This window comes from Spea bombifrons, chromosome 1 (assembly GCF_027358695.1).
Source record: "Spea bombifrons isolate aSpeBom1 chromosome 1, aSpeBom1.2.pri, whole genome shotgun sequence".
Lineage (NCBI taxonomy): Eukaryota > Metazoa > Chordata > Amphibia > Anura > Pelobatidae > Spea > Spea bombifrons.
In genome coordinates this window covers 110,193,015-110,330,414 of record NC_071087.1, presented here as the reverse complement: position 1 = coordinate 110,330,414, position 137,400 = coordinate 110,193,015, and the positions used below count along the sequence as shown (strand labels likewise).

The 137,400-nt window shown below is 39.7% G+C and overlaps 10 protein-coding genes across 13 annotated transcripts; 3 read left to right on the top strand and 7 right to left on the bottom strand.

Moving 5' to 3' along the window:
* Positions 1–2,118: 2,118 nt before the first annotated feature.
* LOC128463424 (olfactory receptor 6F1-like) lies at positions 2,119–3,066 on the bottom strand. The gene has a single exon (XM_053448023.1). The coding sequence runs from the start codon at positions 3,064–3,066 to the stop codon at positions 2,119–2,121; it is 948 nt and encodes a 315-aa protein (XP_053303998.1).
* Positions 3,067–8,585: 5,519 nt separating this feature from the next.
* Positions 8,586–9,521, bottom strand: LOC128463267 (olfactory receptor 6C4-like). Its single transcript, XM_053448011.1, has one exon. It carries the CDS (start codon positions 9,519–9,521, stop codon positions 8,586–8,588), a length of 936 nt encoding a protein of 311 aa, XP_053303986.1.
* Positions 9,522–31,755: 22,234 nt separating this feature from the next.
* Positions 31,756–42,713, top strand: LOC128463108 (solute carrier family 12 member 3-like). The gene is made up of 26 exons (XM_053447999.1): positions 31,756–32,490; positions 32,749–32,904; positions 33,289–33,364; positions 34,024–34,119; positions 34,571–34,710; positions 34,912–35,022; positions 35,127–35,235; positions 35,363–35,493; positions 35,936–36,020; positions 36,143–36,300; positions 36,397–36,504; positions 36,641–36,764; positions 37,176–37,277; positions 37,490–37,645; positions 37,773–37,872; positions 38,032–38,143; positions 38,551–38,673; positions 38,847–38,953; positions 39,082–39,164; positions 39,695–39,754; positions 40,364–40,468; positions 40,866–40,977; positions 41,067–41,153; positions 41,507–41,630; positions 42,179–42,246; positions 42,572–42,713. Exons 1-26 carry the CDS (start codon positions 31,756–31,758, stop codon positions 42,711–42,713), a joined length of 3,510 nt encoding a protein of 1,169 aa, XP_053303974.1.
* Positions 42,714–45,634: 2,921 nt separating this feature from the next.
* APEX1 (apurinic/apyrimidinic endodeoxyribonuclease 1) lies at positions 45,635–50,024 on the bottom strand. Of its 2 annotated transcripts, none has more exons than XM_053468515.1 (5): positions 49,926–50,024; positions 48,435–48,572; positions 48,168–48,340; positions 47,760–47,952; positions 45,635–46,895 (listed from the first exon to the last, which is right to left on the bottom strand). In XM_053468515.1, exons 2-5 carry the CDS (start codon positions 48,499–48,501, stop codon positions 46,381–46,383), a joined length of 948 nt encoding a protein of 315 aa, XP_053324490.1. In that variant the 5' UTR covers positions 48,502–48,572; positions 49,926–50,024; the 3' UTR covers positions 45,635–46,380. The 2 variants fall into 2 exon arrangements, with proteins under 2 accessions (XP_053324490.1, XP_053324489.1); XM_053468514.1 differs by having other exon boundaries at positions 48,435–48,567; positions 49,926–50,001.
* Positions 49,930–58,550, top strand: OSGEP (O-sialoglycoprotein endopeptidase). The gene is made up of 12 exons (XM_053468513.1): positions 49,930–50,054; positions 51,079–51,236; positions 51,477–51,596; positions 51,787–51,962; positions 52,488–52,583; positions 52,910–52,959; positions 53,882–53,960; positions 56,699–56,764; positions 56,880–56,970; positions 57,067–57,142; positions 57,485–57,583; positions 58,029–58,550. The coding sequence occupies exons 2-12, from the start codon at positions 51,122–51,124 to the stop codon at positions 58,066–58,068; spliced, it is 1,008 nt and encodes a 335-aa protein (XP_053324488.1). The 5' UTR covers positions 49,930–50,054; positions 51,079–51,121; the 3' UTR covers positions 58,069–58,550.
* A 3,121-nt stretch (positions 58,551–61,671) lies between these two features.
* Positions 61,672–67,199, bottom strand: PIP4P1 (phosphatidylinositol-4,5-bisphosphate 4-phosphatase 1). Its single transcript, XM_053468512.1, has 7 exons — positions 67,043–67,199; positions 65,397–65,587; positions 65,201–65,307; positions 64,982–65,087; positions 64,220–64,272; positions 64,045–64,135; positions 61,672–63,468 (listed from the first exon to the last, which is right to left on the bottom strand). The coding sequence occupies exons 1-7, from the start codon at positions 67,197–67,199 to the stop codon at positions 63,325–63,327; spliced, it is 849 nt and encodes a 282-aa protein (XP_053324487.1). The 3' UTR covers positions 61,672–63,324.
* Positions 67,200–70,252: 3,053 nt separating this feature from the next.
* Positions 70,253–74,067, top strand: EMC4 (ER membrane protein complex subunit 4). The gene is made up of 6 exons (XM_053468511.1): positions 70,253–70,304; positions 70,673–70,769; positions 71,489–71,600; positions 71,711–71,864; positions 73,585–73,745; positions 73,833–74,067. The coding sequence occupies exons 2-6, from the start codon at positions 70,690–70,692 to the stop codon at positions 73,866–73,868; spliced, it is 543 nt and encodes a 180-aa protein (XP_053324486.1). The 5' UTR covers positions 70,253–70,304; positions 70,673–70,689; the 3' UTR covers positions 73,869–74,067.
* Positions 74,068–74,413: 346 nt separating this feature from the next.
* SLC12A6 (solute carrier family 12 member 6) lies at positions 74,414–92,581 on the bottom strand. Of its 3 annotated transcripts, none has more exons than XM_053468509.1 (26): positions 91,929–92,581; positions 91,150–91,422; positions 87,994–88,038; positions 87,825–87,913; positions 87,600–87,722; positions 87,087–87,233; positions 86,947–87,001; positions 86,323–86,453; positions 85,464–85,705; positions 82,886–83,100; positions 82,602–82,760; positions 81,747–81,845; positions 79,950–80,007; positions 79,695–79,869; positions 79,375–79,493; positions 79,108–79,206; positions 78,881–79,000; positions 78,661–78,765; positions 78,415–78,583; positions 78,114–78,309; positions 77,834–78,003; positions 77,424–77,555; positions 77,238–77,345; positions 76,742–76,926; positions 76,520–76,653; positions 74,414–76,032 (listed from the first exon to the last, which is right to left on the bottom strand). In XM_053468509.1, the coding sequence occupies exons 2-26, from the start codon at positions 91,382–91,384 to the stop codon at positions 75,941–75,943; spliced, it is 3,402 nt and encodes a 1,133-aa protein (XP_053324484.1). In that variant the 5' UTR covers positions 91,385–91,422; positions 91,929–92,581; the 3' UTR covers positions 74,414–75,940. The 3 variants fall into 3 exon arrangements, with proteins under 3 accessions (XP_053324484.1, XP_053324483.1, XP_053324485.1); XM_053468508.1 differs by having other exon boundaries at positions 92,193–92,581; XM_053468510.1 differs by lacking the exons at positions 91,150–91,422; positions 91,929–92,581 and adding an exon at positions 88,764–91,135.
* Positions 92,582–104,577: 11,996 nt separating this feature from the next.
* Positions 104,578–107,016, bottom strand: NOP10 (NOP10 ribonucleoprotein). Its single transcript, XM_053456965.1, has 2 exons — positions 106,830–107,016; positions 104,578–104,806 (listed from the first exon to the last, which is right to left on the bottom strand). The coding sequence occupies exons 1-2, from the start codon at positions 106,881–106,883 to the stop codon at positions 104,666–104,668; spliced, it is 195 nt and encodes a 64-aa protein (XP_053312940.1). The 5' UTR covers positions 106,884–107,016; the 3' UTR covers positions 104,578–104,665.
* An 11,273-nt stretch (positions 107,017–118,289) lies between these two features.
* Positions 118,290–129,636, bottom strand: LPCAT4 (lysophosphatidylcholine acyltransferase 4). The gene is made up of 14 exons (XM_053468506.1): positions 129,463–129,636; positions 123,731–123,873; positions 123,323–123,540; positions 123,096–123,208; positions 122,546–122,606; positions 122,290–122,348; positions 121,624–121,658; positions 121,052–121,106; positions 120,820–120,902; positions 120,540–120,665; positions 119,904–120,045; positions 119,215–119,313; positions 118,915–119,068; positions 118,290–118,637 (listed from the first exon to the last, which is right to left on the bottom strand). The coding sequence occupies exons 1-14, from the start codon at positions 129,574–129,576 to the stop codon at positions 118,474–118,476; spliced, it is 1,566 nt and encodes a 521-aa protein (XP_053324481.1). The 5' UTR covers positions 129,577–129,636; the 3' UTR covers positions 118,290–118,473.
* Positions 129,637–137,400: the final 7,764 nt, after the last annotated feature.

The following is a 137,400-nucleotide window of genomic DNA, read 5'->3' as shown; positions in this document are numbered from 1 at the left end:
GGACCAAATTGTGATGACTAGACGACTGGGTCAGAGCATCTCCAAAACTGCAGCTCTTGTCAAAAGTGGTCCAAGGAAGGAAAAGTGGGGAACTGGTAAAGGCTCATTGATGCCCGTTGGGGGGCGAAGGCTGGCAGGCCTATGTGGTCAAATCCAACAGATGAGCTACTGCAGCTCAAATTGCTGAAAAAGTTAATGCTGGTTCTGATAAAAAGGTGTCAGAACACACAGTACATCACAGTTTGTTGCATATGGGGCTGCGTAGCTGCAGACCAGTCAATTTGCCCATGCTGACCCCTGTCCACTGCCGAAAGTGCTTACGATGGGCATGTGAGCATAAGAACTGAATCACATAGCAATGAAAGAAGGTAGCCTAGTCTGATGAATCACATTTTCTTTTAAATCATCTGGATGGCCGGGTGCATGTGCATCGCTTATCTGGAGAACACATGGAAGCAGGATGCATCCATGGAGGCCCCCCCTTAACAACTTACAGGTCTTAAAAAAGCTGCTGTCTTTGTGCCAGATACCACAGCACACCTTCAGAGGTCTAGTGGAGTTCATGCCTCGACCGATCAGGGCTGTTGTGGCGACCAAAGGGGGACCTACTCTGTATTAGGCAGGTAGTCCTAATGTCATGGCTGAACAGTATATTTTTTTAAATCAAAATAATGTAAACATACACCGGGAAACACCTTGGTGTGTATTTCTCTCCACTTACTCCACATCTCCACATTCCGAAAAGTCTAAATATAGAAAGGCCTGTCCATCCTTCTAAATACCTCTCACAAGCACACACAGCATCATTTGCCCCTTGCCAGCTTTAGCATAGTACAGCATAGGTGCATGATGCGACGTGTGAGTGTGCATCAGGGGGGATTAGACAAGTGAAGCGCAGAAAGCATGCACACCCGAAACAGTCAGGAGCCACAAGCAGGGCCAGCCTTTGAGCTGTGTGACCTGTGTGACCATCACTAGAAGAGTACAGCTGTTGGGAAGAACATGGATCTCCCTCTAACCAGCCCAAAATAACTGTGAGTTTTGTTCATACTCACCACTGTATCACTGCTCCCTCGCGAAGCATGCTGGTTATTGATGCTGAGCGCCCAGATATAATATCACGCTCCCACCACAGGATTTTAGAAAGTTAAGCGATTTGAAGAAAAGGGAAAGATAGAAAGTGGAGCGATAGCTATATATTGAAGAGATAATGAGGAGGAGAGAGAAAGGGGAGATAAGGGTGAGAGAATGAAAAAGGGGAAAGATAAGGAGAAAAGGGAGCGATAAAGAGAAAAAGGAGAGCATTGCTGCAACACCAGATGAGGAATATTAGCGATCATTAATGGCTTTCTTGGTGCATTATGAATTAAGGGGGGGACCTTAAAATGGCTATTGGTCTTCTGTCTGTATATAACATATGCTGACAAACTGATAGATACCAAAAATGTTAAAATACATGTATTCCTGTGTGTTCTGACACCTTTTTATCAGACAAAATACTGTTTTACCTTTCCACTAATGTGTATTTTTTCTTTAAAAATATTTTTTTCTTTAAAAAAGCACCAAACTTTAAGGGTGCGGCCTATATTCGAGACGATACGGTATATAAAAAAACACATATTTCCTGTAAAATAGTTCCATGTTAAGCCTAAATTAGCACAAAAATGATGATAGTGGTCCTTACATGAAATCTGTGCTGTTATAATACTATGTTTTAACTATTTATCTTGGCAACACAGTCTGCACCTAGACACATGTGTGTATGCAACAATATACTCAAAAAGATGGATACTAGTAAAAAAGCTATTAATACAGTTATATATCTATAAGGGGTGCAATGTTTCAGTGATCAGGCAGAGCAAAGGCTCACCACGTGAGTCAAGCTCAGTGGAATACACAATAATGAAAAGGAATTAATTTATTAAATGGAACTATGCACTGTCAACTGCTACTTAGACCTAATGACAAAAAATACATACTGTAAAGCAGGTGAGCTGATAATCTAAAAAACGCATTGCTTAGAATTATACAATTGTACAATATTCCCTGGATTGCAGGCTGAGTTCAATTAACTAGTGCACAGTTTAAAGTACACTTCAAGTTCCCTTACTTTGTTAGTTATACTGTTCGTTTCACACCCCATTGTTTCTGTAGCATAGTGTTTAGAGCTGTTTTAATGTTTGCATTACGTAGACTATAAATGATTGGATTTAGCAGTGGAGCCACCACAGTATAGAAAACTGATATTCCCTTGTCCAGATGCGTTGTATTTGATTCAGACGGCCTTACATACATAAAAAATAGTGTACCATAGAAAATACCTACTACTGTGAGGTGGGACACACAGGTGGAAAAAGCCTTCTTGCGACCACTATGGGTTGGTATCTTTAAGACTGTATATATGATGTAAATATATGAAATGAATGTAACACTAGAACAGCTTAGAATTAAAATCCAGGCTTGGCCGAAGAAAATTTTTGCTGCGATTGCAGTTGTGGAGCAGGATAATTTCACCAAGGCACCAAAATCACAGAAAAAGTGGTCGATTTTTCTGTTATCACAAAAGCTTAACTTTGAGACTGCAATTGTGGGCATAATTGGCATAAGAAAACTAGTGATCCATGACCCTGCAGCCATCCGATAACATACAGTATGAGTCATTATGGATGAATAGTGCAAAGGGTGACATATAGCCAAGTAGCGGTCATAGCCCATCATGGCAAGAAGAATATTTTCCATGGCACCAGAGAATAAGATGAAATAAAACTGAATCAGGCACCCGTTGAATGAGATGCTCTCCTTGGTATTTACTAAGTCAGTCAACATTTTAGGGATGATGATGGTAGTACAGCAAATTTCCATCAGTGAGAAGTTGGAAATAAATATATACATTGGAACATAGAGATGGGGGAATTTTTTGACTACAGTAACAATGACTATGTTGGCCACCAAGATGATGCAGTATGATGCCAGAATAAAGGTAAAGATGAGTATCTTTAGCTTTTGAGATACCGGGAAACCAAGTAATACGAAGTCCACGACCTCTGATATATTCACCACCCCCATCTTGTCCTTAAAAGAATAACAGAAATAGATAGGAGAATTTGATATAATATATCACCATTTTTTTTAAAAACAAATCTCATTAACCACATCTTCTACAGAAATGAGGACAATCAGCACTATTTTTAGCAGCATTGATTAAATTCAAAAACAGCATATCTGTGGACAAGTCAAAACAACTGAGTTCTTCAGCCATTTGTTCATCGCAACTGAGCATGCTATGAAAGTTGCAATATTTCAGGGTCACAAAGCCTTACCTTAAACTGTGTAATAGCCTAAAGCAATAACCAAGCCTGAACGCTTGCTTTTCTTGTGAATAAGAAAAAAGCATTATTTCTAAATTGTGTATTAGTTAGTAGGCTATTTTGGTACACAAATCTTAAAGGAAATCTGTCACTTTTCACAACTCCTATATTTCACAGTCCTATAGACTGAATAAGCAGTGTTAAGTTATCGCTCCTTTATTGCTAATGTGTTATTTGTTGTTGGTTCAGGCAGCCTTTGTAAGGGTGGGTAAGGTGGGTGAGAGAACTTCAAGACAGGAAACTGATACTGGCTGATCTCAGCTTTTCAGATTTACCCACGATTTCCCTGACAAACCATTAATTTAACCAAGCTAAAAGCTATGATGGTGACAGTTCCCCCTTTACACCTATTTTGCTCACAGTATCTAGACTTAGACTATGTAATTGCCTGTTCTTCTGTCCCCATGTGTCTTACCCAGTACAATAAGCCACAATGCTTTCTGCTGTCGTCTGTTATCTGCCTGTCAGATTGCACAAGCTCAGGTGTCTTCTTATATTTCCCTCAGCGTCTCAATGGATTTTCCTGCCTATGAATTCTATGGGTTTTTTTTAGTGCACACCCAGTCTGCCTATAACAAACATTTGTCAAGTAATAATCGTTTTAATAATCTATACTGATAATACGTAACAATAACACTGCTGCTGTGTAAACAAGCAGATAATTTACTAGACACTAGATTGCAATAAACAAAATATCATTAATGATAAAACATTGCATAAAGAGAGCTTTAACAGCCTGTCTGTGCCACCAGCGGTAAGCTGCGGACAGTGTCCAGAAATCACCACTGTCCCATGAAAAAAAGAATGTTTGGGAGGTATAATAACCTACACAATTCACGATTATGCAATACACAAAATGTGTTCTTGTTTATAAAATGTAACAAAATAAGTAAATTACAAAAAACATCCATGAAATACAATTCAGTAGGAGCCACTGCAGTTGCTAGGGTATGCATAGGGCCAAATATGCTTCGATGCAGGCTTGTCCAACTGTCAATAAAGATGATCACTGTCCCCACACAATTTTATTAAGCAGTCCCTTGTACTTTCCTTCCAATGCTTGTTTGCAATTTTTTTAGGAGGCTACAATGTGTATTTGTGATGGTATCAATGGATTTAACCCCTTCACGTCCAGTGACATACCAGGTACGCCATGCCCAAGTGGGTTCAGAGCTATAAGGTAGGGAGTTGTGTGTTGATTGGGTCCCCACATAAGTTTGGGACCTGCCACCACATTCCCCTGCTGCCTGATTGCTCCATGAGAGTGACAGTGCAGTGTTTTTAGGGGTTAATACATATTTTGTATGGGGCTCTTCTGTTGCTGGCAACCTCTTCTAAAGATGACAAGAAAGTCTGCAAACAGTCTGCTGAAGACAAGCACATGGACATTAGACCATGTCCTGTGGTCCGATGAGACCAAGATAAGCTTATTTGGTTCCGATGGTGTCAAGCGTGTGTGACAGCAATCCGGTGAGGAGTTCAAAGACAAGTGTATCTTGCCTACAGCCAAGCATGGTGGTGGGAGTGTCATGGTCTGGGCCTGCATGAGTGCTGCCGGTACTGGAGAGCTACAGTTCACTACAATTATTTTTCTCCAAAAATAATTTTTCTTTAAAATGACATATAAAGCATATAAGGAGGCAGAGTGGCATATCTGGGGGGGCAAAGTGGCATATCAGGGGTTATAAAGCATATTAGGGGCTAAATGATAAAGAAAAGAAAAAAAACACCTAGCCGGCGCCCGGAACTGCATGTCCTGGGCGTTAGGGGGATACGAATTGTGCATCCCTGCGCTAAACCCCTTTTATAGGCCGAACCCCCAAATGTGCTCTGGTCATATAACATGGTAAAGAGAAAAAAAAACAGTCCTGAGAGGGGTTAATGTGTATACAAACTGCAGTCATAAAGGTTACATATAAAGAGTTATCATAATGCGAAGTTTGAAAAGTTGTTTTATCATCATAGAAGCCAATAAAAGTTTTCACATTGTAACTTAGTTGATTGCTGTGGTAATAAGACCACTATTTAAACTTTGCATCAGAACCACTTAACCACCAATGTGTAAATTGTAATAATGTTGCAAAGGACGTTGTGCAAATCAAACATTTATTATATTGTTATAAACCACTTGATCACATCAAAGTAGTTTAAAATCCTTGGTTATTTCACATCGTAGCAGGGTTGAGATAAATGATAATCGTTCATGGGAACTCTCTGATTTTGCCTGAAATTAGCAGGTGAAGTGCTGGTTCCGCATGTCTCCAGGTTGGCTTCCACTTTTCAAGCAGTCACTCCTCTCCTCTGAAAGAGCACTTGGAAAGCACAATGAGGATCTATATTGAGTTTTTTGTTCTGTTAACTAGAAATAAAGACAATTAAAGGTATCAAACAAATATAGATCATCAGGACCCTATAACTAGGGGCCTTGCTAGGTGTTTCCTGAGGGCGCTGAAGCCCCAGGTGTTCTGGTGGGCAGTCACTCATGGGGAGTCTGAGGCTAGGGTATACTCCAGCCCCAAATCCCTAGTGCAGGGGTGTCCAATTTTTTTCTGCAGTGGGCCACTTCATCAGAAATGTATGTGAGCGTGGGCCTCACTCATTTTTCACTGAGGAAAAATATGGTCTGTTAGCTTTATAATGCATATTAATACAGGGTTACAAACAGTTTTTTGATCAACCCTCATATGTCATTCTATCAATGACACCAAAAACACCAGGACAGGCTCTGCCACACCGACACCCAAATACACACACCAGGACAGGCTCTGCCACACTGACACCCAAACAAACACACACATACACCAGGACAGACTCTGCCTCACCGACACCAAAACACACACATACCAAGATAGGTTCTGCCACACCGACACCTAAACACAAACATACCGGGACAGGTTCTGCATCGACACCTAAACACACACATACCAGGACAGGCTCTGCCACACCGACACCCAACCACACACAACAGGACATGCTCTGCCACACTGACACCCAAACACACACACCAGGACAGTCTCTGCGACACCGGCCAGCCCCCCATTTGAATAATTTTAGAGTGGGTGCATGTTATTGTGAGTGTGTGTCAGTATAAGGTGTTAAAGTCTATGTTGTATTTGGTGTTAGCATGTGTGAGTAGGTATTTGCGTGAGTCTGTGTTAGTATTTTGTCATAGCATGTCTGTGTCATGGTCATCCCTGGGAACTTCTGGGCTCATACTACCCGGAGCCTTCCCTTGTGGTACGCGGTCAGGCCAGGGCATGTAAATACCCTGCTCCCGCAACCCGGAGGATTCGGGTCTTGACCCAGAGAACCCGAGAAGCAGTGCTTCACCTTGGTATGGTCATGGTTCCTTAGCTGAGGACTAACAAGCAGCCTTTTTCTTCTTTCTGTCAGGCTGACTCAGCAGTTGCTTAACGAGCTGTCTTACTTCTCTGTTGCCACGGTTACTCACCTGACCCTTTCCAGGCTATTTCAGAAACTAGGCCCATTTTCTTCCTTGACCTTGTGTTTGTTTACTGTTACCAAGGGCACTTAATTGTTCCTGTGTTCCCGTGTATCACTTGGCTTTGTATGACTACGCACCTAGCTCCTGGTTTCTGTACTCTGATTTCACTGACCCAGCTCGTCTGATTACCTGCTCTGGTTATTGACTCTGACTTTGTGTTTTGCATTCTACCTTTTTGTGTTTGTATGGTCCCAGGTCCCTTACAGTACGTTAGCGTATGATTAAATAATCTGAGTTAAAATAAAAATCAAAACACACAGTGTAGTGGAACCATCACTTAGAAAAAGAACAACAATCTATGACATGTAATAGGTGTACCATACAAACACCATCTATTAATCAAAATGTATCAAGAAAAAAAAAACACACCTCAAAAAATATGAGATAATGTGTATTGCAGAAATGTGAGACTGCTGATAAGTAATATCAATATCAGAATTTACTGAATAATGGAAAATACAATAGTGTAAAAAATAATAATAATAGTCATATAGGACTATTGACAAAGTGGAAGTCATGTGAAAAGTGCATCTGAAGTTCAAGAGAGAGATGGGGAGGAAAACAAATAAATAAGTAAATCACTGAAATTATTTGGATGTGCAAATAGCTATGTATGTTACTTCAATAGGAAGTAATAACAGCCTATAAATAAAGCAAAGAAAACAACATAGTGTGTACTGATAAAATCATTCTGAATCACACTTCAATCTTACAGGATCATCAATGATAGCAGGCACATCAATTAAAAGTTCAGATACAACTTGTCACCTTAGCTGCCTACCCAGTCCCCCCTTATGTCTAAGTCAACCTGTGCTATAGGGGCTCTACATGTCAGAAAACACTTGATGTGCTCTTATAGCTGCAAAGGAGTGACCAACTACGTATTACATGTCAATGTATAAAATGCAATGTCATAAAAGTCCCTGTTGGTATAATGGTCAGGTGTCCGAATACTTTTGTCCATGTAGTGTATATTGGGTATATAGAGTATGTTAAGGAATATTTCTCATGATTTTATTTTAGCAATCTTCATTTTTACATACAAAATATTAATACAATATTTTTTAAATACGGTAAAATGTAGTATTACGTGCATGTATACAAAATGGATTCACATAAAATGTGCATAGGGTATTTGGCATATGTCACAATTACTACTGGGCTTTATTTCAGGATCTTTTTAGAACCTAGGAATGCCTATTGCCAATCACAAGCTACATAATGATCACACGATTTTTTTTCCGGTTCTTCAGTTGGCACTTTGACACTTAATAGAGTTTTTTTCTATCAAATTCTCACAAAATTATAAGGGCATTTCAAAAGCCAACACATCTCATGTAACATGTTTTCCCCTTGCAAAACACATGTAAATCATACCATATTCAGTTGATTATTTTCAGTGGTTTATTAACTGTTTTTATGCAACTACGTTTATTAGATGTCAATATAAATGGTCACACTGTACATATATATAAATACAACATAGATAAGAATGAATGGTATATTGATACATAGTGTGTGATGGTTTTCGTCCAAAGCTATGTAAATATGAAACAGCATGGAGTGTACAACTAGGTAAATGGAAGATTGAACACATATACAAAAAATATATTGTAGATTTACCAACTAAAATTTGGTATTTCAAAAACCAACTTTTATTTAGCTTTATTTTTCTTTGAGATGATCTACAGGGACTTCCTTAGTTCACTCTCTTAGAAGAGCATATTCCCAGCTCTTTTCAATGCTTGCTTCATTTCTTGATTCCGGAGTCCATATATCAGAGGGTTTAAACTAGGTGTCATGATACAATAGAGCAATGATACAACCTTGTCTATTTTGGTGGGAATCCTGACATTAGACCTTACATACATAAAAATGATGGAACCATAAAACATAAATACAACTATGAAGTGGGAGCCACATGTAGACAATGTCTTTTTTCTACCTCTTGGAGAAGGGATGTTGGCAATAGTAGCAATAATTATGGCATAGGATATACATATGAAAGCAAAATTGGCAAGTATGACAGTACAAGCTAAGAAGAAGAAGACTGTTTCTATCCTGGAAGCTTCTTCAACATCACAAAAATGATACAGTAGTGGAGGAAAATCACAATAGAAGTGGTCAATTTCATTAGAGCCACAAAATAAAGAAGTTGAGAGGAAAATTACTGGAAAAAGAGGAGCCAAAAAGCCTCCTATCCATGACCCCAAAACTAAGAAGACACATGCATTCTGGCTCATAATATTCATATATCTGAGAGGTTTGCAAATGGCCACATATCTATCATAAGCCATTGTAGAAAGTATGAAATTTTCTGTGGAACCAAAAGCAAACAGAAAATAAAACTGTGTAAGGCAAAATGGTAGTGGGATAACCTTGTCCTGGGAGCCCAAGTCTCTCAAAAGCCTTGGCATGGTGACTGAGGTGTAGCAGATCTCAAGAAAGGAGAAAGCACTGATAAAAAAATACATGGGGGTGCAGAGTTTTTGGTCACAATGCACAATGCCCATTATGAGGATGTTGCATGCTAATGAAAGGAGGTAGACCATCAGAAACACTATCAACAGTAATGGTTGAAGTTGATTTGAAGTTGAAAATCCTAGAAGGACAAAGTCAGTAAGGAAACTTTGATTTGCTAATACCATGTCTGGTTTAAGGTGTGTAGAAAAACAAAATCTTGGAATTCCTTAATAGGCTTGGTGAACTCGTCTTTGATTTCATTTTGTCTTGAACATCTGGGAATTAATTAATAAATACAACCAGTTTTTCCAGTTGAATGCAATGCCTGTGGAATGAAAAAAAAACTATAGGCAAAGGCATTTATGTATACAGGGCAAAATTTGTTAAATGGCCATCTTTTCCTGCTTGATAAAAATACTTAGAAAATCTTAGAAAATAGAAATTTGCCCTATATTTCATCCTCGATTGCCATACTGATATGTATACTTCTGCCAATCAACCAGGAATAATCAGTGAGTACATATTGCTTAAACATTCACAACTAGAAACATACTTAATCATATATAATATTGTGGGCAAGACTTACATAGAAGGATGTTACTCATATATTCACCATATGGATGGCATGCTGAAAACCTGCGCCGTGTAGTAAGTGATTAATATGCACAATGAGGTCCAGAGCATGTATGTAAAATGGAAATGTACTTAAAGTGAAGTACTACCATTTTGGATTAATCAGTGCATATCATCATCAGGTAATTTCAAAACAAAATGCTCAAAAGACACAAAAGGCGATGGAAAGACAAACTGACGTACTGGCTTCATGCTGTTATGTGATTGTTTTAGCGAAGCGAGTGTACAAAAGCAGGGAAATAGTTGTGCTGCAACTATGTCCTTAATCTCGAGTGTCCTTAAAGTAAATGTCCTTAAAGCCCGACTTAAATTGTATGTAACTCACAAACATGTATTAGTATATATTGTTCTTTACATTACCATTTTTGTTGTTCATGCTCCACAATGCAGTCCAGAAATATTTCATATTTCTGATTAACTGATTAAGCCAAGCATGGGTGGTATTATGTGGTTATGGGATAAAGCAAGTGATATATTATCTATTACATTAAAGTGGAAGTTGATGGAATTTAAAGGATTTTGAATCTTAGCTATTACAATGCAGGCATGTTCTAACATTTAGGAACAAAAATTCAATAAACATTTTTATAAGGATTGTGGTCACCAAAAGTAAAGACTTTTTATCACAATCTTTGATTCATATGCCATTGCTAATCACTTACTTTGTGTGCACAAGTATTAAGAGAATAGAGATTTGGAGCTGTCATGCTGCCTTGAGTGTATGATGATGAGACAGCGTTCAATGTTTTTTTTTATCTGAATTATAATTCATCTGGGATCTCCAATTTCCCATGTCGGCATATGCAGTTAAGCGTACTTATGAAAAAAAATGTGAAAAGATAAATATTTTTTCCAAAAAATTGCATATTGCCTGAACTTTATTCAAATTAAATTGGTAGTGCAAAATTGACAAAAGGTAAAGTTTTTTTTTTGAGTGCCAGCTAAATACAATCTGTATACCCTTTTGAATTAAATGGTTTTACATATCAGGACATAATAACCATCATCTGTTCCTTAGCAGGAATAGAAATTAGTTAACTACAACCTCAGATGAACAACACATGACATATTACACTGTGTAATGATTTATTCAACAAACATAAAGCCAAAATTGAGAAGCCATGTGTGAAAAACTAATTACACTCTTACTGCTTTCATAGGAATTAAGATGCTAAGTAGCAGACATGTGCTGCTAATCAAATGCCCTTGATTAATTGATCATCAGCAAGTGTGACTTGCTTTAGTGGTTTGCTGGTCTGGAGTAGAGGACTGCATTGGGAGTCCTGGTAATCCCGTGCAGTCCCGCAAGGCTGCATTCTTGCTGCTCCCTTACAGTGTCTCCTCTCTTGTTCCGCCCAGGAACAAAACAGAGTCAGGTGATGTGACATCACTTCCCGTGACTCCGCCTTGTTCCTGGACGGAGCAAGAGAAGAGACGCTGTGAGGGAGCAACTCGAGGGCAGCCTTGCGGGACTGCACGGGAAATCTGCAGTTCAGGTAAGGAGGTGGGCTTGATTGGCCACAAATGTGGCGGGAGCGGGCGGGATTGGCCACAAATGTGGCGGGAGCGGGCGGGATTGGGCAAAAAATCAGCGGGAGTGGGCAAGAGCGGGATTAAAAAAGCAGTCCCGCGCAGGGCTCTAGTCTGGAGCATTCAGGTGTGTGTTAACAGAATGTATAGGTAGGTAAGTCTGGGACACAAATCTGGATCGTGAACGTAGCCAAGGTCATACACAAGAGATCAGAATGAAGTTCACAGAGTTTTAGCTGCAAGCCGACTAACTGGAACCTAAGCCAAGCAATGCTAAGTCCCAGACTGAAGAGCAGAGCAGGTCTATAAGGGCAGGGCTAAACTCAGGTAATGTGGCTCAGCTGTCCCAAGTAATTAGAAAGGGGTGCTCCTGAGAGGGAAGGGTGGCCACTAGTGGCTGCAGATAGACATGACCATAATTAGCACAGGGGTGTACAAATTATTCTGTAGTGGGCCACTTCATCAAAAATGTATATTTGTGCGTGGGCCACAAACCATGTAAAACAAGTTTAGCCAAATAAAACTGCACAAGGCTGGAGCACACTGTGGGTACAAGCTGGATTTAAAATGACGCACACTGGAGGCAGACCCAGATTAAGACACCCAAACACACACACTGCACACACAGGCCCTGCAACACCAACACCCAAACACACACACCAGGACAGGCTTTGCCACATCGACACCCAAACACACACACCGACATCCAAACACACACACACCAGGACAGGCTCTGCCACATAGACACCCAAACACACACACCAGGACAGGCTCTGCCACACTGTGTAACGTTTCACCCTTCACTGTCTGGAATTGTTTGAACTCTGAGCTGCTCATTTTCATTTCCAACCACTAGTGGCCGCCCTTGCCACTCTGAACCACTCAGAGTGATTATCATGTCCAGGTGCACCTTGTTACCTGATTATCACAGCCTATATAAACCTGTTTTGGTTCCTGATCTGCTCCTGTTTTGGTTCCTGATCTGCTCCTGTTTTGCTTCCTGCTTTGCTTCCTGCTTTGCTTCCTGCTTTGCTTCCTGCTTTGGTTCCTGATCTGTTCCTGCATTGCAGCCAGCACCCCACAAGTGGACTCCCAAGCTGAGTACCCTGCAAGTGGGATATCTTGCCATGTGTACCCCATCCAGAGGGCTTCTTGTCGTGTGTGCCCCATCCACAGGGCTTCTTGTCGTGTGTGCCCCATCCAGAGGGCTTCTAGTCGTGTGTGCCCCATCCAGAGGGCTTCTAGTCGTGTGTGCCCCGTCCAGAGGGCTTCTAGTCGTGTGTGCCCCGTCCAGAGGGCTTCTAGTCGCGTGTGCCCCGTCCAGAGGGCTTCTAGTCGCGTGTGCCCCGTCCAGAGGGCTTCTAGTCGCGTGTGCCCCGTCCAGAGGGCTTCGAGTCGCGTGTGCCCCGTCCAGAGGGCTTCGAGTCGCGTGTGCCCCGTCCAGAGGGCTTCGAGTCGCGTGTGCCCCATCCAGAGGGCTTCAAGTCGCGTGTGCCCCATCCAGAGGGCTTCGAGTCGCGTGTGCCCAATCCAGAGGGCTTCCTGCCGTGTGTGCCCCATCCAGAGGGCTTCCTGCCGTGTGTGTGCCCCATCCAGAGGGCTTCCTGCCGTGTGTGTCCCATCCAGAGGGCTTCCTGCCATGCGTGCCCCAAAGAATGTCAAGGCCATTACAATGAGTCCATGGGGATACCTGCAGTATTGAAACTATTGGCGGAATGTGTACTCCAGTTATGCAAGTCAGTCCCGGTCCGTCACACACCGACACCCAAACACACACACCAGGACAGGCTCTGCCACACCGACACCCAAACACATACACCAGGATAGGCTCTGCCACACTGACACCCAAACACACACACACACACACACATACACCAGGACAGGCTCTGCCACACTGACATACACACCAGGACAAGCTCTGCCACACCGACACCCAAACACATACACCAGGACAGGTTCTTCCACACTGACACCCAAACACACACACATACACCAGGACAGACTCTGCCACACTGACATACACACCAGGACAGGCTCTGCCACACCGACACCCAAACACACACACCAGGACAGGCTCTGCCACACCGACACCCAAACACACACACCAGGACAGGCTCTGCCACACTGACATACACACCAGGACAGGCTCTGCCACACCGACACCCAAACACACACACCAGGACAGGCTCTGCCACACTGACATACACACCAGGATAGGCTCTGCCACACCGACACCCAAACACATAAACCAGGACAGGCTCTGCCACACTGACATACACACCAGGACAGACTCTGCACACCGACACCCAAACACATACACCAGGACAGGCTCTGCCACACTGACACCCAAACACACACACACACACCAGGACAGGCTCTGCAACACTGACACCCAAACACACACACACACACCAAGACAGGTTCTGCCACACCGACACCCAAACACACACACACACCAGGACAGGCTCTGCCACACCGACACCCAATCACACACACACATACACCAGGACAGGCTCTGCAACACCGACACCCAAACACACACACACACCAAGACAGGTTCTGCCACACCGACACCCAAACACACACACACACCAGGACAGGCTCTGCCACACCAACACCCAATCACACACACCAAGACAGCCTCTGCCACATCGACACCCAAACACACACACCAGGGCAGTCTCTGCCACTGTAAATGACTGGGTCTATACAGATAACTGTAATGACCCAGAGTGCCCAAAGATGTGTTCAGGAGGTATTGCGCAGTAGTGGAGATGTGCAGGGCGACTGCACTCTCCCGGGTGGGCATCTAGGGTTTGTGCGGCCACATACCAGGGCTCTGACTTAGCAGCGAATGTTGACCAGAATAAAACAAAGAGATATGCTGCAGACACCCTGGAGCAGGCATGAACATAGCACAACAGACCAATGTGCAGGATGCTGCAGGCTGGGAGTAGGGAAGCGAAGCAGAGTAAGAGCAGAAACATAGCAAGCAAATGGGACAGATCAAGCAAGGGGGACAGAGCAGGGATGGGAGACCAAGCAAGAAACATAGCCAGACAAGACATACATGATATAGGACACAACAAAGGCCAGGGAACAAGGGACACAAGGGATGGAGTGAGGAGCCAAGATCCTCAGATGCTTCTTCTTTAAGCAAGGATAGGATATCTTAACTGGGATATGGGGAGATGATCCTCAGATGATTCAGGGAAAAGAGGGCAAAGGCACATTAAAGACAGACACACAGGACTAGCCTAGGACTATGTGATAACAATAGGAGATTCCGCCACATCATATGGACATAGTATGCTTAGCCCACCCCTACTCCAAACTACTCCAATATTTGGTGGGTCCTAGCACTGAACCCTGCCTACTGAATTACGAATAAGCGAAAACTAAACATTGAACCAAAACACAGAACCAAGAAGGACCTTTAGACTGCAGACTGAGACAAACATAACAAACGGGTGGGGCACACCTTATAAAGGAAACAGACCTGAAGCAAAGAGCAAAACTGGAATCAAGGAATCGGAAGCACAGAACAGAGCATATGGAAATCCAGAAATGGATTACAGCAAAGGGGAAACTCTAGCGAGATGGGGGGACACTCTAGCGAGATGGGGAAAAACTCTAGCGAGACGTGGGGGAACAAGAGAAAAGCAACCTGAATGGAGCCTGACAGCCACACCCAAACACACAAGCACCAGGACAGTCTCTGCCACATTGACATCTAAACACACACACCAGGACAGTCTCTGCCACACCGACACTCTAACACACATACACCAGGACAGGCTTTGCCACACCGACACACACACACACACACAAACCAGGACAGGCTCTGCCACTCCAACACCCGCATCAGGATGGGTTAAGCTACACAAAGCATAAAAAATGCTTTCCACACTGCTTTGTTGTTTGTGTGTTTGCCCCCTTGTGTATTGATGCCCCAGCCAGGCCTCCCTGTAATATTAATGCCCCCTCACACACTTGTGTATTGCCCCATGGGTTTGTGCCCCCAGCCAGCCCCCTTTGTGCATTTATGCCTCCACACCCTTGTGTATTGATTTTTATGTAATGCCCCAACCAGCCTCCCTCCCTTGTATATTGATGCCCCCACCCCCTTTTGTAGTGGTTAATGTAATGCCCCCCCATACACATGTGTAAACCGCCCCCTCCACTTTTTGTATTGATTTATGTGATGCCCAACTGCCCTGTTGTGTGCTTATAACCCTCAGTCGCCCCCTTTTTATATTATTTAATTGTTGGCCCAAGGCAGCCTCCCCTTTGAATATGGGTCCTCTTTCTTTCATCCTGTTTTTTTTATTTTTTTAAATACCGTATTTGCCCGATTATAAGACAAGGTTTTTTCCAGAGTCTTATAATCGGGGTCGTCTTATAATCAGACCTCAAATAGGTCTGACTATGAGACTAAGATCCAGATCCCCCGCAGCGATGCAGGGGACCTGGATCTTCCTCCTGTGTTATGCCCCCCCCCCCAATTTACCAGTGCTTCTGAGTCCCCGGTGCTTAGTCCGGGCAGCGCGTAGAGCTCTAAGCGATTCACGTAGACAACTTCCGCTCAAGCGCGTAGAGCTCTACGTGCTGCCCGGACTAAGCACCGGGGACATTAAGCAAAAATTATTATGCGGCCGGCGGAGGCATCTGGCCTACTGCGACATCTCCCAGTTTCCCAGGGGCCAGTCCTGCCCTGCTCACGTGGGCCGCACCTTGAAGTATGGCGGGCCGCATCTGGCCTGCGGGCCGCACGTTGGACGCCCCTGAATTAGCACATAGTCCAGACTGGCAGGGTGGAACCTTGACACAATCTGTGAATGGTTAGAAGACCATTTTCAATTCATTTAAGCTCCATCATTCAATTTACTGATTGCCCTTTCGTGGCTTCAGACCTGATTAGAGAACTTCTGCTTTTTGACTACTGATCCCTGTGTGTGACCTGGCCTGGCTGACATTCCTGTTTCCTGACTCCTGATCCTTGCCTGTTCCCGAATACGAGTCCTCTCAGTTCCTGAGTAGTCCTCTGCGTTTATGACTAGCTGTTCTGACTCCTGACCTCAGCTAGTTCTACGTTTATGTTTTTGGATCCTGTTTTCGCTTTTACGTCGTTTGTCATTAATTATTTTAATGAAAGTGTGTTACTTATTATTACCTCTTCCTTTCTTATTCGTGGTACCTTAACATTACGACAGGGCCATGAATCCTGATGATACTAGGGCACAACTTTTTAACACAGTATTTACCCGTTTGGACCAACAAGATCTCAGGCTTGATTGGTTTGATCACATTTTGTACCCTGGCAACAGAAGTGGGATGAAACAACAAGGCTCTAGTGGCAGCCAAGTTTTAGCTGTTGGGCAGATGGTCTCTGATGTACAGAGGAGTTTATGGTCGACTCAATGACTGCAGGGTTCCCAGGTCCCATGGCTGCAAAACCAGCCCAAATCATCACCCCTCCACCACCATGCTTGACAGTCTGTAGGAGGTGTTGATGTTTGGTTTTTGTTAAATGTGGTGCTTTACATTATGGCCAAAAATCTCCATGTTGGTCTCGTCTGTCCAAAGGACATTGTTACAGAGTCACACCACATACAAACAAAAGTTTTAGATTTAAGAAAAGCATTCAGAGGTTGGGCAGACTGGATGGCCCAAATTGTTCTTATCTGCCGTCACTTTATATGTTTCTATGTTAACATTGTAACAAAATGGGCATTTAGATTTTGGCTTATCTTTGGATGTGCTATCTTAGAGTTCATTTTAAAAAGTGGATTGGCCCCAAATATATGGAATGTAACGTTAGTCAGAATAATGTCTACATTTTACACTACATCCATTTGTGCAGACACAGTGACACCTAGTGGATAAACAACACAAATGCATGTTTTGAGAGAAGCCAATGCAAACATGATGAAACATGAAGAATTCCTTCAATAAGATTTGTGTCCTAATTTATCCTTTATCTGGTTTTAATTCCGGACAGCTTTATGTCTATACAATGCATGTTTAAAAACATGAAAATCAATGTCTCTCCTACCCCACAAAAAATGCCCTTTCACTGATCTATTTAAAAATCGTACAATGCTGTCATGTTTGACAGGTTTTTTTTCAAGCCAGGCTTATATTATGTTTATTATTTTTTTTCAAAACATATATTTCTTTTTTTGCATTTAATAATTTGTAGTTTTTCTTTTCATATACATTACACATTAAATACTGTAGTTTTTCTTAAAGAATTACAAAATGGATGAAATTTCACATTTGACTAAATGCTTAGGCTCAATGGACCAAAGGCAGCAGCCCACACACACACACACACACACAAAAGATTGCCCTTTAACACAAAAGCAACTGCCCCATGATGATTTTTTCTACCTTACTGTTAATCTCAGGTCAACTCAGATTTAAGCAAACAGACCACTTTTTCTGGCCACCAGGAGATATTTCCCAGCCCCTGATATGAGGACTTAGAATTACTACATTGTCCTCTTTTAACTATCACCAGCTGAGACATGTCCTCTTCGGTGTTGCCTAGAATTTAAAATTGCACATTTCATGATAATAATTTAATAATACTTATAATATGGGCTAAAATAGATGGCTTTCTCTTTGTTACTTGCCAGCTTTAAAGACTCAGTCCATAATCAGTCATTGGTCTCGTCTACCACTGCTGGGACCAGTGGCGGAACTACCGGGGTCACAGGGGTCGCAACTGCGACCGGGCCCCGGCGGCAGGGGGGCCCAAGCCAAGGGGCCGCCCGAAATCGGGCAGGGGCGTCCAACATGCGGCCTGCGGGCCAAATGCGGCCCGCGAGACCTCGAGGTGCGGCCCGCGTAAAATCGGCAGCCAGGGCAACCGATCTTACGCGAGCCGCACCTCAAGCCCTGCTACTTACTTGTGGGAGGGTCTTCTGGACTGCACAGAGGAAGTGAAGTTCACGTGACATCCTACTTCCTCTGTGCTTTAGCAGAGAAGGCAGAGGGAGGCCGCGCCCCCTGCTGACGTCTGTGAGCGGCATCAAGGAGCTGCACTGCAGGTAAGGGGGTGGGGAGGGTGTTTGAATGAGTGTGTGTGATTGAGGAAATGAATCTGTGAATGAATGATTATATGAATAAATGAGTGTGTGTGTGTGTGTGTGTGATAGCATGGATGTGTAAGTGCTGGAACCTAGGCATGATGGGACTGTGATTGCTGTTAGCAATCACACTCCTATCATGCCAAGTCAGCCAGTACATGCTGAAACCTGGCCAGCTGCCCCCCTTGTGTAGTGATGCTGCCAGCAGTATGGGGTCTGCACTTACAGCCACCCTGTACCAGCATGTACTGGCTGACTTGGTATGATAGGAGTGTGATTGCTAACAGCAATCACAGTCCCATAATGCCTAGGTTCCAGCATTTACTGGATGGATGTGTAAGTGCTGGAACCTAGGCATGATGGGACTGTGATTGCTGTTAGCAATCACACTCCTATCATGCCAAGTCAGCCAGTACATGCTGAAACCTAGCTAGCTGCCCCCCTTGTGTAGTGATGCTGCCAGCAGTATGGGGTCTGCACATCACTTACAGCCACCCTGTACCAGCATGTACTGGCTGACTTGGCATGATAGGAGTGTGATTGCTAACAGCGAGCACAGTCCCCTCATGCCTAGGTACCAGCATTTACTGGTTGCCTGGGTATGATAGGAGTCTGATTGCTGTTAGCAATCACACTCCTATCATGCCAAGTCATATTGCCAATTTTGTCCAATTGTGTGTTACCTACTTTTATTAAAAATGTGAGTTTTTATTATTATTTTTAAAGGTGGGGGTCATTTTCGGTTTTGGCTAAGTGAACCCTGAATGTTTTGGTCCAGAATTTTCATTTTAGTTCATCCCTAGAATAAATCTAGGGAATCCTGAATTTGTAGTCGCAAAACTTTCTAGGCCCAGGAATCAGTGAGAGGAAGAGTAAAGGTTTTGTGTTATTTTACTTTATTTTAATCTGCATATTTTATTAAAGGCCATATTTTTTGTCACAGTGAAAAATGAGTGCGGCCCGCGCACGTATACAATTCTGATGAAATGCCCCACTGCAGAAAAAACTTGGACACCCCTGGATTATGCCCTTTGTACATGCGCCCCTTTTTCTTTGATTTTTTTACAGATATGATTCAATATGTAAATTGAATTTGTTGAAAAAAAATTGTTGGGTAAAAATCATGTTTTTTTTTGGGGGGTGAGGGGGTGGGGGGGCCCTTAACAGATTCTCGCACCCGGGCCCTGAGGCGTCTAGTTACGCCCCTGGCTGGGACGTTGTTTCACTTATCTACCACTTATACACACTTATGCTACATGTGTATTAAATGAAGCACCTAGCCATGCAGTCTGCATTTAGAAAAATGTTGAAAACAATTGGTCATTCTGAAGAGCTCAGTGAATGCAAGCATGGTGCTGTGATAGGATGCCACCTTTGCAATAAGTCAGTTCTGGAAATTTCATTCCTTGCTAGATATTTCAGGGTCAATTGTAAGTGGTTTTATTGGAAAGTATAAGTGTTTTGGAACAGCAGCAATGAAGCGGAAGACCAAGTAAAGTCACAGAGCCTTTTACACCAAGTGCTGTGGCACTTATATAAAAGTCGCCAACGCTTTGCTGATTCCATAGCAGAAGAGTTCCAAATTTCCACTGGCATTAATATCACAAAAAAGGAGGAGGGATAATGGCATGGGGCTGTTTTTCAGAGGTTGGACTAGGCCCTTACTTCCAGTGAACGCTTCAGCATACCAAGATGTTTTGCACAATGCTATGCTTCCAACTTTGTGGGAACAGTTTGGGGTAGGTCATTTTCTATTCCAGCCCGACTGTGCCCCAGTGCACAAAGCAAAGTCCATAAAGACTTTCATGAGTTCATGAGTTTAGTGTGCAAGAACGTGATTGGCCCGTATAGAGCCCTGACCTCCACTCCATTGAACACTTTTGAGATGAATGGAACAGAGATTGCGAGCTAGGCCATCTCGTTCAACATCAGTGCCTGGCCTCACCAATGCTTTACTGAATGAATAGGCAAAAATTCCCACAAAAACACTCCAGAATCTTGTGCAAAGCCTTCCCAGAAGAGTGGAAGATGTTATAGCTGCCAAGGGGGACCAACTACACATATCCCTATTTGTCTAATAGTCAGCTGTCCCAATACTTTTGTCTATATAGTGTATATTCATATATGTATCTTGGTATTTACAGTTTTGTTAACATTTTAATACATATACATATCTATACTCATGTTTATTACCATAGTGATTAATTACTTTGTGTTTATTATTTTACATATATAATATAAATGTTTTGGGTCTGGGGTTTTTTTAATCACTTTTGATTTGGTCCCATGGGCGAAACATGAGAAGCTTTGCATGTGTTGTAGATGTCCAGCATTCAATAAAACTTTATTTTTCTTGAAATAGGTTGCTATGGTGTTTCTTCAATTGCTTTTTATGGATTAGAACCTTCGGTACAAGTATGTACTGCTTACAGTGATGCATGGGCATTGTTGCTGGGCAGCAACTCAAGTGCGCCCCTCACCTTGCAGTACCTGGGGCAGCTGTACCTCTTGCCTCATAGAAGTTACAGCCAAGCTAAACGTTCTTCTACTGCCTGCTTAAAGGATTTTCTGTATACATATGCTTTCTGTTTGATGCATTTGCACTGTAGTACATGTGAATTCTATGTAGCTCTATTAAGCAATGTACATGTTTTATATGTATGTGATACATTATAGATATTATAGAAAAAAAATTTCAATTAATGATGTGAGACTAATGCAAAATAAATACAAAAGGCTAGCATTTATAGCTCAATACATTATAGATATTATAGAATTTTTTTTTCAATTAATGATGTGAGACTAATGCAAAATAAATACAAAAGACTAGCATTTATAGCTCAATAGCGTGAGAAGGACAAAGATGTGTTATCACTGAAATTTTACTTTTCTTCTGTACTAAATCAAATATACATTGTAGTTGCTTTTATATTATAAGATGTTCACAAATGGGTTTAAAGGGGATAAGTAAATACATTGTTTGGAGGCAGAAAAGACTATTTTAAAAGGTTTTGGTAAGTGTTTGGTCACAAATGAACTGTTAAATTCAACTTAACGCAAACAAAGCCCATGGGATGACCACCTCCAGCTTAGCAAACAGACTAGCTCCCCTCTACTTTCAGCGTAGACATATCTTGTCAGGACATCTAATCTGAGACTTTGAAGGTTAGCAGTACAGGGACCAGGGCTGTTTGTTTAGGGATTTGCTTACAATAGGGAGAGGTAGTATAACACCCTTTGTGGATATATGAAAAGTAATTTAAGATGGGACACTTTAGGGCAGCATTGACAAGGTTGAAATACACATTCTACCAAGGAAGGCCAAATATAGAAATAATTAGAAATATATATTTATTACAATGTAAATACAATGCCGAGCTGTTCAGTAGCGTTGTACAGTGGAATACCAAAACAAATTAGATGACAACCATCGTATGTACTGTTAACGGTCCTACACATGGAAGCTTAGAGTCAAAAGTGATTATCTTTCTTTGTGTGACTCCTACTTGCAGTGATATGCTTAGAGGTATAATGCTTTATAGGGCATATCACTTAATAAATACCTTGTACGGACCATAATGGTACCAATTTTGTTTTCTGCCAGGTGCATGTTTCCTAATTGCTCCTGGCGCTTACTTATAATGCACTGCAACAACCTCCTCCCAACCTGCTGTATTTTGGAATTGACAGGTTACTAACTAGGACTGATGTCAGACACCCCATACAGCTATACATTGCAAAAAAAATGAGCTGCACGCCTAGAGGCTCGCCTGAAAAGGAGCATGACTTTTATAGGCAGAAGACCTTCTTTCTGGGCTTTCCATAGTTATCACAGATCAAGGGTCCTGCTATTATCACAGTGCTTGTCATGCCTACATGGGTGAACAATATGAACCCCAATAAGGCTTTCGCCTAAATTACTAAGCAATCTGTCTCTCATGCAACAGGGCACAGCGAACATGTAGCCAGCAACGTAATCTGGCCTAGGCCTTGGGTGGAAAGTCCAGGGTTGCGACAGTCCCCTTTTCATAAAACTGGGTGTCAGATCACCCTCTTGGGTTATCAAACTCCCATGTGCACTGCTGTCCAAAGGGCCATTTACAGGAAAGCTCTCAAATCTCTCCACCCATACAGTGTATTAAAAGACACTGCACGCCTTTAAGACACAGCACACTGGGTTGTCATATCCCAGATCTTTGTAGTGAAGATGGTCACCACAGACGGGGCGACTGTGTGCAGGCCCCTGGGTCAAGCCGAGGGCAGTGCTAAATAAAAATACCTCATTGTCTGCAGCCTTAGGTCTACAATCACCAGTTTACCGAAAACGAGTTCTGTGCATCTTCAGGGACAAAATAAAGGGTTCTCACACAGCCCTGACACAATCACTCCATCAGATCAATTCTGCTGCTTTAAACCCTGCAGAGTGCTGCAATCACGTCAAAGCTTCATTATGCAACTTCTACCATGCAATCCAGCACCCAGTAGTTTCTTGTAGTGCCTGTGTCTGTATCCTGAACTTTTGGCTGCTGGTGGTGCCTGGTCCTGTCCCACACTTTGATGCGCTTCTGGTATCATCTTGTTCATATTTTTGCACCTAGTCTCTCTGTGCTTTGCTTCGTGCTCAGCCCAGTGGTTCATCATCTATTTAATTCCAGTGTGCATACTTCTTTCTGCCCATTTACTGCCAGTTTGGGTTACCTTTTGTAGACACTTATTATTCTACTGTATTAACTTCTTGGTTTTGTCATAAGTAAGGTTTGTCTTTGGTTTCCAGCATAAAACAACAGATGACCAGAAGTGATGGTAGCCAGAGGCTCAACCTAAAGGGAGCATGGTTCTTATAGGCCTTCACAGTAGACCTTCACAATCAGGACTTCCTTCCTTGTCATCTCACACCAATGATCCTACCATTGAGACACTACTTGTTACAGTACCATTTTGATGTCATATCTATTGCTTGGTAGGCACAGGTCAGGGGTTTCGTACAGGAAAATACAAATTGCAAAAAAGATGCTAATGTATAAAATACTTAGGTGAAAGTAGGGTTTTCCTCTGGATTTGCAGGGTCCAGGTGGGAGGCCTTTGTCTAAAGGTCCTTTCTAATTTAAACGTACCCAAAAGATTCATTCACTTTACCACAAGTAATTGCTGTCTTCATTTAGGGCCCCCTTTTAGTTTCACATACTTTCCTTCTCACTCTTGGGACCCTCCTAATTGCCAAAAAATAGAGAAAGGGAAGCACACCGTAAAAAGTATTCTCATTCAGATTTTAGGGTGCTGCTGAAATGACCAACATGTACACACAACAAAGAAAGAAATCAACTCAAACCCAGCAAATACTATTTAAAAAACAAAAATATGAGGCATTAATATTGGGAATACTGTCACACTCTGTGGCCATATCTTGCTTAACCAACCGCCATGTCAAATTACCCCAATTTTGGTGTTTCCTTGTCTACCCTCCTAAGTGACATCATATTCCACAGTGATGTACAATTAAAATAGTCCATACAATATATTTCTATAAATGATGACTGGTATGCTGTAGTTTGTAGAAGTGCAAACAGTGAGAACTGTATAGGCAATGTGATAAATGACGGTGAAACTGCACCCATAATCTTGATCAAATACACACAATGCTCTCATATACTCAAAGGTCATATATACACTGTATAAAAAAATATATATATATATATATATATATATATATATATATATATATATATATATATATATATATATACCTATTTATATAGAGAGAGAGTGATTGCCCAATATAGATTAGCCCTTTATGCATAGATATACTATCTAAGTCAAAATATTTCTTATTGAAAATCTTTTCAGAGGTGCTAAACATCTTCATAAGGTTAGTTATATGTGAGCTACATCCAGGTTATTTCATTTTGCTATGCTAGCTATACATTATACAGAGCCAGCTTGCTCTTTGCTGTACCTTCACAGTGCATATTTAACAGAATGAGATGAAGTAAAATGTAATTTATAATCCTCACTTTCCTGTTATTTTGGGACATCTATAGAGCAGGTGTATAAAAAAACATGCATATACAGGGCGACATATTGGCAGGTGCAAGAGGGCCTCCTACCCTGAGCTCTTCCTCATGCATATGGCATCATGGTCCATGAATGTGCACTGAACAGTTTGCATAATATTTGGGTTTAAAAGACATTAACCCCCTTTACGCAATAAAATTAATGAATACATGCATTAAAAAACTAAATAAATAAATGACAAAACAGGGATTCTTAGGTCTCCTTATTAACTAAGGGGCAATGACTACCCCCCTTCCCCCACCACGTACACAGGGTAATAAAACAAGCCCTGGAAAATGTGATGTGTCCTCCATTAACTTTCATTATTTTTGTAATTTTAACGTTTTTTCCTAGTTTTTTTTTTAGACGGCCCCCTTTCCCTGGATCAAATGCAAGGACTTAAGGGAATTTTTTGACAATGCTGCATGGAACGAAAGTCTAAGCTGCACACAACTTACTACCGGTGTGACCAGAGGCCAGAGCGAGTCTGATTTTTTCCATAGTGTCTGGGTGTTTGGAGAGAAAATTATGCAACAATCGTTATATATTTTTATTAACTTAACAGAAAAGAAGTTTTGCCCAAGTCAGCACATTTAGTAGTATCATCACGCACATCCCTGTGTGCCCAATGTGCATCTAATAATCAATACATAATGTTCGACACCTACTGGGTGCAACAATAACTCTGCACAAAGGACAATCATCATATGAATAAGTATGCAAGTATATACAATGTAATGTGCAGAGAAAAAGGAAATGGTAGCTAACTCTGCTACAATGGAAGATGAAATCCATTGTGTACAACGTGAGGTAGATGTACTAAAGTGTGATAAGCAAAGATCAATCTCTCCAGTTCCTGTATTATTACAATCAGCCTATGTGCTAAAGTGAGTAAACTTGTGTGAATACATGGTAATTTTACAAAACACTGGTGTTCTCTGTTGTCCATCACAATGACAGATACATAAACATGGCACCTTTACAAAAATTATTATAGTTAAAATAAACACAAATTGTACATACTAAGATAAAAGTTAGGAAATAAAGGGCAAGGACAAACGCTATTTGTACTAAACTACAATGTATATCATTTAATTTGGATTTTGAACTACAGAATTTTAGTTAATTTTACATAAGCCTTGTGTACTATTTTTTTTAATTGTGCCACTAGTATAATGTGGTTATCATATGGTTATCGTGGAAGTTTACCCAATACCATTTCTGTATGGTTTCATATTTAATTACATTCATTTTCCTCACAGGTTTTGTGCTATTATTGTATAATATCCGTCAGTTTGTGTAGGCCCCATTTGTCAATGAAAAACTGAAGCGAGGGAAAGCAACAGGAGAAATGTTATTTGGAGGAATAAGAAAAATTGGTATTGCTGTATAAGACCAAAGGAAAATGGAATCTAGAGTCAAAGCTTAAAGTTAGATTCACTTTGAGAACCGCAGAACCAAGGATGTCTTTGAAAAATGTATACTACAGAGCTACATCAAAATCATTACTGCTCTAACCGATTAATATTATTATATATTAAATTAATATTTCCATATAGCCTGTGGATATTTTTTTAATTACAATATCATACTGTCTTTTTTGGAAATGTTATTTGCTGTTTTTTGTGCATATATTTGTTGTTCACGGTGGTTCTTTAATTGACAAAAGCAGGCCTATAAAATGAAAACCCTGGCCTTTGAATTTAGTCTTAGCCTTATAATGTCTCTCTATAGCTGGAGAAATGCATTGTACTCTGTACAGTTCAGGTCTGCATTCGTTTTATGAGATCCCACATATAACACAACACATATATATATATTATATATATATATATATATATAATATATATATATATATAATATATATATATATATATATATATATATATATATATTGTATATATATATATATATATAATCTTGCATCAAAATGAATAATGATTATGTGGTGGAAGGCCTCTTAATTTCAATATTTTAAAATACCTGCCATTGTTTCCAGGGGAAGTGTATATAGGGCCACTATCACTGGTATTCTGGTAGAGGAACAGAGAGATTTATGCCTCCATTAACATAAGCCTCTCTTCTTCTGCCCTTACCCACTCACCTAGAGAACTAGGTTCATTAGTGTCTTTTTTTTTTTAAAATGTTTTATGCCTTATCCATTCTTGTTCTTCTTTGGACAGATCAACTCATCGACTTGCTTTGCCCAAGGTGAATAAAGTGTCCCACACCCTTTAGTATTAGGAGCCCACCATATGGAGCTCAGAAGACAAACACTAGGTCTGCTAGTAACCCTCCTGTGTTAACACTCACGAAAAGCAAGCAGAAAAAGCACATCTATATCTAATATGTTGGAATTAAACCAAAACTGATTTATGTGGGAAAAATTAGCTTGCACATTTAGTTTGTGATTTTTTATTGTTCTCCCAACGTCTCTGCTCCTGAATGGGCCTAGCTATTAAAAACTAGAATTCTGGAACTATCCAGTTTAGTGTCGCTCACACACCCTGCCCCCAGTCAACAATAAGAGAAGGTGCTTAAAAACACAGATAAGCAGAGCAAAGAGTTTGCTCGTCCTATTGAATTGTGCTGTTTAAAAAAGCAATATACCCCAACCTAAAAACAAACACAGACTGACACACCTGGAGACATGCTTTCAACATCTACTCAAACACATATACCCATAAAGGAACACATGCATTATATAGCACTGCAGAATATAATGCCACTTTCTAACTGAAAATACATTAGAATACATAAGGCAAAAATATTTTATCACATACTAGGGTATATATTTCCATATATTGCAGTCTGTGCAAACACACTGATGCTGAAGGTGAGCGAGCCATGTGCCTTTCATTCAAACTTCTGCGAAGAGGCTAGGTGCATTATAATGGTTTCTTTGTCATATGTGTCAATCATTTCCCTAAATGTCTTAATGGATGCTATCTATGTGTACTGTTCAATGTATATTTCCACCACTCCGTATAAAGCAGGTGTGAGAAGATTTTGACAAGTTTCATGGTAGCCCAGACTTTCTGTATCTCCAAAACATCAATTCATGTTCTCAAACTGAATACCTGCTAGATTTTTACATATTATATATATTATTAAAATGCCAGTAACACGATAAGATAACGATGGGAAGTTAAACCACAACTACAATTATAATATTTATAATACTTTTTTTCTGCTTATTTAATTTAGTATTAAACTGGAATCCTGTTTCAACTTTACTTATCGGTCCTGTTTGTGTATTTATGTACTAATATGGTTGGTGTTACTGTGTCTGTATCACCTTTATGTGGATGAAAGTAAATGTCCTTAAATTACAGGCACTCATAGGGTAAAGTGAATCATTTTCTATGTTGTTTCATGGTAGACCAGGATTTCCGCATCTCCGAAACATCAATTCATGTTCTCAAACTGAATTTTTCATGTTACCAACTGTTTGTATTATAGTACGGAATTAAGATAGTTACACCTAATTTATGTCTAAAATATAACATACAGAGCTACCCCTAATAGATGTTCTCACACATCACATTAAAACATTACTTCGGGTCCGGTATTCTGTATTTTAGTGACTCGTCTGTAAAAGTATTGCAGTGGTGGCTCAAAAAATTAAACATGAGTGGCCCAAGAAGCAATTGCCCATTTTCCACCAAAATTAATCCAGTCATATCCCAAACTGACTTCAACTTGTTTCTAAATTGATTTCATAATCCTATAACAGACATGTCGTGTGTTTATCTTTTTCCATGGGATAATAATTCTGCAGGGTATTTCTCGTTGCTTTACATGCTTACAGGTCATTTGTCTTCATCCACATACTGATGGATCTCATTTTACCCGCAGTGGAAATGTTAATACTTAAAACCTTGTTTTTTTCTCTCACGGACAAAGCCAGGGCCAGCTTGACCCCTAACCCTGAAGATATTCCCATGGTCCAGTGCTCACCAACCAAAACGCTAATTCCTCTTCAAACAGAAGTTACAGGTGTTAGGAGATTGCAAGAGATTAAGGTGCTGAGGACAGTAAAGGAGTGGAGCATTATGGGAAACCTGTTAATTTCAAGCTTGTGTATTTAGGATTCCAATACTAGATGTTGTACCTGGTACTAGTTTCCAACGTGTTGCATGCCATTGTTTTGGGCTTCTACACAAATTCCTACTATGCTACTTACATTATTTGTGTGGGTGGAATACTGGTTAACGAAATTCAGTAGCAACACTTTAAACCTAAACATTTCAAGTAAAAGTACATTATATTACAATAAATAAGACAATGCTTATTACATCAGCTTTAGCTTAAAGTTTTTGAACTTCAGTTAAATTTTTTTTTATTGAGATGGCTCAACACATTGTGGATGTTCTCAAAAACATCAATTCATGTTCTCAAATGGAATACCAGCCAGATTTTTTTACATATTATATATTAATAAAACTAAACCAGTCATATAAAAAAAGCTTTTTCCAGTTTCTATGACCATGACTTGCCAGTACCTAATTCTGTGTCATATGAAAATGATGTGTTCCTGGAAGAAAATATTAATGAGACAAAGGTTTACGCTACATGAGTATTTCTCAAAAGGGTTTATGGATATAAACGTATAGTTCCAGGAGAAGATGGGCTTTAGGGATTTAGTTGAAGTTGATACTGTTTATTGATCGTGACTAAATGTGACTAAATCTTTTACTACATTGGCACAATGGAACTATAAGGGAGAGATGCTTTTAATGATGCCTTTAGTTATAAAACTGTTTTTTGGGTAGGTAGAACAGCAAATGTGTTCTTCTGATTCTATAAAACAAAAAAAAAATATCGGTATCTACTTACTACAGTTACAAAAGAACAAATTATTCGTAGAACAAAAATAACAAAATATATGAACATTTAATTTTGAAGGCACATGAAAGTAAACATCCCCTTCACTGACCAAGCAGGAAGCACTTTTACATAGTATATATTAATAAAATGCCAGTGCACATGATAGTAAATAGATAGCTCAGTATTGCTTGCAGTTTGTACTGCCGTGTCTACATTATCATAAAAATATCCATAATTAGAGATCCTTAATAACCCAAAGGGCGTACATTAAATTAAAATACACACCTTTTTATGATACTTAAAGGAGGGATGACTTTATTTTTACCCCAAAAATAATGATCTTATACAAAATAATGTATTCACATCAAAACATGGACAATAAGATAATAATGATGACAAGTTAAACTACATGTACAATTAATACCCGTTAAAGACATATATTATTATATATTTTTTTCTTCTTCTTCTTTAATTTAATATTAAACTAGAATCTTCTGTTTCAGCTTTACTTATCGGTCCTATTTGTGTGTATACTATGTATTAATATGCTTGGTGTTGTGTCTGTATCATCTTTATGTGGATGAAAGTAATTGTCCTTAAATTGATGTCCAGTTTAATTACCTATTGTTCTGTAGCTGCAAACAGAAACCTGAACTCATTTACACTCACTGAGAGTTGGCACGTTTGTACACAATAAACTACAGTGTGTATTTCTAATTTCTAATAGTTTAGGGTAAAAAAACAATACACATTTATATGTAGATTAGAACCATCAAATGAACTATAGTTGGTTAATTTCATTAATGAAAATTTAGTGGGCTGGAGGCTTGTTTATTTTAGGTGGCATCATGTCTAGCTTTAACAAATTGGAGTAAGGGGACGGCCTACATTGAGTGCATTGTCTTCTTCACAGGATATAAAGTTGAACGGATAGGTAGGGTTTTAATAAAGGACCCTAGAAGACAGGTGAAAGGAAGAAAGCATTACTACTGCCACTGTCTGGATAGGGATATAAGGAAGGAGTTTTCAATTTCTGACCTAGGTCTTCTAGGTTGGAGACTGACTGGTCGCATGGTCAAGAGAGAAAGAGGAAACATCTTTCATACAAGCTGAGCATCTCAATTTTAGAAGATCACAAAGAATTTTAAATCAGAAGCTGAGAGAAGAACAGAGTCATCTTGTAAGTGGATCCATCATTTCGTATCATACAAGGTAACTGTAGTTTTTCAGTGGGGCTTAGTTATCTCTGTGATTTACCTGTTATCATTATCACTTAAACACTAAATTATCTGTCCAATAAAGGCCCCAATAAGATGATGTATACTGAAGTCAACACTTTGATGTTGCCACAATAGATCTATGTAATGATATGGCATAGTACGGGAGATTTACTGCTAAAGAAATTGGAGGACAGAGTAGATTGAGTTTATTGATAACATAACCGGCAAATGAGGGTATGTTTATTGTAGCTGTTTTCATCAGATTATTTCTTTTTTCGCCTTCTTGAATATTTATTTAACACTCAAAAAACAGCTCCAATGCACACTAACAAAACAGAGAAAATATCTAATGTTTCATTGGGGTGACATCTCTGCCCGGATTTGGCATTATTTATGCCCTTAATATTAACCAGTTTTATCTCACATCATGTTTTTACTTCACTGTTTCTAAATACATTAATTATGTGTTATCAAACACACAGTATTGTACCCCTGAAGTATATTAATTGTCAAAGTTTTGACCATTTAAAAACAGGTTTCGGGATTTTTAACTTAACTCTGGGGGAGTTATTTTCAGTAACAATCATGTTGTTTTCAAATATTAATGTTACTTTTGAAATGTCCATTTTTTCCAATTCATCTACTTGTCCCCAGTCCCTCACACTCCTTAGACAATTACACTGGTATTGTTAATATAATTAATTGTATTTTATATTTTATGTTATTTTTTGTGATGATTCTTCCTCATTTAGTTCCTGCTCCTCATATAGCATCTTTAATTGTATTTCCTGTCTTATTTCCTCTGAATGTGTTTCTCATAAAGTGGATATAGCTAGATTTTTCATGCATCATATATTCATATGACTAGTATGTCCCAAGACCCTTGCTTGTTTAGGAATACTTAGGAAAAAGATACAGCAATCACATACCTAAGATACAACATTGTATCCTTCTACACCCTTTTATAGTAATTTTCTAGCTCCAATTCAGGCAATGCCATATAAATAACTACTATGTTTTATTTTACAGGTTCTCTTAGAGCCTGTACATAGCAGAGCATGATGGATTGTCCAGGAAATGCCGCATGCTCCATTGGCAGACTGATGTTACAGCGCATATCCAACAATTCCATGTCAGGTCACCTTGAAAGCTTAAATCCGGACGATGAGTTAGTTATGCCAGCTATGCCTCATATGAATGTTACGAACTCTCCTGAAACCCTTCTTGATGAAAAAGAACGACAAGACACCTCTTTTCATGTTCATGCAATTGTAAATGAAGCTGCACATGCAAAAGTTTCATCCTATATCCCCGAAAACTGTAAAAACCAAACTTTAGCACACTCACCAGATAACAATAAAAGTCTGGCATGCAAATCTGAAAGCACTATCTCCCTAGAAGGCTCATCATTCAATGATGAAACATCTTCTGGTTACACTTCAACCACTGATGGGCAAGTTTGTGATGTAGCAGAAGAGAATGTGCAAGATGTTCTAAATCACCTAAATCAATCAATAGAGGCTTTTAATTCTGGTCTTCAGATGATTCAGTGCTCCACGGATGCTCACAGCCCAGGACAAAGAGAGAATTCTACCAAACATAAGAATACAATTAATGATGGTATCTTTCTTAATCCTGTATCTCTTCCTTTGAGTGATAATCTGATCACTAAAAGACAGCTGGCCTATAACACCCTGGATGCAACACCCCGGCATGAATTCTACATCCATTCTGTAGCCCCTGGGAGGCTGAAACGAAGCCGTCCATCCTTAGATATTCTTCGTAATGCCATAACTGTAAGTATAGAACAGTCTTGCGCTGTGAATAATTACTATGATGGCTTGATTTAGAGGTGCATCCCTTACCTATACAAATTGATGTTGGTCTATAACTAAGCTGAAAAGTAAATTTTACTGTTTTGTATATTCCTGTTAAAAGATTTTTACATTCCTTCCGAATATTGGTGACACACTTCCCTTTTCCCCCAAAAAACTGCAATTCTGTGTGTTGCCATCCCCACCACTACAGAAATGATAGCATTGCTTTTTTTTCAGGATGACCAACAAATGGTCCCAGTGTCCCTGGATCAAGATGTGGAATCTTGTGAAAAAGAAAACCATGAAACAGTGGAAGAATCTGATGAAAAGTCTAATATGAAGAAGGCACCAAAAGGGGGGCCTGTCCGATTTGGATGGATCAAAGGAGTAATGGTATGGCTCATTTCCAAATAATCATCCTTAATTAATAACTAGGAGGCTCATTAATAATAGGTAGATGTTGACCCAAGCCTGGGGTGTCTACAGTAAATACATTTCAGCACCCAATTCAGCACCTCAATGCAACTTGAAATCCCATGATTAATTTTCTAATTCCATAAAAAAAGGAACACATGCACCAATGCCATGCGGCAAATTCACTGGAGTCCATGAAAAATATATTCTATTTGTGCACTGTATATAACATGAGGTGGAGTGTTCCTTACAGCTTGTTGTGGTAGTATGTGTAGGAAAAAACCTGGGCTGAGGTTGTTAGTCTACCTATTTCAGTTAGTACAATCTGTTCCCTGATATCATGTGCTTTTCTTTCACCTACAGATCCGTTGCATGCTGAATATTTGGGGAGTTATTTTATACCTAAGATTACCATGGATTACTGCACAGGCTGGCATAGGTAAGCAAAGTTTAATTGAATTGTAACTAATGTCTCTGTAGGGAAAACTTATTTACCAGATGACCATGGGAATCTCAAGCCTCTAGTCAAAGGTGTTACCTTTTATTGGACCAACGCAAAAAATAATGTAGACTCTCCAGGAAGACACCTCTGAGTTCCCAAAACATTATGTGATTTTACACTTTTTTCAATGTTGGCTCAATAAAAGGGATCAGCTTCAAACTAACACATTTTTAGTGCCATTAGGCTATTTTCACATATCTACCTGATGGTAATGGGAAAAATACTAATACATAAGTTATGTAAATATTTCCATATTACAATATACAGTGTAAGGTTACAAGTGCTATTTTATCACTTCCCTTTCACTCGGATTTTGTTCTCACTCTCTAACATCTAATATATTGTCTTAACATCGGGAAACCATTACATGTCATTACACTTTGTAATCTTTCAAGATCATGTTGTATAGGATTTACATTTCGATTATAAAGCATTGTTTTTGTCAGACTCTTGACTATGTAGATGAATAGTAAACATGAGATAACACAAAATATACTTCAAACATTGCGTAAAGATTTAGATCTGAAGATGGTTTCATCTGCTAAACTTCAACAACAGTATGCTCATTTATAATATCTTTAATTCTTTTCATGTAGGTCTCACATGGCTGATTATTCTGATGTCTGTCTTGGTAACGTCTATCACTGGCTTATCAATTTCTGCTATCTCCACTAATGGCAAAGTCAAGTCAGGTAACTCGATGATTTGGTGTCCAAATACATCACTGATTATACATCACTGATTATTTTATCAGTGATAAAATAACTGTTTTTGATTGTGGGATTTATTCACTGAACTGAGAGTTGCAGGTTAATTGAGGTGAGAAGAACCATTGATCTCACCACCCTCACCATACATTATAAAGGACTTTGGGAAAAGTTACAATTCTGAAATGAAATGCTTCATCACGAAACAATACATATGATCTTACAAATTAGTAAATAAACAACTTTTGCATTATGTAAGACCGGGACTACTCAAGCCAGGGAACTCTTACATATGAACTCTTACTATATCTAAGTCCAAGAATTAGTGTGCATAATTAGAATGTGACATTCTGAATGTCTGATTATTAGCGATACTAAAACATAACACTTCACAATCATAACCAAGCCCACATGAAAACTTTGCTTTCTGTTGCAGGTGGAACCTATTTCTTGATTTCTCGAAGCCTGGGGCCAGAGTTAGGAGGCTCCATCGGACTTATTTTTGCATTTGCCAATGCAGTTGCAGTTGCCATGCATACAGTGGGCTTTGCAGAGACTGTTCGAGATCTTCTCATAGTATGTTATGTTTCTTATTCCATGCTATAATTGAAAGAGTTTGTTTATTGTGCAAGACATGGGTTTAATTTTCTTATACATACATTTTGCACCCCTTTTTTAAACTATATATTATTCACCCATCCTAAACAATGTATGTGTCAAAAGTGTATATAACATTATACATTATGTTCTAACCATCTCTTCTTACTTTTCTCCCAGGAATACAATGCTGTCATTTCTGACCCAGTTAATGACATCAGAATTATTGGTGTGATAACAGTTACAGTTCTTCTTGGAATCTCTTTAGCTGGAATGGAATGGGAAGCTAAGGTTGGGATACTTTCATAGGCCTTATGGCATTGTTTCATATCTCATTCTTGACTGAAATTTGTGTTTTAACTCCTGAACTCACACTGTTTTGTTTTCTTAACCAGGCCCAGGTCGTATTCTTCTTTGTCATTATGGTGTCCTTTGTGAATTATTTAGTGGGAACATTTCTCCCTACTGAGGAAAAACAATCTAAAGGGTTTTTTGGCTACCAAGGTAAGTAGTTCATGGAGCTAGCTTGAAAATAAACTTTATATTTCCAGCACATGACTTCACAATTTAAAGAACCAGCAATATGTCTAACTAATCTTATGTAACCATTATATCTGCTTTTATGCAATAGGGTCCATTTTCTTGGAAAACATTGTCCCTGACTGGCGTGGTGAAACTGGGACCTTTTTTGGAATGTTCTCTATATTCTTTCCATCTGCTACTGGTATCCTGGCTGGTGCAAACATTTCTGGAGACCTTAAGGTATGATGCAACCATTCTATATAAATCCCAAAGTCTTACAGGTTCTCAGCTTGACATTGGGATCAATATAACATGCTTGGAGCAGAGAATGCAAACTAAGCTCCTCGGTACATATCCCTGATGAGTTCACCCATTTGATGGTAGTTAGAAGAGAAGAGGACATTCAAAAGCATTATAGTCAGTTACAAATACTGCGTCATCTTGCATTTCTCACATTTCTTTTCCTCAATATGTTCTATTATTTGGGGATTATTTTTTCAGGTAGCATGGTACCAGATTGCAGATATACAGAAATATTAGTTATTTAGTGTTTGTGTGTTATGCCACTATGGGATGGGAATAAAATGAAGCAAATAAGACATATGTGGTAGAAAAATGGTTAGTCATTTTGAGGAAAATGTGGCAGATGTAATCTTGGTTTGTGTTTACTATTTTAATTCAGGATCCAGCAGTGGCTATACCCAAAGGAACATTGATGGCTATATTTTGGACCACCATATCATACCTGGCAATTTCTGCCACCATAGGTGAGTTTTAACTGCAGCTGTTTTAGAAAAGCGAGAGCTCGTTACTTTTCCCATTCTATGTCTCCTTCACTCATTAGTATCTCATTGTAATCTTTTCCCTTCCTGTTATTGTTTTCAATAAGGTTCCTGTGTTATTCGTGATGCATCTGGTATTTTGAACGACACAATCCCTATGAACGAGACAGTGGATTGTGAAGGACTGAGCTGCCAGTTTGGCTGGAACTTCACTGAATGCCAGGAAGCAGGATCATGTTACTATGGCCTGTCTAACCACTATCAAGTAAGATGACTCAGTTGTGAAGGCCAAAGTATTTACATGGCTCTGGCAAGCCTAAAGGCCTTCTAATTTGGATTTAACTCTTCTTTATGTCTCCAGGCAATGAGCATGGTGTCCGCATTCAGCCCTCTGATCACAGCTGGTATCTTTGCTGCTACTCTCTCTTCAGCACTAGCCTGTCTCGTGTCTGCTCCAAAAGTCTTCCAGGTAAGAAGAAATCAGTTTCCTTTAAGAATCTATTGTTATAAATTGTTTTTCTCTGTCACATTCCCTGCTAATATTTTGTCTTCTTCCTGTTTTAAAAATACCGGTACATGACATTATATTTTCTACCCTTCTATAGTGTCTTTGCAAGGACAAACTTTATCCTTTCATTGGATTCTTTGGGAAAGGTTATGGGAAGAACAATGAGCCACTCCGTGCATACATTCTGACCTTCGTCATCGCTATTGCATTCATCCTCATTGGTGAGTTCAGTGTTTGACCAATTACTCAACTTCAAGTATTGTGAACACTCAGCAACAGGCACCTCATATGTTTGGTATGATGGAAACAGGTTTGCTCTGATTATATTAATAATGGGGATAAAGTACATCACTAGATAACATTACTATACTAAAATCTGCAGTGATTTCTACATAGCTAGGTTATGTAAATTATTTTTATTTCTCAATGGGTTTCGTGCCCACATTATTTGTAAAGGCTTACACGTGGACATGTGATGACATTTATATGAAATGCTGTGTGTGTAATGCTAGCACCCACAGATTCAATGTAGGAAAGGTATCCTAATTTGACAGCCTCATTGATAAAGGGAAGCTACCCTGGTTCCACTGGTTAAATATCCATATTTGCTGACACTGATTGAATTTCCACAGCTGAGCTAAACGTCATTGCTCCAATTATCTCCAACTTCTTCCTGTGCTCCTACGCGCTCATCAACTTCAGCTGTTTCCATGCGTCCATCACTAACTCTCCAGGTAAGGACATTTATTGTGGGTTTCACCATGTTTCTTATCTCAACCTTCTATAATCCTGTTCATACTCTCTCTAAAATATGCAGGTAGCGTCTAAAACTACTTTCCAAACAATGCATGGGGTTTTCATAAACAAGCAGTTTTCACATATTGTTATTTGAACCCTTTTATTGCCAGAATCATTTAATTTATACAATTTATTTTTCATCCCACAGGTTGGCGCCCATCATTCCGTTATTACAGCAAATGGACTTCCCTTTTTGGTGCAGTGGTGTCTATAGTCATCATGTTCCTCCTCACATGGTGGGCTGCTATAATTGCTGTGAGCATCATAGTTATCCTGCTTGGTTATGTCAATTACAAAAAGCCAGGTAAGGCAAAGTTCATCTTACATGATGGTCTAGTCTGTAAAGCTCTGTAAGGTAATTAGCTGACAATTGTACAAATTGTTCAATTAACAGTTACCCTTCGGTACCTTTCTCCTCTCTTTCCGTGTAGATGTGAACTGGGGATCATCTGTGCAGGCAGGAGCTTACAGCATGGCACTCACCTACAGTGTTAGCTTGACTGGCGTACAGGAACACGTCAAGAACTACAGGTAGCTTAATACTTACCTAAACATTATTTTTCCTCCTAATAATATCCTTTCCCCAGTAAATGACAAGACGCTAATAAACATGTTGTGGTGTAGACACCATATATTGCACATATATACACTCTTCAACACTCACCTTTTACTTTTTTTTCTCACCTTCAGGCCACAGTGTCTTGTACTCACCGGACCTCCAAATTTCCGTCCAGCTTTGGTTGACTTTGTGAGCTCTGTTACCAAGAACATAAGCCTTATGATCTGTGGCAATGTTGTGACTGTGAGTATAGACAGTGTATACAGGTTTCCACAAAACTGGTCATGGATACTTGTGCCATTGTTCAGACACTTTGTCTACCTTCAGCTTTTAATAACCTTTTTTTCATCTCATTAAAGTCACATTTTCATTTGTTTTTATACAATAATTATTATTTGGTTGCCTCTAACACAATATTGACCAATATTATAAATGGTGGCAGAAAAGGCCATATTACATCAATAATGTGATATGGTTTATTTTGTTAATATAATTGGGTACACTTTCTTTTTTTATGAGTGCTGTGGACACAATAAGTGCTAGATAGGTGGATAACGTGGAAATGTTATGGTTATAGTTTGTTGTATGGACGATGTGAAAGTGGGTCATTTCTTTTGTTTGTGATGAAGAATGATTTTGTATGTGTTTAGGAGAATGACAAGGTGACTGACTCAGATGGACACCTGCGGTGGCTGAACACCAGAAAAGTGAGATCCTTTTATAGTGTTATCTGTGAAAACAACCTGAGAGCAGGAGCCAGGAATCTCATGCAGGTATAATACACCTTATCAAAGTCTGTTTCTTCTTCTTCTTTCCTAATCATGCTGAAAATTACAGCCTTCCGATTCAATGAACTACTATACAAGTCATACTATTAGCTTTTTCTGAAATCTATATTTAATATTTTGAGCACACATTGAAATCCCTCTAAATTCCCCTTACGCAGGTGTCTGGACTTGGTCGTCTAAAGCCAAACACATTGGTGTTAGGGTATAAAACTAACTGGCAAAACGATTCCCTACGGAGCCTAGAAGAATATGTAGGAGTTATACAGTGAGTACACTTTGATCTTTGCGGTCATGAAGCACAAACTCTGCCTCTTTTAAAATTTGTGCTGATTTCTCTTCTGTCTTACAATATGTTATAAAGACAAATAACCTAAAGAATTTTTTTTCTCACAGTGATGCGTTAGACCGCCACTTTGGAGTGTGTGTTTTGAGGACAAAGGATGGGCTTGATGTGTCCCAAAAGGTGCAAGGCCAAGGTGAGCATTGCTGAGTGCCTAGTTCCCATAATTAATGAAGAGTTTCCTTGGATAGAATAAGAAAATTACACGTTGTCTCACAAACATGTTTAATGTACATTCTGTTCTTTCATTTTATGTATCATTATTGATAATTATTTTATTTGGGAAGGTCCAGGTACATTTTTTACCTTATAATTTGAGAAACAAGTACATTTTTAGTAGGTTTAGGTGTCTAAGGTATATCCATAGTTTAGTATGTATATGATCTATGGGTCCACTCATCTGTAAAACATGTTTTGAGACCAGAATCTTGTAAATATTACAGACCAACAAAGCCTTGTAATCTGGTATGTCATTTTCAATAGACTGGCAGTGGTATTATAATATGCAAAGTACTATTTTTAACATTAGTGACCTAAACAACATGAATACGTCAATTATAATATTAAAGTACATCAACAATCAAGGGACATTTTGCTGTTTCTCTGAAATATTTTATTATTGCCTGATCGGTAATAACAAAAAAAAATATGTTCTTTCCCTTGTAGTCAATCTGGCCTTTGCTGATTCTGATGATGAAGTGGAATGTAACAAAGAGCTAGAGAAAGGTAAGGGGTTTTCTATGTCCGTGCCAGTTTCGGTCTGTCTGTATTGTAATAGAGAAATAAATGTTGTGTGGTCACGATGGGTGTAGTAATGGTATGAGTGGACAGGATTACAATAAAGCTCATTCTGACTCCACTAGTGTCCCTATGTGTGGCATTCTAGATACACGCCACATCTGGAAATTCAGGTTTGCTAATAAACGTTATCAGTTTAGCCCAAAAGTATACAAGGCGCCCTGAATCAGTTTTATCTGGGGGCCAGATTACTCAAAAACACATATGGCCTGACCACAATCACATTCTAGAAAAAAAGTACTGCATACATCAAACAAGTGGGTAATAATGACAATAATATAAAAAGTGTATTTAAACCTGAAAATGTTAATAGACATGCCATAACTCATCGATACCTATAATCCTGTGAGCCAGCACCCACTTCAACAGATGTGCTTCCGTAGAGTTTATATAGACCTCTTGCAGACCACACAAATACACACACACACACATACTTTTTCCCACAACCACAGATTGTGAAGGGTATTCTTCTCACTGTTTTTTTCCTTCTGTTCAATTAAACCTCCATGACACTCACCACACATTTTGCTCTTCCAGTGCCACCCAGCCCAGGCCCAGAGATTCTCAGCCAAACCAGTACTGAATTCCAAACCAGACAGGGCAAAAAAAACATCCATATCTACTGGCTGTATGACGATGGAGGTGAGTAACTCTAATATTGTTTCATTAACCCCTGCTGTGTTCATCAACGAGATGATCTTGTCCTTAGAATTTTACCTGCATGCACCTGACCATGGTGGACTAATTTGTATTGTTGCATTTAGAACTATTTAGAACTTGTTATAATTGGTGCAGCAATCAGGAAAGGGTGCCATGAGATCCACAGGATCCAGGAGAATTTTTCATTGGAAATTACCCCATATTATCATATTAAAACAACATATAGTTTTACACCGAGTACTGTAACATTCCCATGAAAGACAACTCCTTTTGAAATATAGATTTCAAATATTAGCCTAAGACGTGCTTGTCCATCTAATAATTTCCATACAATTCTCATATTGTCATACCCCTTGAATATATGTATTGTATTTCACAGGCCTAACACTCCTTATCCCATACCTGCTGACCCGAAGGAAGAGATGGGGCCAATGTAAAGTCCGTGTATACATCAGAGGAACAAAGGAAAACGCAGAGCATGAGAAAAAAGAGTGAGTGACTGAGAGGTTTAGAGGTGAAAATAACATTGTAAAGCGTTAACAACCAGCCCTTTAAACATTTGGGTGTCTTCTATTTGTAGTATTCAAGATCTCCTGGAGAAGTTCAGGCTGGGCTTCCATGAGGTTGTAGTGCTCACAGACATCGACCAAAAGCCACGACCCAAAACGTAAGTTCACACCACCTGTATGACCATATTGGCCTTAAACATACACTCCAGCCCTGTTTTCAAGTGAAATGCATTCTGGAGTGATAATGGGCTCTGTGAGAGAAACATTTAAATATTTCAAGAGATTTAACAAAGCACGTAAGGGATGTTTAATGTTAGACCTAGAATGTTATGGCATGGTCTAATAGTGGACCAAATGGTTCATGAAATTCCATGTTTCTATTGTAAATGATTTCAATGGGAGTGCTAGCAAGGATGGGGCAGGAAGTCTGCTTCCCGCTTATGCCTCCTGAGTTAAATGTGATGGAAGTTTCATTTTCTATCTCCAATAATTTGTTTTGGTTTTTTAACAGGGTAAAGATGTTTGAGGACATTATTGCCCCATACAAGGTCCCTGAGGTGCGAACAGGAGAGGAAGAATCTGAAATTCCTGTCTGTGGTATCACAGAAACTGACCTGCTTAATTACATGAACAAGGTACGTGGCTATAACTACAGTAATGCTAGGGATCAAACACTTACACTGAATACATATGTGAAATAGGAATAGAAAGGATGCTTACAAGACTCATGTTGTCCCCATACATCAGCAACTTACTTCCAACTAACCTCCAGCTTCCAACCTTCCTCTCAATATTCAAGAAAAACCTCAAAACCCACTTCTTCAGAGATTGTAAGCATCTGAGTATGGCCCTTTATCAGTTGCCCTAGTCTATCAATTCTAGTTTTGTCATACTCTTTGAATGTATTTACTGTAAGAAGACTGTGTAAATTGTTGGTAACAATAATAAATAATATACAGTCTTGACCCAACACTAATCCATGCACTTACTCTATCCGAGAGCACAACGGGATGGATACCAGAGTACATGTCTATAGCTTGAGTCACTTGGGTCTATGTCTTCTAACCTGTGTGTATTATATACACCTTCAATATAATCGTGTCCTACCAAATTGGTTCCTTTCTAAACATAACTATGATGTACACATATTTCTACGAAATATAACAATTTTTTCTATTGACAGTCTGAGCGCTACATGAGGGTGAATGAGATCCTACACGAAAACTCAAAGGACGCTGCTCTTATTGTAATGTAAGTACTAAGATTCATCATTCAGTGCTTTATTTTTGTTGCAGATCTAACATAAAACACCTACAAAACAAATGACTTTGTATAAACACTTAGAACTGATCACAGTGACATCTGCGCTCTAGTACTGAACACTAAAGGAGAGTTATCCCTTATTTTCTGTGTTATTGTCATTCATTTAGCAGATTTTACAGGGTCTATTGGAAAGTCTGTTCCCTTTCAAACATTTTAGGAGGTTGTTCCCACTTATTGCCACCATTAGCTTATTTATTTACAGTTTGGGCTGTTAACGGTTTAACATTTCACGCTCTTCCAATTTATTTTGCAGTAGCCTTCCGATTGCTACCAAAGCAATCTGCCCCAGTCCTCTCTACATGGCCTGGCTGGAAAGCATTTCACATGACCTCATCCCACCAGTGATCTTTATACGTGGCAACCAACAGGATTCGCTAACAGTATACTGTCAGTAAATCGGCAAGACCTCCTTATCTACATCCTTTGGTTCTACTCACTTATGGCTTCGACTCATGTGATCAGCCATTTTGAAAAGTCTATGAGCTTGTGACAAATATTTTACTAAGACATTATTTTTTTATAGTGTGATATTGTAATGACACTTTATTTTGGTTTCCTTTATGTACAAAATGTTTTTCTTTTATTACTTGCCTGATAATCATATCCATTTCTTGCTAACTAATTCCAGTGACTGAGCTTTTATGTAACCCCCCCCCCCCCAAATTATGGAAATGCCACCAACACCAAATGGCGGTGTTTCTAAAGTCAGGGTTCACAGTTTTATAGATACACGTGTATTCATTTGTAAAGAGCTTATTTAGAAATATTATTTCTATTAATCATGAGTTATTTGATTAAAGCTAATTTAGAGGCTGATTTTTTATTATTGATCAATCACTGATTACAGCCCTGCCTTATTTATTTCCCGTGTGTCCTCTTAAAATGGCTAGTTATGGGAACCCTTAGTGACGGGCAGTACGTAGCCACCAGCTCTATTTCTCTGAAAATCATCTAATTCTTAAAAATGTAGCTATTACTTTCACGGTTTCTGGAAACTGGTATAAGCTACTGGTGTTTTGTCTGTTCCAGTGTATTTATCACAATCATGTACATCCTCCACTCAAAATATTGATCATTTCCTTGAATGAGCGAACATTTCTGTTATTGTGTAAACCTGTAATATGTATTGTATATACAAAATGCCTTTGTAATAAACTGAGTTGTAAATGAATGCAATTGATTTATTTCTATGAAACACACAAAAACGTATCCCAACACAGAAATCTACAAATTGAAAAAGGTTAGTCTGCCCACAAACAAAAATATCCAATAAACAGCAAATCCTCCTAATAGAAATTTGAACAAATGTGAAGCCATTTTAAAGAAACGTCCCTCCTAGTGAATTAGTGGCACTGACATAGTGGGGTGATGCCCAGTTGTATACCCATAGCGATGGTGAGTTTCCCAATTTCCCATGAACCAATACAATCAGATTGTTGGTTATCAATCTCTAGTGATATCAAGTTTAAATAAAACAAAACCAAATGTCTTGATGAAAAAAAAAATATAGTGAGGAATATTACATTTTTTTTTATAATTTTCTAATAACAAAAATCCATAGCTAAATGCATCTTCAAAATTATTTTATCTGCCTGACAAACCTAATATTCATCCTTTTAAGAGAGCTATATATAACATTCTTTAATGTGTACTATAAAATGTAGCTCAAGAGCAACTGACACCCCTTATGGCAGTTATGTCCATGTATCCTCCAACCTTGGTAAAACACAATCCTAAAATGTAACACCCTTAAAAAAAAAGTTAAAAACAAAAAAAAAATACGGTAGCATTTATAGTTTCAATTTAACTCTACGCCAGCACAATATGCCTCATTTCAAGTATGGGTTTTGTTTTTTTCTATTCTTCAATAGATGCCAGTGCAAGTGCCTTATATGCAAGTAGAGAACAGAAAGTGCATGCTGATCCATAAAAATCGGGTATGACTTCCCCTTTAAAGTATTTAACTTAAGTGTTTTCTTATAAATCTAAAGAGAAGAATCTTAAAGATATGTTAATTATTGCCAATCATATTGAATGTCAAAAATCAGAAACACAAATGTTTTGTAACGCCACATAATAAACAATAGATATTATAGCTCAATTAATGGGAATCCCTTCAAGATTAGAGCTCAGTTCACAAGCGAAGAATGAGAAGGACTGATGACCGTTATGATTATTCTGATGTCATAAGCGTGATATTGTAGGCTGAATGTGTCTCATGAGTGGCCTCATCTGGAATATGAATTGTTAGAATGGTATTTTTAACTGATGGCAGTAAAAGTTATTATCTGCAGCCATATCACATAAATCAGGATAATTTAAAATGTTAGACATGAGTTTTCAGCTATTTTAGACAAGAGCTCATTCTGATCTCTATAAATAGAGACATCTAACATCTTCTCTGCATCAAGAAAGCAAGCCAGATCAACTTATAGATATTCAAGAGTTAGCTTACATGGAAAAATCATTAAATTCTCATGAGATATTAATGTGGGAAACAGCTTCCCAACTGAATCTCAAGACCAATGCTTCAAAGCCAAGCATCTTCTCAGAACACTTTGTACGCTAAGGTTAATGTGGGGCTGTGGTACCACTAAATGAAGAAAAATGCTTAAAGAGGAAAACTGCCGCAGCCTTTATCATAAACCGTCAGCAACGGGGGGAGATAGAGTGATAAAGAGGGACGATCATGTAGAACTTAAGATAGCCGCTCCTGTGATATACCCATGGGGCAGCTTTCTAAAACATATCAACTGTTTACTTTAGCATGCCATTTTACCTGGGTCATGGGTATAAATCATAACTTTCAGGCTCTGGCTACTCACCTTGCACAATGCGGGTAGGCCACTATGACTTAGGTGGGCAGTCCCGCTGATGTGTACGGGGCTAGCCCAACACGCAGGTAAAGTGGGGCATGCTGCAACGCCAGTCCCACAACCTAGGATGTCCATGATGATTGGACAACCAGAAAAGCAGCACTTCACCAGGCGTCTCCCGGGCAAAACCTGGAGTTCCGAGGTATGGGGGGTAAATGCAAAGGTGTGACAAGGTGCTAAAACTTTATGTGATTAGCCTCCTTGGTTTACTCACATGCCAGGTCATTTATATGCATCCTTCACTGAGGTTATGTTATGTAGGAAAGGTTTGTGCAACAAAAGAAGAAAACTGGACAGAACATTGGCTTTCTACAAAGCAATGAGGAGAACTATGATCAGGTGCGTTTCAGAAGACATGTTGCATGAATTGTCACGTTGCATGAATTATCATATCCACAAGAATATTACTTATTGGTCCAAGAGAAGATGGGAGTCTCTAATGGAAGGTTATACCTTTTATTTGACCATCACAGAAATGTCAGATGGAAGACACCTCTGAGGTCCCAAAAGCTGGGACACTACATTTTTTCTATCTTTGCCCAAAAGTGTATCACTTTTGACACTCAATATTTACATGACAATCCCCGATATGGCAGCGTCCTATGCATAAGGTATCCCTTTCTTGTTTATCTCTCACACACAATTTTTTTGTAATAACTATGAACCAAATGTCACAGAGAGCTATTCAATGTGAAAAAAATGAAAACTTTCCATTATAATATCCATTAGTTTCAGAGCGAAACCAGGACACAAGTAACTTATTTTAAACAGGCTAAAAAGCTAATAGGGTATAGTGGAGCCTCAAACCATGGGATAGTAAGAACAAAATAACTTTTAATTTTTTTTGTTAATAAAGGACCTGAAAAATAACAATTTTCTTAACATTTTCATGGCTACACTGTGTATCAGATCACAACACTATATGCAATGTGGGAAAGATGACATTTGCAAGGGAGAATCCTAAAAACAGCAGTAAGAAGCTCCAGTAACAAGTCACTAAACAGATCATAGCATTATAAACTTTCATTCTGACTTGTATGTGACACTGGGGGACTGGAGTTGCATAGAGAATTTCTATGTGTTGGGTCATACATACAACTGTAGGGAAAGGGAGGTTTTACACTCTATATGGCCATAAGAAGAGTAATAGGGTCGCAACCACCAGAGCAGTGATTACCGCTTTTTCTTATACAGCCATATAGAGAGTTATAGGGCAGTGGTCACTCCCCATAGCTTTGCTCCTGATCTTGCTATCACACAAAGCAGGTCGCAGAGCTTTCGACAACACAAAGTAATCCAGCCTCCAACCAACATTCTTGGCCCGTGCATTCATCATATAGGTCCAAAAGGTATACGCATGAGGCGTATCAGGGTACAGCTCCCGGAAGCTGTCCAGGAAGCCCTCTGCCAGAAGCTCAGTAAAGCCTTGGCGTTCCTGAGGGGTGAAACCTGGTGTCTTCTTGTTGGTCTTGGGGTTCTTCAAATCGATTTCCTGGTGCGCAACATTCAGATCCCCACATAGTATGAGTGGTTTCTTGCTATCCAGGCCTTTAAGGTATGCTCGGAAGTCCACATCCCAACGCTGGCGGTAATCAAGACGCACGAGGCCACGGCTTGAGTTGGGCACATAAGCAGCAATTGCATAAAAGGAATCGAATTCAGCAGTAATTACTCGACCTTCCTTATCATGCTCTTCAATTCCTGAGGGTGTAATAAGGAAAATAATCTATTAATTCACTGAACAAGCATTCAAACCTTCAGCAATTAAAACAGAAGAGCCTCCAGGTGTACAAGATGCAGAGTAATAGCAGAAATACTCTTTTTTAATTAAAATTGAAGATATTTAAAAAAAATGTTAGACATTTCTGTTAATCTATGTTTCTTGATTCATCTAAACCTGCAATGCAGGTTTTGCATGTGAGATTCACTTGATCTGTTTTCCAGGTGCAAGCACAGCATCCTTTCTTTGTAACTGTCAAATTTCTCTTTTGTTCTGAATCATATCATGCTGATTACCCCCAAAAAATCCAAATAAAACTAATTCTTTGGCCCTTGAAAACGTGTAAAATACACGATGTGGTCCCCGTATAGAAAAGTTTTGAGACCCCTGGTCTAGACCCTGTTGGGATATCCATTCCCCCTGCTGGTCAATCACACGTATTGCAATCACCAATGCAAGTCTATGGATACTTTCTTGGTCATCACAGTGTGACCAGTACAGGGTGGATTGGTGCAACAAGAGCAAGAGAGGGCATTTTTTTTTTAATGCAAAAAAATTAAAAATGAAATAATAATAAAATGTAGCGATCTCTATATATATCGTACTGAGAACAATCATTTTCATCAGGGGCACCTAAGGTGTAGAAGAAATTCTAAGAAAAAAGAAATTTCTTGCAAAGAAACTGTTTTTGGTTTTTTTGGGGGGGGTTTATAGTGTTTTTTTTTCCCCCACACCAGTCCACCTTTTGGGAGGCCTGCATGTAGCGGGACAGTTCAGGAGGTCAAAGATCTGTATCAGAAACAAAACCTAGCACAAAAACATACATGTGGAGGTGCAATACTCACCAATCCCATAAGTGACATTCAAAGGTTTGTCTTTACAGAGCATGGCAACCCCACTGTACCCCTCCTTATCATCAGAGCAGGCCCAGTACTTATGAGGATACTCAGGCATATCTTTGACTTCTGCAGGCAGGACTTTCTCTGCACATTTTGTCTCCTGGAGGCACAGGATATGAGGGTCCTCTTCCCTCACCCACTGTTCAAAAAAAAACAAGATCAAGCTTAGTTCACTTATAAACACATATCTGTAGAGGAAAATGGGCAATTGTGGATACTGCTATAGATTTTCATTTTAATCTAGAAGCATTTTGTTTTTTTACAGTTTAAGTGTGTAGGGCATTACACTACGTTTGATGCAAATGTCCACAAGTACCAGGTAATGCTATTAAACAGATGTGGCACGGTACTCACAGTTAGTCCCTGCTTTTTGACCCAGGCCCTAATTCCATCCACATTCCAAGAGCTGATCTTTAAAGTGTACTTCTTGTCATCAGCTGTGGTCAGCTTGTCAGGAGCATCTTCATACAAAATTGCTGGCTCTGCTTCCTTCCCTGCTCCTTTTTTGCCTTTCTTCACTTCTGGTTCTGCAGAAATCAATGAATCGGAATGAAGACTAAATCTTGGTTTCCATATTAACCAAAAAGCATACTTTGCTTATTTGTCAGAACATAAACTTACCTTCTCTGTCCACCTCAGGTTCAGCAGCCTCACTTTTCACATCGCCCTTCTTTCCACGTTTAGGCATTTTGAAGACGGATGGGATCAAACGCAGGGTGAGTAGTGAACGGAGCGTGATGGAATATCCTGCACTCTGTGCTAAAGAGACAAAAGCTAACAGTTACATTTTATCTATTTTTATCAGAGCGATAGGAGCTATGTTGATTTTTGAGGGTTTTAATACCCTCATTTCCTCTCTACTACTACTAATTTGGACATACTTTGGGAACTAATTTATAAAGAATAAAGATACCTGTTTCAAAGGATCATAGTGGTATCTATTCACTAAACTGGGAAATGTGGCGTCAACTTCCTCACTTCACTATTCATTATGAAGGGCCAATACGAACAGGTTCCTCCAGTGCAGAGGGCTAAACAGGTCTTGTATATTGTATAATTCAATCAGCAAGAAGACTAAAGAAATCTCACTGATTAAACTATTATACATTATGAAGCTCTTCCTGCCACAGGATCTGACTGGACTTAAATGTACCTCATTTCTTAATGTATAGTGAAGCCAAGGAGCCATAACCACAACTATCCTGGCAACTCTCCCTTTGGCACTTTAAGATTTGCTTGGATCATCAGCAGAGACCACTTGTTTTGATTTCCAGGCAGAATATGAATCGGAACGCTCTGGACTAAATGCCCCAGAGAATGCATAAAAAAGAATAAATCAAACCATGCTGTATAGTTAATTTAAGCTTAACAGGTTGAATTTTATGATCAGTGGAACCTGTACAGTTACATACAATGAAGATTACTGGGATATTTACTCATATTAAACAGGGGGTAGTGAAGAATTTAAACATACTATATACATTTTGTATAACGACGGCTTTACTGGAGCTACTTGGATGAGAAGAGAACTTTCTATTTTATTGTAACTCGCTGCTTAGCAACTGAAGCCCTGGATATTAAAACCAGTTCTGATAAAATGTGATAATCACAAGCTGCCCATATGGAGGTCCCCAGATCAAATATGTAATAAGATGGGCAAGACACTCATGACAAGAGGATCCAAGCCTGATATGGGCTTCATATTTATAATTTAGGACGTAAGAGGATCCATCCCATTACCACACAGACCTGAAACTGCACTCCATGTTTATTTTTAATTCAGTGTCTTTGACAACTGGAATTTTAAACAGGGAAGTGCGATTTGCGATGAAGTTACATGTTACTCATATGGGTTTAATGTAAAAAGCTGCGCTAGTTCTGTAGAGAATAAGTCAGAGCCTGGGCTATGAACTAAATCCAAGGGGTCTGCACTGCGTTTCCATTTGGCAAACAGCGGATTACATTAATTCCCCTTCTTTATCGCAGGTGCTTTAAGAGCAGGCTCGGGAGGGGAGGGATGCGCTAAAACCCTTCTCGTTCCGTGGAAATAAAATAAACGACCCATCCCATATTTACACAAACACCGCCACCCAACAGCCCGCTCACACGTACACAATTCACAACTCGTCGGCAGCTCCGTCAGGGTCTCAGTAACACAAAGCACCAAGCGCCGGAAGCTCCACGCGCTGGTCACCGGAAACACGTCACGGGATGCGAGTGTAACAACACAGCCGCGTGTGGGTAAGACACACGGTAATCGGTGGGGGATGTATTTGCGACACATGTGACTTGAGAAGATTCTCTCTTTCTCCCCCACCTCCCCCGCTAAATTGGCGCTAGAGACTGAGAAGGCACAGGAGAGAAAGACGGGCGAGGAGGTTATAGAGATGAGGGGGGGTGGTAGTATTCACAGACAGTAAGCTGCTCGGATAATTCGTTAAAATACACACGTGTATAAGTGTCATGACATTTCACATGGTATTTTGTAAATACAACATGGTTTCCTCTATACCGCGTATATATGTGTGTATATATAATATACACACACACACACAAACTCACACGCACAACAACAGTGCACGCTATATTGTGCGAGCTTTGGAAGGTGTGACAATAAGCTGTGTCACAAGGCACTGTAACAATTTTTTAGAAGAGAGATTGGACGTATAGTGTGGTGGGTTTTGTGTCAGTCACTTTCTTGCGACCGTTAATTGGCTATTTTTTAACATTATTAAACACCCGTGGTGTCCGCGAGTTAATTGTGGATATTTACACGATTAGTCTGGTACCGCAAGCTTTAGACTTAGCCAGAAGACAATGACTATTACCGTGCAATGGCTACATGCTTTTGTTTTGGTACCACGCGTTGTCTAAGTTATTATGGATCCAAGAGAGCAATGGTGTCTCTTCGCTTAAGGACGATTGGCAGGAGATTAGAGTTTTTCATTCCCTCGCTTTATTCATTCATTCTTTCTTCAAGGCCCAACACCAGTAAATTTCACCTGTATAATGCATAATTTAATGGTTGATGAGACTTTGAGAAATCTCATCGATTTAAGTATACATATACAAAATCAGCCAAGCTCGTTGTGTAGCTGAAGCTCACTAGGGCTGGCTTTTCATGATTTATAGTGAAGCTATGGAGGTGAAACTTGACTCTGCTGTCAACACTCCCTTTAGTGAATAGACTCAGATGAGTCTTTTTAATGATTGACTTTTTTTATGATTTTTTAGTTAAAGCTACCACCTTATGTTTGTGTTGCAGGATTCATGTGGAAACCTGTTTCCAGTGCTCCAGAGGTGCTACCATGACTATTGTACTTGGGTTTGAAGGAAGTGCCAATAAAATTGGTGTTGGTATCATCCAGGATGGGAAGGTTTTAAGCAACCCACGCAGGACTTACATTACACCTCCAGGACAAGGTGAGTGATTTATTTTGCCACGGAATGGGTCTGTCAATTCATAGTGCCATTGGGGTAGCCATACCCAATAAAACGCGCCTCCCTTCTGAGATTCGAATGCAACATTTGGTACCTTTTGCGTTTGTTGCCATGTGTGATAAATATGATTTATTGCCATTGTCTTGCATTTACTGGCTCGTATTTCCCATGTGTTAAGACGTGTTTGGTGAGTGCTTTTTTTTTTTTTTTGTCTCTCTACAGGCTTTATGCCCAGCGATACTGCCCGTCACCATCGCTCTTGTATCTTGGATGTTCTGCAAGAGGCTTTAGCTGAGGCACAAATACAGCCACAGGACATAGACTGTGTGGCGTATACAAAAGGTAGAAAGCAAAGCTTCTGTTCAGTAGATTTAGTATGAGGTCTTGTTGGCCTGCCTATTTGCATACATGATTGTGATAGTCTGTAGTCTGATGTGGCATTACACCATACTATTTGAGTAGCATTATCTAATACGTGATTTGGGGTGGGGGTTGTTACACGTTAATGATGTAGTTCTTTTGACTTGCACAGGACCTGGCATGGGTGCTCCTCTACTGTCGGTTGCCATTGTTGCACGTACAGTGGCCCAGCTGTGGAAGAAGCCTTTGTTAGGAGTAAATCACTGCATAGGACACATTGAGATGGGGCGGCTGATCACAGGTGCAGAAAATCCCACTGTTCTGTACGTGAGTGGAGGAAACACACAGGTACACATGAAGAAATGCTCTGATTCTAGTAGTTAACACAAGGAACAATTCATTAAATCCAAAATGACAGAAATGCGTAGGCAGCATCACGGTAAACACATCACATTTATAATGTCATGAGTCTCTGATTCCTGTATGTTGTCCTAAAGAATACCCACACAATAAATGTATTAAGTGGTCAAAAGTAAAGATTTTAGTTTGTTGAAAAGCGCAGGTTATTTGATGCGCCATCATTCTCTTTATGATTCATAAGTTCCATGGTATGTCCTGGACACAGCGTGATTAAACTTGGGTGAAAAGGAGTCTAATTCTTTAAAATGTACCTACTGCTATCTATAGATGGATTACTTTCTAACTAGGAACATAAAAATAAAAACCTTTGTTTATGCAGCCGTATGGGGGCCTCAAACAGGTCACAATTTCTGGAAATCCCAGCCTGCACATCTTTGAAGGTCATAAAATTGTTTTCCTTCAAGGATACACGAAATATACATCTAAGCACCCAACTTATGTTTTCTAATAAAGGTCATTGCCTATTCAGAGCATCGATATCGCATATTTGGAGAAACCATAGACATTGCAGTGGGGAACTGCTTGGACCGTTTTGCCAGAGTATTAAAGGTAACAAGCAAGAAAAAGTACTTTCCATACCAGAAGTGTTTTTTATTCTGTAATAGCTTTGGCAATAAAACTAAGGAAAGCTGATATAGATTACTAAAAAATACAGATATAAAAGATCATGGTAGAGTAAGGGCTCTGAAGTATAGGGTTATGGATATGTTTATAGTATTTACTATATTTTAGTTCGCAGAACAATATAACATACACTTTATTGTATTTTCTGTACTTTTGTTACCCATTATAAATGCATGTCATATATAGATATTATATGTAGTATGAGTGCTGGGACCTGACTTCACTAACTGTTACTTCTTGGGTCCTTTCAGATACCCAATGACCCAAGCCCTGGTTATAACATTGAGCAAATGGCTAAGAAGTGAGTATTTGGGGAGCTTGATTTACACACGTGAAGATTTTTTTCTGTAGTATAAAGACATCGTCTACGCAATCTAATTTGCATATTTATTTTACTCTATTGGATTTATATTTATTTGCATAAACTCTCTGTGACCTTTTAAGTATCTCATGCATTAAACTGCCAGGGTGCATTGGTACTGGAGTCGTTACTGGTCTGGACACATTTGAACTACATTACACAAATAATATTTAAATACGCGTGGCTATAAACTTTACATCCTACAGGGAAACAGTAAAGTGCCAGCAATTGTCACCTCAGAAGATCTGGGAACACAGGGAGGACACTTAAGTAAATATATGAGGCTGGGCTGCAAGTAATGCAGCCTTGCATTTCACTGCTTGCAGGGAAAATCTGGTCATCCCGTTTAGGTGTCAGTGGTTTTAAAGTACCTACTTCGCTGACTGCATATGATGCGTAGAGAATAACGTACATACTAACGCCACAGTAATCTGAATGGGGAACACATTGTTTTTGATGCATCTGAAGCACTTGCCTCAACAGCTTATCATAAAATGTACAAAGACCTTAGTAACCAAGGGCCATATATTTTTCACCGAAAAAGGGTTTTAAAAACATCATTAAAAGGTTTACAAATTTTTCAACACTTTAAGGAACTTCTGAAACTAATATAGCTTGTGTGTTTTCAGCTTTTTTTTTTTTTTTTTTATTGTGTGTAGTTGTACTTTAGTGGGCACGTAGTTGTTAAGCCTTTTAGGTTTAAACTTTCTTATAATCAGATGAATAGTGGGATCCCTTCTATATGAATGGTTGTATTAGCATATAACTGATCAAACACATACCTTTTGTATGTACCCAGTGTATTCATTATATCCACCTTTTTGCCAAATCTCATAACATTTGTTTTTTTTTACTCTTTCAGGGGGAAGAAATTTGTGGAGTTGCCATACACGGTCAAGGGGATGGATGTGTCTTTTTCTGGCATTTTGTCTTACACTGAGGTGAGGTCTGCTGGTACCCTGTAATGAGGGTAAGTCAGGATAGAGTGGAGTTGGTTTAACCCATTTGTGCAAAACTGTGTTCTATGCCATCATGTAAAAGTGTGATGTCATGGAACACTGTGTGATTCTCACCACTATACGACTCGTATCCTAGTGTGGAGGGATACTTCACAAGTAATGCAGTCCTGAGGGGCCCAGTTGATGGGTGGCAGAGTTATGTGATCACTTTGATGACCAATCACAACAATCCCAGCTAGTCTGACATGAGCCCATATACTCAAGTGTTGTTTGCGTCTGGAGCACTCCTCCCTGCCTTACAATGATCCAGAAGCAGGAACGGAGACTGAAAAGCGGTGTAACGAATAAGGCAACTAACAATGTTGTTTTGTAGTAACCAATAAAGATTGTACAGCAATTTTCTTAATTTATATTCTAATCCAGGTTTTTGTGTGTGTGTGTGTATATATATAATATATGTATGTGGTATGTATATTATACTGATACACTCACTGGCCACTTTATTAGGTACACCTGTTCAATTCCTAGTTAACACAACTAGCTAATCAGCCAATCACGTGACAGCAACTCAATGCGTTTTAAGAATGTAGACGTGGGCAAGACAATTTCAAACCGAGCATCAGAATGGGGAAGAAAGGGAATTTAAGTGGCTTTGAACATGGCATGGTTGTTGGTGCCAGACGGGGCTGGTCTGAGTATTTCAGAAACTGTTGATCTACTGGGATTTTCACCAGAACCATTTCTAGGGTTTACAGAGAATGGTCCGAAAAAGAGAAAATATCCAGCGAGTGGCAGTTGTGTGGGCAAAATGTGATGTTAGAAGGAGAGTGGGCAGACTGGTTCGAGATGACAGAAAGGCAACAGTCGTTACAACCAAAGTAAGCAGAATACCATCTCTGAAAGCACAACATGTTGAACCTTGAAGGAGATGGGCTACAGCAGCAGAAGACCACACCAGAAGCGACTCCTGTCAGCCAGGCACAGGGAACTAAGGCTACAATTCGCACAGGCTCAGCAAAATTGGACAATGGAAGACTGGAAGAACATTGCCTGGTCTGATGAGTCTCGATTTCAGCCTGCGACATTCAGATAGCAGGGTCAGACTTTGGCTTAAACAACATGAAAGCATAGATCCATCCTGCCTTCTACCAACGGTTCAGGCTGGTGGTGTAATGGTGTGGGGAACATTTTTTGGCACACTTTGGGCCCCTTAGTACCAAGTGAGCATTGTTTAAATGCGACAGCATACCTGAGTATTGTTGCTGACCATCTTCTGATGGCTACTTCTAGCAGGATAATCCACCATGTCACAAGGCTCACATGATCTCAAACTTGTTTCTTGAACATGGCAATGAGTTCACTGTACTCCAATGGCCTCCACAGTCACCAGATCTCAATCCAATAGAGCACCTTTGGGATGTGGTGGAATTTGGGGATTCGCATCATGGATGTGCAGCCAACAAATCTGCAACTGACTGATGCCATCATATCCATATGGACCAAAATCTGTGAGGAATGTTTCCAGAAAGGGAGTTCTGAAGACAATAGGTGGTCCAACCCGGTACTAGCAAGGTGGCCTTTGGGGGATAATTTTCTATATAGACTTTCACATAACTTGAAAATAGCTTAAAACACAAGACTCAAATGGAAACACTATTTTTGAAGCAGGATTTTATTGTTTCCAACGTATTAATTGTGTATAGGTACATCTTGGGAGTCGAGTTTCTTTTTCTCCCACTATATTTTAATATCATCACTTTGCTGTTTAAAAAAAAAAAAAAAAGCAGACCCATGATCCTTTATTTGTGAACCTAGTTTTCAGAACCTCGAAGCCTCTTGAAGGTCAGAACACAGCACCAACTGCGTCACATGTGACACAGCGTGCAAAGTGAATGGGTAAATATTTATGGCGCAAACATCCTTACACAAGCCATATGTTTTGCAAAAATAACAGAATGAGGTGTATTTTGTAGAGAAGGATAATAGGTGAGGCTTCCATTTTCTATCAACTGAAACTTTATCTTGTAAGCATACTTTTTTAAATTCTGACAATGCAAAGAAGAATTAAAGTATGCTATTGGGCTACTTGAGGCCTCCAGGAGATTATCTGTCTTTTTCTAGCTGGCTACACGGTTCTAGTTTACACTTAATATTCATAGACGAGAACCCAGGCCTCTAACCTAGTGGCATTAGTGCAGTGAAAGCCAGATGGAGTACAGAACAAACAGGCCCCCTGAGACTGTTCCCAATACTTTGGTCCTTGCAACAGATGCTTCTGCCCGTGCAGTCCTGTGATTACTGCGTTGAAGAACATTGGATTGTGAGGCTTCAAGCATCTCCCCTTACACATTTAACTCATTCAAACCTGGAATTACTGTATTTGCTCTATAAGGGCTACAAATAAGCCAAAGACATTCATCCGTAAAACAGATTCCATATTGTAGCAAGTGGATGAACTCAAAACAAAGATGATAAGGACAGGAAGAACACTTATGAGGCTAATGCTTCAAGCTTTTTTTTTTATAGACGTTATTGTTTGAAAAGCTGCATAATGGGAACTATACTTTACAGCAGCTGTAATGTCAAAAGTTAGCTTTCATTGCTACATGTTTTTGCTGAAACCTAAACACAAGTAATTTTCGAAGAGGCATATGCCTCCGATAGAACTTCATATTTTTTGTTAATTTCAAGACATTCACGTTTTGCCTCATCGTTTGCAGGATATGGCACATAAGATGCTTTCGTCAGGAGAATGTACAGCTGAGGACCTCTGCTTCTCCCTTCAGGTTGTTTAAGGCGCTACAACAAAATCGATACCCACTTACTCTGTGGCAGTTAGTAATGTGGAGGTTATTTTGTGTTATTAGACATCCTCTAATGTACTTTCTCATCTTCCTGCAGGAAACGCTCTTCTCAATGCTGGTGGAGATCACTGAAAGGGCCATGGCTCATTGCGGGTCTCGGGAAGTGTTGATAGTTGGAGGAGTTGGATGTAAGAGACATTATATCCCAGGATACTGCCCTTTATGTGCAAGACCAGTAGGGTATACATGATCTGTTCAATGCAAATATATGTTTTATTCGTCAGGTAACATACGTTTACAGGAGATGATGGAAATAATGTGTAAGGAACGAGGGGCCAAGCTATTTGCCACTGACGAGCGGTAAGTGGATCAAACTGGCTGTAACTGAGGGGCCAGGGTCTTATTTGTAACATCTCGTAAAACAAGATACTTGGCCTTGGCTCATACCTTTCAATAAAGTCAAAAGGAAAGTCTTATGGGGAAAACTTGATTTTGTTCCCCATAAACTCCCGTTATTTGCAGACTACTCCTGTTGTCAGTCATGATATTTTGAGTGACTTTCCCTCCTCATACACCACACTAGGCTCATTCTTTATGGCATCCTTAACACATTATGCAAAAATAAAAAGGCACAATATTTTTTAATCTAATACTAGTAACAAGAAGGGGAAAAAAATAATCTCTGTAACTTTCTTATTGTAGATTCTGTATTGACAATGGTGCTATGATTGCTCAGGCTGGTTGGGAAATGTTCCGCGCTGGGCATGTTACCCCAATACAGGACTCATGGATAACTCAGAGGTCAGTGTCTGCATCCCATCTGCCCTCGATCTCGGTCAGGTCAAGAGTTGAAAAAGCAGCAATCCCATCTTCTGGGCTGCTGTTTATCATTCTATAACCAAGTCTTTTGGGGAAGTGACAAAACGCTGAAATTACTTTTCATTGTATTATACTAAGCCATGTTTTCATGGCGTGGTAAACACTTTGGGGAAGGTTGGCATCTGACCCCTGTGCCCATGAGCAACCAATGAGTGGCAAGAATCCTCTGACCACAGTGAGAGGAGGCTAGCTGCAGTTTCCCTCTGAGTTAAGTACATTTTTATTTAGATTTTCTTTACCTTTGAACAATGCATACAAAAGTACACACAAAGCACTTCCGTATACAATGATTTTTAGAGGGCTTCCTAGGATAGTGGCCTACCCTTGAATTTATACGTGTATTAATCTTAATGCTTTTCTTTCTTAGGTACCGAACAGATGAAGTGGAAGTGACGTGGCGGGATTAAACGTCTAAAATCTTAGTTCTATACATGGCAGAACAGTAATCTGTAGCCGGAAGAGAATGCATCCGCAAATTCATACATTGCCGCCTCCTACACTTTTAATACAAACTTTGCCTATTTAAATCATTGAAACGTTCCATATGTTTTAAGGAAAACTTGCTTGAACTACAGCTTTTGTTGTTTTTTTTGCAAAAGAGTTAATTTCATTAACCCCATTTTCAGTGTATTTAATAATTTGTGGGTTATGTTCTTCTCTCCATTCAATTCTATACTAGAACGTTTCAGTTCATGCTTCAGCTGAAGCCGTGTGCCATTATATCGACTGCTTTGTTTCCACAGTTTGTCTATAACCCGCACAATACAATTCGTTACCTAGATTATTAATTTTAATACTGTTTCTCTCACTATGTATCATGTGGCTTATACAAAGACTGCATGCTGTACGTTTATTTCTCAATGCAAACAAGGACACTGTTCCTTTGGAACGAGGCTGATTTATTTACACACATGGATTGAGAACATATTCAGGGAAGTATTTACTCCCTAAAGAAGCTAATAATCACAATTTTCACACTACACGTTTTTAAAGCAGTAAGTATGATATGATTAGAGCTTGCTGTCGCCGCCACCAGAGAAAAGCGTAGTCCGTTGCCCTGAAGTGGGTAACAGATTCCTTTAGCAGCAAAAGGAGCTGTACTGAGCAACGCAGTACGCATGATCTCCCACCGCCTTGGGGTTTTATACTGGCCTTTTTTGTGTCACCCAGCAGTGCGATGCTCCCCCGCCACCTTCTTATAAATGTCCAGCTTTCCATTATGAAAGAGTAAAAGGATTCAGCGTTATTGCAAACACATAGTACAGTAAGATGCAGCAGGGAGGAGAATCTCCCAACATTTCACATTCTCCATTCCCTGTGTCTGTTATAATTTAACAATAAGCACTTATCTATCTTTGTTCTTTATACATATGCTATTTATATATAATAGCAGAAATACACAGGTACAGGCAGTCAGCCATTCCAGACCACTTACTAATTACCTCCATCAGGCAGATAGTTTTGTTTTTTGACAAAAGGTACACTATGCTTACACAGTGGGTCTTTTTGAAGCATATAGTTATAGTATTACAAACAAAATTTCTCAGCCCAAAGTGGATCTACATACGGCACGTAAGGTACTCTTTACGAGGTCATGGACTGAATAAACACCACAAAGGCTTCCGCTTTAGAACAGTAGCAGTGCCTTTGGTAGATTTCTTTTTCCTTGTGTAGATCGCCTATTTCACATAAGTACATGGATGTTCCATGAAATACCTAAAGCTAAACAGGAGGCAAATCCAAGAATTTTTTTTTTTACTTTTTAAACCTTTTACTGAAAAAGGCTTCTTAGAATGCAAAATGTTTCCCTTTATTTCATATGTTTAATAAGTTCCTTGTGTATTACACATTTTCTATATCTTGTCTGGTGCATCTATGCTTGGGTTAGCTTGGGTCCAAAGACAAGTTATCTCCATATTTATTTATATTTATGGTGCAAGAGACATTTGCCTATTAAACATGAAAAATATCTGTGGAAGGGATATCATGGCAAAAAAAAAGTTTTGTTTGTAAAGTTGATGGCTGTTCAGCATAAGGGGGACTATTGAATGAACGACCATTAAAAAATATATATATACATATATTCACTACCATCCAAAGTTTGGGGTCACTTTGCTGTGAGACATAACTGCAAACAGGTTTTCTAATGATCGATTAGCCTTAAACTTCAAATAGTGAATCCAGCGTGCTATTGGAACCCAGCAGCGATGGATGCTGATAAAGACTCGGTACGCCTATGAAGACTTTCCATTAAAAATCAGCTACAATAGTAATTTACAACATTAATGTCTACACTGTATTTCTGATCCATTTCATGTTATTTTAATTGACAAAATTTTCTTTTCTTTCAAAAACAAGGACATTTCTAAGTGACCCCAAACTTCTGAACGGCAGTGTATATAGTATTTTATTACTATAGGTTATTGTTCAGTGTTTACCTAGAGAGGTGCCACTGTGGATTAATATGGTTTCTAGCAGTGTTGGCCAAAATTTGATTTACAAAATAAACTAAGGGTTAGACGCAGTTCCACTGATGACAGCATGCAATCTGCCGATCGGAAGCCGCATAAAAACTATGAAAATTAGATAAGGTTTCAAAAGATTCTCTTCGCAAAATAAGAGAAACGCAACCAAAATAGGACTATTCACACGTATATTGATCTAAAATGGGTTAGCATTTGCATCTTTTAGGTGCCTGATAAATACTCAGTATGGATATCAGTACAAAGAGGTTACAGACTGTTATAGAAGTAACTTAAGCCATTTTCTCTTAAAGACAACCAACACGTTTCTATCATTACAGAATCTGTTGGCATAAAATGAAACTGGACAGCATAGTTGGCTAGTTCTCCTCATGGGTCCTGCTACCGCTACTAAGAAACACTGCATTTCCCGAGTTGTAGCAAACACGCCATTAGATTCGGATCATATTATGACATTACAAACATGCCTCAAAAGTATCCTTATGCCAAAAACATACAACTACTACAAATCAACTGATTATAGCCATCTGACAGCTTTATGGAACCTACTCCGTACATTCTTGTTACTTAAAACGTAGATTATGTGTTCTCCAGATCCTGACAAGCTGTGTAGGAGAGGATGGCATTACCCGCTCTATCGCACTTCTCAGAAATTCTATGCGGATGATGGAAGGAAAGAAAGGATGTAAAACGGTTGTGTGTTTTATTAGCTCGTATTCAAATAAGCTGCCCAGGTCATTAAAACAGCAGTGCAAATATTCACTAAAGCAGGGGAGTCGTGATTTAAACTCTCTGAATTCACTAAGAAGGGTTGAGCTGGCCCTACATAATGTATAGTTAAGCCAGCCGACTTCCAGGAAATCTCACAGATGTAAACTTGCTTTGTCCATGGCCATCCAAGCTATTCATGAGAAGCCATTCGTAATGGTTACAGTAAACGGCTAAAGCTGCAACTCTCCTGCCAATACGAACCATAATAAATGACATTTATCTTTCCCTGTAGAACATGATAAAAACACAAAAGGGAATGATAGCCAGGTGATGGGTTGTTCCAAAGCAATATCATGATCCGGATAACATGGACTCATCTTCCATATCTGTGTCCAGTGACTGTCCAGACATCTTTTTAATATTAATGTATATATCTCTCCATCAGATAAAGTAACCATGCGTTTATATCTAACCCCTTTATACCACTGCTGAAGATCTAGATTGATTTCACTTGCTACAGAGATCTTTGTATTAACATAAATGCGTTACGATATTGAGTATTATAGACAGCTAAACAAGCATTGCCGTGTTTCGCAGCACTTTGAAAAGGCTTAATTCATAAACATATTAATAAACTCAAAGCATAATAGTTTGTATAACCTGTAATGGAATACAGGTAAGCAAGCTGGCCAAATAATGGCACCAACCAGGCCAAAGCCAAGCAGAGTCCAGCTCATCAGACGGTTACGTGCCCTTATGCCGGTTTAGATTCTAACTTGGCTGTGGCTCACATACCAACCCCCAAGTTGAAGAGATGAAGAGGCAGAGCTTTTAAAATCCGCAAGCAAGCTAGAGACACAGTAATAAAAAACAAGTTTTATAAGCAGTTCCAAGCAAAGTAAAAGTTGCAGGAGGCACAGCAGCACAAAAAAAAAAAAATAGAAAAATTATTTACAACCGAACAGCACAAACATAAAAATGCAAATTGGACCCTGCAAATTAACAGCCCTCCATTACTCAAACTGTTCATTTTCTCTCCCGCAACATACAAGATCAGACGCTTGTACTTGATGGTAAAGGAACTAGTCCCCGCGCCTCGAACCCAAAAGGAAATTCAGGGTATGTTATTCTGCGTGGTAAACGCGAGGGAGGAAAAAGTCAGAGGCACCTTTTCTAATGTCCAGGATCTTCTTATGTACTTTTCTAGAGGTAGTGAAATTAAAAAAACCGATTCTGGGCACATAGAGTGCTCCTGATTTCCGTTACAAACATAAGGAGGACGCAAAAAATAAAATTCCAGTGTTAATAGCCAACATGATATTAATCAATGTGCTAAACAACCTTTGGCTACCAAATGCATTGAGTGGTAGAGGGCACCAAACTTTAACCTCTCTGCCGGAAAACAGAACGTGTCCACCACTAGTCCTTGAGGGTCACAAGTCAGTGATCACAAAGTTTATAATTTGTGTATCAATCAGAGAAACCTACAATCATGGCCCTGAAGGTTCATGTAAGTGGTCATACCAGATGAAGTAGAGTTTGGTAATATTCCATTTTTAAACAACATTCCAGATTCCTGAGGACCTGCTATCAATAAATGCGGATATTGCTCCATAGGAAAATTTAGACCTTATCAGCCATGGTGAAGAGGAAAGACACCTGCAGCAGTATCTCTGGTATAAACCAGCATCAATAAGTAAGCAGTTTGGAGATGCACCGACCACCTCTTTCAGTGTATACTGCATGCCCTAGGTTATTACTAAATATTTGATGATGCTTTGGAAGGGAACAGTAATTAACAGATAACTGTTCCCTACCTATAGCAAATAGATTAAGGAATAGCTTTGTGAAGGCCTCTATGGTTAGGCTGATTGGACTCAGTCGCAGCAATGGGGGCTTAAAGTTAAATTTCCTAGCCTTTAAATTAAAAAACAAACAAACACATCAATAACAAAAAATATGTTAAGGTGCAACAGATGATAGGATATGAACCAATGAGAAGAGAGCTTATTTAAGGGGTGTTCATCATATGAGGACCAGCTCACCAACCCCTCGGGTACTTGCTGGATGTGTCTCTGATCTTCAACGTGATGCACAGCCATCCACTTGTATACACACACCTCCAGAGCTGCTTCTCCTTAATGTAAACATTATCCTGCATCCGCTATAACACACCAAACGGTTACAGCCCTAAAAACCAAGTCTTAAGTGTCCCTAACACCCTTGAAATAAAAAAAAAAAGGAATTAACCCCTTGGCAGCTACAGGGTTCCACAAAACACTGCAGTCCCCTGGCGGTGAAGAGGTTAGCCATGGGCAGCAGCATCTATCGGCAGAAGGATTGAGATTCTGGAACCAAAGTACAGCAGCGATGACTTCATCTCCCGGTCGAAAGCCGCTGCAGTACATCCTCGCTGGCGCCCTGTGGCCATCAAGGGGAGGAACCGGAAAAAGGAAGGTCCTAACAAGCTTAAGAGAAGCTTTGTATGGGGTGGCTGACACGCACGCATGCCCAGTAAATGGCACGGCCCAAAAACACCAACGTGACCAGGAACATTATTGCCCAGGAGGCATAAATCCCACCATAACGACGGGCCAACGTCCAGGTACTAGCCTGTAGGGTAGCAAAATTAGTGAAATATTAGTTAAATGCATTGACTCTATACGTTTTACACACACACACACATACATACATACATATATAATAAAAACAAAGAAAATCCTATTAATAGAGAGCACACTATCATACACCACTAAACAGAATATTTACGGAATAGATTATAAGATTTCAAGTGGGGCTCTCAAAAGCCCACCATTCCTGCCTGGCACTTTGTATAAAAGTTATTTAACACTAGATGGCCGCTCACAGTTCTCATCTCCTTATGTGCGTGCTCCTGATTAATGTATAGTGTGTGTGTGTGTTTTGATGCTTAATAAAAAGGTAATAATAATGATCTATTTTATGTTACCTGTCTGCAACTTTCAATTCCTGAAGTACACTTTATATTCTAATGATGGCCGTTGCTTTCATTCAGTAAAAGGAAACTGCTTCTTCTATTCATGGTTGGTTTAGATTACACATGTTATCCCCATCACATCTGATATCAGAACACCTTATCCTTCTCAGATTTTTTTCAGCTTAATAGTACTGTGTGGATTTGTGACAGCATAGTCCCTTTCAAAAACTCACCACAAGTCCAGCTGCAGCTACGGCGAATAAAAAGCCCAACAAGAAGCAGCAGACGCAGCGCTTCCGTGGATAACGCAGACCAATGGAGGAGCTAGGGAAAAATATAAGACCGTTGGAGACAAGAGTCCTTCAACAACTATCAATTCTTACAAATGGCCTCCTTTCCCATACTTACACTTTACGACAGTGAGGGCAACGGGCCAATGTCCTGTCCGTAAACTCCGTCCACTGAATGAGAAACAAAAACAAATATTCAGAACAGCATAACAAATGTGAAAAATACAGCATATGTGGCACTACTCTGGGTTGAACAATTAATATCCGTAGAGTAGCTGTAAAACTATATCTCCTATGATGCTAAGCAAGCACGCAGAGCCTCACTTCAACCTGGCACAGCAGCCTTGCGACAGACACGCGTTAATACAAGTTTCACCAAAAGGGAGACACTTTATATCGCACACAGAATGAGGAGAATGCTCCTTAAGCGGTGACAAATTCAGAATGCTTGTTATAATCAACCTGGGTTTATTTTTCTCAATGCGCCAAACTTAACGGCATTGTATTAGCAAATATTTGCATAACAGAAAAGTAAACAGGTGTAGGTGCAAAAAACCATCATATATTCTCATACTAGTTTTACTAATTTTCTCAAGAAAGTCCAATTCTTTTAGAAAGATTTGAAGAATGCTAGGAAGCAGCGCCGTCCCACACCCGCCGCCTGGCGCTGGGAAGCAGCACCGTCCCACACCCGCCGCTGGGAAGCAGCACCGTCCCACACCCGCCACCTGGCACTGGGAAGCAGCACCTCGCTCTGGAAAGCAGTGCCATCCCACATCCTCCGCCACGCGCTGGGAAGCAGCGCCATCCCACACCCTCCCACACCCAGGGCCTTGCGCTAAGAAGCAGATCCATCCCACATTGTAAAAGTTCATAGTACCAGAAAATTGTTCTTGCAGTGTCCGCAGTTGACTCGCACACCTACTGGCTGTGGCTCTGGACTCAGAGGCCCTGCATGCACAGGTCCCAAATTAATGATTCGCTTACTGTAGTGGGGAGAAAAAAGTCCTGGTTAGCCAAACATTTCCCATCCACCGCTTCTACAGTCAGTCCTGGAGCATACCATTAAAAATGTTAAATGCCACCCTACACAGCTCACCAATATGGTCTTGGACAGGCTATTCTCTGAGACGTGACCTTACAGATCAACAGACAATTGCAAGGACAGCGCACGTATTTCTTCCCTTGTGGAGCATTTTTTATGGGCTGCAAAAAAATAACGTTGAATTATTGCACATGGACAGCTTATTTTACCGCCTTTCTTTCCCAACAATTCTTTCGCCCCAAGCCCTTACCGTTGCTTCATTGCAGACTCCGCATTTCACCACGTGCTGATGCATTTTTCCCTCCACGTTGATGAGCGACTGGCAAACCCTGCAGGTTATCATGGGCGCGGAGCCGCTTTCTGGGCTTGTCAGAGGTGAATACGGAGGAGGATCTTCAGTGGGTACCACGGAGCCGTGACCTGCTGGAAATACAGGGAAACCTGGGGGGGGGGGATAATGATGGAAAAAGGTTGAGATAAGGAAAAAGCACAAATATTTAAAAAAACAAAAACTGTCTGCGCTTCTTACCCTAATAAAGTTGGGAACAAATATGTAAACATAATATAAATGAGAGGTTTTTGGTTATATTATGTTTACATATTTGTTGCTAACTTTATTAGGGTAAGAAGCGCAGACAGTTTTTGTTTTTTGTATACATTGTACAGCCAATACACTGTTTCTTGCAGCATGCTCACACCTGTTTGGTAGGCCTCGTATTACACATCTGTATTATTTGAGCCTGAGACTAGCTTAGCGCACCGACATTTTTTCTTTTCCCTGTTTACAAATATTTAAAATACAAACTAAACAACTTTTTCATACACAATATCAATAGACAAACAGCTAAGTGAGACAAAAACAGTGCTTCTGGTTTTAAAAACATTATGATGCACTCTACTATATATAAAAATTCCCTTCGGGATTTTTCGATTCCAATAAAAAATGAGTGAACTCTGACCCTCTTTACAATACGGAGCCCGTGACTGCAACGTGCTGCCATGCATGATATGAAACACGTCTGATGAGACGGGCAGGGCAGTTTCTCAATAACACTCCAATAGCACTATGTGCAGTTTAACTACACGGGGCATTTACATTACAGACGCGTATTAACCGATTATTACTCAGTGATTAACATCAGCTAAACCCGGCCATCTCTTAGAACACGCAATAAACGCAGAGAAATACGGCATCTTTGGTCATTATGGGGAGGTTTGCATGTTTGTTTGTTTTTTTATGACAACTTACTTTTCTACGCACATTTAAGGTGTTTTGTTAACCTGGTTTGTTTTGTTTATGAATCCCCAAACACTGTGTGTCTGTGACATTTGGAACACCAAAGTACACATCTGATTAGAGCCATTACTCAATCCCGAACAAAGTGCAAGGGTCTTTCCCCATGTGTGACACAGAACGACACGATAACACGAACCTCACGGGTGTGTGTGTGTGTGTGTGTGTGTGTGTACGTACGTACGTACACAATATAATACTTATAATACACACATACGTTTCTGGCATTAAACATCAATATGTAAAAGCTAATTTATATTAACGCACACATTAACGGAACAGCTTTTAATTTGCTATAGCTATATTATATATACACACACACATATATATATATATATATATATATATATATATATATATATATATATTTTATATGTGTGTGGTCCTCCACACCCCTGGTTGGTCAAGCCCATCGGCTGCTTCCTAAACCTTCTCCCCACTTCCTACAGCATCCAATTAGCGATGGCTATCCTCGGGCCCCGCCCATTGAAGGCGGGTCATGTCCTTCGGCTGCCGAGTACACACTACTAAGAATGTGGGGAGAAGGGGCGGGGCAAATTGAATTTGCCTGCTTAGGAAAACTACAGTGGGAGGTCCTTTACCTTGCGGCTTGTTGCTGGGGGTGGGACCGGGAACATCGTATGGAGGGGCTGTGGGGAGTGCGCTGCCCGGAGACGGCGTCCCAGGACTCTGGGCTGTCCCCATTCCGCCACCATCTCCGAGGTCCGAGAGCAGCGGGGAGCGCTCTCCATCCGTCATTTCTAACGCTCCCGTCTAACACCGGCACTTGTCTTTCAGCTGCTGCAACTGCACTCGTCTGCTGACGCACCTCACACTGCGGCTGCGCAGAGAGCGTGCGCGATGCACAGGGAAGGCTGCTAATCGGTACAGCGCGTGCGTCAAACCATCCGTGACGTTGCAGCATCATGTGCTCCCACTAAACAATTATTCACGTGATTTGGAATGGCTTTTTTTTTCTCAATAACTTTATGCCAAAGACAAATAAACACAAATCCAATTTTGTTTGTTCCACAACAACACGGATGTTTATGTTTAGTCATCAGTTCTGAAAACAATTAAAATATTACGCCTCAAAATAATGATTTAACATCAAAGCACATAAAAAACCTTTTATACACAATAGATGAAATGTATAAAATAATGCTTCTTATTTTATTAGACGTTCTATTCCTCGTCTCAATAATTATGACAATGCTTTGATTAATAAACAAATAGCTATTCATAGGTGATATGTATGTGTGCAGAAACATGCAGTTAGAACGTTTTCTATACTGCAAATGTGCACAGTGCCAAAATTCAAATAGCAAAAAGCTCTAGTGCAATATGCAACATCATTGTATTTTTGCATACCACCCAAGTGTCCCTGTTTAGAAGGGGCAGTCCCTCTCAGGACCCAGATCCCTCTGTCCCTATTTTTTTCTCTTATGTCCCCCTTTTGTAAGAGCATGACCATATCACACAGATCCACGTTGACAAAAATGAATGCAGAAAACGGGTATATGTGGTATAAATACATTATTCTCCTTGTAAATGTTCTAAATAAACAACCATCACTAGGTTGAAAAACATATAAAGGTCCCGGCTACGCCCTTAACCACAACCCATAAAAAAACAAAAGCGTCCTTCTTTGGTTACAATAGGGAGGTACGCGTCAGAACTGTTTTTTATTATCTACAACAAAATATTTTTCCACATACATTCAACATAGTTTATTTCACTAGTCCAAGCACCAACACTGATAAAATATATAGTAACATGTGCCTGTGAGTCCTGATTCAGATACTTAAATAGCTATTAGTAGGTCGTGAAATGCCCGCATGTCTCATTAAATGCCATGCCTGTATCTTAAAAGGTTACTGTGACATTAAGTGTCATTGCCAATGTGGAATTGTACCATGTAAGACATTTATAATGATTTTCTTTCATTTTACATAAGTATCAATAAACACCTCCAAGGAGACAAGGATCACTGACATAAACGCAGTTTGCTTTAATACTTCCTTTGGAGCATGTTACAAAATGCGTTGAGTGTTTGGCATGGTGCTGAACAAATAATAACAATAATAATGTTTCTACTTTGGAAATTACAATGATCCAGTCTGGAGTTGATTAATGAGCAAAGATTAGAATGCATCTTTTTGAATATTTGATTGTATCTGCTTGTTTACCTGGACCAGGGCACAGCTATACCTTTTTTGTATACAATATTGTTTTGATAATCACTAAAGCAAGTCCCATAATTACATAGTGAGCCAAACACAGAAGGTGGTATAGTATAACTCCAATAATTATATAGCAAGCCAGACACAGACTGTAGTACAGTATAACTCTCCCTATATACTGAGACAGACTGAGACAGTGGTACAGTATAACTCCCATCAGTATATAATGAGCCACACACTGACAGTGGTACCGCATTGTTTTATCATGTTCATTTGCATTTTGTTTCTTTTTCACTCTCACTCACTCTTATTCACGTTCTCTCACTCACACTCTTTTACATTCTCGCTCACTCTTATTCACATTCACGCTCTCACACTCATTCACTTTCTACCACTCTCACACTTTCATTCACGCTATCTCACACTCTCAGACAGTCTAACTCATACTCGCATTCTTTCACACGCTCACTCTCTCACCTTCTCCAACACTCTACTCCAAAAAATATATATATACTGTATGACCAAATTTATGTTAACACTGTACAGTCACTCCTATATGAGCATCTTGGACATCCTATTCCAAAACCATGGGCCTTAATATGGAGGGGGGGACTCGATGTTAATGACCCCTGTTTGAGACTATAACAGCCTCCACTGTTCTGGGAAGGCTTTCCACAAGACAATGAGGAGTGTTTCTGTGGAAATTTGCACCCATTCAGCCAAATGAACATTTGTGAGGTCGGCGACTGATTTTGGACAAGGTCTGGCTCGCAATCTGCGTTCCAGTTCATCTCAAAGGTACAGCCATGCAGGAATAGGAGAGGGCCTTCAAAACTGGTGCCACTAAGTTGAAAGCATACAATTGTCTAAAAATTCTGTGTACTGTGGCGTTAACATTACCGTTCACTAAAACTAAAGGGCCTAGCCCAAACCCCCAAAGAACAACCCCAGACCATTATTCCTCCTCCACAAACTTTACAGTAGACGCTATGCATTCTGGCAGGTTCTATTCTTCTGGAATTAGTCAATCCCAAATTTGTTTAGCACACTTTCAGATAGTGAAGCGCCATTTATCACTCCAGAGAACATGTTTCCACTTGTGCTTTGCACCCCTCCAGTCAAAGCTTGGCACAGCGATCTTCAGCTTATGTGCAGATACCCAGCCATAGAAACCCATTTCATGAAGCTCCCGTTTTGGTCATATAGTGTACTGTACACTCATACCCACCAAACATTCTGAACTTTTAGAAAAAAAGAAAAAGGAACATCAGGGGGAAAAAAGATGGACAAAAGGAAGTTGGAGTCCCAAAGTACTAATCTTCCAAAAAGGGACAGTTCTGAGATGTTGTAGTTAACTACATACTATGCTGTATATACTATTGTGTATATGATTATTATTATTAAATAATTAATTTATGAGATGTGACTTATGTGTGGATAACTTGTTACCTTCATCAGTTAGCATAAAAATGCGGCTGGAAAACTTTATAAATGGGGGTGGGGGTTAGTTTTACTTGTTTTAGCACTTCAGGCACCGAAAAGCAACCGCTGCCAGGGCGCCCAAAACAAAAATGGTCACCTCGCTTGGTGACGTAGACGGGCTTGATACCGGAAGCTAAAGGTCCTTCCGGGTACTGAAGCTAAGCGAAGTCGGGAGTGCGAGATTCCGGTTCAGTGTAAGGTAATGGAAATCTCATTATTTATATATTTATGTGCAGCAGAATCGTATTTCTAAAAGCTGCTTTGTAGTGAAATACCGCGCGTACCACGACATTTATTGTTATAAATTGGCAGATTTTATGTGGGGAGCGCTGTTGTCTCGTACATTGCTTTCTGACACTACATTTAATATATTGGGGTTTTTTTTTATTTTTACAATTGGCTTATTCTGTTCGATCAGCTCGTAAGTATGATAAACGCATAATTGCATATATATATATATATATATATATACATATACATATATATATACACACACAGACATCACTTTGATTGACCTTCATATTGTCGTTTGTGGTATCATGGTGTGAATGACTTTTCCCCCACCAGTGTCTTTATAGGGCAGCATGGCAGCTCCATCAAATTTGGTTGCAAACCGGACCCGCCGCTTCAAGTGGGCTATCGAATTCGGGAGCGGGGGAAATAGGTAAATCACCATATGCTGTGTAACGGTTACACAGTAACAGATACTGGTTAACTATTATTTATTGACGTGAATAGTAATGACAGTAAAAAAACATATATCTGCAACGCCTCTACACCTTCCTCTGGTTAGCGTCCAACTCTTTCCTGCCACAAATGGGCACACTTGGGTTCAGTGCTCAACCCAGCCACGGGGGGATATGCGCTGTCACCCACTTATGTCCGGTAAATTAAGATGCCATATCTCTCACTAACATGTCCATAGTGAAAGGAATAGTGAACCAGTGCCCATTGGTGGGGTACATATTTTGTAAGAAAAGTACCCGGTAATGTGTGCTAAGCAGGTAGTCATTACATGAAGTACAGCTTTTCCTTGTGTGAATAGCCAGCAGTGACTCCATTGTTCTGTACATTACAGCCAAGCTTTGTTGAGCTGTGCTGCCATCAGATGCCACATACAGCCATGTTTTGCATCTTTTTCAGCAATATGTGGCTTGCATATGGAGTGTCTGTAAATAGGCATGCCATGAATGGCACCAGAGTTACCCTTTGAAATCAGGCTATTGCCTTTGCATTAGCTGCAATTAATCAAAAGGTCATCAAAACCAATACACAAACGCCTTTTAGCGTTAACAAAGCGTTTTTTTAATTGTCGAGGTTTTTTTTAGCCATTCTTGACATTTTCATATACCTCACATTTTCTTTGTGCTCCATCATTTGTAGGAGTCGAAGTGATAGGGGGGCTCCACAAGACAGCATGTATCCAGTGGGATATTCAGACAAACAGGTCCCCGACACAAGTGTGCAAGAGTCCGACCACATCTTAGTGGAGAAGGTAACACATAATAAACTTCCGGTGGTGTTAACAGTGCGCAATAATGCTGTGATAGATGCTGTTGGGAATGGAGCTGCAGATTTTGCTTACTGACTCGTTCATGTTTGCAGCGTTGCTGGGATATCGCTCTTGGACCACTCAAGCAGATCCCTATGAACTTGTTCATCATGTATATGGCCGGAAACACAATCTCCATCTTCCCAATCATGATGGTTTGCATGATGGCGTGGAGGCCTATACAGGCACTTCTTGCAACACCAGCCAGTGAGTTTTGTTCATTACTGTCTCTATAACTTTAACGCTTATTGTATGCAAAACTCAAGTAGCAGGTGACAACTTTGTTAATGTTTTGATCTACTGTTGTGGGCTTTATAGAGTGATATATAATCCCAGTGCTTAAGGGCTGCAACCCAAACATTTAGAATAATGTACCTCTTATTTGGATGGAAATATGAGTAATTATTGAGAAGTATTTTAATAATATAATGTATATGTTCTTATACATATAAGTGTTGTGGGTGACATCCAAAGCAGCATGACACACTACCTACACCAATTATCTGGACATTTTCTGCACACCCCAAGGGCTCCAGTAGCTTGAGAAATACTTAATTGAGAAGACAATGCAGTTTTTGTTAGAGCGATATCAAAACACACCTATACATATAAAAGCCTTGTCACCATTGGGTTTGTTGGTTATGCTGGATGGGACATATTCTAGAATGACCTTTTTAAGCCAGCAATCTGGTGGATAGTGTGGGAAGGTCCGCCACATAAGGTGTGTGTAGAGAAGATGGGCTTCTATGTGTTTTAATGTAGTGCAAATAGAGTTTGCTGTATTGTGTGTGCAAGATTGCTGAAGGGCTGTTACGTAATGTTGTATACAGTCAGGAGAGGCACTGCCTGATGGTATTGTGTGTCGAAAGGAGGTGCTGCCAGATGGTGTGTGCAGGAGGGGGTGGGCAGCTGGATAGTGTTGTGTGTAGGGAAGGGGGTAGATTAAAAAATAGGGAAGAGCTTGAGAGGAAAGGAAGAATGTGCAACACAAGAGGATAGAAATGCATGTGATTTTAATAACATACTCAAGTACCTATATATAGTTGTCAAATACACAGTACTGTAGTGTATTATTGATTTGAAATTCTACTTATTCCAGTATTGGTCGTGAGTTTCCATATACCAGAATACGTGTATTTGAAATTGTAAGAAAATACTCCAGGATTGAGCGTCCCCCAAAAGAAATTTTGCTCATATAAGCTTTAGAGCTGTGCTTGTAGAATAATACCAGGGCTGCAGGGATCCACAGGCTGTGAGAAGCATAGGAAATGTGTGGCTTGCCAGACCTCAGTATAATAGAAACAGTTAATTTTATTTATTTAGAATAGATATTCCATAGAGCTACGCAAGGTCATAAAGTGCATGCTTGTTCCTTAATCATACTAATAAAAGCATCCTCTGAACAAACTAAAGGTGCTGGAAAGCATACACACTGCAAAATGCTGCATTAGAAACATAAATTAGTACTGTTGAATGCTCCAAACCAACCAAAAAAGTAAAATTTTTCCTTATTCCCAATTTTCACCAAAAGCACTTGGCATGTAACACACGGGTAATGATTTGCTAGATGTTGCCAGAGATAAAAACAAAAAAAAAAGTTTCTTTACAGCTTGTGTTATCACAGAAGAAATAAAATTAAAGATCTGGTCTGCAGCACAGAGCACAGTTCTTGTGTTATCAAGTGGAAAAACACCTTTAAACAATTTTTCTGTCAAATCTGTTCTCAGATGGACAATGGGATTTTATCCTATTTTTTTTGTATACTAAAAGCAGTTTAAAATATATTATTCCCACAAATACCTTTAGTAAGATCTGGAACACAGTGAAGCCCTCCATACTATTGCGTGGCTTTTTCCATTATTAAATACTTCTACGTAAGATCTTTATCGTGCAGAGATTTATTGTATTATTTGCCTGTTTCGCTCAGCCTTCAAGCTCCTAGAAAGTTCTGGCCAGCGCTTCCTGCAGGGACTGGTTTACTTGATCGGGAACCTGCTTGGGCTGGCACTGGCTGTCTACAAGTGTCAGTCAATGGGGCTTCTGCCCACTCATGCATCAGATTGGTTGGCCTTCATTGAACCACCGGAGGTGAGTGTTCATGTTCTACTAGTACCACAGTCTAGAGTAATGATTTGTCTGTATTATGGAAACACTGACGTACTTTTTTGTTTGTAGAGAATGGAATACTCAGGTGGTGGACTTCTATTATGAGAGAGACACACCGAATACTCAGAGAACTGCAAGGAACAGTAATTAGACTGACCTCAATCCGCTTGTGATTATTCTACTGTTTTTTTTTTTCTTTTAAAGTAAATTATTGCCCTACTCAGCTCTGGTTATCTATGTATTTCATGTTTTCCCACTACCCTTCCAAAGAATAATAAAAAAACAAACTATCTTTATAAAACAATTTTATTCTGATCTCTATCGCAGAGCGTCTCAGGCCTCCCCACACTCAGGAAACAAATCACAGACACAAATTATGTTAGCGACTTGGGGAACAATTGATTTGGCATATCCTGCAGACATTGCTACAGCCTCTACACCATGAGAACATGTTCCACCGAGCACGGAAACAATACAATCGGCCAAGCAACTCAGCTCTCACAGGCAGGACTTACCAAGCAAATGTAACACTTGGAATGACAGAGTGACCAATAAGTTAAAACCTGCTTACTTTACTTACAAAAAAACCAAAACAGATACACACACAAAACTTTTCATGGCCCCCTTAAAAAAAAAACTCTTCAAGAGGATTATTACTCAAGGACAGTAAGAAATCACCATTTTTTAGTGTGTGGTTCAACTCTATTCGACTTTGAGAGCTACATTGGCAGCAACTAGAAATTAAGTTAAACACAAGGAACAAGTGAAGTGCATTTTGTGTAAAATTTAAATATTTCGTTTACAAAACGACCTTACTTCCGAAAGCAGGGATTGGCAACTCTGATTCTTGAAACCGGGACTAACCAGGCTCGTTTTAGATCCAGTACAAATTTCACCTCCTTCAAAGAGATGTAGCAATGGCTTCTTCGTCCCGAGAGCCACTCATTACAATATCTATAATGCATTCCCATGCAGTTTAAGCAACAAGCTAGTACAGTTCAGTTGAGTCATCCTCAACACAACCATTGCAATGTTAAGGAACCAAATGACTGTTTTTAGACAGGGCGGTATTTACAGTTTCAGAATCTAGTTTAAAGTTGTGGTTTGTTGCTACCATCACAAATCTGATTTGTGTGGGAAAATAACTATATTCCAGCTTCAGTAATATTAAAGTTAAACAGTTCTGGGCCCATTCTGTGTAGTCAGGCACGTCTACAGTGGTCTCTCTCGATCTTACCGTCACCTGGATGGTCCAGAAGATGCAGTATCCACTCTTCAAGGCAGCTCAGCTCCAGAACTTAGACAACATTTAAAATAGATTCTACACATTAAGCGACCTAGCTGTTCTCCCTTTTGTACATGTGAATAGATAAGCTGCATTTTAATATGAATCAAGGTTTGTAATTTGGGAGTGTAGCAACCAGGCAAGTAGTCTAAATCCATACATCCAGCGTATAGCATAGAGACAAACACTACACGCAACTGGGATTTTCTCACAATCGACACCATCTTCCTGAGTGTTACGTTGGGAGCCTATATGGTGCATGGATCTCTGACTCAAAATGGTTTGTCACTCATAATCAAGGATCAGTGCTGGTACAAAGGAGTACTAAAGCAAAAGTTTCCCAAAGCCAATGCACCATCTCAACAAATGTGTATGAACCATGACTAGAGTAAGGAAACCATCTGCTAAAGTACTGCAACATTCACCAAAAATTTTAAAAATGTCAAAAAACAAAACAAAACATGGGGCCAGCAGACAAAACATACAAACGAGCATTGGCTGCATCGCTGTTGCATAGTGGTGTGTGCTGTTTCACAGTTCTGCAGGAGAGTCCGCTGCTTTGGTAATCTCCATCAGTGCCAGGTGGGGAAGAGGCCGTTCGGCAACACTCGTCCCCTCTGGCAGCAAATAATAGATTGCCTTTGGCATTAAAAAAGGGTTTCCCCAATCGCTGAAGCTAAAATAAAAGGTTACACAATCCAATCCCTTTTGCTGATGAGAGCTTGTTCCAGCTGCTTGCTCTGAAAAGGCTGGAAGGGTAATGAAGAGGTGCAGTTTCACCCCCCCTCCAACCTAGATTCCAGTCAACGCTCCTTACATATGGAGTAGTCATTTTCCCGAATGCAAGCTGGCATGATGTGCTGTGGAAATGGAGCTAAGCAGGAGTCCAGTGTTAAGAGTAAATGGTTATCACTTCCGTTCCACCTCCTCTCACTAGAAGTACACGCTCCAAGCCTTCAGTTAGAACCTCTAGAAACTCCATGTCTGGGAAGAAACTTGGGTTAAAGAAACAAATGGGATTGAGATAGCTGGGCTATAAATAATTGTAAAAATGAATGCTCAATATCATCAATACTAATAAAATTTTCCCTACCGTAAATACAGTTTTTTATAGTTTAGTTTTTAAGATTATTTCCGTCAATCAGCTTTGAGAATTCATAGAATCAGTGCCTTATGGGGGCACATCTGCTTAATGACACACTATGTCCTTCATGGGTCCTGCACAAAAGGTGGACATACATAATATTGCTTGATGGTTAATATGTACAAGAGGCATACCTGGAGAATTTTTAAAGAAGATGTTAAAAGCCGATAAACCGGTTTAAAAAATAAAATTTTACTAAGGTTAAAATGATTGTTGAAAAGTTATTTTAAGGTGATTGCAGTTCAGAAGGGGCTCTTACCGTTACACTGCGGTGTTTAACTCTATGCCCCTTCAGCTTATCACTATGATTTCACGGTCAAAGGATACAGTTCTCATCACCTTGTGAATTGCGCGGGGGTCCTGGCATATTCAGCAGAACGAGTTTGGCGTCGTGAGACTTATTGACAATGACCTCATTCAGTTTCACTGCCGTGTGCATACGCCGTACATTAGACTGATCCCTGAAAAGCATCAGAAATGTTTCACATTTAAACAACAGAACTTTAATGAATAACACGTCACTGCTAGTTTAAATAAATCTTCGCTCACGGTCGCATGCTCAGCAATTCCTGGAAACTGGGCATTGGTTTGTTTTGGATTACACGGGCAGACTGGTGCTTGTCTTTGGTCCACGTCATGTGCACTTTGTTTGGAGCAGCTTCCGTGTCATCATCCTCATCCGAGCCAACGCTGGTCAAACGCAGGATTGAGTTCCGGTCTTTCACAAGCTGAGCCTAAAAAAGTATAAAGAGAATCACTATAAATCAGGAACGTACCCTGCAAGCCACTCTCTGTAAAGAAACATCCAGCCAAGCTTCTCTACGCAGCATTGCGTTCACAAACTCAAGCCATGCGATTCTATTTCTGTCGAGATTCTCCTGGTGAAACAGGCGTACACTCTGTTCTAACACACTGAGCTTACAAAACCGTTCCTTGTTAGATTTGGTCCAGCAGAACACCACATACAATGCCGAATTATGTTCTATGAAAAAAGCAGCTTATTTCACCAGAATTCAAGTTAAAGACTGCTCTTTATTATCCATACCTCTCGTTCACGGTCGGTCTTAGAGAGCCGCATCTGCCTCAGCATTTGGGATCTCTGTTCCATCATAAGCGTGCGTTCGTATGTATACGCAGAGATATCGCTGTCGTGCTGTATAGGAAACAGGACCATGTTAGTCTCTTTCCTTCCTAGCCATCAACCTCCGCTCCTCAAGTCCCACTATCTCACCATTTCCACCACTTCCACTTCAGCTGGCATACGTAAATGATAGAGGAAGGTGGCCAGGTCCTTTTTCATCTGGATGCTGTTATCCTCCATCTGAGCCACAGTGAAAATACGCATCCTACATTTCCGCCACACCTGATGGAGGGAGGGTCAGAACAGACAAGACCTGATGAGATCACTGAACAATTTGTTTTCCTCAATTTTTCTACATCAATAACGGTATACCCTGTATGTAAAACCATTTTGGGCATGGTTCCAGGACATACTTGGAAAAGAGAGAAATCTCAGTGCATTCTTCCTGGTAAAACACTTTCTAAATAAATAAATCAGCCAAAATAAACCTAAGGCAGCTTCACTGGTAAACAACTAAACAATGATGGCACACAAATACACAAAGCTGGTCCTGATCTCACCTTGTGCTGTTTAAGCAGGAATGGCAAAAGCATGAGCATGCCTCCATCATGTACCACCCACCACACATCTATGTGGCCTTCTGCAAGGGGCTCCCGCGAGCCAGGGAACAGCGATATGTTCTTGGCCACCAACAGTGCCTGACGTGCTGCAGTTGTTACACGCACGGTGGCTAGAAGGTGCAAAACAGCACAAAATTGTATTCGGTTACGGGTTATATGGTTTGATGTACACAAGACTTTTCATATAGACCCCACACAGGTGACAATACTAAGTTCTTACTGATAAAAGTTTTCCAGGAACGAGAGTCCTCACTCTGCCTCCAGCCACTAGGCCATCCCATGATTACAGTGTTGTGTCTCATTCCTCCAAGGCCACAAGACTGGATGAGATGGGACAGACCCTCTCGTTGCTTCTGTGCCACAACCACCTGGCAGAAGCCTTTAACACGCTCCTGCTCCATCAGCTGTTTCAGTGCCTATCAGAAAGAGACAAGGACTGGCGTAAGGATAAACACACGATGGTTCTTTGTAAATAGAGTCTGACATTAGCAGTATATGGTAACTCCCTGTACAGTACAGACCTGCTCTGCTGCTGCAGCCTCCCCATAATTCTCCAGATAATCTCCTACCAAAACAGAGCCCACAATGGTTAAGCCTTTTCCAGCTTTCAGTTGAGAGGCAAAAGATAGAAGGCGAGGCTGGGAAACATGTAGATCAGAGTCCAGTTTAACCAGTACGAGGAGTTGTGGTCTGGTGAGAAAGTAGGTGTTAAGTATTATATGAAATATCTACCGTCTAGTTTGCATTTACATAAGCAGTAAGCTCACCGCCAGTTTTTGGTGTGTGGTGGTCCTTCCTCCAGTCGCAGGAGGGCAAACCGTGCGGCGCTTAGCGACAAACCACGAATTCCATCTCCCCATTCTTTTTCAGCCCTACATACGAAAGAGAACTTTATTGCAGATTGCAATTGGGGAAATATGCAATATTCTAATTAGATTCCTGCGGGAATGATGGTAACAAGCGTAAAGTTCCCTGCAACAAACTTACCCGTGGTACTCAATGTATTTGTAAATCATGCCAGCGATGACCATGGAGATGATGGCATAGTACCAAGAGGATATGAACATAAGAGCTACGCATAGCACCATTCCCAAAAAAGACAGAGTCCTGTAAAAAAAGAGACATTTGGTTCTGCAAGATAGTATTTTCTGAGGATTCTTACACTTGCTTCTGTTAAGTTTAGTCTTAAAAGGAAATTACTGAGCAGGACCTACCAGTGGTAATAATGGAAGCGAGGGCGCCAGTTTGGGGAGCGAAGGAGGGTCTGTAATCCACAGGCCAAGTTCACAAAGAGATAGCACATCAAGAAAAACCTGCAGCAGCAGAAGAGGAGGAGGAACTTAATGAGAAAGAACAGCGTTGGTTCACATGGCAGAAAGCCAGAAAGATAGGTCTGTGAGCACTGTACTATGCAAAAAAACAAACAAAAAAAAAAACGTGCCCCCAACACACGGAACAATCCTATCATTAGAAGTACGTACATTGACAAGATAGGGGCTACCAAGTCCAGAGAAGCAATGAGGATCCCAAGCTCAGCAATCACAGCCGTTAACAGAAGGGCCCACGTAGGCTCCCCGTTACTCTTCCCGTGACCAAACACCTTTGAGAATAAAAAAAAGCTACATTAACTCAGCATATTTCCAGATACCGGATAGCACTTAGTGCCGTCTAATCCCGATTCCTGTTCACTAAACAGTGATTTTTTCAGAGAGTCGTAAATTCCATCAGCAAATTTTACTCAGCACTGGACAGCTACATGTTTGACAAAACCCATTTCCTTTTCTCCGTTCCTACTTCTTACCCTCAGGAAAGGAATGATCCCATCCTTGGCAATAGCCTGCAACAAACGAGGCGCTCCTGTCAGACTTTGTAGTCCCGCGCCACAGGTGGAGAAGAAAGATCCAATCACGATAACCCAAGGCGATGGCCACGAAAGAGCTCCTACGACAAGCGTTCCCTTGACAGCATCACCAAACCTGCAGGAGACGAGAAGAGTTATGGCTGCCCTCCTGGAAGGTCACCCACACACACTCAGGACCCACTAGTCCTCACATACTTGTCTCGGAGCACTACTCCATCGATACAGGCGCCAAACAGGATGACATTGCTGAGATCTGGCGACAGCCGTCAAGGAAAGAAGCTCAACAGAGAGTCAGAATATATGCACAAGAGACAAAAACTCTGCCTGTTTGCCTTTACCCAATACAAGCGTAATAATGCAACAAACACAGTGATCTCTGTGAGATCTTCAGGGTCTCCATACACCTTGAATTACGTATGAAATGGGAGTTTAAACCATGAATCTCCTGCAAACAAACACCCCCCCCCAAGAAGTGTTTTACTTAACAGTGCCATTCCTAACTAACTAGTTACGCAAATACACATTGGAAGATCTGTTATTTTAGTCTTCCGAAGGTTTAATGATAGAGACAGTTTTTAGGCTATTGTGTCTCATGACAATTAAGTGTTTCAGCAAAATATCTGAATGAGAATTTTTTTACAGTATTAAAGTCCTTTTTCTATTAAAGTGTTAGAAAAATGCTTATGTTATCATAAATATTATTGCTGACAAAGACAGTAGAAAATGTCTAGTCTATGATATATCACGCGTTGCGCCAACATATCTACTAAGAGGCGTAACCTGCTTAAAAAGTAACCAATCAGAATGATGCATGCTATTAGAAGCAGATAAGAAGTATAAGAAGTTATATAAACCATGTAATCCAAATATGTAATTAGACAACGCTTCGACTTTTGCGTGTGGTGTGCCTTGTCTCGATTATGGGCATAATCTAAATAAAGGAAAAAAACTTTTTCTGAGGAGAATTCGACCATTAATTCAACCAACATAAAGATTTGGGCAAAAGGGATGACTGTTCTAATGCTGCTTTTATAAAAGCGCTAAAGTCTTCAACTTTCCGTGCGGCTTCTGCCTATTCATTGGTAGAGATCAGCCATGGGCCTAAGCTTCGTGCTTTTGTGACTCCATCTTTGCACATCCATAGGCTGTGGGAATGTACACTTGTGACCTGGACCTGCACCTGGGCACAAAAGCTTGAGATAAAGCGGCGGTGCTTAGGCCATCCGCAGACCGTTTCATATATGAAAAGGAAGAAGCTGGAGGGACTGATTATTGTACACTTAGCATGGCGCTGTAACCACACTAGGCAAATAAACAGCCAGACTCAATCTGATAAGCGTAATAATTTTAAGCTGTGTGAATTGTTGAGAACCCTCAGTACAGATAGACTGCTATGCTACACATACACACAGGAGCCAGAGAATCCTTTCCACGACCTTGGATATGTTTACTAAGGTATCGGCAGTGTGGTTCCGAGATTAAGCGATATCTCCTGGCAGCAGACACCATGTATTTTGGCTCCTGCACCGAAGTGACGGCTTTCCGATCCGTAGGAGACATTTTTTCACATTTACAAAAACATAGGCACACATATTTTCACGGCGTGTCTGAAGACAACTGAAACAGGACTATTTTTACTTTTTTTTTTTTTAATCCCCCCCCCTCCAAGTAGGATGGGGATCTTTAATCCCAGTGGTCATGCAGTAAATAGTTTTATTTCTGATAGATTGCCAATTAAATATTTATATTGTGAGCCTGACATTCAGGCATACCCAGGTCATGAATTCCCTTTCGTGTTCATTCTTACTAATGATTCTGTCTTTAGATCGTTATTCATTCACAGTTCCAAGGCACAGGCAGTTAAAAGACATCCGTGATACCGTTTAGTGGACAAGCGGTAATGGGGTAAGGTAAAACAAACTACATTGTACTGTCTTCCCTGGGAGTAATAAGACAATGTTGGTTTATGTATTGTATGCATGGTAAGGATACAGACTAACGAGGTGGTTAGGATTGCAAGAATAGTTCCAATGGGGATTGATTTCTGTGCATCCTTGAGATCCCCAGAGCGGTTCGACCCAGCCATTATTCCTGCGGAAGAATAGAATTCAGAACTTGTTCTCACATTGAGACACAATGCGACAGGAGACACACTGTACACCACATAGCAAAGAGGAGAGAAATCCTGCCTTGCCCTAAATAAGTTTTATTTTAGACAAATTATGAGTGGGTCTGCCCTTCGTACAAGTTACTGCCAGTTTCCTATCAGGAAGAGCAGTCTTCCCAAAGCACAAATTGTACTGTACACATAATAGGCATAAATTCACCGCATGCATGCGCAGTGTGAGCCTCAGGAAACCAGCACTTCCTGCAAGAATGATCATACAAAGCAGAAAAAGGAACGCACGCAGTACAACCGCTCGCCTCTTGGCTCACATTTTACATGAAATAAATAAAAAGGAACCGCCAACAACATGCTTTTCAGGCTGATGGCATGTTAGCCTGTCTACGTGGCTAGCGTTCCACTGGCACAGACGAGCGAGAAAGGTTGAGTCACTGGGGGAAAAAAGGGCACATTACACTCGGCGGTGCCTGATTCCAGAAAGAAGGTGGCAGCCACATTAAGCCAAAAGAGTAGCTTTTCTGAATTAAATAGCAACTAATTTGGGGATTTAATATAGATAAAGCAAGGAAATTAATGTAAAGATCTTCATAAAATATCCCCACTATAAAAAGTGATAAAATTGCACAGTAAATATTGTGTATGAACTACAGGTTACGAACAACACAACAAACATAATCCTTGGTTTCACCCATTGGGGGTCATGGCAGTCCACAACCATTTACCTGTCACTGACGGAAAGAATATTCCAACAAGCAGCGTGAATGAGGTTGTGATGTCAGCAAGAACATAGTCATGGGAGAGGGATCCTAGCTCTTCTTCTGATTTTAAAGATGCCTTTTCTATAAATTCTCCTTTCTGGATGTAATTGCTCCACACGTTCTCTACATTGGAGGTGGGAAATAAAACAGATGGTTGATGCAGCAGCGTGCAGTGAAAGGGCTGTGACTGAACATACGTTGTATGTCCATATGCTCTGTAAGGAAAATTGATAAGGTTCGGTACGTACCAGAGATGATGCCACTGGTCAGTCCAGGTATCCCCTGGATCTCGGTGACGTTGTTGTGCATGAAGTACTCGTCGCAGCTTGCATTCAGCTGCCCGGGCGGGTGACAGAAGAGATTCCACAAATCGGTGGTGTACGTCATGTTGTCCTTCTCTACCGTTTTAGCGCAAGCACTTATACGAAGACTTGACAAAGTGCGATTACCAAGCATACAAACTCTATAAAAGAGGAGAAAGAAAGAGAAGCATTAGACTACCTAGTATTAGTTCTGGACAAAAGTTTTTTGTTTTTTTTCTGTTTCTACATCTTTTGTTGTACATACCGTTTCATATATGGAGAAGAAACATATGGACACTAATTAAGTGGATCTCAAGTGTTTTATAGAACAGGTTGTGGCTACACAATGGTTTAATTACACATTTTTTGCCTCCCCCCCCCCGTGCAATATGTATCTATTGAGATCTAGTGGGCCCACTGGGGTTTGCCCTTGATAATCCACAATGAAATCTGGGTGTCTGGATGTATATGTGTCATGTATATTAGGCTGTGTTGGGAACCTGAATCAGTTTGTGTCCATACAGGGAAAAAAACGTATGTTTCAATGCCAGTTAAACTGCGCTGGAAATCTCTCTCCAGCGTGATCATCAGGGTGAGGCACCATGTCTAATCCGGAGAGAGAGACTACAATGTTCTCTCTCTGGTTTGCTGGGAAAAGTGAATCTGTAAAGAATCTTTGTAAAGAAAGCACATTAACAAGGAAATAAATGGAGACTCTGGGCCAGCTGAAAGCAACAGCAATACCTTTGAAACTTTAGAATCTTGAAACTCTTAGTAAACTACGTGAAAGTAACCTAATATCCCAACAAAACTAGGCATTTTCAGAAATGCTACGGAAACCAAGACTAGATGACATGCTTTTAACCAAAGAATTTGTGAGGAATGTGGCCTTTTGCACGGTTTCACATATTAGCAGAAATCAAACAAATAAACAGGCATTCCCAATTATGATACACCATTAAATTAGCATAGACAAGTATAATTTCTCTACTCCTACCAACACCACCAAAACGTATAGCTTGTAAATACTTGCAACCAATGGATCAATTTAACCCCTTAAGGAACAGGCTGTTTTTTACTTTTTGCACCCTTTAGGACCGAGGCTGTTTTAACACTTTTGTGGTGCTCGTGTTTAGATGTCATTTTCTCCTCACTCATTTAGTGTACCAGCACAAGTTATATGTTGGGTTTTTTACAGGACAAGAAGGGCTTTCTTCAGATACCATTTTTTTTGATCATTGAAAATGGAAAAAAACCGCACACATCCAAAAAAGCTAATGAAAAAAAACAGCTAAATAGATTCCACTATTTGTCCTGAGTTTAGAAATACCCAATGTTTTTATGTTTTGTTCTGCAAGTTATTGGACAATAAGTACAAGTAGCATTTTGATTTTTCAAAACCATTTTTTCCCCAAATCTGGTAACTCTTCCCCCATGTGCTATTTCGGGTATCTTTGCAATTTATCCCGTCAAACCATATATTTTTGAAAACTACCACTCTTTGTGGTATTTTTTTCCCCACACAAGATGTACTTCAGGTATAAATTTATAGCTCCAGGTATACGTCACTATCAAACAATGTGTGTTCAGCAGCATCTCCCGAGTACAGTGATACCCCACATGCATGGATTTGTTTGGTGTTTAAGGGCTATAAGGCCACATATGGGAAGTGCGCAACCCCCCCCCCCCATTTTGGTCAGTGTGCGCCTAAACCCTATCTTTGAGCCCGGCCACTTTTTTTTTTTTAATTAAACACCCCTTTGGTATTTGAAATGCTTTTACTTGTCAAGATTTTTGGAAAGATACAGTGCTAATTTTAGCACTTGCTCATAATAATAAACTTTTTTTTTTTTCTTGGACTTTGTTTTACATTTTGCTGGACCTGGATGGTTCCTCTGATTCTTCCACTTATATATATATATATATATATATATATATATATATATATTTATTTATATTTTACTAATCACATTGTGATTAGAAAGCTGGGCTCCATTGACTTGCAGTACCTGTATGCAACCTGCAAGTGGAGCCAGAGTTCTCAAAAGGGTCTGGAGACCCTCTAGCGAACTTTTCTCGGTGTTGTTGAATGCCTCGACATCGAGACATTACAGCAACACCGTTTAAGCTAAGAAGGTGATCGTAGATCACTTTCTAAGCTTGATTAATAAAATGACGTGACAGGCACATCATTGGTCGTTATCTGACCGTTTGGGGTTAAATTGACGTTTAACGTCAATTGACGTTAGGGGTTAAAAAGGAACAGTGAATGTATGTATGTATGTATGTATGTCTTTAGTCACAAAGGACAGGAATGAAGGCAACAGTATTAAGTACAAATTTTCTCAGGACTGCCAAATACTGTCGCATCAACGTTCCTAATATTTGAGGCTACAGTGACAGACGTACTAAAATGTCTCCGGTACTGCAATTCAAAGTAGGGACTGTCGTCATCAAGCCAATCTGTGCTATCATGACGAGGGTGAGAGAGAAAAAGAAGTATATACACTGTGAATCAACTCACGGGAATTCAGGTGGCGCAAAGGCAGATTTCAGGGCCCCAGTATAGATGGCAAGAATAGACAGTATGACGCAGGTCAGGAATAGAGAGGCCAACTTGTTCACGTAACGCACTCCCACGAACACGATGACAGACATGATAAGGAGGAATCCAGAGCCATAAACTCGCATATTGTTCAGCATTGCTGCTGACTCTTCCGCTGCTCCCTGCCCTTCAAATATCACAGCCTCTGGGGTGATATAAACCTAGACAGAAGGACACAAGATGTTCAGCGACAGATGACTAAAGTGGAACAGGTCCAGAACAATTACCATTAACCAAGTCACTTGAGCTGTACACACAAAATTAGTTTAAATAAACTTAAAAAACAAACGTGTTTGTTTCAATATTATACTTTTTTAGATTCCCCACTCACTTGCAACATCTTGTGCCTGTTCTCTGTTTTATATACATAATTACATAACTCGAGGTCTCTGTTTATAGTAAAACAGCACTGGATTGCTCTCTCAGAAGTGATCCATTGTTTACAGTAAAGCAACAGGACAAGTGAGTTTAAATGGCTTATCTTTACATGATGAAAAAGAAAGTGGTTAAAGCAAAAAGCAATTTGTAACAAGCACAGTCATCAACCCCCTTACAAAATGTCATTTTAAAATCTAAAAAAAGGGTAATAAAAGAAGGATATTGTTCACATGTAACTAGCTCAACTTTTTCCGAAAGCAGGTTTAGCTCCATAATTACAAGATTCTCATTGTTAATATCAAATCTTGTTGCTTTAAATACACTCCTGTCACATCCCAAACATCCCACTTTTGTCTATCCCTGTAAAAAATGGCTATAAAGGGAAGGCTCAAATCCTTACCAGAAATATCTCAATGGCTCCGAGGATATACATTGCAGTGGCAAACGTTGTTCCCAAGTAGAAGCAGAGACCAACAGCCCCTCCAAATTCTGGGCCAAGTGCCCGCGATATCATGAAGTATGAGCCACCCGCTAAAGAGAGAGAAAATATTATATGGCAAACATCCCACAAACACAAAGGGTCAATCAAGGCAGTGGATATTTTGTTTTAAAATAAATAAAAAAGCCGCATTATACGCACATCCACAGTGAGCAGATTTTGCACAACTAGTCTTCGGTGACTACTTGTTTTTATCTCACTAATGTGAAGAAGATCTTGATAAAAATGAACTATTTTGAAAAAATATGGCTTGTTTGAAAGAACTGCTGCTGGCTCCAGTATGGAATAGGAGACAATGACAACCATTCGATGCCCACAACAGGAGGTTGTCTTAAAACGTTCTCTGCTCTCCCTGTTACCTGCTTATGTATGCAGACTCAATCCAAGCCTGTTCTCTAGCTGGTATGTGGCAGAAACACATAATTCAATATAAGCCTTTCACCACACATTTGTTATCCATGTTTCCTCTAGGGAAAATATAAAAAGCTAAATACCCAATGGTAGAGGAGCTAAGTAGGTTCTCACCTGGTACTACTCCATTCGTTGCTATTGCACTCATAGAAATGGCGGTAAGCATTGTCTGCAGTGAGCAAAAAAATGACATAATTAATATTTTCATTGAGCCCACCCAGATCATGCATGCAACCAGTCTTTGAAATACTCACACAGCAGCAGCAGGAAAACACAATGAAAAATGAATGAACAACTCCAGCTGTCCCAACCACCCAGGGGAGACGGAGGAACAGGATCACACCAAAAATATTCTGCAGGCATGGGAGATACACTCCCATAATTGTTCCCATCCGAGTAGACTGCAATAAAATAAATAAGGTAGTAAAATATTTAGGACAAGATAAAAGAGAATGAATGAAGAACATAACGGCTGGGGGGGAAGTCCACCTGAATGAAAATTAATAACACACACTGTTGAGAGAGATATAAAAAGGGATATAAGCATAGAGACAAAATCAGCAAATATGTCTGCCAGCTGGCATGCATGCGTGGCCACACTCACGCAGATGAAAGTCTTTCATGGGACAAGCGGCATTGTGGGAGCTCACAGCCTAGCCATTAATTTTGTCCAGTAACAATATATTTTCATCTATCCTTGCCAACAATTTTGCTGTAAAAAATAAACAAAAAATCAAGACGTTGCTTGATTCTACGGTCCTCCTTACTTTCGAAGGTTTTTTCTTGCCTTCACTCTCTTCCTCATGCTCTTTAGCACCCTGCGGGAGGTTGGTGTAATTTGCCAGACGGTTCAGCAGGGAGGAAACCTTAGGCCGAGTGTCCATTTCTTCCTGTACAGAAACAATTGAAATGAAAAAATGAGAATGTTATAAGTGGTGGAGGTGTAAGTTCAAGAAAGAGGTTGCAATGACTTTCTGTCATCTGTCGCTTACCTCAAAAAGAGCCAGATTCCTGTCGTAGGATTCCTCCCCCTCCTCACTGTGGTTCTGATACAGAGATGAATTCTTCCTCCGGTCAATTTCTATATTAAACAAATGAATGTTATTTTTTGTGCCTCATGCCTTACAACGCACCCCGCTGCCCTGCCGACCTGGAACATACCTAGCAGTTTGCTGTTCTCCTCTGTGACCGATGTTTGGCTCCTATCTGCAGACAAAGAAGATGACAAAAACAAACATCACCACCACCATCATCATCATCTGAGTGCATATTTCCCCAAAATATTTTACCTGTATGTACAAATACAAAATTATAACTCCCGACTCTGCAGGAGAGTGGTTACAGCAGTTTACATTCAGGGCTTGTCATAATAGTGTTAATTAACACCTAGACAACCAGAGGGATTAACATAGCAAGTAAAATACCAATGTTGCACCGTAAGCATGATCACACATTTCTACAGTACCGACGCGTCTATCACCAAACATTTGTACGTGGTTTCTGCCCATGGCACAGCACTGCAGAACATGGACCAGACAAAGCGAAGCAAATTAATGTACACCATCCCAATGAGTTTCTATGCCCCATGAGGAAAATGATTCCATCATACATCATATGTTATAGTAAAATATGACACCCTATTAGTACTGCATGTTCTGGGACTATATATCATTACTCATACTTCCGTTATTTAATGGAGTGAGAGGAAGCCAGGTCAATGACCCTAATGGACAGCAGACTGTATGTCCGCAGAGATCTCCCAGTCCAGCGGAAGGCCACAAGATCACCAATAATAATTAACAGGTTTCACATTAGACATGAATCCTCCTACCACCGAATTAAAAAGTAAAAACATGTTTACAACAGAACCCGCTAATGATCGGACAATCTCACGCGCTTAGAGCGGAGTTAAGGATAAACAGTTAACTCACCATTATCCCAGGTGTCTTCTCTTTCAGCCCATCCTGTGGGACTGGAGCTCTCCCCTTGCTCGGCATACTCGGGATCTGGCACTTTCGTGACAGTGAAGTGCGGCATGGCTACCCTTCCCCTGCCTGCTTTGTACTTTCAAAGTCTACGCAGTTACTTCCTATTTTGACCTACACACCCTCACCTGTCCACCTCAATGTTTACTCCCCCACAAAAAGGTGTTCTCTTCGCCTGTTTCACCGCCCTTCTCAGTCTGCAATTCTTTAGCTCACTCCTCTTAAAAACTCATGCACTTTTTTTTCAGTCCCTCCTCCCTTTTCACTTTTCAGCTAAAGTAAGCCATCTGCACCTGGTCTTTTTACTCAGCTTTCCTCTCCCCACCCTGTTCCAGAACTTTTCTATCTCAATTGCTTGCTGTCCTATTTTGGGCACATTTGTGCTTTGTTTTCTCCTCCCGTGCAATATCTCCCTTCCTCTCCGGGGACACACACACTATCACTGCTTCCCCGTCAGTCACATGTTCCTTTGGCATCACGGTGGGAGGTGCACAGTCTTAAAGGTGTAGCTACACTTAGCACCTTCCAGTCAAACCGATGAACTATGTAGTCTCCCTTTACAGGTGTTGAAATCGTGCCTTGTGTTTGCTCATTCATACAGGTTGTAATTCCTTTCTACAGATGCCAAATGTTGTACCAGGTTGCTAATTGGACTGTACAGCCCAAAAAAAGTTAAGCGTCTGTTATTAAGCCATTCCCATAAATTGTTTTTAAACTTAAGGTGTGACTATAATAAACACACCTGTCATAGCAACATAAGGTAGGAGTAACCAGAGTGAGTGATCCCACATAACCCGGGGCCACAATAATACATGTTCTACGAGAGTGGGCAAGCCCAACAATGCTGTGTCTCCTTTACGTGACCTCAACTTGCTACACGTTATAGGGGATTGATTCATATTGTGCTAGGTTTTGCTCTAGTGTTAAAATGACAATCTAAGGTTATCTGTCTGTTCTGAACAGAGATTATCATAAAGCCCTCAAACACTGCTGAGTTCATATCTGACATTGACTTCCTGACCGGATATTATCAGGACAGGCTCAGACTACACTTGTTTTTTTTTGTTTTTTTTTTTAACGGGCCGTGACCACCTCCTTGGAAATCAGATTTCATCATCTATTTACTGATGAACATCTGCAGCATCTCTATCTAATCTAAAGTGTCCTCCCAACAGCAGACTGTCCATTATGTGTAAAACTTGCCCAGGAGCCAGCATTTAAGAAATCGGGAAGTTACGTATCCATTCAAGTTAATACACAATAGACTTAGAAGTTAGGTGCCGTCAGATAGGAGACACATCTAACTGGCTCCTGGGGCTTGTCTAGACCTCATGAAGACTGCCTGAGAACGTAATCATTTACAGCTAAAGTATGTGGTGTAACATCTTGAAAAGGTATCAGGACAGGTTCAGTGCTGAACCTCTCTCCAATTTAGTACGACATCCAGATCAGACCCTGGGCTTTCTGATGTCTTGAATCTTCACACTGCATTATCAGGACAGGTTCAGACAGTACTTGGTTTCTCTATTATGTGCCATGAGTTCCACACTCGAGATTACAAGTAATGGCTCAAATAGTGTTGGGTTTCTCTTCAATACTCAGTAATATAAGCAGCGAACATATCTGTCTTATGATACTAAAAAAACACAGAACGCCCTGGAGACATGCATGTTGAGTTGTGTCATCAGAATATGAGGGATGAAACATTGGCCTGGGTGGGGGAGCTGTGTATTAGATAAGAGGCAAGTAACCAAGGCTTGTGACAATACAGGAACATGCAGAAGACCTGCATTTAACCCTTTGCTACTTAAAATATTTCAATGTAATACTCTCGTACATAGAGGTCTTGAAATAGAGGGACTTTAGCACTTGCCATTAACAGATATCTACAGAGCCACGACACCCTTTTACCTGCTGGAGTTACGTCAATAATAAAGAACAGACGTATTTGCACCTACACCTTTACTTTGTAGGTTTATAAACTCCCCAGCAGAGACGTAGCCTCTCACAATCTATATACCTGAACAGTTATTTTTATCCTGATTCCAATGATTTGTGCTCTACATGTTAAACTTACTAACCTCATTCATTCATTCATTCCCACAGTAGCACACAACCCTTCTGTCTTCTACCAGTTTGCCAACATCTCCTTGTTATCCTACAAAGTATTGCATCCAAAAAGTTCCAACACATCACCTGATGATTTTTCCAAAAATTATTTATATAGCGCCATCATACCCTGCAGAGCTGTACACAAATGACAACATACTCTGCACGACTTAATATTTCCCTTAGTACTTTGCCCGCCATAGAACCCCAATTAAATGATTACCTTCTCCAGAGTCCATGGAGTTGGAGGTCCTTTCACTAGTTGGATCCACAGCCGTAGTCGCCAGCGAGCTTTCGCTGTACGCTTCACTGCGACTTGCATCGCGGACACTCTCACGGGAGCTGAATCTGACGCGGGAAGAGGAGCTGAGATCCGGGCTGGTATCTGAGATGCCCCCCAAATCATCCATCTTGGTTGGGGTCACCGTGAACCGCACCGATGCCATTTTGGGAGGCATTGGTGCCAATTCCTCGCTCTGAGCGGACGTCGTCCCACCTTCCAAGCAAAATCCCAACAGAGATTGAATTTTTTGGTATCACAGTTTGTTGATATGCGATACCTAGCATAACATGTAAATCTTGTAATATCAGAGAATGATACAGCGATACAAAAGAAATCTTAACTTTCAGACTGTCCAAAAAGAATTGATGATATTAACGTCATTCACCCACAAAGTCATTTCAGACTAAGTTACCAACAAAACAAAAAAAAATACTATCAAACATAAAAAACAAACTTTTCATTTACTGCAATAAACCATGGAGATTACATCGGATTTAACAGAGCATTTTGCCGGTATTGTTGCTAAACATGAAAGACTGTGTATATATAAATATAGCTAGCAATAAAAACAACAATCAGCCTAAATATTTTAGAAAAGAGAATTTCTATATTCTTGCACGGTCACCATCAAGCGCGGCTGTACATAAAATGAAATATATATGTTGAAACAAGTCAACGGATAATTATTTTGACGCTGGAAAGTGAGATTAAACCCGTACTCCTTGATGATGTCTAGCGTCCAGTCCAAGAGATGCGATCGAGTTCTATTAATGATAAGAACACCGGGATTCCTTGAAAGATACAGAAACCTTCCAGAAGAACAGGGCAACGAAGAAAAAAAAAGAAAAACAAAAGGTATAATAAGCTGACTGCCGAGGCTTTTAAGAGAAACAGATAAACAAAACAAAAAAAGGAAGCTGTAAAACAGGAACCCCCAAAAACCACAATTTTAAACCGGAATTAAAAACTCATAGTTATCCAACCTGGCATAAGCAAGACTGATGATAAAGCCACAAGGAGAATGACAGGCTGGGATTATCCACTGAATAAAATCAGGATGAAAAATCAGGCCATTCACAGAAAAAAAAAACAATGCTGACCCTAATCAGAAGGAATAAGGCATATTAACATAAAATAAAGAAAGATGCTCTTTTCCTGATTGAAATTTAAAAAATGAGGTTATAAATCCAAGGGCAGCGTCTGCGTGAAATGAGAATATTGTATAAAAGCGGTAGTGCGGGAAGCCGGTAACCCGCTAATGAAAGGAGAGAGGATGAGTCAGGGCGCACAGTGCCGGGGATAGAAGATGAAGGCAGAAGCGAAAACAAGATAATGAGAGGACGAGGAAAGAAGAATAGAGGAGAACGGCGGGAGCGCGCAGGACGTGCACGGCGCGTACACAAGGAGAGAGGAAGGCGGGGCCAGCGAACGCTGATTGGTTGCTGCGTGTGCCTGGTTACCATACGCTTGTAATAATAGCTTGTGTACTGTGTGCGTGAAGCGTGGAGTAACAGCTTGCGGGGGGGGGGGGGGGTGAATATGTCACTGTGTGTTATTAACAGCTTGCCTATACAATCCCAATACAATAATATTCAAACAACTGGCCTGCCGGCCACCGGCTTCTTCTATTGTGCTGGTGTGTGTGTGTGTAAGGGCATTTGCCTGTGGGAAGCAAACGACACCCCTGTGGTACTATGACTAAAATACATCATTGAAAAGGGCTGCATCACGGACAAAATGTTTTCTGCTAAATAAAATCGGCGCAATTATTAATACAATGTAAGTGTATTTACTTTACCAAGATGGTGGTAGATGAGGAAAACAGCCTCCCAGCAGAAGTGGTAGAGGCTAATACAGAATTTAAATATACATGGGAACAGGCATAAAGTTATCCTGTACCTAAGACGTGATCAAGTGCTGATAAAGGTCTTTATACCAGGAAAAATGGGCTGAACATTCTTATCTGCCGTATAATTCTATGTAAACTATGCACAACCTAAGAGGTTTACGATGCAATAATTGTATGCTTTGGGGGTCAAACCCTTAATCTTATGGACAATCGGTGTTAAAAAGTATGTTAAATAAAACAACCACATAGTCGCCTTGGTTTGTGACAGTTGCATTCTGGGAAAGGACAATCCGGTGTGAGTCAGTCAGCTATTCTTATCTCCACAGCCATTCACTTTTATCAGCTTAACTGCTTTGAAAACAACAGTATGAGGTTGTGAGGGACTCCAGTTAAGCTAATAATGTCAACAACGCCTTACTCTATTCATCTTTGTTGTGTCTTTTTGCTATGCTATTTCCATCTTCCTCATTTAGTGTACCCACACAAATTATATATATATACACTGCTCAAAATAATAAAGGGAACACTAAGATTATACATCCTAGATCTGAATGAATGAACTAATCGTATGACATACTTGCGTCTTTACATAGTTGAATGTGCTGACAACAAAATCACACAAAAATTCTCAATGAAAATCAAATTTATCAACCCATGGAGGTCTGGATATGGAGTCACACTCAAAATCAAAATGGAAAACCACACTACAGGCTGATCCAACTTTGATGTAATGTCCTTAAAACAAGTCACAATGAGGCTCAGTAGTGTGTGTGGCCTCCACGAGCCCGTATGACCTCCCTACAACGCCTGGGCATGCTCCTGATGAGGTTGCGGATGGTCTCCTGAGGGATGTCCTCCCAGACCTGGATTAAAGCATCCGCCAACTTAATATACAATAAACATATAATTTAAAGGCATATATTTAGTATTAATTTTCACTAACATTAATTCACATTTTTAGACACAAAAAATTTTAATACATGAATATATACTATTAAAGAACCTTATATTTATACATATTTATACATTATAGGTATATAAAAAAAAAAATATTTTTTTTTTTTTTCTTTTTTTCTTTCTCCCTTTTTTTTTTTTTTTTTTTTTTTTTTTTTCTTTCCGATAAAATTACTAAAAATAATGTTTGTTAAGGTATAGTAAATCCGATGCATATATTCATTGACTTATTTTATGAATTATGGTGACATTGACGATAAATAGTATAAAATATATGAATTACCATGTATAGAGTATTTGTCTATCTATTCTTTCTCGCCTCTACATCCGCTCTAACCCCTTGTTTAGCAGGGGGAATAGCGGATGTAGAGACAAGAGTAAGAATTTATTTAATAGTTTGATTGTATTATATCTCGCCTCCACGCCGGGAAACTCCTGTATTGGAACAGGATGGATTTTGAGAAAGAGTTCCTCAAAATCAGAATATGTTTGTTTTTATGTGGTATGAATGTTTTAAATAATATAAGTAAAGGAAAAGGAAATAATAGTAAGGTATCTCAAAAAATTTATAAGGAAGAAATAATATGGTTACTTCTTTGAAATTAGTTTCTATTAATGTGCAAGGGTTAAACTCTCCACAGAAAAGGAACCTCCTATACAATATGCTAAATAAAGAAAAGGTTGCTATTGCATTTATCCAAGAGACCCATTGGATAGAAAATCCACAAAGATTCTGGAAGTTTAGATCCTTTCCAGAAATATTTTACTCTAATTTAGAGGGGAATGTTAAAAAAAGAGGAATTGCAATTATGATCTCCAATAATATTAAATTTGAACTTATACACCATGAAGGTGATAATCAAGGTAGATCACAAATCTTAATCTGCAAGATTAACGATATACTATATACATTAGTAAATATATATGCCCCTAATAAGGATTCTCCTAAATTTGTGGAAAAAGTTTTTAATAGAGTACAACAAATAAAAAAAGGTATATTATTTATGGGCGGCGATTTTAATAGTGTTATAGATCCAAAAAAAGATAAAAGGAGTTCTACAACAGTTGATTTACACACAAAAACAGATGCTAAGAAAATGAATTCCTTTATTGAAAACAATTTATTATATGATATTTGGAGAGTATTGCATCCTAACGAATTAGATTTCACTTTTTTTTCACACCCACATATGTCCTATTCCAGAATTGACTACATTTTGACGGAGTTAGATAATTTGAGAATAATAATAAACTCGAATATAGGACAAATTACATGGTCTGATCATGCCCCTATATTTATTAAATTTAAAGATAACCAACAATATAGAATAAACTGGAGATGGCGACTAGACGACTCATTATTAAACAATCCAGAAACTTTAGATGATTTAATAAAACAAGCGGTTCTATTTTTGGAGGAAAATAATAATGGAGAAGTGAACAATCTGATTTTGTGGAATGCTTTTAAATGCTTTATGAGAGGTTGTTTAATTAAAACTTCTTATAATATTAAAAAGAGATTGGGGCAGAACTTAGCTGACCTATATATTGAATTAGCAAAAAAAGAAAGATTAAACAAGGAAAATCTTAATATAAAAAACACAGTAGAACTGATTAAAATAAGATCAGAAATTAATATAAAATTACAAGAGAGAGTAGACAAAGGACTTTTAAAAATGAAACAAAGGTGGTACTATAGCAACAACCGTGTAGGTAAATATTTAACCAATAAATTAAAATATGAACGGAAAAAAAGTGTGATAAAAAAAATAATAATAGGAAATAAAACCTTTTTAAATCCTTTACAAATAACTAAATGTTTTGAAGATTATTACAAAACACTTTATAATTTAGAAGGCCCTGTAAAATCCCAAACAGATATTAGAAATTATTTGCAATCTCTTAATTTACCGAAATTGAAAAAAGAACATTTAGAAATACTAAATGCTCCAATAAAAGAAGATGAGATCAAAAGAGTGATCGAAAAATTGGAAAAGAAAAAAGCTCCAGGTCCAGACGGATATACAGCGGCATTCTATTTAGCTTTTAAAGAGATTATTATACCGTTATTATTTAAATCTTTTGAAGAAATAGCTGATGGTTTGAAAATTCCCCCTGAGATGCTTTTGGCCTCCATAACTCCGATACCGAAACCTAATAAAGACCCAAGTAGAGTTTCGAATTATAGGCCAATATCCTTAATAAATATTGACATCAAAATATATTCAAAGATATTAGCAGAAAGACTAAAAACTTACCTCCCCGAAATAATACACCCGGATCAGGCTGGTTTTATTATTGGCAGAGGTTTGTCAGATAACACTCGTAAAATGACAAATTTGATGGATATTATTAATAAAAGATCAGCATATACAGCGTTTCTGGCATTAGATGCCGAAAAGGCCTTCGATCGAGTGGACTGGAAATATCTATCCGAAACTTTGGAGACCTTTGGCATCTCAGGGAAATTTAAAAACAACATATTAGCTTTATATCAAAATCCTACAGCTCAAATTGTAGGTTATATGATAACTTCAAAACCTTTTAGAATTAATAATGGAACACGACAAGGATGCCCACTGGCACCCCTATTATATGCTTTATCAATCGAACCTTTAGCGCAATCAATAAGAAATTCCAAAGAAATAATGGGGATTAAAATTAGGCAAAATGAATATAAAATAACACTTTTTGCTGATGATATTATACTAACTCTTTTAAACCCAGATAAATCTATGAAATATGTCTTGAAATTAATAGAAGAATATGGGAATTTCTCTAACTATAAATTAAATGCTAATAAAACTCAGATTATTTGCGCTAATCAGACTAAAGTTCAAGCTATATTGATGAGATCATATATAAATGTTGATTGGAGCATAGACTCATTGGAGTATTTAGGTATAAAGATTAAATACAATCTAAAAGAAATGGTTAGAGATAATTATAATATATTAATAAAGAAAATGGAAGAAAAATTGAATAATTGGAAGGGCCTCGAAATTTCTTGGTTAGGTAGAATAAATGCCATCAATGCGTACTATTTACCTAAAATAATCTTTCTTTTAAGAGCGATTCCATTGAGAGTCCCCTATCTTATTTTATCTAAAATTCAAAAATTAATTTTAAGATATATTTGGCAAAACAAGCCACCTAGAATATCTTTTAAGAATTTAGTTAGACACTCTCAAAAAGGAGGCCTTTCGGTTCCTGATATTAAAGATCTGCATGAAACATGCATGATAACGCATTTATTACTTCTAGATAGACCAGAATGTGATAAAACCTCATGGTTCATTATAGAAAAAGAAACAACAAATCTTTTACGTCTATCAGATATCATTTGGATGACCCATGAAACAAATAAATATATTAAAAGTGATAACTTAATAATTAAAGATCTAATTATAACAGCTAATAAATTTAAAAAAATTATGAATATAGAAGAGGGGTTTCTCCCGACAGCCCCAATAGAAATCTTGAGTAATTATATAAATGATTTAGATTTATCTAAATGGAGATATACAAATATAAAATGTATATCGGATCTATACAACGCAGAATCCTTTAAATCTTGGTCTACCTTAAAAGAGAGAGGAAATTTACCGAATACTGAAATATTTAATTATATTAGAATAAAATATTATCTTCAAACGGTAGAAGTAATAGCCTCACCAAGATATGAAGAATTTCTTAATAATCATTATAAAACTAGATTAATTTCATCGAGTAGGCATATTAAAGAGAAGTATTGATACCGAAGATTCTGTACGTAGTAAAGAGAAATGGGAAAAGGATATAGGAGTAATATTCCCTATAGAAGAATGGTTACACGCTTATTCTGAAATTAAGAAATATTCACACTGTTTAGGGATGCAAGAACTTTATTATAAAATTACTCATAGATGGTATAGAACACCGGCCCAGATTTCTAAATATGATAAAAATTCCTCAGGGCTCTGTTGGAGATGTGGGAAGGAAGACGGTACAATTTATCATATGTGGTGGGAATGTGAAGAGGTGAGATTAATTGTATCAACTCTTTTCAAGATAATTGAAGAGTTGGTTGGCTGTATAATTAAACCATCTCCCCAAATATTTATTTTTCATATGGGTCTTACAAAATTTCATAAAATACAGAGAAATCTCATTGTACAATTAATTCTAGCATGTAAACTCGTTATAGCGAGGAATTGGAAAAAGAAAGGTAAAATAAGTTGGAATGAGATACATGCTCAAATCCAACATCAACATAAAATGGAAAAAGGTTATTATATGAACATAGCTAAAAGTAACATATATATTGATATCTGGAAACCATGGGTAACCCGCACACAAGTAGAACTAGAAACTGAAAATTGAATAGAAATAACCACAACAAATTTAAGAGATACTGAGATGCTATTATTGATATTTTCCTTACGGATAAACGTATTTATAATATATATATGACTTATTTATGAATGTGTATATATATATATATATATATATATATATATATATGTTTAAGTATTGTTGTTTGTATTTTTCTGTTTTTTTATGTTGTCTAAGTAAGGTATTTATTAAGATTTTATGTCTGTATGTTATTTGATACGTTTATAATAAAAAAAAAATAAAAAAAAAAATAAAAAAAAAAAAAAAGCATCCGCCAACTCCTGGACAGTCTGTGGTGTAACGTGGCGTTGGTGGATGGAGCGAAACATGATGTCCCAGATGTGCTCAATCGGATTTAGGTCTGGGGAACGGGCGGGCCAGTCCATAGCATCAATGCCTTCCTCTTGCAGGAACTGCTGACACACTCCAGCCACATGAGGTCTAGCATTGTCTTGCATTAGGAAGAACCTAGGGCCAACCGCACCAGCATATGGTCTCACAAGGGGTTTGCGGATCTCATCTTGGTACCTAATGGCAGTCAGGCTACCTCTGGCAAGCACATGGAGGGCTGTGCGGCCCCCCAAAGAAATGTCACCCCACACCATTACTGACCCACCGCCAAACCGGTCATGCTGGAGGATGTTGCAGGCAGCAGAACGTTCTCCAGGGCATCTCCAGACTCTGTCACGTCTGTCACATGTGCTCAGTGTAAACCTGCTTTCATCTGTGAAGAGCACAGGGCGCCAGTGGTGAATATGCCAATCCTGGTGTTCTCTGGCAAATGCCAAACGTCCTGCACGGTGTTGGGCTGTAAGCACAACCCCCACCTGTGGATGTCGGGCCTTCATACCACCCTCATGGAGTCTGTTTCTGACCATTTGAGTGGACACATGCACATTTGTGGCCTGCTGGAGGTCATTTTGCAGGGCTCTGGCAGTGCTCCTCCTTGCACAAAGGCGGAGGTAGCGGTCCTGCTGCTGGGTTGTTGCCCTCCTACGGCTTCCTCTACGTCTCCTGATGTACTGGCCTGTCTCCTGGTAGCGCCTCCATGCTCTGGACACTACGCTGACAGACACAGCAAACCTTCTTGCCACAGCTCGCATTGATGTGCCATCCTGGATGAGCTGCACTACCTGAGCCACTTGTGTGGGTTGTAGACTCCGTCTCAAGCTACCACTAGAGTGAAAGCACCACCAGCATTCAAAAGTGACCAAAACATCAGCCAGGAAGCATAGGAACTAAGAAGTGGTCTGTGGTCACCACCTGCAGAACCACTCCTTTATTGGGGGTGTCTTGCTAATCGCCTATAATTTCCACCTGTTGTCTGTTCCATTTCACAACAGCATGTGAAATTGGTTGTCCATCAGTGTTGCTTCCTGAGTGGACAGTGTGATTTCACAGATGTGTGATTGACTTTGAGTTACATTGTGTTGTTTAAGTGTTCCCTTTATTATTTTGAGCAGTGTGTATATATATATATATATATATATATATATATATATATATATATTGGGAGTTTTTCGGAGCCCTTGTGATTTAACCGATGACGTACCAAGCATGTCATGGGTCCTGTAGGACCATCTTTTTATGATGTAGCTAGTATACCGTTAGTCGCTAATAGGTTAAGGTACTTATAAAAAGGAAAAATAAAGTACTTATGTAGAGGCTGTAATCCAAAGCTCTCGCTCCAAATCTACGCTGATAGTCAAATGAAAGACTAATACAGGATGTTGTATAACTGTAAACATTAATATTTTCGCTTAGCAGAAGTGAAAATGATATCAGATAATAGGTGCTATACTACACCAATATTCGCTAGCCATATTGGCATATGTACCTCAGATAAATGTTTGAAATGCAATTTATCAGAAGCTGACTTGCTACATAATCTGTGGTTGTGCCAGAAATTTCAACTTTATTTCAAGTGACAGGTTTGGCCCACTATGAATTATTACCTAGATATCACCTTTATGTCGGTTTCTTATAATCTCCCCAGTAATGTTTCTAAAAGTCAGGTTACTGGATTTTGTAGTCGTGTTGCCTCTCAGACAGATATTAATCAACTGGCTGGATCCTGAGCCTCTTTAGTTGTCTAGATGCATCAGGTCTTGCTGATGGAGTGGAGTGTTACATATCCATATGGGGGGGCATGCAAATGAGCTTCAGGTATACAGAATGGATGGAACAACTCAGTTCTCCTCAGATCCAGGGACAAGCTTGGGTTGGTTAAAGAGTGAGGTTATACAGCTGTATGAAAAAGAAAATACACCCTCTTGCCGCTCAAGGTGGTTCTACAAGCTATTAAATCATAAGGTGTACTGAGTTTTTCACACATGGCTTCTCCATTGTGAAAATAAATCATGACACATTATATGTCATGTGTTGTTGTTCATCTGAGGTTGTATTTACCTTATTTTTAGACCTAGTAATGAACAAATGACTGTTATTATCTCCTAATATGTAAGACCATAGAAGTCAAAGAAGTTTGTACTTTCTTTTTCATGAATGGGGCCTGCACCATTGGGTCTGTAAGGTGCTTGGATTTGGGCGGTCAGTGGGTATGGTGGTGCAGGGATTCCTCTCTGGCCCAAGAGATTGTATACAATATTTTTGGAAGTGTTGTGGTATGCTATTAAGTTGGAGACCTACCTGTTGTCAGACATGTGGCTTTGGCATCGTCTCACGATTGTGTCAGTACATTGTCATGACAATAATAAAATGTTATTGAAAAAACATTTTAAATCTGCATAACGGCAGGTTAATATGGGACAGAGAAAACCTAAATATTTTTTCATGAAATTATTTAGTTTTTAAGGTATAGCTGATAGATATTTTCTAAGACAGTCCTTAGCCAGACTGTTTTGATCGAGTGATTATGTTTTTCTATGAAAATTGCCGCATTGGAACTGGGATCCCGAAGACTTGTTTTTTCAGTGGGGGGAGCGGGCCCCCTCTAAGACTTAATTGGGTCACTTTGGCCAAGGAGGAAGGGAAGGGGCTGCATATCACCTTGTGGGAGTGCAGCCTCAGAAGAGGAAGAATGGAGATCCGGTGTCCACTGTGGCCTAAAGACTTTTTGGAGCACTTTTTCGCCCCCAACACATCGATGTGAAGCATGAGGTATCTCTGTCTTTATTAAGAGGAAAAAAAAAAAAAGTTTGTGTTTCTGAAGTTTTTCTTTTGGTTTGCAATGCATGAATAGTATATTCCGGCATAGAACATGTTTCATGTTGAAAAACATGGCTCTTTCAAACATATACTTCCCCTTATTTCACAAAATAAGCTTTATTATCTTGGATGATTCAATGAATTACAGTATTCTCAAGCACTGACAATACATTCTTACGAACAATCACGTGGTTATCTCATATGATTGGAAAATCCTAACAAACATCACACTCCTTAGTCATCAATATCAATAAATCAGTTAAAATACCGTAATTTTATCTCCTTAAATGGGAACTCCCGTCATTTTTTTTATTATAAGCATCAGATTAAAATTTTTTTTTTTTTAAAACATCTCGTTATTTAAAACAATTCTTATTTTTGCATATAATGTTTTAAGGCAGTTGCATATTAACCATTTGCATTTGTTCTGGCTGTATTCTCTTATCTCATCCTGACTCCTTAATCATACTGCCTCTAGGAAACAGTAGAATGGCTCACTATTAATTACCCAGGTGGACATAGTAGCTAATAAACATCTGTGGAGGAATAGCATTGTGATGGCAAACGTTTGTGGGCCCGAGTGCCCAATTTTCCGCACAAAAATAAGTTACAGGCCTCAAAGTATCAACATTGCATGTTGGTGCCTACCCCTGGTGTAGTGCACCTTTCAGAAAAAACACACACAAGCATATAATCACATTGACTTACATACTTATACACAATTACATACATCACACAATTCTGTTTAATGGGTTCTGTACTGCTACCACTGTCTCCCTGTCTTCTTGTTATCCCCTCCTCTTTATCTCTCCATTATCCTCCTCACTATCTCTCCCCATCTCTTACCTTTCTTGAGTTCTATGGTGGGAAGTGGGAACACAAGGTTTTAGTGCTCCATTGTGGCGTGTGCAGCTTCAGTTCTGAGCGCCTGTATATGACATGACATCACATCCCAGCACACTCTGCAGGGGAGCAGTGAAACAGAGGTCTGTAATTTTGGGCTTATTCCATAAAACAGAATTTGCTGAATTAGTAGGTTACGCCATGATATAGGAATTTTTTTTTCAATTTAAAAACAGGCAGAAAACATAAAAACCAGCAGACCAACTGCCCAAATCACCCTAATCCCCAGAAGAAATCTCATCGTTTCGGACATGTGGAAAGGTCTGAATGGGAAGGTTTTTGGGTTTTTTCCCGGTGCGTGTTGAATTTTTCAGTTATACTATATGGGCTAAAGGGCTACATGGATTGGATTTATTTCACAAATCTTATGTCTGGGATGTTGGAAAGGGAGGGCACATGCCTAGTTAAATATGAATTTTATTACTAACCCACTAATTTCTTTTCAACAACACTTGCATTTCCTCCCTGCTTACTCCCCTTTTCAGTTGTGGGAGAGGATCTCAGCCCTGGTTTCCTTGTGCTTTTGTGCACTGCCAGATAATGGTTTCCTGCCAGGAAACACACACACATAAGCTAAAGGTGGCAGCGAGAAAGCTAGAGGTCACAGATCTCATACTCTCACCATTGGCCGTTTTGGGGGCATACTCTGAAACCAGCTATGACGACAACATATTAATCATATACACTATGTGGGGCTCTTTTGGTAATTATGTTTTCCTTGTTTGGAAAGTATGAGGCAATCAGCAATGAGTTAATCTATATCAAGTTGTCTCCCACTTTACACAGAATTGATCATACTGGGTGGTTTTAGTTCAAACTGAGCAACAATTCTGAAGATACTAGGATTACTAGGTAGGGACTGCCTGATTGAAAAAACGTATTTATCAGCCTGCATTCACACAGCGTATGTGGTTCTACATCTTCCATATAGACCCAATAAAAAGTAATACCTTAGATTGAAGACTGCATCTAGTCTTCGACCAATACACGGACTGTCTGCAAAAATCACTTGCCTACACCAGTGTTCCTCAAACCTCTCCTCAAGGTACACCTAGCAGTCCAGGATTTAGGTATTACTCAGGTGTGTCTAAGGTGTTTTTGTTCGTTAATTATGCAACACCTTAGACACACCCGAGTAATACCTAAATCCTGGACTGCTAGGTGTTCCTTGAGAAGAGGGTTGATTAGCAGTGACCTACACTATGTAGAACATTAACGGCCTCTTTAATCCCAATTTTTTGTGAAATGGAAGTTAAATGAAATGGAAGCTTTAACCAAATCAGAACATCAACAAGTTGTTCGGTCACTCAGTGATGGTGATCTCTGATCAACAGTGAATTTGATGTCAATGGTAAAAGGTACACCTAACTGTACCCTGGAAACACCCACAAGCTTGAAAACAGAAATGCTTATCTTATAAGTATTTTGCGAATAGTTTCATACACATTCCTCCAATAAAAAAATACTTATCCCAAAGAATACCTCATCCTCTGTAATCTAATGACTCTTGCCACTGACTGACCACTTGAAGCAGCCACTCAGTGGTAGCAAAGTACACATATTGAAAACAATGGGAGCTCTTTCTGTGCTTCTGTCTAAACAGACCCCTGGCTGCAGTGTTTGTTGAGCCGGTGCAAAAGCTAACTTCAGGCAAGCATCACATGCATGGAAAACAGCTGAGGGTCAGGGAATGGGAAAATACATATGGCATGATCCATGCGTATGCAAGGGATCATGCAGCTATATAAGTGCATACGATGGAGAGTACCTTTACATAGAATAAGAGCAGGCTTGGGACTGGTATTAGGGTTTTGGAAAATACTGTGGTACAAAATAAAAATTTTCAGTCATATCAACATTTTTTTGCGCAATCTTGGTAAAAACTAGAGCCCAAAACCATTTGTGTATATGCTTTTTACAGGCAGAACTGTTCTGGGCCTACTCATGCTTCCTTTTTATATGCTTACGATCATATATGAAAAAATGAGAAAAAGCAATGCAAAGTAAAAACAAAATGGCAACATTTAATGGTTGAAAGCAAGATATTGTTGACAAATTGTCAGCAGGTGCAGACAAATTACAGCAGGCTGCTGTATAGTATAACAATCAAAGCTATTCCATTATTCTTTTGTGCAGTCTATTTCCAGCATAGGCACGCGTGATGGTAACGCAGCAACTTTTATTAGAAATTGTCGCTCTCCAGAGGGCTCACATAACGGGTCTTGGCTGTTGGGTCAACAAAAGGCCAAATCTCTTCTTCAGGTTGATGCGGTGCCGAGAATATTTATCATCAGGGGAGAATCGGGCAGGGTGAGCTGAGGAGGTCTGCTGTCCATCTGGAGCTACTTTCTGAAAGAGTGAGGGAGTAGTTAGTTGCAGAGTACTGAATAAAGCAACCACAAAAAATAAAGGGAGTATAAGCAGCACTTCCAAACTCATTCTAGAAATTTATGAAACTAAAAAGCCAACCAGACTAGGGCAAAACATGAACGACGTTGCTTGGAATACAGGCAACACGTTTACTATTTTGCTTACACTGATATTCTATGAAATTCATGCTTTACACAGCCACAGATATGAGAATCTGAACAAGCTAAGTCAGTTGAACATGAAAAATGGTAAACAAAATATTTAATGTTAACCTTTTTCTAACACAGATGTATTGCAATAATAATAATAATAAAAAAAATAGTACAGCTTATGTTGGCTAAAAGATTTGTACATAAGCCACAACACAAGTACCTTTTAGCACCAGGTAGGAGACCAGAATCGGACAATGCAAAAAAGTCCTCTTATGATATGCATAAGGCTTTTTAAATTCTCATCGTATAAAGTTGCCCCATTTCTAACCTGCACTGCATTATACCAACTAAAGTGCTTGCGTACCTCTAGGAGAACATGCATGCAAGTTGATATTTTCAAGACGTTTACTGTACCGTACATTGGCACAGTACAAAGTTAAATCAGCGAGATGACTGGATGGGCCTTTCAAAATGCCTAAATGTAATACAAATCTTCCAGTCTAGTGAATAATCAGCCTGAAAACCAACGATATTCGGAATCACAATTGAGGGAGAAAAAAAAAGGCCAACAGCTAAACTGAAAGTGCACAACTGCTTTCCTGTCAATAAGTCAGTTTTCCCAGATCACCAGTAGATTCTGTAGTGCTTTTTCAGTGAGGGAAGAACACAGAATTCAAGCACACCGTTTTCAAGTAACTTTTCACCTAAACATTTCTCTACTCAATTGTCTACCACATGTATGGATGCCCAATTATGTTTCATCTTAAATCTCCTGCCCACATACATACCTGCTGCGCACTCACCTACAATCCAGAAACAGAATGCTGAAAGAGAATATATACAAAACCCACAAACGGTACAAGCATCCAGTCATTATGGAAAAGCCACTTAAAAGCCTTCTTCCTCTAGAGATTCCGGTGGAAATACATTACATGACTAAAGGTATGTGGACACCTTCATATTCACTAGGCTTAGGTGTTTCAGCCATACCTGTTGCCAAGTAGAGTATGAAGTCAATAAGTGCTATTATTGTGAAGTGGAAGCGTCTAAGAGACATGCCATGATGACATAGACCACGCACACTCACACAGTGCTGAAGGGAGTAAAAAGGTCCTGTCCTTTGCAGCATCACTCAGTACCGACTTCCAAACTGCATTGGAACTTCATGAAACAGGTTTCCATGGCTGAGCAGCAAAGCCAAAGATCACTATGTGCAATGCTGATCATTGACTGGACGGGTGTAAAGTACACCGCCACCATCTCAAAGTCTGATGAACAAATCTGGGTTTGGCAGATGCGAAAATGCTACCTACCAGAATGCATAGTGCCTACTGTATAGTTAGGTGGAGCAGACATAATGGTCTGGGCTGTTTTTCAACGTTGGCAGAAGGCACCATAGGTCCAGCGAAGGGTAATGTTAATTCTACAATTTACAGACACATTTTAGACGATCGTATGCTCCAGCTTGGGGGAGGCCCTTTCGTGTTCCAGCACGACTGCCCCAGTGCTTTAAGCTAAGGGGTTAATCCGCAGAATCTCTCTCATTCCTTTACAAGATGAACATCGTGTACAGTTAAAGGGATCTTCAAGGGGTTAACGACGAGAAAAAAGAATGGATTTTGCGATACAAGACTTGATGAATATATTTCGTTCGAGTTTAGCTACAGCAATATTCGTAGTTTCATAATTCCAACTCTTTGATACACAAAATAAAGATTAGCATTTTAAGCACATATGCAATTATGCGCGTTTATATATATATATATATATATATATATATATATATATGAAACATCTCTGGTCAAGACGGCACAATACGCGTCAATTGCAAATATGTATTACTGCCTCACCTTCATGGTATACACCCGGTCCCCTTGTTCGTTCAGATAATACTGCAGGAACATGTTTTCTATCTAATAAGTCGGTATACCGGACCGAAAAGACGTGCACTCAAACACACTTCTCACAGACCACGTTTTCGCTCTGAATCGCAACAGCTTCCGCCAACCTCGCGTTCCGGCCACGAAAACTGCGTAACTTCCGTCCCCCATGGTTCATAGGAGTTGCAGCGTGCTCACTGTAACCATGGCGATGGATGGCTCGCGTAATAGTCATGTGACCAAAAGGCGGAGGTGGTGCTTAGCAAGTTCCAAGTAGCGTGATATTAGTTTGAACTGGAGTTTAGTTGCTATATATGAATTTTCAGCCGTATCTTTTTTTCCCACTTATGTATGTATATGAAATATTTATGTATGTATATGAAAAATATATGTATGTATATGAAATATATATATGTATGTATTTGACATATATATATTTATGAGGGAGAGAGAGAGAGAAAGGGGGAAGGAGGGATTATTTTATAAGAACACGGGTCACTGTAGTACAAGCTGCAACAATATTTTCTAGAACGCAATGGTTATACCAAAACAAAAAGTAAATCAGGTAACTAAAACGTGCACGATCCCACCATAAAACGTAGCACGTCTAACGTATGCATTTGTCAGAGCACTGCGTCTGTATCCATGAAACAATTGTGCATAAAGATTGGTATTTTGTGATTTTAGGGTTATTACTTGTACCATCGCTTACTGATGATGCTTAGCTAAGTGGTTTCAGGTTACGGTTTGGATAGTGATTCTTATATACTGTAGCTTTACCACACAATGCCACTGAGTCCTGCACATGGCACCCCTGATGCTGACAGCCTTTCCTCAGGCCCAGACTGGCCATCCGGCCCACCGGGCACATGCCCCATGGGCCACTGGCTGACAGCATTATGCATTTACACATCCATCGGATGCTGCAGTGTATGGCTAACAGCAGGATATGCCTGGCTGCATGCTACCTGAGCATAAAAAGGTAGCATGAGGCTATGCGTATCAAGCCAATAGTCACGAGTAAATCATCAGTCGGCCTTAGTGCCAGGTCTGCCTCATCGTCGCCTGTGCGGTCCTAAATATTTCTGTCTACCTACCACCAGACAACAGAACAGTAAATAAAAACAAAGAATATCAATACTATATATTGCATTTACAGTTACTTTAAAAGAGCTGGCGTTTCCAAATATGTACTTTGTTGAACAGTGAAGAAATCTAAATCCATTTTCACTTTAGACATACTGATCGTTCGTCTACCTGGAAAATGGCTGCTGGCATCTGTCAGTGAAGCATGTCATGTTGCCACCAGCATGTTAGCCCGCTGGACTGGCTGGAGTGAGTTAAAGGGGGGCCTGCAGAGCCTTTACTATGGGGTAACAACACTTCGTATTTTATTTTTACTAGTAAGCAGTCATGTTGAAAATTACATAATTCAAGAGCTTTCAAACCAAAGTCTGTGAGAACACATCTTCCAGCTGAGTTTTGGAGCATGAGAATCTGCCAGTGTGAAAGCCAACGCATTCTTCTGAGTGTCTGGACATGTCTGAGAAATCAAAATATGAGCAGAATACCCAGGACTCAGTGAACCTTACTGCTTCACCATAGCAAGGAAGTTTGCCAACATAGATTCTGAGTTATGCCAAGTTGAAAAAAGAACAATAACAAGACAATAGGTTTAGGAGGCACTGCTACTATTCTTACATCTTATTCGCAGATAGAAACATTTTGATAAAATGAATTTTCAAACATATCAAGCAGGATTGTGTCTGCACTCACTGAAGGTGTGTCGGCACAGGTAGCCGGCTTAACCTTTATTGTATGCGGCGGTTTGATCCTGTCATACCTATTCTGCACAGTGTTCTGGTTCAATGTGTCGCCAGGTGATGAAAAAAGTAGACCAAGTTATCCTTTGGGCCTCACCTCTAACCATGCAGATGAAAAGGTATGCTATTGTGAGCACCTTAAATGCTGAGGGGATATAAAATAGGGACCGTCCAGGGAAAATCAAGACAGGGTGCAGCCTTAACATGCTAGACTGGTAAGTCACATTACTATATTGGGATATATGGTTTTCTTCTCTTACCTGCCACTTGATAATAATGAGGTGAGATGATATATATGGATAATGAGGATGAATAATAATTGAAACCTGCACCAGTACTTCCCTAAATGTGGAAGAATTTAAATGGACGCACCAGATGCTGGTGTGCTTGGGATCATTGTCCTGTTGCATGACCCAGTTTAGGGCCAAGCTTTAGCTGTCAGACAGATGGCCTCACATTTGGCTCCAGAATAATTAGGTATACAGAGGAGTTTGTGGTTGACTCAATGACTGCAAGGTTTCCAGGTCCTGTGGCTGAAAAACAAGCCCAAATCATCCCCCCTCCACCACTGTGCTTGAAAGCTGGGATGAGGTGTTTGTGCTGATATACTGTGTTTGGTTTTTGCCAAATGTGGTGCTGTGCATTATAGCCAAACACCTCCACTTTGGTCCTGTCAAAAGGACATTGATCGAGAAGTCTTGTGGTTTGTTCAGATGTAACTTTACAAACCTAAGCCATGCTACCATGTTCTTTTTAGAGAAAAGATGCTTTCTCCTGGCAACCCTTCCAAACAAACCATACTTGTTCAGTCTTTTTCTATTAGTACCTTCATGAACTTTAACATGCTGAGGCCTCTAGAGACTGAGATGTAACTTTGTTTTTTTGGCAATTTCTCTGAGAATTTGCTGGGACGTCCACTTGTGGGAAGATTGGCAACTGTGTTGAATGTTTTCCGCTTTTGAATAACCTTTCTCAGTCCAGGCTTGTTATGGGCCAATTGGGGAGATCCCACCTAGCTCTGAAATTGGTTAATATCGGTGCTCTTGCAGCTCCCATTGAGTGAACCTATATCATATCATATCTGCTTTACTACCGCATGAGGGGTACCTCACCTTGGCCCCACATATAGCTCCTCCTCCCAATAAAAGTGCGCCTGTTTGGGCGTTTGAAATACTGAAGAGGGAGTATGTGGAACTGAGTTTTGTATATAAAGACATATTTATATTTTTTTACAAATGTAATATCTTCGTGAATAATATTTTTTATGTCAGTGACAGAGAGGCAGACATGTCTAGAGCAATACAGTTATATAAAATGTTTGTATACATAGTTTGAAATACAATTATATAAATTCAATACATTATCTGTTTTGCCATAGGCAGTGAAAAACTGCTTTTTTCAGACCCTGATAATCTTATACTTGGGTGCAAACAGGCGCAACTGCTCCCCTTTTAGCACACAGACACTTCTATACACAACCGTGTTGTCTTCACAGGTGTCAGAAAGGCCTGGAGTGCTGACCTTATGATGCTCCTGGTACATCTGAAGGCATGACCGGTGACCTAAAATTAAAGGACATCTAAGGCTTAACATATTCTATGTTTGCCCATTTTTAGTATAACATTTGTGTTAAGTGCCATATTAGATGCAAGTACTTTATGGATCATCAGTACATATTATTGACACAGAGCCCATGTTGGATGGAGAAACAGCTTGCATAATTTTTCTGTGAAATGCTCGAGGCATCTCCCTCCTCTCCCTCATCCTACTTATTCACAATCTCTTCTCTATCTAAATCCCAACCCCCTTCTATAACAAGAAATGGATCCCATGATAACATGTGCCGAGAGAGCCCGTTAAAAACGACTGCCCTCCTTGTAGTCCTATGTCATACATTTGGTTTCATGCAGGAATATGGCTTCAAAAGTAAGCTCTGCTTTTCCTGAGTTGTGAATGAGAAAGAGGGAAATTACAATGAAACAAAACAGTAAAACCATTCAACAATAGTTTGCCATCCTCTGCCATCCTGTCTTGAAAGTGCCCCTGATACCATTCACAACGACATGGAACAACATGGTGCTTACTGGAATACTGAATCCATCTCAGAGACAAGGAAGTTCATAATAAATAATGTTCTTCCCATATAACAATCATCGATTCACAAGTGAATTCTTTCTAGCTGCCTTTTGATTTTCCTATAGTATTTTTTTTCTTGGGTAAATACAAAACTAACCAGACATCTGAAAGCGTGAGTGTAAACAAGTATAGGCCCTATAATCAACCAGCATGGCTTATTACACCTAATATTTTATTTATATGAGGGTAGAGGGGTGTGATATTCATATATTTCCATAGCTATGCACAAAATATCAAATACGGTATATTTTTTCAATAACTAAACAAGTATGTAACAGTAAACAACATTGTTCATGGGAAAGTTGGTCATGTCCAAAGTCAACAGAACATGGTTTATTAAGTCTAACTAAAACACGTTTTTATGCTCTTGGTTCTCCTTTGGTCAGAGGCAATAAGCATACCAGATCATTGAGCCGTTAAACGAGGTTTTATCGGCGCACATTACTAAAGCTTAACTGTCCCATAACATCAACTAAACCACATAACAGCATTCATTTTATGGAAGTGGACAGCCTAAATTCAATACTGGCATACATCTCGTTGGGCAAATCCCTAACGAGGAAAGGATTCTCACAGGGAATTAACAGATATAGGGTTGTAGAATTTTCAATATTTATAAATAAAATCTAAAAATGCATGTCCTGTGCAAACTAAAAGTGCATAGTTTTACCTGCATATTGGAACACTCGTGGACATGTCCTATACTAATGATGTAATGCACAGAAAATATAAAGGAATCCAGAGTAAAGTTGAAAAAAAGATAAGAAAAAGTACTTCAAGCTCAACCTTTCCAAGATATTCTTAATTATATTGATCCACATTGAAAGCAAACACCCCTTTTTAAACAGATACCAGGAGGAAAACGTTCTTTGTAAGTCATTGGGAAGTCACAATGCAAATATTAATAATCATTAATTATATTAGTATTATTAGTAATAGTGTTTTCTGGTTCATAAAACATCCTTTTTGGTGATCATAATTTTGATTAAAATGGTATTTCTCAAACTGATGTATGTAAATAAAGCACTAAGGCTACCAGTGAAAGGATGGAAAGAGTTATACAAAAAGTCAGATATTTGCTTATTTGCTCCTAATATGTTTTGTAGGAATGGAGGCGCACGGCTTCCCATACAGAAGACAAGGTAAGAGTATTTCTATTGATGCAAGTATTTTAGAAGCACAGTAAAGGCTTCTTTCTGGCATCTTGACCATGCAGCTTACCGTATTTTTGTTCAGTTATATTCGTATCGTGCTCCTTGAAACCACCACACTGTCTTTCTCCTGAAGTTACTTGTGGGTTTTTCTTTGTGCCCCAAACAATTCTTCTGACAGTTGTAGCTGAAATCTTTCTTGGTCTCCCTGACCTTGGCTTGGTTCCCCCAAGAGATCCCTGAATGTTTCCACTTCTTAATAAGTGTTTGAACAGTACTGGCATTTTCAAGGCTTTGGATATCTTTTTATATACTTTTCCATGTTTATAAAGTTCCACTACCTTGTTACTCAGGTCTTTCCTGCTCTCCCTGGCTCAGTATCTAGCCTGCTCAGTGCATCCACGTGAGAGCTAACAAACTCATTGACTATTTATATACAGGCACTAATTGTAATTAAAAAATCCACATTTGTGGGAAATTAACCTTTAATTGACATTTTAACCTCTGTGTGTCACCTTGTGTGTCTGTAACAAAGCCAATCATTCAAGGGTATTTAAACTTTTGATCAGGGCAATTTGGGTGATATCTGTTATTATGATTTAAAAATGAGCCAAATAACTATGTGATAATAAATGGCTTCATATGATCAATAGTCAGTTGCTGCCAGGGTATGTAAACTTTTGATCAGGGCAATTTGGGTGATATCTGTTATTATGATTTAAAAATGAGCCAAATAACTATGTGATAATAAATGGCTTCATATGATCAATAGTCATATTTTCACAATTGATGCCAACATTTCACAGTTTCTGCCAGGGTATGTACACTTTTGAGCACAACTGTACAACTCCCCGACCCATTGTATCTCTTAAGACACTAAGGCCACAACTGCTTTTCAGAAATGTAGCCTTCATATTTTTCTTAAGAATAACCAGTGTTTTCTCAAAACATAAGTACATTTGTATAATTAGGAACCCTTTCTCACTGATCTAGATACACTGAAATAGTTGTGGGAATGCCTCCTTGCCTAGGCAAAGGAATGCCCCAAAAAATAAAAACAAAACAATGAAAGGAAAAATAAAAGTTCTCAAAAGAAAGTATGTAAAGCCAGCACAGCTGTGTTATCAGATGGCCGGCTTCAGAACATGCAGAATGTAGATATCTCCACTGTTAAATGGATATATTAGTGTTGAGAATGCACAACACAAATGCATGGCCAATAGCCATCATTGCACTCTAATAAACTCAACCAAGGACTAGATAAGCATACACAAGCATCATGGTCTCTTTGATTTTCAGTAATGTATCTGTATTGATTTTTCTTCTGATACATATGGAAAAAATGATTTTGTTTTGTGTGCGCCTCTGAAACCCTTTTGGCTGTTTGCCATTTGGAGTTAGGAGGAGTGAGCTATTTGAATTAACAATTCCAGGACAGTAAATCACATTAACAAAAATAATCAAATTGTACAAGGAAAGATAATATTTTTCCTGGCAGATGTGAAATAAAATAAAATGAATTATACATTATCAGGCTTGGGTTTTGATGGTGCCTCCTTGGTCAGTAATGGAACTTCTGAACAAATGTGCCAGAATAAAGCTTAATCAGAGTTCTAAAAATAGAAAGTGTTTTCATCTCATAAGGCAGCAGCATTCACGAGGATGCTGAAATTAAGTTACTTGATAAACTGAAAGGCACTCTGAACAAGCCATAGGAATCTATACACCAGATTACAAGAAGGACTTTTGCAGTAAGCTTCATTTCTTGCAGCTGGCTCTCAAATGGTTGAATATTATCAGCAAAATGAGCACTGATTTCATTTATTGTGAACTGAACACCAAAAACTTACTGAAATATATACACCTCTGGGCTTTGTTTTTTCTTTTTCGAATATCGGACGGATGAATATAAAAGAAAAGCTTGGCAGCTATAAAAAAAAAATAAAAATAATAATTAAGCAAATATGCAGCGTCTGAAAAAGCAAGTAGGGTGCTAGGTTGTATAGTGAGAGGCATTAGTGGCAAAAAGAGAGGTGATTCTGTCACTTTTCAGGTCAGGCGTCACTTAGAGCATTGTGTAAAGTTCTGAAGACTCCATCTCGGGAAGATATTGACATTTTGGACAGTTTAGAGGAGGGTCAGACAAGACCAAAGGATCTCAATACGCAAATCTTGGAAGAGAAAAGATATGGTAAAAAAAAATAAAAATTAAAGGGATTTAACAAGGTATAGGACATAAGTTTATTTCCAAGGAGGAGAAGTGTCAGAACAAGAGATCATAATCAGAGGGTGAGAGGGTGGTAGGTAAGTGGAATGCTCTCCTAGCATATAAATAGCCCGGTATATACCTGCCAGAAAATACACTCTGTGTGCATAATCTAGTGCTGTCAAAAACGGATAAAAAAAAGCCATAATTGGGACACAGAAAGAACACAGCCATTATATAAATACCACATAAAGTGTTTGTTAATCTTAACCTACGTTGGTGGTTGTGTGACTTGAGATCCAAGACAGGACTGCTGAACTTATCTAAACAATTGTTGTGAGGTGACTTTGTGGGAGCGGCAATGGAGGTCCATGCTGCAACAGCACAGACATCTATCAATTTAACAGCCCCCAGGATGGTCAAGGAAGTTCAGAGGATCTCCCCAACAAGCTCCTAATACTCACTGCCTGCAAACGCAGGATGGTTGGGCAGTTTGGAAAAGGCGAGTAAAACAGATCAAAGGGTTTCAAGGATTAGCCCCAGGGAACAAAAAAATACAACAAAAAACAAAACATATCCTGACCCGAAGCACCCAAAGTGTTAAATTAGATATGTTCACAGAAAAATGAAAGACGATTCCTAAGCAATTGCCCATATTGTGACAGTGAGATATATACGTTTATCTCAGCGTTCAGAAGATGGGGTGGAGGGGTTCAACTGAAGATTAATCCGTTATTGTGAAAAAACTAAATATATATAAAGTGTTTCCTTGCCACTGCTGTGCACGAAAGGTGCAGTAATGGTCATTAATTCATAAATAATAAGGCGAAAGCAAGTGTCTCACACGGGGGCTCAGGAGGAAAGGAGCATCCACTCCAACTGTGAAACCGAACGTTCAGAAGCTTTTGATAAAGCACCTGTTGTGCGAAACGCGTCAAGCAGTTTCTCTTTCCTTGAGGCTGGTATGATATTTCCTTTTCTTCACGTATTTTTGAATATATTTTTCTTAGATCAATTTTTAATATGGGATCAAGCATCCAAATAAAAGCTACATTTATATATTATATATTTTTTGATCATTTCGTCTTCATGGAGTGTTTCTATCGCTGTTCGGTTTTACAGTTCACAAACTAAATTAAGACATATACTAAAAAGTTAACGTCCGTCATAACTTCCTTTTCTCGGGATCTACATGAAAATCAAAGACCATGGATGTCTTTTTAAAACAAATTGCAGATCAGATTTTCATTTACTCCTTCCTCCGTAGAAATATAACAGGCAATTATTATGCCCAATAGCAATTTTTTTTTTTACAATCTCCTTTGTTGAACTTCTTGTTCTAGCTCTGAAATCAATTTCTGGAAAAATAAAGTCTCTGATAATTGCAGGATTACCATTGGGGAGCATTATGCGATCACATTAGCAATAGCTCTTCTTAAAACTCAGAATGGCCAACGTGGTTTACATGGCCATTAAAATGTTTTACTTACTTTTATATTTCATGAGAGCTTACTGAGGAAGCTATTTTTAAATTGTCATTGTTGTGTTTCGTCTGATCTCCTCACAGAACAAAAACAAAATGCCAAGATAAAAATAGCTTGTCAAACAGCATTTGGAACAATCACAAGATACCAAATAAAAAAATGTCCCCAGAGCCGCTCCAGTGAAGCAGGTAAGCAAGGTCAGCCCTAGGAATTATACATCTGCATCCCCCACCACCTTCCAGCTTATCTGTACTCGAAGGGGGGAGAAGTCCTATTTTTCCTGGTGGATTGTACGAGGGATGTTCAAAAAGTTTCCACACTATTTTTTTTAAACTATTTATATTAAAACAAATGACATCACTTTTCTATGTAGTCCCCTTCCTTTGCGATGCAATTTTCCCAACATCGTACCAACTTTTTAACGCCATCAGCAAACAATGTTTTTGGTGGCACAGATGGCCACTGATGCACCACTTTTACATCATTATCATGCTTTCTGGCTTGTAATGGTGGACCCACGTTTCATCACCAGTAACTTTCTTCTGCAGAAAATCATCACCTTCTTCATAACAGGCCATGTGTCCGGAACAAACCTCTAAGCGCTTGCGCTTACGCTCCTCTGGCAAACACTTAACTTAAGGCTGACATAAATTTCCACATCCTGCAACCTCCCGGCCCACCTGCTGCCCACAAAAAAAGCGTATGATAGAACGCTGTCCCTCTTTGGTGCAATGTATAAGCTTTGCAGCCATCTTTACCCCAGGCTGCTGGAAGCAAATGCATACATGTACAGGCAAATGCATATGGGGGTTTCTGCAGAATGATGGCTGAAGTGTCCCATTAATGGTGTAAAACGTGTTTAGGAACATATATTATGAAAGTTTTATAAGAATTGAATGTAAATCTTCCAAGCCTTGTGCAGAGCCTGCCACATTGATCTTGTGTAACCATTCCATCAAAGTATAAAGAAAAGCTTGATACAGCTTGGGTATATCTGGGAATTTCAAGCTGCTTAAGCAGTCTAACAGGAAAACCACAACATCAGTGGGAAAGTAGTCACTGGAGACTGGGCCAAAATCCAAACAGAAGAAATTAAAAGTATTTCTGATTTTTTACTTTGAAAATGTTAATATGTTTGGAAGTGAAATACAGGGTTGTTCACATAAGGTCATCTGAAAATGCAGGAAGTTCATGGAAGGTTGTGGTGGCGATGCAATCATGAATCAATGTTAAATAGCAGACTAGCAACTCCAATAAAAAGAGGAAACAGCTGAGGGACAAATGGGGCAATACCTAATACACCCTGGATCAGGATTAATCCATTAACCTCGATTATGGTTGTAGAGTGGGAGTAGAAGCGGCAGAACAACACAACCCAAAAGCCACATGGCACAGCACCGTTATCAAGTGTCCTCTAATCCTATGAAAACTCTGTCAAAGCCTTTTACAGCTTCAGTGGACAGCACTGAGAGCATTGTAGGACGCTGGGCTATATAAATCACAATTAGCCTACACTGTTTCTGACTTTATTTACGCAGATATCTTTAGGCTTGTTTTTGAAGGTTCGGAGTAATAATTATTTGTTAAGATAAGAGCTATTATAAGAGGTACTAGTTTGAGATAGCATACACGTCTTTCAATTATCTCTCTCTGCAATCAGCAGCCTGCGAATTGTTGCCTGTAGCCTACTCACCATTTTCCACCTGATGCCAGCCAAACAACAATTCATTTACAGAACTGCAGACAGTATGTTTGTTTCCATATTGGTGATGAGCAATAAACGTAATGGTGTCCTGCCAGTACGTTGACGATACCATTGAAGAACAGACTAAGGACCAATATCAACAATGCAGAAGGACTCTGAACCTCACAATGCAAACTTTTATCACTGCTTTTTGTCCACAAATTCCCCTGCTGAAGAAAAATTTGACCATCTTTTGGCTTCCACACCTCACACACATATATATAATTTTATTTTTTTAACACAAGTTGCCCCCGAACAGGAGCAGATAAGAAAATGAGGGGGGGGGGTTATATCTGGCCCCACCTTGGGCCAACTCAGCCCTTCATGAACAAGGCACCAAAAATGAATGTTGCCTTAGGTGGACAAAGCAACAAGAAAGTGTGGCTTGGCTGAAAATAAAATAGTAGTTCAGTTGCATGTTAAAAGAACTATGGACCAACACATAGTGTTAAAAGAATCACAGAACAAAGTTTTTTATTATTATTTTTTATGAAAAATAATCATCATTCTGAATTGTAACAAGGGTGCAAATACACAGGGGCCATTCAAGAACAAAATATCCAAGTAAAATACAAAGTTAAAATATTATTGGGGGAAGGGGAGGCTGTTTCCCTGAGAGCTGATATATTCGGGGCATCACTGCCGCCCTCAATCTGCACCTGCTATTAACATGCAGAATATTGCTCCTCTTTAATTACCAAAATCTGCATCCATTTCAGCGCGCTTTCCCCAAAATAATACATTCAATCACCATTCATTCGCTTCTAAAAACATGCAGAATATTGCTGCTTAACCCTGCTTTCAATATAATCTGCGGTAACATTGGCTGCTAGCTAGTGACTCTTCAGAGGAACACCCTTAGCTGTGTATACTTTTCAATCATTCCTGCAAAACAATAGTTTATATCATCAATGTATCCCATAAGCGTTTAAAATAGTCCCTTTCCCATGGACAGGCCAGCATCCTATATTAATTTAAAGACCTGTTCATCGTTACCCCCTGTTTTGGAGTTTTACCCTCCCTCACCTCCCCAGCCCCCCCCCATTAAAATATCCCCGCCCTCCCTGTTATCATTCAAACTTGCACTGATTTTCGGGAGTATATTTCCCAGCACAGCGCCCATTCTGTTGGGCACGTGGTGGCTTTCGACGTCCTCCTGAAGCTGGTGGGCGTAGGTAGAAGAGAAAGAGATGACGATAACAATGGTGACGCATGGCGAATCCTAAAAATCCATCTTAAAAGAAAAAAGACAAATAATGTTACATTAATCATTTCCTGTGTACTCTTCCCTTCTTGACATATCTTTCCGCATATATTTGCTTTGAAAGCAACGGGGAAGAGCACAGGAAAACTGATCTTTCATAGTAAGTTAGTAAAAAAACAAAAAACACACATTGAGCTCCCCATTAGCTCAAGGAGTTTTCTGACTCGGTACAGCCAACGATATATCAGTGCATCCCATTTCCCTTTATATGTCCAGAATCTTATAACAAAGGTAATTGTGTCCTCACCTCGGGTCAGGCCTCGTGGCTCAGAATGGGTCAACAATTCAGCATAGACTTTTGTGCTATCCGCGGGAGGAGTACCAAGAAGCGAGCGCAAAATAGAAGAGAATCCATCGCCGTAGAGGATGAAGCATCCGTCAGCATCTCGGACAGAGAAGAGCTGGAGGTGCAAGAAAATAGGTGACCAAGTGGAAAGACAAAAAGGCAAATTCTAGATTTTCTATTTAACAGACCACTTCTCTGAACGTGCTTTATAGTAATAATAGGAATAGTAATAAAAATAGTGAAAACAGACATAATGCTTACATCAAATGCAAGTTTTGCCAGCTCCTCTGCAGATCGTGTAGCATCCTGGGCCGCTAGCACCAAGGAGACCTCCCGGAAATCAATCATCCCTGCTGCATCCTGAGTTTAGAAATAATACATAGATTATAGACTATGTCATAGTGTAATACTTGTTTTTGTCTCTACATTCATGGCGGTGTTTTTATTGAGCGTGGTCAGCTTTACAATAGTGTAAAGATGTACCACAAATTCAGGCTGCAGAAGATGCCAGAAACAACAAATGCAAAAAATAGCTTTGAAGAGGCAATGTCCTATAAATAGGGGAACTTGGCTGCGTACTCATAAGAGCGTCCAGAAAAGCATTTCTTTGAAAAATTAAAACTAAAAAGGACAATTTGTCTTTCCCATGTTTCTAACATTTGGCCCTTGTATTTTTAAGGAGTTGCCTACCATAAGGAGATCTATAAAAATTATGCCCCAAAAGGGAGACATTTATAAAAGTTTTTCGGGAAGTAAATTTATGCGAGCTTTCAATATTACGTGATAATGTTTACTTTTGCGTAAACATACTACTTCAACACAACTCAAAACTTTATTGCTTAGGAAAAATTTAAAGGTAGCAGGTACAGCTTCATTTAAACACATTGTCAAATCTAAACTCAGTCATACGGACACATGGTGCAAGCCATGGCAGCGTCAGTCTCTCACACCTTGTTAAAGTAGCTGAATACACGAGAGATTACATCGCTCTGCCTTATGTCTAGCTTCTCTGCCAGCTCATCCAAACCAACCCTGGAGCACACCCCTTCCAGACAAAGATCAATCAGCCCCTGCACACTGTCAAAGGAGAACCTGTGGAGGGAAACAGATAACACATACCATGACTAGATGCACTGGCCCCATCGATAGCCATAACCCACCAAGGTACTTCTCAACTTCCACATTACGCGATTACATGCTGGTTGTTTTCTTAAGTCATTTGACCAGGTAACCCTAAGTGTTCTCCAGCAGGACTATCAAAGCTCAATTTAAACACATTATAAGCCCCAAATTTATATACTTCAGGTTAAATATTATCGTTTGTATCAATGTGGTAAATTCAGAGGTGGCAGGAAATTGCACTTTTAGATGCCATATTGTCTTTCTGCATTGAGGTATAAAGAGTGAGTATGATTAACTTGTACTTGCCACATTAAGATTGCCAACGATATTAGGACAATCTTGCAGATGCTTCTTTCAAACCCAAATATTTTTTCTTGTTCTGTTTTCAAGAACAATCCTTGAGTAGTCCTTGATAAGCAATATTGTGTACTGATCACATGAGGGTGAAACCATGGCTCACTCACCCAGCCTTTTTCAGTATTTTGCCTATTTCCCATATCTTAGGGTCCACTGCCACCTTCAGGTGTCCAATAGGCGTTACCGGTGTATCACCCATTAGTTCAAATTCTGTTGCTGGCTTGCCAAGCGCTCTAAGGGAAGCAAAAAAAATAAAATGAATAGACCTAAGAAAAACATTTTCTTCTTTGCCGTTTATATACACATGTTCATTAGGGTTAACCTAATTCACTAACTTTGTTACAGAAGTTTAGTCTCCAATTCTAACCATACCATAGTATGACTTACTCGGCCATTATTCTTTGCACATTTCTGGCGTACAACACAGGGTCTGACCTCTCTTCAGGTGATGGGTGATAAACAGGCAGGAACTGCAATGAAAGAAACACACAATTTTATCCAAAACGCGATATATTCCAGACAGGAGGAGTTGACTGAGCTATCAGAACAAATGCGAGCGCTGTAAACTAACAGGAATGGGTTAACAACTGAAATAAGTAAGGCAGTGGTGCATTCTCACCTCTATCTCCAGGTTGATGTATAACTGAGACATTGTGAGCCAGAGAACCTTAAAGCTGGAAAATAAGAGCAAGGCGCCATTAAGGTTGTGTGATATTTAAAATCCAGGCAGTAGGACAACACATCTGAGGCTGGCATACTTTAAATGAAAAAAGGAAAAGAAAAAGATCAGGAAGGACAGTAATGGAAAAGAGTTGGGCATCAACAGGTAGTGAATATTTTGGAAAATGTCCCACGACAGCAATTTAATATTCAAGTTAGCTGTAGTGTGGATGATGGACAAGGTGTCCAGAGTTGTAGGGGCCAGAAAGTTTGCCCCATTAGACCATTCTCGAAGGGTTCTGGCCTAATCTCACAATTTGATTATAGGTCAACAGCTGTCCTGAATATTAGAATTAGCATCCGATGTTTGAAATGGTTACATAAATAATAATAATTTAAAAAAAAGAAACGAGTTGTTGAAAACGAGCCCACATCTACATTTCTTAAGAAGAACAAAAAACAGAAATACACAAGGAAAAAAAAAGAGAAAGACCAAGATGTCTTAGACTGAAATCTGTGTGGTGTACTTACACCCCATTCCCTTTCCAGGTCCAGATTGTTGCTGGCTGCATAAATAAAAGAAAGGAACAATATAAAATTTGAAATGCAAAGTACAGACAGAGAAGTGCCTGGCAATAATGAGACATCTATGCAATTTTATGTAAAGGTACATTCTGACATTTAAAAGAAGTAAATAAACATGAATTCAATAAGACATACATGGCAACCTTTCCGAAAGGATTTCCAATATGAATATGACTTTTTGACTGATTTTTTTATGACTAGTGCCAGATTCATGAATTTTTTGTTATGATAACTATCCCACGACATTTAAATACATTACCTCATTTTAAAGGAGAGTAACACAATATACCAAGTATACTTCATCTGCCTTGAGTTACTTTAGAGCTACTAGGTAGATTTATAAAAAGGAATATGATATAAATTCTGTATTAAAAAAAATCATTTTTCCCCAAAATCATCCTTGCTTTGATGCAAAATATATCATACATTAAAAGTCTATTTTTAAATTATTAAAATAACTATTATAGGGCGACTGACCCACAACAGAAATTAAGAATAATACATACACAGGATTAACACAGAATGCATGACACAAAAATAAAGAGCTGGCTTCAGAATAGGCCCAGGAGTGCTCATAACATCATAAAAGTCTTTCAGCATCACAGGACTCACCAGTTTGTTAGGATATCTCATTAGTACTGGTTGAACTGGCACCCCTGCCACAAAAGCACCTGCAACACACAAAACTATCAATAAGACATACTGGGAAAACCAGGAGCACAAACTCAAAGGGAGACTGTATGTCGAACCCCGGTGTCATTCATTCAATCAATCATGTTAAGGCTACCATAAATCTAACATGCGGACCATCATATAAACCCCAATGGAATATGTTGAGTGTTATAAACACAAAATGGCTGCTTCTTGCCTGGTTTAAATTTCAGCAAGACCTTCCCATTGCCATTAGTTCCCTCTGGGAAAAACAGCACCTACAGAAACAAAAAAGTCAAATTAAATGACGAGAGAACAAAAAAAAAATGAGGGAACAAAAGGGTCAAATTTAAAGCTCCGGGGAAAGCAGATTGTTAAAATAAGTAGAGAGCATATAATATGAATTCATTCTATTACTTCTTTAAAAGGCCTGTAAGCAGCACGAACTGATATAACGTTTACTTGATTTTCTGCATTATGTAAACCTCCACACAACAAAGCTCTAGATGTTTGTGTAGGGTTGACTCACTAAAAAGGACTTCTGAATTGACTGATGATGATAGATATATGGCAGGGAAGGATAGCGATGCTGTACGGGTTATAAGAAAGAACAGATACACCAGAAGCGAAAGATAGCTAGGTATCCTATAGTATTAGAGAAGAATAAATGTGGAGTACATACTTTTAAACACTGTGCTATGCAACAACACATTCTAATAATGCAAAGCAAATAAAAATAATATTCTTGTTCTTTACAACTGACTCACCTGAGGCCACTCCCCATTTGAAGTTGCTCTTCGCGTCACCTCCTCCACCACTTTTTTCCGCGATGCAGGGTCATGTCGGGACACCAAAATGGACTGATTGAATCGCAGGAGAGCTGAGGAATACAGAACATTAAAAAGGTAAAAGGAAAAGAAAGAACCTTGATAGACATACTTCGTAGTCTATGTTCCGCTAAAAAGCACGAACCCTTCTCAGGTGTCAAACTCACCTCCGATCACCGGTATGTTGAGGTTCTCCACTCTGGACACAACGGATGGGAGGTCACAGACCACAGTAACAATGGGATCAAAGAAGGTGGAGTGAGGGGCCACAACCAGAAGTGGAGCCTCAGAGCTGGAGGCGCGACGGCCACGGATGGTGATCCAGTGGAAGCCACACATGAAGAACATTGTGCGACTCAGAAGGTAAATCAGGTGATGAAAGATGCTGTATGTACAGTCGGAGGAGACACATGAAATAGGAAGTGGAAAGGAAGAGATGGGGAGAAATGAACGTGTTGCACCATAATGATGACAAGAAACTCTATACACCTCCTCCATTTTGTATTTAAATGCAGAAATTCCACCCCTTGTTGGTTTTGAAACCTCTCCCCTTGAGTGACTGGCAGGGGACTTACGTTCGGCGGTATCTGATTGACCGGCTGAGCTCTTTCTCTGTGAGCCCAGCTACTCGTAAAGAAGCAATGGGCCACATCAGGAAGAGGAAGATGGCTGCCATCAGGAAACGCAAGGGGAAGAGAATCACACCCAGGATATAAAACTGCAAGATAAACACAGGGAATACAGCTCAGGCAAGAGCCCCCATCATACTTTATCATTTATTTAACATACATGCAAATTCTTGCCTACTCATGACCCTCTATTATATGAGAAGCTAGTTCATGACCTGGAAGACTCTTGGGGATTAGCACACAACACTGACTGTCTCATGCATGATGCAGCATGTGATATAACCTAGTTAAAAACATGCATACTACATTATTTGCTTAAATATGCATTAATCAGGAGGGCTACAGGCTGTTCCCTTAAGTATATTGCCAGAAGTGTTAACCGATATAAAACACAGCAGAGTTTTAAATAAGGTTTACTGTATTACCTTTACATGGATAATGTTCAATTTTTAAGTTATTCAACCTTATATTTTCCAGTAGTGAAGCACATCTGCTTCCACCAAGGGCAAGGCCATATATATATATATATTTTATACACACATCTTAATGTCCCATGAATCAGTGAAGAGCATCAACTGAGCAGACTGTGCTTGGGTTTTCTAGCAATTAACAGTCTAGTATCATCTATAAATACCATATTACAAATATGTTTGACAAGTTACCATTTGAAATCATGAGATTTCAGTGCAAACAACAACAAAAAAAATGTTTTATGCAGATAAAACAAATAGGATTGGGGTCTGGAATGTGATTTCCTCCCCTCCTAAGATCTGTATTCTGACACAGAAAGTCTCCAACTAGCATTTAAACAAAAACAGCACCAACCACGTAAGAAAGGGGGCTAAAGAAAAAGGCCATGAAGGCGACATCTGGCCTCCACTTAATTCTACAAAACATTTCTGATAACATGAAATCAACATGTTTAAACTCGCACAGTTCACTCAGTGAACATTGCGGGTCAAAGGTTTAAGAGCAATGCTCTGTAAATTGGAAGCTAACTTGGTGACGCGGAGGGTTAACTACATGGTGGACAACACAGCCTTTTTCACAGGAAACCTTACTCTGAGATCTTAACATCCTGTTAAAGGGATTTCTAGCCTAAAAGTATAACATAAATGTGTATAGACCGGATTGAAATAGCAGCTATGGCGGTAATACTGGCCATCAATAGCTACACATAGACACGTGCATAAAGTATTTTAAAAAATAGACGGAATATATCTTCTGATGGTATTGTAAAAAATATATCCGTATGGAGGGCAAACAAGCACCCAACTCTGTCAAATATAATGTCATTCACACTAGTGTCCAAGAATTCGGTCTTCAACAGAAGAGATCATATTTGCCAGCGAGAGTTCCAAAGCATATAAACCACATCTGTGGTTGATGTGACCCCAAGACAGGGCCGGCCTTAGGGGTGTGCGACCTGTGCGGGCGCACAGGGCGCCATGGCAACAAGGGCGCCTGCCCGGGACTTAAATTAAAGCATCGGAGAAGGGTCAGAAGGAGTAGATAGTGACAAGGGGCAGAGGGGGTAGATAGTGACAAGGGGCAGAGGTGGGAGATATTTTTCCTTTTTTTTTGGGATGGGGGCGCCAGAGGAGTAGTCCACACAGGGCGCCAGAACACTTAAGGCCGGCTCTGCCCCAAGACAAAGAACATTTCCTAAGTTGAAATAGTTGATGTGTTTTAGGTGTTTGAGGGGTCTCCCAAGCCTCTCTCCGCAACTTTTCCAATGACAAGCAGTAACCATCAATGACCTTCACGTGATCCCTGCATGTACAATCTTTTATGAAGTAGTATCACACGGTGTTGACTTGCACAATGCTCTTATGGCCCACAGAAAGTTATTTCCTTATGAACATTAAAATCATAAAGAAAGATGCCCTTGTGTAGCATAGTTGTGCATTTTCCTTATTGGTACCTCAGTTGATCAAAGTAACCCTGGTATTAGTTTTTGTTGGTTTTTTTTTTTTTTTTTTTTTTTTTTTTTTACACGCTTTTTCATTTTATTTCTTGTTTTTGAATACTTTAATTTTTTGTGACATGTTTCTCCTTTCAGGTATATATAGTAAGCTTATTATGTGGAGCTTGCACTCATACAGCAAGCTGCTTGTCTTGTTATTTTCTGACTACCCATGCAAATATTACTATTATATAAAATTACAGAAAACAAATACAACAGCCAGCAGGGGAACGGACATTCAAATTATTTCTACCGGTAAGTTTAATAAAGGCTGGCTGTTTTTGTAAAAGTGTTTTGTCACGAAAGTCCCCCTTAATTGTGTCAAAGTATTTATTACCTCCATGTTCGTTACTTCAAAAAATTACAAGGAACGTGTATACAAAACATAACACTTGTAAGAAATAATCAATACACTCCAGACACTCTTTCATACTCTGATATTCTATTATCTATTCAGAAGTGCGAACAGTTAAGCAAATAGCTGTTATCAGCGATAAGTGATAAGAGAGCAACAAATGTATGCACCAAGGAAAGAAAAATCGGACTATCTCCATTGGAAATCATACATGTAGAAAGAGATCAATTGCCCTACTTATGGTGTTCCTATGGCCGATTTGCTTTCCATCTGTTTTTGTGGAAAGTGACACACTACAGGCTTAAAAGGGACAGTTTAATGTTCCCGACACACCACAAAAATAGAATGCATATTAAGTACCCTGTGAGTACTTCCAAACTTAATAAGAACACTTAACCTGAGGTAAGAGCTGCCCTCGCGCTCCATGGTCTGAGATTCACCGATTGGCTGAACGGATCCCTGCACACAATTGCATGGAGATGTGTTCAGCCAAACACATATCTCGCATGGCAGCTAGCTGGGGGTAGGGAAAGGGCCCGACGCATTTGCAACACTGTGACAATGTAAAAGGGGACACTGAGCTAGCATACATTAAAAAGCATACAATAGCTGGAGTATGCCTTTAAAATAAGAGATATTCAGGTCCGCTTATCAGAGAAGAGGAGCAAACTACCTCCTGCTGGAGTAGTTTATAATTCAAAGAGTAGGAAGCAACCTACCTTTTCCCCAAGTTACCTAAAAGGAAGTTATACGGTCAAGCGCTGGCATGACCACCAGTCCTGACACAGGACGACAAAGCAGACATGTAAGGTATTGTGTGAGTCTCTGCCACGTATATGGCTTTCTCAAACTTTGAAATAAAATAGTTGTATCTGTTGAAGTGTTTTGTTGCTATTTTAATCAGGTTGCTACAAGATGACTTTAAGGCAAATAAGATTACCAATTAAAAATGTAAAGAAACAAAACGATAGATTGTGTGTTTGAGCAGGGCCCCTGTTGTTTTGTAAGTCAAATTGTTAAGTTATATACTACTTGTTATGTCCTGTTTACCCAGTGTACAGCACCGCGGGATATGATGGCGCCATATAAAACAAATAATAAACAATATTTTAGTCCATATTTTTTGACTGATGCTCTGTTCCTTCATATCGACTCGGATCTATCGTACAAGTGTTTGCAACATGTCAGCACTTTATAAATAATATTGTTACACAATGACACAGAGCATAGATAGTCTATATTCACCTTTCAACGTATATAAACACACACACGTCTGTCATACCATATAACACACAAGGTATAGTCTCACTAAATACGGCATATTATTTGTATGACTGTGTGAACAGCTCAAGTTCCCGTGGTTACTAATTAGCAGTTAGGCTAGGTTTCCACTTGGGTTTTTTTTGCTAAAAACGCCTATAAAAACGCCAATAGCGCCACCTGGCGTTTTTTTGTGAAAAACGCATGCAGCCAGATGTTAGCTGTAATTCAATGGGAAATCGCAAAATGCCATTTCCACTTGGCGTTTTTCTGTTTGGCGTTTTTTCAGTCCTCTTTGGCGTTTTTCTGCTTTTTTGGGCTCTGTGGCAGTTTTTCAAAACTGCAGCATGTTGACACTCTGGCGTTTTTTGCAAGAAATCTTGGCTTTTTTTCTCCAATAGAAGTCTATGGGAGAGAAAAAACGCCATGAAAAAGCCATGTGGGTTTATTGCCTTGGCGTTTTTTATGGCGTTTTTTCCACAGTTACAATGCAGAGGATGGACCCAGTATCTGTGTGTCCTACGAGAAATAGGCTGAAAACAAACAGTTTCACACAAAACAAAGTCCTGGACTGGTTCATATTGAATTTTACACCATTTGGAACAAACATGCCATTACAAACAAACATACGCGACCGGATCCTGCGTGCCAAAAGCAACAGCAAACAATTTGCATCATCATTTGGGGCCAATCTTCCCAGAGGAGCAGACATTCGAAATAAAGCATGCCTTACAAACCACAGAAAAGAGACAAAAGGGTCTACCAAGTAAATGACAGCAGGAGAGGGCAGATACTTGCCATTTATCCTAATCCCTTTTAGCTGGGTGAAACTTCTAACTTGTAAAGGCTGGAAAAACTGCCTAAGGTCAAAAAAAGCAATTTCCACAGAAAGGCTAAAACGCCAGAAAAAACTGCAGAAAAAACGGCAAAACGCAGGTAAATGCAGCGGCAGTTTTCTTGGCAGTTTTCCTGGCGTTTTTCATCAAGAAAAAAACGCCGGACAAAAACCCAAGTGGAAACCTAGCCTTAGGGTGGTGAGGCCTCAGATACAGGCCCCTGTCTGACAGAGGCTTACAAACACTGCTGTGTTACCAAAGATACGGCAGGACAGGCCTGTGATTACCAAGTAACCATCTTTAACACAGAATGTTTATTCTTCCCCAGTCAATGAGTCGCTTTTTCTAGAGGACTAGCAAAGATGGGGACACATTTTGACTGTTTTGTTGCCCGTTAGATGTACTCTATATATCATTAAGCTCCTTCAGGTACCAATTACGTTGCCAGAGCCCATGTTAATAAAGCTGAGCATACAGATACTGCAGTGTCAAAAAACATTTGGCTAGTAGCCCAGGTGGCAATCTTACACAGCCATCATGTGACAGCAGCAGCAGCAGCAGCAATAATCCTCAGCTAACACTGTACATTCAGAAAACTGTGGCCAAAGCTATAGAGGAGGCGTGTATGAGTATTACACCGAGAGGCACAGTGACACTGAACACCCCCAATACACAGCACAAGCCCCATGTACAAGCAGCGAAGCACCGTACACGACGGCCTTAATAAGTCAGTTGCTTCTGCCTTCCATTCATGGGCATGTAACCATGTCTCCGCTTAACACTTTCAATGCCCGGATGGGCCTTAACAGCGCTGTTTCCCGGGTACTTAAACGGGTTATTGCAGAGGCGAGCCACACCGGGTCCCAAGAAATCATCAATTATTCAGGAAAGCTTGTTCTGCGGAAGTCATACACGTCCCATAATGTCTCTGTGTGTTTCTCCTTGCGCACCTATATACATACATACATACATACATGTATGTATGTATGTATATGTAAACTAACACAGGTATCCGATCATGCCACATCACGAGACCCCAGCTCAGCACTGCAAACCCCTAACCCACTTTGTACACTGCAAGCAAAATGCTCAGCAACGCTATTTTTCCTGCGCAGACAGTATTTGCGCCCCCGCCGCACAGTACAGTAAGCGCAATGCTCTGCAGAAGGGTCTTCGGGGACGTATTTTAATCCCGCTTGCCCACTGGAATCACAATATTGCCTCAGTTAGCCATCTAAGGCTGTCCCGCAGCCAAACTCACCCTGGTTTTCTGCCAGAAGCCTTCGGGGTCGAATTCATGAAGAAAAGGGTTAAAGGGGGTAACTTCCTGGCCGTCTTCCCCGTTGGGGTCTTTTTCCCCCTCCGTATCCCCCATCCTGATAGTTGTTGAGGAGACACTAGTTTACACTGCCATAGACAGGGCCCATCAGGCACAGAATCAGCCCATAGGATGTGGGAGGAGCTAGATTTCCTATTTGAACTTAACCCGTTTGTCTACTTGCGAGAATGCAGAACAAGAGAAACACGTTTACGTGACTCTGAAACCTCCCTCCTTATTCATACAGCAAGCAATGTTTGTCTGGATGATCGCCTTTGGTAACCACGAACAATTGTTGTTGTAAACAAACAAAAAAAAAAAGCAACAACAAACAGCAGCAATGTGGACTTCACCCTAGATTACATAAACACTATGGGCTAGTCCTGATGGCTTCTCCATTCATACTAATTCTGTATCCTATAGAAAGGTCTGGGTACAAGTGTTCTGGAAATACCGCCTGTCCCAATAACAACCACCTCACTACATGAGAATGTCATTTTCCTAAAGGCTTTAAAAACTGTTTACGGTAATGCTATATATAGCTATGGTATAAGGTCATAGAAACATTGAATTTGACAGCAAAATAAGTCTTCCCATTTTTCCCAAAGTAAAGTCTCAGTCCCGAGCCCAACATTCCTGATAGCTTTATGTCTACCCCATGCGTGTTTAAATTCCCTCACTGTATTAGCCCCCACCACCTATGATGGGAGGCTGTTCCATTTATCCACCAACCTCTCTGTAAGTAAAACTTCTGCTGACCCTTTAGTAACAATCATTACAACTACTGTACACTACGGACATACACTACACAACTCTTGGTTTAGGAAAACTGTTAGGACTTGCTGTTTCTTTCAAGGCACACTGGATAGATGACCCCATACCTCAATACTTATGTCTGGCTACAAATGGGTTTGTCAATCTAATAGGTCGGAACAGACAGCCTTTGTGCACCATTCTGTAATATGTCGGGATATGTTGTAATATGTCTAGCTGTGTAATATTGTGAGGGTATAGTGTGCACTCTGACTTTACTATCGTGATGTTTTGCATAAAATGTCTCGGATGACATAGAAACTGAGATTAAATTAAGAAAAACAAACACATTTTAATATAGACATAAAATTAGACATAGACAACCAGAGTAAACACACAATCCAATAAATAATGATTTCATGTATAGAAGGAAAAATTCTATCCAATCCTAGATGGCCCTGTGTGAAAAGGTAATTCCCCCTTTGCTAAACTAAATAAACTAGTTAACCAAATGTAATTGATAATTGGGTTTAATTTCACTAGATACTCCCAGGCATGATTACTGACATAAGAACCTGTCTTGCACAGAGAAGTAGGCTAAAAGGTCTCAAAAAGTAGAACAAGATACTGCGATCAAAAGACATTTAAGAACAGATGAGAAACAGTTATTGACATCTATCCGCCTGGAAAGGGTTACAAAGCCATTTCTAAGGCTCCTGATCTCCAGTGAACCATGGTGAGAGGTGTTATCTGCAAATGGAGAAAACTTGTATGAACGAGTATGTTTGTTTGAGGGAATTAATGAGTATATGTGAATTAGTGAATGAATATCTGTGAATGAGAAAAATAATTTTTGTAAATTAATGAAAATGTGTGTCATAGCATAGATGTGTAAGGGGGCATGGCACAGGGAGGCTGTTAGAGGCCAGGATGCCACAGGCAGGCTGTTTGGGTGCAAAGATGGCAAGTCCTATGCTTCCAATCTGGGTATTGGGCAGATCCTGTGAATGCAATCTGGGTGCCAGGGCTGACATGATACTAAATTCCTCCTTCAATCTCCACTCCTCTACCTGAATTATCTATCACCATTAACAACACAACTATCTCTACTACTAACCAGGCCCGATGCCTTGGGGTCATCCTTGACTCAAACCTCTCCTTCATCCCTCACATTTAGTCCCTCGCCAGATCCTGCCACTTGCACCTAAAAAGCATCTCTCACAATCGCCCATTCTTCACCCAAGAATAAACAAAAACTCTGGTTCATTCACTTATCATTTCCCGTCTTGACTACTGCAACACTCTTCTGGTTGGCATTCCACTGTCTTGACTCTCTCCTCTGCAGTCTGTCCTACATGCTGCTGCTAGGCTTATCTTTCTTCCACGTCGGTCCTCTTCTGCTTCCCCACTCTGTGAAATCCTCCACTGGGTCCATATTACCATTAGAATTAAATTTAAAATCCTGGTACTAACATATAAGGCCCTCCATAACACTGCTCCTTCATACAATTCTGCCCTCATAAGCAAATACTCTCCTATTCGATCCTTACGTTCTTCCCATAGGCTAAGGCTCTCCTCCTTACTTATCACCCCTTCCTTTTCCTGTCTACAAGAGTTCACTTGGGCTGCCCCATTTCTCTGGAATCTACTCCCAAACGAACCTTCAGCATTCTCCCTCCCAACATTCAAGAAACATCTCAAAACCCACTTCTTCAGAGAAGCAGACCATCTTAGCTGCTAGAACTTCCTTGTCACTGATAAAAACACCACACTACCTCTCACTTTTCTCTGTGCCTTATGTTTGTCACCCCATTCCCTCAAGATTGTAAGCTTCTGAGCAGGGCTCTCTCCACCTAATGTATCGGTTTGTCTTAGTCTGTCAATTCTGGTCTTGTCCTACCCCTTCAATATATGTTTTGTATTAAGCACTGCGTAAATTATTGGCACTATATAAATAAAAGATAATAATAAAGGGGGGGCAATATGCAAAGGTGTGGGGGCATTAATTCACAAGGAGGTGATTCACATAAATCAGTACTAAAGGGGGGCTGGGTGGTGGGATAAATATACAATGTTGTGCTACCTGGGGGCAATGCACAAGGATGTGGGGTCATTAGGGTGACAGCATTGGCCATGTTTTCCAGGACACATATAACTCTTACTTATTGCTGACCAGCCCAGATAAAATGCTGACCTGCAGTATGGGGGATGTATAGGCTCATTAAAGGGAACCAATTAGTCAGTTATACATCCTCCATACTGCTGGACAGCATTTTATCTGGACTGGCGGCATCAATATACAATGAGTGTCAACTGGGGCCATTACATAAATCAGTACTAAAGGGAGGGGCAGGCTGGGGCATAAATACACATAGTGCTGGGTGGGGGCGATACACAAGGGGGCAAAAACACAAAAGGAGGAGGGTATATTTATTGTTGTAGCTTAGCCTGTCCGGATGAGGGTGTCAGTGTGGCAGAGCCTGTCCTGGTGTGTGTATATGGGTGTTGGTGGGCAGAACGTGTCCTGATGTGTGGGTGTGTTTGGGTGTTGGTGTGGCAGAGCCTGTTCTGGTACATGTGTTTGGGTGTCGGTGTGGCAGAGCCTGTTTTTGTATACGTGTGTTTGGGTGTCGGTGTGGCAGAGCTGTCCTGGTATATGTGTTTGGGTATTGGTGTGGCAAAGCTTGTCCTGGTGTATGTATTTGGTCATCTGTTTCCTGGCACTTTACTTATTGTACGAATAAATTTAGCTATTTAATTTTTACTTATCCAGGGATAAAACGCCCTCCTGAATTTGTGGTCACTTCAGAGGACAAAACTTTCTAGGCCCAGAAATCAGTGAGAGGAAAAGGACTCTATTTCAATTTGAAATATTTTTTTTAAAAAGGTTTAGTGGCACTGAATTATGACTTCAGGCATCCCGTGTGTGATTACTTTTTTTAGTGTACTGATGTACTCCCAATCCCATCGCATAAGCATCACACTGATATCTTTATCCAGTATACATGGATATCGAGAAGTTAAGATTCTGTCTATTTTATTTATTTCCATAGAAAGGCCAACCAAAATCATCAGGACCAGGCCAATGATGCTCTTAATCTGGCCCTGTCCAAAAGATTCTAAGGAGTATTTTTTTTATCTCATGGACAAAATATGTTAAATAATTTATATATCATAGAATCACTTAATAAACACATACCAAATACACTGCATATATAGTCTGAAGAGAATATGTTTATTAAGAGATTTTTTTGCCATTTGCCAAATTTTTAAAATCTGGTCACCTTAATATGGGGCTGCTTTGCTGCTTCAGGAACATGATGACTTGTCATGAGTGATGGAACCATGAACTCTGCTCTCTACCAGAAAATCCTGAAGGAGAATGTCTGGCCATTCATTTGTGACCTAAAGTTCAAGCACTGTTGGGTCATGCAGCAGGACAACGTTCCAAAGCACTTTGTCCTATATGAAAATTAGTTGGATGACCGGAAACATTTAAATGTGTTGTGAAGTAAAAAACAGAAGTAACCAGGAAAAGGGCAAATACTTTTTTCATAGCACTGTACTTATGAATGTGAAATATGACGCGATGCATGATACACTGTGTTCATAAAGCATCAAGGTGACATAGTTCTAAAAAAAGCAATGATTGGATTTATTACAATTACCTAGAGGCGTTCTTAATTGTGTTGCAATCGAAGCGGCATAGCCATTCCTATAATCCCTCTAAATATAGCTTTAGAAGCAAACGATATGAACCAGCACATACATACATACATACCTCCCAGCAGGCCAGGACTGGCAATCAGGGACATGACCAAATGCTTACTTACCTTTACTGATTCAGTCCATGAGTGTGGGGCCGCCAGCTGCTTCAGGAGTATAATAACATAAAATGACCATCGTTTAGTGGCCACTGGCCGTTAAAGCACTTAGATCATCACTGGTTCCCCAACATATGAAATGGCCAAAGATGGACACCTTTGTTTTAGGGAGTGTGGTTGGATGCTTGGGACTTTATTAAGATGTACAATGTGTTTCTAAGAAGAATAATATATTTTACTTGCATGATATATAAGCACATCATCTGTTTATAAGCATATCACGTTTAATTGTAGGGCTTAGAACATTGTTAAACACACTTCCAGCAACCATCGGTAAGGAAAGAGGGCCAACGGGTTTGGGTCCAAAAAAAAACCCAATTCAGGAGGTATGATGAGGTAGACCCTGTTCCCCCTGGCATCATAGTGTAATTACTTATTGTGACCACACAATAAGTAACACATTGTAGGATTTTGTTTCCATTCTCGTTTGGGGTTACTTGTTGATCTGTTGTCTAGATACCTTTGTCTATACAAACTGCAGAGATGAGGTCTCTCCATTAAACAGAAACTGATCACTGTCTAGACTTCGAAACTGCAGCCAATATTACTAGGTTAGGGGTAAGTTGAAACAAAATGGGAGAATTGGAGAACACAATAAAGCATAAAGCAAAAAAAAATTGGGATTATCAAAAACCATCCATAAAAGAAAAATTACTGAGCTAAAATTAAATCTTTCGAAATCTTGAAGAAGGCATCTCTACAATGTGCGTGTGAAAGTCTAGCCATGTATTCAAAAATTAAAAAAAAAAAAAAAAAAAACTGAGATGCAGAGCTAAACCTTATAACTCCATAAATCAGAACACACGCAGGCTCAGGCGGAGTCTGGGTTAAACGTAATTCACATGAACACGGCCCCTTTGGTTCACATTCCCAGGCACACTGAAAGCCAGGATCAGGGTTACTACAGGACAATGTTCGCTCCTCCCCTGGTATCCAGAGTGTACAGGGAAGTATCTGGTTCCAGCAACTTACACCCTGTGTTATGGGATGAAGACAGAAAGAAGACAACAACGTGTCTTGTTAGAAAAGGGTTTCAAATATATCACATATATATAAACAGTATGTAACAATTAGTGCATAACTATTTGACTTACAGAAACAAGAGGTAAGGAGGGCTCAAGCAAGCTTACAATCTAGGTTTGTATTTTGTCCCGATTATGTTCATGTGCTACACTAAGAGGTATCCCCAGGTAATACTGTGATGGGCAAAAACATGGGCAAAGTGGCCCCTGATAATCAAATTATTTAATATTATATCTTTGGAAGTTGTCTTAGTTGTTATTAATGTGATTTTACTTTGGTTATATATGAGTGAATCTAATTTTGGTATTACTACATATAATTTTATCAGGTTTATACTTCCTAAAAGGAGTAGGTTTACCATGGGTTCCCAAAGTAATTAGGGCTTTTGGAGCCTGGAGCAAGGTCAGAGGTCTTGTCCAGTGGTGAGGTCACATCTACTTCTGGAAGCAGAATGGGGCACTGGGAGAATTGACACCATACCTACAAACTATTCGGGTTCCCTTCCCCAGAGACTCCTGGTGAAGGGACGATTCTCTGGGTCGCCAAAGGGAAACTCCAGGTCGCGAGAGCAGGTTGTGGCACGCAGAATGCATTTTAGACTTTCCTGTGGTGTGTTTTAGAGGCAGGATAGGGAATTCATCTTGCATCTTTGCAGGATGGCTGGGCTCCTTAGAGAGGTTGCCTGAAATAACTTTAATTTGAGAAAGAATATCTTTTCTCTGCCAAATATTTTATACAGCATGTACAGGATAAACGTTAGTATGAATATTTTAGTATGCATTCTTCAATATGAATAAACAAATAAAATAAAGGACTTACTTGAGGTAGAAGCTGCAGCCCTGCAGTTGCCCTCCTCGCCCATGGTCTCACAATTCTTGCCACTGATTGGTTGCTTGAAGCAGCCAATCAGTGGCAGAAAGGTGCTCCCATTGAAATCAAGATGATAGTATGTCATATCCTGGTGCTCAGCATGGTAGACGTGGACATAAGTGGTAGGGACACTTGGGGCACTGCCCTGGGGAAAATAATCCATAAAACCAGACAGAAAACACAGAAATTCTCACTGTTATTCTAGATCACCCTGGCTGTAGGTGAAAAATGCAGGAGAACTCACAAAGCTTAAGGTACTTGCTCCAAATCTTCAAATCAGACCAGCTCAGTGGACAGTTGCCCCATGCCTCTCTTGCCAGCCCTGGTTATGCCTATTTAGCTGCAGGGGTACAAACCACCAGATCCTCTCTAGCCTAATTGTTTTCAAACATTATAGGCATTTAATAATGCTCTGGTGAGACATCTAATGTCCCACTGATCCCTACACACCTCCCTAAAAGAAGAACAAACTTAAGTGTCCATGTCAATACTGTTCACAAAATCGGTATACGGATGCAGGTGTTCAATGCATTCTTGGCACGCTAATCAAAACATTTCTCGTTTTGCCAGTTCGGTGAGAAGGAAAAAAAAAGTAATAGCAAGTATGTCTTAACCTTTTGAATAATGGACTGGTGTGAGGTGTATTGCTCACTAAAGAAAAGGCAGTTTAAAGATATATTAAGTGAACATGGAAAATTCTGGGACAGTGGCCATGTTAGTCCACTTTTCACACTTGGGAAGCAGGTGGTGGGCAGCCTTTGGACAAGCGAAAGCGGCTGATTGCTGCACTTAATAAAGCCCTGGAACATGTAGGGTGATGACATTCACCATGGATGGGGTAAAGCGTTGAGAGGAAAGTTATGTTGTAGAATTGTAGTGTACGGTAAATTCCTAGACTGTAGAGATGACCTTCTATGGAAGGAAGATGGTGACTGACACCACCTGAAGAATTAAAACTGTAAGCATATTTTTTTTAGAGATGTAATAGGTATATTTTACATTTTCTGTTACAGCTGCAATGGGATACAAAATGTCCTCCGTCTCATCCAGTTTAAAGTTTTCTTCTCTCGCTCTTTTTTCCTCTCCTGATCTCTTATTTTGTTCTTCTTATCTTTTTTCATTTCTCTGTTCTCCCCTTCCTCTTTTCTCTTTAATTTTTAATTATTTAAGTTTTCACCAATAAAACCACACCTTTAGCCCCATCCCTGGCCCTGCCCCAGCCACATACCTCTCAAAGAATGTCCAGGAAACATGTGTGCCTTTTTTTAGCACAAATACTTTCATTACTTTCAACAGAAAATATATCCAGCTTGCAGATTCACTGTAGATGTTTCTTACCAAATGTTGTACC

Excerpts from the sequence above, each read along its gene's own strand:
- LOC128463424 (XM_053448023.1), bottom strand. The coding sequence starts at position 3,066 with ATGGGGGTGGTGAATATATCAGAGGTCGTGGACTTCGTATTACTTGGT.
- LOC128463267 (XM_053448011.1), bottom strand. The coding sequence starts at position 9,521 with ATGGTATTAGCAAATCAAAGTTTCCTTACTGACTTTGTCCTTCTAGGA.
- LOC128463108 (XM_053447999.1), top strand. The coding sequence starts at position 31,756 with ATGGATTGTCCAGGAAATGCCGCATGCTCCATTGGCAGACTGATGTTA. Across the intron at positions 38,674-38,846 it reads GAGCCAGGAATCTCATGCAG|GTGTCTGGACTTGGTCGTCT; the intron begins GTATAATACACC and ends CCCCTTACGCAG. Across the intron at positions 38,954-39,081 it reads GAATATGTAGGAGTTATACA|TGATGCGTTAGACCGCCACT; the intron begins GTGAGTACACTT and ends TTTTTCTCACAG.
- APEX1 (XM_053468515.1), bottom strand. The coding sequence starts at position 48,501 with ATGCCTAAACGTGGAAAGAAGGGCGATGTGAAAAGTGAGGCTGCTGAA. Across the intron at positions 47,953-48,167 it reads TCAAAAAGCAGGGACTAACT|TGGGTGAGGGAAGAGGACCC; the intron begins GTGAGTACCGTG and ends TTTTTTGAACAG. Across the intron at positions 46,896-47,759 it reads GAATGTCACTTATGGGATTG|GAATTGAAGAGCATGATAAG; the intron begins GTGAGTATTGCA and ends TTACACCCTCAG.
- OSGEP (XM_053468513.1), top strand. The coding sequence starts at position 51,122 with ATGACTATTGTACTTGGGTTTGAAGGAAGTGCCAATAAAATTGGTGTT. Across the intron at positions 51,963-52,487 it reads TGAGTGGAGGAAACACACAG|GTCATTGCCTATTCAGAGCA; the intron begins GTACACATGAAG and ends TTTCTAATAAAG. Across the intron at positions 57,143-57,484 it reads CTATTTGCCACTGACGAGCG|ATTCTGTATTGACAATGGTG; the intron begins GTAAGTGGATCA and ends TTCTTATTGTAG.
- PIP4P1 (XM_053468512.1), bottom strand. The coding sequence starts at position 67,199 with ATGACGGATGGAGAGCGCTCCCCGCTGCTCTCGGACCTCGGAGATGGT. Across the intron at positions 65,088-65,200 it reads GCCTGTCCAAGACCATATTG|TAAGCGAATCATTAATTTGG; the intron begins GTGAGCTGTGTA and ends TCCCCACTACAG. Across the intron at positions 63,469-64,044 it reads TAGCTGCAGCTGGACTTGTG|GCTAGTACCTGGACGTTGGC; the intron begins GTGAGTTTTTGA and ends GCTACCCTACAG.
- EMC4 (XM_053468511.1), top strand. The coding sequence starts at position 70,690 with ATGGCAGCTCCATCAAATTTGGTTGCAAACCGGACCCGCCGCTTCAAG. Across the intron at positions 71,601-71,710 it reads ACCACATCTTAGTGGAGAAG|CGTTGCTGGGATATCGCTCT; the intron begins GTAACACATAAT and ends TCATGTTTGCAG. Across the intron at positions 73,746-73,832 it reads CCTTCATTGAACCACCGGAG|AGAATGGAATACTCAGGTGG; the intron begins GTGAGTGTTCAT and ends TTTTGTTTGTAG.
- SLC12A6 (XM_053468508.1), bottom strand. Across the intron at positions 79,870-79,949 it reads GGAGTAGTGCTCCGAGACAA|GTTTGGTGATGCTGTCAAGG; the intron begins GTATGTGAGGAC and ends CGTCTCCTGCAG. Across the intron at positions 79,207-79,374 it reads GTAGCCCCTATCTTGTCAAT|GTTTTTCTTGATGTGCTATC; the intron begins GTACGTACTTCT and ends CTGCTGCTGCAG.
- NOP10 (XM_053456965.1), bottom strand. The coding sequence starts at position 106,883 with ATGTTCCTGCAGTATTATCTGAACGAACAAGGGGACCGGGTGTATACC. Across the intron at positions 104,807-106,829 it reads ACCGGGTGTATACCATGAAG|AAAGTAGCTCCAGATGGACA; the intron begins GTGAGGCAGTAA and ends TCACTCTTTCAG.
- LPCAT4 (XM_053468506.1), bottom strand. The coding sequence starts at position 129,576 with ATGGGGGATACGGAGGGGGAAAAAGACCCCAACGGGGAAGACGGCCAG. Across the intron at positions 123,541-123,730 it reads TCAATCAGATACCGCCGAAC|CATCTTTCATCACCTGATTT; the intron begins GTAAGTCCCCTG and ends CTGTACATACAG. Across the intron at positions 119,314-119,903 it reads TATTCAGCTACTTTAACAAG|GATGCAGCAGGGATGATTGA; the intron begins GTGTGAGAGACT and ends TTCTAAACTCAG.